This window comes from Salvelinus namaycush, chromosome 34 (genome assembly GCF_016432855.1).
Source record: "Salvelinus namaycush isolate Seneca chromosome 34, SaNama_1.0, whole genome shotgun sequence".
NCBI lineage: Eukaryota > Metazoa > Chordata > Actinopteri > Salmoniformes > Salmonidae > Salvelinus > Salvelinus namaycush.
This window is the reverse complement of record NC_052340.1, coordinates 14667778-14811956: the sequence shown is the minus strand read 5'-3', so window position 1 is coordinate 14811956 and position 144179 is coordinate 14667778. Positions and strand designations below refer to the sequence as shown.

The 144179-nt window shown below is 42.8% G+C and overlaps 3 protein-coding genes across 5 annotated transcripts; all 3 read right to left on the bottom strand.

Moving 5' to 3' along the window:
* Nucleotides 1-50811: 50811 nt before the first annotated feature.
* LOC120028863 (ubiquitin-associated and SH3 domain-containing protein B-like) lies at nucleotides 50812-90096 on the bottom strand. The gene is made up of 14 exons (XM_038974115.1): nucleotides 89939-90096; nucleotides 65966-66019; nucleotides 65093-65279; nucleotides 64286-64484; nucleotides 63048-63217; nucleotides 62514-62722; nucleotides 62120-62264; nucleotides 61505-61628; nucleotides 61182-61304; nucleotides 60971-61063; nucleotides 54883-55027; nucleotides 53539-53645; nucleotides 53075-53184; nucleotides 50812-52839 (listed from the first exon to the last, which is right to left on the bottom strand). The coding sequence occupies exons 1-14, from the start codon at nucleotides 90064-90066 to the stop codon at nucleotides 52702-52704; spliced, it is 1932 nt and encodes a 643-aa protein (XP_038830043.1). The 5' UTR covers nucleotides 90067-90096; the 3' UTR covers nucleotides 50812-52701.
* A 444-nt stretch (nucleotides 90097-90540) lies between these two features.
* LOC120028596 (glucuronokinase with putative uridyl pyrophosphorylase) lies at nucleotides 90541-103054 on the bottom strand. Of its 2 annotated transcripts, XM_038973803.1 has the most exons (23): nucleotides 102855-103054; nucleotides 101033-101139; nucleotides 99535-99579; nucleotides 99191-99344; nucleotides 99000-99071; nucleotides 98781-98869; nucleotides 98480-98636; nucleotides 98127-98204; nucleotides 97805-97896; nucleotides 97569-97674; nucleotides 97356-97435; nucleotides 97198-97266; nucleotides 96998-97058; nucleotides 96712-96728; nucleotides 96471-96528; nucleotides 96286-96378; nucleotides 96102-96162; nucleotides 93062-93175; nucleotides 92768-92825; nucleotides 91740-91808; nucleotides 91382-91445; nucleotides 91217-91288; nucleotides 90541-90891 (listed from the first exon to the last, which is right to left on the bottom strand). In XM_038973803.1, the coding sequence occupies exons 1-23, from the start codon at nucleotides 102909-102911 to the stop codon at nucleotides 90793-90795; spliced, it is 1872 nt and encodes a 623-aa protein (XP_038829731.1). In that variant the 5' UTR covers nucleotides 102912-103054; the 3' UTR covers nucleotides 90541-90792. The 2 variants fall into 2 exon arrangements, with proteins under 2 accessions (XP_038829731.1, XP_038829732.1); XM_038973804.1 differs by lacking the exons at nucleotides 99535-99579; nucleotides 101033-101139 and having other exon boundaries at nucleotides 102855-103049.
* A 935-nt stretch (nucleotides 103055-103989) lies between these two features.
* On the bottom strand, nucleotides 103990-110154 carry LOC120028594 (upstream stimulatory factor 1-like). Of its 2 annotated transcripts, none has more exons than XM_038973801.1 (11): nucleotides 110094-110154; nucleotides 109476-109540; nucleotides 109242-109291; nucleotides 109011-109129; nucleotides 108687-108800; nucleotides 108237-108390; nucleotides 107554-107641; nucleotides 107247-107305; nucleotides 106980-107092; nucleotides 106652-106780; nucleotides 103990-104512 (listed from the first exon to the last, which is right to left on the bottom strand). In XM_038973801.1, the coding sequence occupies exons 2-11, from the start codon at nucleotides 109517-109519 to the stop codon at nucleotides 104423-104425; spliced, it is 960 nt and encodes a 319-aa protein (XP_038829729.1). In that variant the 5' UTR covers nucleotides 109520-109540; nucleotides 110094-110154; the 3' UTR covers nucleotides 103990-104422. The 2 variants fall into 2 exon arrangements, with proteins under 2 accessions (XP_038829729.1, XP_038829730.1); XM_038973802.1 differs by having other exon boundaries at nucleotides 106998-107092.
* Nucleotides 110155-144179: the final 34025 nt, after the last annotated feature.

The window sequence follows — 144179 nt, the reverse complement described above, 5'->3', positions numbered from 1 at the left end:
TCCCTCCATCCCTCTCTACATCCATCCCTCCATCCCTCTTTACATTCCTCCCTCCATCCCTCTCTACATCCATCCCTCCATCCCTCTTTACATTCCTCCCTCCATCCCTCTTTACATCCATCCCTCCATCCCTCTTTACATTCCTCTCTACATCCATCCCGCTCTACATCCATCCCTCCATCCCTCTTTACATCCCTCCCTACATCTCTCCCTCCATCCCTCTCTTTATCCATCCCTCCCTCCCTCCATCCCTCCCTCTACTAAACACTGTCCTTTTCTCTGTTAAATGACAGCTCAGAGATCAAGCCCCTGGTGGAGCGCCAACACAACCAGCCTCTTTGTTCAGGTGAAATTCTTCCCTGGTATCTCCGGCTCCCAAACTCCCGAGCTGCGTTTACTCAGCTTAAAGAAATGAGACGAGTCTTGTAGCTAGCTGCTTGGCGCCCACCCTCTTCCCCAGCCATCTCCATAGACAGAGGATGCGTCCCAAATGGCACCCTATGTCCTATATTATGAACTAAAAAGCAAACAGGGTGCCGTTTGGGAAGCAACCATAGACAGAGAGGATGTAACAGCCAAGATAATCCAGTCATTCTTAGGGTGTAGGCCTACACTGTAAACATGATTTAAATGGTGATTGCATAACGTAGACATACTAGTGGAAAATGATATTAGGGATCATAAAATGCGTCGTAGAATTGTAACATATGTTTCTGCAGGTTCCTAAAATGAAATCCCAGGGTAAATAATGTTCATAAAATGAAATCCCAGGGTAAACTAGGTTCCTAAAATGAAATCCCAGGGTAAACTAGGTTCCTAAAATGAAATCCCAGGGTAAACTAGGTTCATAAAATGAAATCCCAGGGTAAATAATGTTCATAAAATGAAATCCCAGGGTAAATAATGTTCATAAAATGAAATCCCAGGGTAAATAATGTTCATAAAATGAAATCCCAGGGTAAACTAGGTTCATAAAATGAAATCCCAGGGTAAATAATGTTCATAAAATGAAATCCCAGGGTAAACTAGGTTCCTAAAATGAAATCCCAGGGTAAATAATGTTCATAAAATGAAATCCCAGGGTAAACTAGGTTCCTAAAATGAAATCCCAGGGTAAACTAGGTTCCTAAAATGAAATCCCAGGGTAAACTAGGTTCATAAAATGAAATCCCAGGGTAAACTAGGTTCCTAAAATGAAATCCCAGGGTAAACTAGGTTCATAAAATGAAATCCCAGGGTAAACTAGGTTCATAAAATGAAATCCCAGGGTAATCTAGGTTCATAAAATGAAATCCCAGGGTAATCTAGGTTCATAAAATGAAATCCCAGGGTAATCTAGGTTCATAAAATGAAATCCCAGGGTAATCTAGGTTCATAAAATGAAATCCCAGGGTAATCTAGGTTCATAAAATGAAATCCCAGGGTAAACTAGGTTCATAAAATGAAATCCCAGGGTAATCTAGGTTCATAAAATGAAATCCCAGGGTAATCTAGGTTCATAAAATGAAATCCCAGGGTAATCTAGGTTCATAAAATGAAATCCCAGGGTAATCTAGGATCATAAAATGAAATCCCAGGGTAATCTAGGATCATAAAATGAAATCTCCAGGTAAATTGTGATGTGTATGAAATGACAGTACCTAAGGAAACCACAATGAAAACACTTTTAGCGAAGTGAAAAAAAAACCACATTTGTCATACCTGTTTATTGTATGAGAGGTAGCCCAGTGGGATGAATGTGTGGCTCACTGTGCTCCCTGCCCTGACAGCTTCCCCACCCATCCCAGACACATTAACTATTAGCCCTCCAGCCTCGGCAGTTGTGTGTGTGGTGTATGTGTACAAGCATAAATCTGTGTGTACACACGTGTGCGAGCGTGCATGCGCGCACATTGGTCTGTGTGCATGTATGTGTGTAGGGATGGCTTGCTGTGTCTGCTAAAAATGGCTGAGCCCAGTCTGGCTGGCTCAGACAGAGGGAGAGAAAGAGAGAAGGTCAAACATTCATTTACACTACCTTTACACACACTGACAGATGAGGTCTGCTTTGATCTAACTTCATCTGATCCACTCCTGTCTGTCAGTTCGCTGGTGGTGACGGCATGGTCAGGAAGCAGCTTAAAGGTTCTGCTTCTCCTGCGCCACAGAAAGATAAGCTACGCAATCTAACACTATGGGGAGAGGTCCAAATCACAGGCAAATACAAACACCAGTAAGGCAGTAACCCTTTGCTTTTCAATGCTTTACAGCTGCCTATCAGTGCACAACCAACCGCCCAGGCAGGGACACTACCTGCGTCTCCGTACCATATAGCATATTTCCAGGAACCGCAAGCCACTGTGGTGGGGCTCTGTGTGGACGTAATGGGGAGTTGTGGGGAGTGACAGTTAAAGGGGAGAGGGAGAAGGGGGAATTGGGGAAGGGGGGTTGCAGTGTGCAGAAGTGGGGGGGGGGGGGGGGGGGGTCTGTTCATGTGTGCCAGGCACTGCACACAATGGGGTCCGCCCGCCCGCCACGGAGAGAGAGCAAGAGCAGGAAGGAATCTGTCCGCTGTTTCTCTCTACCTCCCTCATTCCCTCTCTCTCTCTGTCTCTCACTGAGTCAAATAGGAGAGGAGTGGCGAGGGGAGAGGGGCGAGGCGAGGGGAGAGGGGCTGGCTGCACTCGGAGCACAGCACGGCCAGGCTGAACCGAGTGAACTGCACCAGAGTGTTTGCTGTGAGGTCAGAGAGTCCAACATTCCTCTGGAGCTGTGTGTTTACACTGCTCGGGAGAGAGCGAGAGAGAGAAAGCGAGAGAGAGAAAGAGAGAGAGAGAGAGAGAGAGAGAGGGGTGGGGCGCCAGGGGGGAACGAGGGGGCTTACAGAACGTGGAACAAATCAACGTCCCGTCTCTCTTTGTGCCATACAGTCCCGTCCTGCTCTACTCTACTCTACCGCTGAACCAATGCAACACTACACTATCACTTCAACAAGGCTTTTGATTCATCACAAACGTTGCATTATCTGTGAAGAAAAGCAACAGGGTGATAGAGTGTTTATTATCTACAGCCTGGGATCTAGTAAAGATTTTTGTACGTTTGCTAGATGTGTGGTTTATTTAACATTAATAATTTATGTGTTGAAAAGTTGGGGAAAAACTCTAAAGAGCAGAGTTAGATCTGGTAATCAAACACATATTTCTCTGTGCCTCTGGAGACACACATGGAAAAGGACGTCCAACACTCCAATCATGTCAAAAACAATTGTACATTCTGCAGAGTGAATTTCATTAATTTTTTTTATGTAAAACTCACAAAGCGAGATTCTACATAAAAACTAGCTTGGCATAACTATTCTGAAACCCCAGAGCCTATGGTAAAACTAGAAACTATTGATATTGGTATTTATATTTATTTGATTCTGTTTATTTTACATTTACAGTAGTATTTTTAAAAATATATATATTTTCCATCGAACAGTCTTCAGTACAATTTTATTCCAATCACTACAAATGTAATGCTATTTGTTAGTATGTCATTGTACAATTCAAACCAATTATCTGGTAAAACAAACAACATGTGAAACATTCGATCTCCTTCATAGTTGGTTTTCATGAAGAGACCCAGTACAGGAAGTAGTTCCTATGGAATAATCTCAACTTTAAAACTAAACTCTTTACAAAATCATTGTATCATTATTATAGAAATATGTGTTAAGTAGAAATTCTATCTCATGTTCTTGACTAAACATGACTTTGGCTTAATACTAGGCAGAAATATGCCATTCACCATTCATGTATATTGTTCACAATTATTGAAGAAAGGTCATTTAAAAAAATTATATTTAAGAAATGTTATTTAAGAAATGTTATTTAAGAAAGCATAAAAAAACTGCTTGGCCAAAGTTACAATTGTTTCATGATAGAGCCCCTCTACCAATAAATCAACCAGGCCTCTCTCGGATCTGGGCCTGTATTCATAAAGCACCTAATAAATAAAAGGACATGGACAGGGAGGAGCTGATCCTAGACCAGCACTCTTAAACTGAGAAGTTTTGTGAAAATGAGTACTGGTATGCTGTACTGGGACGATCAGAAGTGCAGTTCATCGGGGAAATTTGTATTCACTGAATAAAGATGTTTCCTTTCCCCCTCTCCTGGACAGTCAGACATACTACACTCTATTCACAGCACACGTCTGCACTGCAGATTCCACAACGCCGAGCACTAACACTTTAGGTAAGAACATTTGGAAACTAAATGAATCTGCCCACTTTTGTAAATAACATGTAATATTATCTCTCAGTTGAAAGTATTCTTACAATATCAGAGGCTATAATGAAGAAAGTATTTAGTTAACTGACTATACACTATAGAATTCTAAAGGGGTTTTTCTACAGTAATCTTACAAAATTCAGTGAGTTAAAAGAATACGTCAATGTAAAGATATTTGCTTTATGCTATATTTACTCCTTTAAAATATGTATATTTAATTGTACTTCCAATTTGTAAAGTACAAAGGTTTCTCTGCCCCTCTGTCTATCTCTCTCTATTCTCCCTTAGTTTTCCATCAAACTCTTTTTTGTGGCTAAACTATCACACAATTTCTCAACAAAAGAAAAGGAAAATGTATTTGCCAGTGTTTTAGTAGTATATATAACAGGGGTCACCTCAGAACCAAAGAGTTCAGATTGCTCTCTTCCCGGAAGCCTTAGCAATTGTGATAATAAATCACATTAAATCCACATAAAACAATCAAATGTTTTTTATTCCAAATGATTGATTCCAGAAATAGTCTGTTTCATCTGCCATGCCATTATGTGCAATAATGATCAGGTTATAAGGATCAGGCTATAAGGATTTTGATGTAAAAATGACCATTTGAAAATCATCCCATCTGGCATCAGCTAGAATGTAATTCCAGCAAATCAAACCTGAGTGTGAGACTATCGGTTGTCTGGCATTCCAGACTGTTTAATCAATTTAGCTTCAGACTGCTGCATTGCAACACCAGTTGGTAGGAGCTCAACTGCGCACCCCCTGACAAAAACAAATCTAATACCGAACTGCAGGGGAGGAATATGGCAAACTCCTGAAAAAGATTTAATCAATTTTAAATCTGCTGACTAAAGCTGAGGAATATCATGAAGCACTAAGACGATAGGGTGAGTTACAAAGTTGCTTAGATTATCTATTTTACATTTCAGAAGGTGAAATATAGGAGATTGAAAAGGCAATTTACTAGCTTCAGATGACAGCTACAATGTCACAGTATATTTTCATTCAAAACTGGTTTTAAAAGAACAGTAAACATTTAGAAACAAAAACAACAGCAGCTTATGGGGAACAAACAGGCACCAGACTATCCAAATTAACTGAACCATCAAATTCTCTCACTTTTTACCAACTTCCAATTTCATCAACATGTTTCAATATCACTGTTAAACAAACGTTTATTCTTTGTTGTAACATGCAATTCAATTCAGAACAATTTGAGTCAGTACCAAAACATTTGGCTCTGTAAATCTATCAGTTAAGTACTTGAGCTCTGTCCTTCAAGTTATGAACGTCTACAGCAATAAAATCCAGTCACAGACAGAGACAGGAAATGAGAGGAGGAAGTGTGCTTTGCATCCAAAGGTTGAGCTATCCTTCATAGTTGTGTATTCTTTGGTAAAAGTCCTGACTTACAGTAACAATACAAAAGATCCAAACTTACACATTGTGCATGTGTGTGTGACTGGTGGTTGTGTGGACGTTTACCAACGGCCCCAAAATGCTCACTGATTTACTAAACAGAAACATGCACTCTTTAGTCCCACGGTCCCTATAGGTGAACAGCTCTAACACTACATTTTAACACTCAATTTAAGGGAAACATGCACTTAAAAAGCACTTAGTAACTACTGACAGGTAAGAGATAATAAAAAAGTATCTTAACCCAGCGAAGAGCTGGAAAAGGGGGATGAGAGAGAGACATGGTGGTGGTTTTGGCAGTTCAGCTACCGGCTAAGGGGATAGGGGACGACGGGAGAGCGAGAGGGAGAACTCACTCAGGCTCCGAACAGTAGACCTGGAGGCCAGTGCCTCAGAGCTCTGGCCAGACCTCCATTCCTCAGCCCCCTAGGGGGTATAGCCACATTTACAGCCCCAGCAGCCAGCCCTGCCGCAGGGGAGCGTAGCCAGACACCCACTCAGGACACCCGTCCCCCAAACAAACCACTCTGGGAGGGAACCACCGCAAAAGAAGAGGCGGCAGGAGGTTTCCAATGCAGCTGGGCACCGGGCAGCTGCCAAATTGACGCCACGCTTCTCTTCTTCCTTTCTCTCTCTCGCTATCAATCCCTCGCTCCAGAGCCGAGAGAGGCCCAGGATTGGGAGAGCGGAGGGAGAGAGAGAGAAGAGAGGGAGGGTCAGGCACACAGACACAATAGATAGCCGTGGCTTTGACAATGCCTTCCCCAAACACCAGAACCTTTGCTCCCTCTCCATGACACCCGCATTCAGCCAGACAGACTACGCTGGACACAGACAATGGCAAGAAGAACGGAAGAACAGAAAGAATAGAGAGAGAGCAAGCAGGGGATAGTGGAGGGAAAAAAGGGGGTTAGGATGAATGGTAGGGTAAGATCGGCGAACTGCGCTCACCTTTTGTCCGACTCTTTGTTGTTTGTGTGTTCCATTCATCTTCCGAATTTTTGCATAGTAATCCGTCACAAAGTTTGGGACAGAGTACCGCGACCGTAATGCGATGAGTACTGTTACGTATTTTCATATTCAGCCCTGCGCACTTTTCGGAATATGGGAAGTGTTTTCCCCTGCTTGCGGTCATTGTCCAGTCCAAGTTGGAGATGACACAGAAAAGGAAAGGAGTGTGAGATGGTCAGCTCAGCTGTTGATGTTTTGCTGTTGTTTCCCCTGAATCCTTCCTGCTTCTCAGTTGCGGCATAAGGACTTTCTTGTCCCCCTCCCTCCCTTTCCACTCACAAGTATAACAGCAAGTATAAGTAGTGCCAATGAGTGAGTGTGTGTGTGTGTGTGTGTGTGTGTGTGTGTGTGTGTGTGTGTGTGTGTGTGTGCCTGAGTGTCTGAGTGTGTTTGTGTGTGTTTGTCTGAGTGTGTGCGCGTGTGTCTGAGTGTGTGTTTGTCTGAGTGTGTTTGTCTGAGTGTGTGTGTGTCTGACTGTGTGTGTGTGTGTGCGTGTGTGGGGGGGGGGGGCGTGATTGCGTGTCTGAGTGTGTGTACCTGTGTGTGTGCATACATGCGCATGTGTGCATCTGCTCATGCATACATCCAGTGTGTTTTAATAAGGCACCGGGTCAGGTGTGAAGACCTGTCCTCAGCAGCTCATTACATTTGTCACACCAATCATTCAACAGGAGCCTATAGAACATGGGAAACACAGGAGAACAAAGGTATGGTGGAGACAATAGCACCTCCGCTATGCTACCCCGACAGAACAGACACACTTCCCTTTTTCTCAAACAATCGCAGCTTGGCTGTGCACTATGGGCAGTAACAATTCCCTTGGTAAAAGTGGAACAGACAGGTATACCCGCTCCACAATATATTGTAGCTACAGGGGCTTTGCATACAGGTGTAGGAACTTATTTTGAACACCCTATTGCAGGAGAACTTTCCTGAAATGCAGGAAATGTAAAATTGTAGGTTTAAAAAGGCTTCTGAAGTTTGTAATTTCCACTTTGAAATTTCAGACTTAATTTTCTCTCATGAAAAATGCATCAACCCCTACAAGAATATCCAATAACTATAATTCACATAATTATTCCCATTTCATGTTGTTGCAGGATTATTTTCCTGCTGTAGCAAACTGGATCAAATTAAGATCCTGCATCAGTAGTTCCATACAGACAGACCAAGCCGAGAAAAAAGCTTGGTTTGAACGGTTCAGCAGAGAGAGGAAGCCAGGAGGAAATGTGTTACATTGCGGGAGGAACTTTTCTAGTGAACTTGGTAAGGCAAATACTGTACATGGCAATGGAGGAGAGACTATGTAGTCTGAGCATGTACCATCTCTCAAAGACTAGGATGTAGGATTTGATTAGAAAATGATACAAATACATAGAAATACACAGTAGCCAAGTCAAAACTATTCTTACCTGCTCTTCATGTTCAACCTGTGGTCCAAAACAGACCAATACAATATTTATGGGATTTGTTTATCAGGTCTGTGTTAAATCTACAATTTCTGAAGAAATGACTGTCAGTTGTAACTATCTGTGATCCATACAGTATAATTGAATTAAACATAAATATCTTATAGATCGTATATCTAATAGATATCTTATATATATATATATCATTAAAATGCATGTGATCTAATTATTCCCTTTGAATAATGTTACTGCTCCCGAGTGGTGCAGCGGTCTAAGGCACTGCATCTCAGTGCTTGAGGCGTCACTACAGACCCTGGTTCGATTCCACGCTTTATCACAACTGGCCGTGATTGGGAGTCCCATAGGGCGGCGCACAATTGGCCAATGTTGTCCGGGTTAGGGTCTGGCTGGGGGAGGCCGTCATTGTAAATAAGAATTTGTTCTTAACTGACTTGCCTAGTTAAATAACATAAAAATACAAAAAAACTACAAGGCATTGTCTGACAGCATGGATATATCATATGCATGCAGGTTGTGTACAAATATGTGTGTGATGATGGGGTCAGTCTGTCTCCAAAGACAGGGAGAAAGAGGAAGGGAGAGATGAAGAGAGAGAAGAGACAGGAAGACAGAGATGAAGAGAGAGAAAGAGAGACAGAGGTAAGGAGACAGAGAGAGAGAAAAAGAGAGCGAGAGAGAAAGGGAGGGAGGGAGAGTCAAGGCGAGGCCAGGAATAAATGAGGTGTCTGGTGCACATGCCCAGAGGAATAAGGCTGCTCGATACTTCTAAAGTCTTCACTTGTACTCCATGTATTATTTATATTCCCCACTGCAGCTGTCTGAGGGAAATTGAGATGTGTCTCTGTCTGATTCACAGCAGCTATGGGCACTGAAGAGCCATCGCCAGCCATTTGACCAAAAACCCAGGGAAAGAGTTTGTTGAGGGGAACATCGACTCATATTAATGAGTTATACTCTTCGGGGTGTTAGCCAACTTGCTTACTTTAATGCTGGTATAATGTATTATGATTAAAATGCGTTGTAAGACTTGTCATAAGCAGTATGACCTCCTCATGATATGTTATTATCATCTCACAATGATTCATAATAAATAGCAGCCATTTTGAGTCAAGTGACATAGAGGGGCATAACATATTATAAGATGTATCATAAGACATTAAAAAAGGCTCATGCATGTTTATAACAAGTAGGCCTAATGAAGCATTATACATATCGGCATTAAGTAAATAAAGTGTTACCAGTGACAAACTTTCTGTGGTTCTTTTCTCAGACAATCTTTCATCACCCAGGAAGGCGATGGAACTTTCCGCCCCCTTCTAAAATATGTTGATCCTACTTTAATTAGTTATTAGATCGTGATCATTCATGAGGATGACGACATCACAGCAACATTCCGCGAAAACGTAACTTTTTTTTTTATTACCAGAGCTTTCACTTAAAGACAACTGAAAACATCACAAGACCTGCTATTATTACAATATCATAGCATGATCATATATGTCATGATGTTCTGTCACCTTCTCATCTACAAACCCAAATCACTCACTACAATTTTGCCCATATGCGACAAAAAAACTAAATGTTTCCAGATGAACATAAATTCCCCCCCTGTCTGTATGCTCTGCCCCCAGGGAACTGCTGGCACATTTGTCTATAGTCTGGAAGTACCCAGAGGTTTTCTCCTTCATCATTATCAGGCATTTTGTGTTCACTGAATTTAAGGATTTGCAGCTAAACAGCAGCCAAGAGAATGGTTGCCTTACAATGGCAAGCCCCACACACTCTGCACCATCAGAAATGTATTTATTTATTCATGGACATACTGTTGCTCAACTTGAACTGCATATTTCTTGACTGCATGGTGCAAAATCTGAGAATATTAACATATGGACTACAACACTTGACAGTATAAAATAATTCCTTTAAGATATGTACTTAAGCAGGTCCTGTGGGTGGGATGTGGAGGGGAGATAAAGGTGTATTTGTGTAATGTCTAGGGGGGGGGGGGTTGTATTTTTTTCTTGTGAAGTAAAAAATGTGAAAAACGTTGATGTATGATGTTCCAGCGAACCCACAGCTCAGCGGTTGAGGCAAGCCTCATAAAACAACTGCTCTAAACATGATTAGTCCAGACCAGACAGAAACTGTCTGGGGAGAGAGAGTTCAATGGATATTTGGGTAGAAACGGCAGGGAAAAAAGCCACCCCAAAAAAGAGAGAGTACGAATCTCCTTTATGTCTGCTCAAATCCCTCAAAAAGGAGAGTTCGTTCAGAGTTTGCACACAAGTCGACAAAAAACAACAACATTCTTCGTAAACATAGCATGGGTGGAAAATTGACTTGGTGCATCTTTCACGAATAAGATTCTAGCTTTTTGGGATCATTTTGGGGCAGCAACTAAAAGCCAAGCTGTGTTCGAAAACATCAAATCAGGTGGAGGCACTTTGTAACTAAGTGTAATTAAAGTGATACATCACAGCTAAACAGGCCTCATTTCATTACAACAGGCCTTGTACATCTCACAGGCAGACTATTGTCTTTGCACCAAGGTGACAAAAGCACTGCAATAATTAGCATGAAGACAAGATGGCCGCCCGTATTGGTGGTGGTGGTGGTAAACGAGCAGTGAGCTCATGCAGTGTTGACCACCTTCCAGATGTGTTGATCGATACAGTGTCTTTTGACTGGTATCGATACACAGCACCATGTGTGAAACTGCACAGCCGTGCGGGCGTTCTGCATTCAGAGCCTGCCGTTCCCCCAGCGCTGGGGAGAATAAGTAATAACAATGGTGGGTCCGAGTGCAGGCTGCAGAGGAGAGCAGCACATCTGCACCCAGCCAAAGCGGAGTGTGTTTGCCGGTGTGTGTGTGTGACGCACTGTGTGTGCAGGGCCATCAATCACACCCACCACAGCCCCCACACACACGCATACGTGCGCATGCACACACACACTCACGCACACATGCACACCTCTCACACACACACCTCTCACACACACACTCTCTCACACACACACACGCTCTCACACACACACGCTCTCACACACGCCCTCTCCCTCTCATAGGACTAACACACACAAACACAAATGCAATCTCTTATCTCCCAACACACACACACACACAATCCTGCACTTAGTGTCACTGTAGTCAGATCGATTAAAGTGAGAGAGGGATCAGGCTTTCCTTCGTATTTCTGCACCTATTAATTTGCTGACTAACTCAGGCTGACGTGTTTGGGGAGAGAATCCAGTTAAGTGTGTGGGAACCATTAAAGCTACACCCAGAGATATACAGTAGACCACTGTTCTACAGAATGCCTCTACTTTGATGAAAGAATGAGGTACTTTGATCAAAGAACAGCAGTAGCTTTTCACATGTGAATCCTGAAAGCCTGTGTTCCATACAGAATGTTTCTAGCAGGTTCTGAAGTAGGCATACTATCTCAGAGAGCTTCTTTGAGATCCAGTAGAAAATCAATTAAGTTCAGTTTTCATTATATATCTTGACGCTGGTCCTCACAAGTGTATTTGAAAACATACTCCTTAGATGCACTTCATCTTACAGCGATGGCATACACAACCTTTCCAAAGGTACCTTAGACTGCTCTGTGTGATTTCAATGCTACATGTGAAGAAGACTGAGATATGCAACATAAAGACCCCACAGTACATTTTCAGTTGGCATCCAGATCTTAGAAATAATGACTGCAATTCACAGATATATAGATATATTGTCTAGGCCTGACAATCTACAGTAGACGTCATAATTCATTGAGAGCAATACTGGACAGAGAATATTTTGATGGACATCATTCTTTTGAAGACAGGCAGAGGCATGTCGAGTGAAGTATACAGACGGACACAGACAGACAGATGGACTCAGACAGACAGACCGTAAACTCTGTAAAAAGAGCTCTGCTTTTCCCTGTGCGATGCACCCGTCCTTGCCATCGCTCCTTGCCATGCGTCGGAGGCACTACCACACAAAGCCGTCTCTCACTGCACTCCTCTCTCTCTACAAAACAACCAGACAAACAGCTGGAGCCAGGATGAGTTGCAATGTCACCAGCAGTCTACCAGCAATGGACCGATTGACCGGCCCTCTGCTTCACTATCTGTGTCCTGTGTCCCTAATGTCCAAGACACCATCGGCAGCAAACAAATCACATCTGTCCCCTGTTTAAGTATCATCAGTAGATTTGGGTTTGGGGAGAAACCTGATATGAGCCCCGAGGCGCTGTACAAAGAGACACTTAACCTGGGGGAGCCGAATGTTCTCTAGTTTAGACTGCATTTCAAATGGCACCCTATTCCCTATATAGTGCACTACATTTGATCAGAGCCCTGGGAATAGGGAGCAATTTGGGACTCATCCCTAGATCTGTTTACACCAAATATAAAAATAACATACGAACAACAACTTACAGATGAACACAAACAACGACTACATCTCCTCTGCCCAGACCCGCATGTTCACACCCTCCTCCCTAGTGCCTGCATTATGGTTTGCCACACGGCCTTAAATGTTGATGTTGCTTTAGAAAGCACATATTCATACAGTATCCACTCAGACTGGGAAATGCTTTTGACTCCATATAATGAGAGGAGGGTGACTGTCACTGATTAGCTAGGTTTTCGTCCCGGTCTCTCCCTCCTCCCTTCCATCTCTCACTTCCCACTAAACATATGATAAAACATGAGCGGGAACTGGCCCAGGCCCACAGGCCTCCAGGCTCCCCTATCCCGGTGACAGGCAGGGAGAGGAGACCAGGACCCACACACCAAAAGCAGCACCCACCGCTGCCCCACATTCCTCTCACTTATCTGGGGCAGCTGGGGCTGAGCTGAAACTCATTTGCCAGCCAGGGCCCTGAGAGAGATGGCTGGGGAGGAAGCAGAGGAGGAGGAGGTGTACGGCTGGACCTCCAGACGTAAATAATTACCTGTCACGAAAGCGATTGTCTGAGTAGCAGTCATTTTTGCATGGTGAAATAAAAGAAATGGTCCTGGAGATGAATAGCTCTCTCGTTACTCTCCTTCACTCGTACTGATGTTGTCAGAATGGCCGCTGCACATTGAGACAGCTGAACACGTTGAATATGGAGCACACAAGATGGATGCTAAACGATCTGATATGATAGGGCTTATGAGTGGCAAGGACCTATTATCTGAACGAATTACACAAGAAAAAAAAAACATTACACACAGACACACACTGTATATAAAATCATATTGATCTACTTTGATATTGTTTTCAACCTTCATCGTCTGTGTGTAGTGTTATTGTCTTATGAAAAGAGGTGAATATTATATGAACAACTTGCATGTTGGTCCTGAAGGGTTTATTATATATGGTGAGCTAAGAGAAGTAGTGTTTTATGAACAGTGGTGTGTCTTCATGCCCTGAGGTGCTGTATGTGAGCACCTGTGTGTGTTTGTGCAGTTGAAAATTATCCAGCTGGCTAAAACCGGCACTTTTTGACAAATGTCGATTAATGTGCATGGTCCCTGTAAAAATACATGTAATAAAGTCAAGTAAGTAAAGTGTATGCGTGGCTATGTGTGATGTTGGTCTATAGACGGCAGCTGTGTTGGGGCGGGAGAGAACATCAGTCATTCCACAACGCCCTCCGAGACAGATTCGGTGCCCATTGCCGCTCACGCCCAATGACAAAACAAACATCATCTGTGATGTTTGGTCCGCAGCCAGGATTTCAGAACAAAAAGGAATAAATATTTCCCTATCATTCTCGTGCCACCCTGCCTAACCGCTGTCAGAGTTGTGGGTGTCGAGATCAGTCCCCCCAACGATCTCTGTCAGGACGGGGGATGTTTGTTATTTATGTTTAAGAATGTAGCTAGTTCACTTTTCTTTCCACCAAACCAAAATGGGCTGCCTTTTAAGGCTCCTATATTCTTACTGCACTTTGTGTGGCTCGGGCATAAATATTCCAGCATGGTAGGTAGCACACTGCTTACACCACACAGTGGTGTAAAGTACTTACAGTCAGTAAAAATACTTTAAAGTGAGACATAAGAAGTTTTTTAGGATATCTGTACTTTACTTTACTATTTACAGTATAATTATGACAACTTTTACTTCTTTCTCCACTACATTCCTAAAGAAAATAATGTACTTTTTACTCCATACATTATCCCTGACACCCAAAAGTACTTGTTACATTTCAAATGCTTAGCAGGACAGGAAAATGGTCCAATTCACGCACTTACCAAGAGAACATCCCTGGCCATCTCTACTGCCTCTGATCTGGCAGACTCACTAAACACAAATTATTCATTTGTAAATTGTCTGAGTGCTGGAGTGTGCCCCTAGCTATTTCGTGAAATAAAATAACAAGAAAATCGTGCTGTCTGTTTTGCGTAATATAAAGAATATGAAATGATTAATACATTTACTTTTGATACTTAAGTATATTAAAAACCAAATACTTTTCAACTTTTATTCAAGCAGTATTTTACTGGGTGACTTTCTCTTTTACTTCAGTCATTTTCTATGAAGGTAGTTTTATGTTGTCAACTTCAGATTAGCATTCAACCCTTTTCCGTTAAGATGATGCCTATTGTTTTGTGGAGCTGCCTAGATTTTTTTAGCAAAGGAGGTGATGATGAACAAGATAATAAACTAGAGGTCAACTGATTAATCGGCATGGCCGATTAATTAGGGTCGATTTCAAGTTTTCATAACAATCGGTAATCGGCCTTTTTGTACGCCGATTACATTGCAATCCATGAGGAGACTACGTGGCAGGCTGACCACCTGTTACGCGAGTGCAGCATCAAAAGGACCTTGTGGCTGCAATGAGCCAAGGTAAGTTGCTAGCTAGCATTAAACTTACCTTATAAAAAAAACAATCAATCTTCACATAATCATTAGTTAACTACACATGGTTGATGATATTACTAGGTTAACTAGCTAGTTCTGCATTGCATATAATCAATGTGGTGCCTGTTAATTTATCATCGAATCACAGCCTACTTCAACTTCGCCAAACGGGTGATGATTTAACAAAAGCGCATTCACGAAAAAAGCACAATCGTTGCAATAATGTACCTAACCATAAACATCAATGCCTTTCTTAAAATCAATATACAACCTGCATATGTAGTTAAAAGAGATTCATGTTAGCAGGCAATATTAACTAGGGAAATTGTGTCACTTCTCTTGCGTTCAGTGCAAGCAGAGTCAGGGTATATGCAGCAGTTTGGGCCGCCTGGCTCGTTGCGAACTGTTGAAAGGCCATTTATTCCTAACAAAGACCGTAATTATTTTGCCAGAATTTTCCGTAATTCTGAAGGTTGTGCAATGTAACAGCAACATTTAGACTTAGGGTTGCCACCCGTTCGATAAAATACGGAACATTTCCGTATTTCACTGAAAGAATAAACGTTTTGTTTTCAAAATGATAGTTTCCGGATTTGACCATATTAATGAACAAAGGCTCGTATTTCTGTGTGTTTATTATATTATAATTAAGTGTATGATTTGATATTTGATAGAGCAGTCTGACTGAGCGGTGGTAGGCAGCAGCAGGCTCGTAAGCATTCATTCAAACAGCAGCTCTTAGCAATGCTTGAAGCACAGAGCTGTTTGACTTCAAGCCTATCAACTCCCGAGATTAGGCTGGCAATACTAAAGTGCCTATAAGAACATCCAATAGTCAAAGGTATATGAAATACAAATGGTATAGAGAGAAATAGTCCTATAATTCCTACAATAACTACAATGTAAAACTTCTTACCTAGGAATATTGAAGGAACCACCAGCTTTCATATGTTCTCATGTTCTGAGCAAGGAACTTAAACGTTAGCTTTTTTACATGGCACATATTGCACTTTTACTTTCTTCTCCAACACTGTGTTTTTGCATTATTTAACCAAATTGAACATGTTTCATTATTTATTTACGAAATTGATTTTATTAATGTATTATGTTAAGTTAAAATAAAAGTGTTGATTGTTCATTCAGTATTGTTGTAATTGTCATTTAATACAAATATATATATTTTTTTAAATCGGCCGATTAATCGGTATCGGCTTTTTTTGGTCCTCCAATAATCGGTATCGGTGTTGAAAAATCATAATCGGTCAACCTCTATAATAAACATTCAACCGCTTGTGGCTGGGCAGCCTTGTTTTCCTTCTAACTAAGCTTTAATGATACCATTCAGTTATTTAACTTCTCAACTCCTGACTTACGCAAACACGGGTTCTATATCACTATATTATTGATAGATACCACTAGTGTAGCCGCAGGGCAAATGCAGCAATCACTGCCTGTTTCAGCACACCCAAGGGCATGGGCAGTAATTCATGCAATTTATGTTTCCCTACTGAGGAAATCTCTGATTCCTCGAGGTAACACAGAGAATGGACTCTCACAAAAATCTTTCTGTTCTCCTAAAATGTAAGTATAACCTAAACAAGTACTTTTACAAAACCACCACATATCACCAACATACCACCAACCTTCAGCTGACTGCCTTTACTACCACCTCCGCTGAAATTTCACGTGTCATTTGTCTCTTGCATATAGGCCATGCAATTCTGACGCAGTTCCTAAAAATGACCCACGATTGCGAGGCTTGGCAAAGTGTTTAATCATGCTTACAAAGTTAACTTAATGACAACCCGTCAGAACTGAAATGGATGCAAACTCCTAACTCCAGAAGCTGTTTAGAGGCCTATGTACAAGAAAAATGTAGGAGCTCAAAATATGTACTTTGTTACTGTATTTCGGGCTCCAGAGTGGCGCAGCAGTCTAAGGCACTGCATCTCAGTGCTCGAGACGTCACTACAGACCCTGGTCCGATTCCAGGCTGTATCACAACCGGCCGTGATTGGGAGTCCCATAGGGCGGCGCATAATTTCCCCAGCGTCGTCCGGGTTTGACCAGGTAGGCCATCATTGTAAATAAGAATTTGATCTTAACTGACTTCCCTAGTTAAATAAAGGTTAAATAAGAGTCCTCTTAAATTCTGTGGATCTGCAAGCATCCACAGAAACACTGATCATCACCAATCTGCTGTTTAGCTACTGATCTTCCCTTTTCTCCCCAATTTCGATCTTGTCTCATCGCTGTAACTCCCCAACGGGCAAGTCATGCATCCTCCGAAACATGACCCGCCAAACCACGCTTCCTAACACCCACCCGCTTAACCCGGAAGTCAGCCGCACCAATGTGTTGGGACTCCCGATCAAGGCCAGCTGTGATACAGCCTGGGATCGAATCCGGGTGTGTAGTGACGATCTCTGCGCCACTCAGGAGGCCCTGTTCTTCCTTTTACTGAATAATAATTACAAAGTCAATGGACCTTTGTCCAAAGGTCCAACATATCCCTAATAGGTTCATCCTTGGCAGCTCTAGAGCATAAAGCCCAGCTCCAGCCCCCTACCACAACCCCAGCCCAAACCCCAGACACCAGCCTCTGCAAAGTTCCAGCCCAAGCTCAAACCCCAGCTCAACCCAAACCCCAAACTCAGACCAAATCAGCAACCCAAGCCCAAACTTAGGCAAGTCTAGAAAAGCCAAAGGCCAGCCCAGACCAGACCTTCCCCAGGTGGTCAGCCCCAGCCTGTAAAGCCAGCCCATGCCCCAGCCCAAGGCCAATCCCATTGGAGAATTTCAACAGACTTTCATTTCAACTCTGGCTTCTGTCCCAGCAGCTTGAGCCACAGCCACACAAAGGACCCAAGTTTCAAGTTGAACGTGAGAACCACCTCATCTCCTGACCTCTATTAGCATTTGAATGGTCCAAAAAGGAACTAAAAGCAAAGAGAGATGAGGGAAGGGGAGAGTGACCGAACACAGCTCACAGTGTGCCCTTGGCCGACTCTCCTCCTTTCATCAGTTTCAGTTACTGTGAAAACAAACTATGCCCTTTCATTCAGATCTCTTTACAGGGTGACACTCTGTGACAAAGAGCTACGCCCAATAACATGTTGCTCCAACATTGCACACACATTTTGGCAAATATGATTGGATACACAAAAACATTGCAAAGGCTTTTTTTCTCACGGTCTATATGTCTGAAATTTGGTTGAATTTATCTAATTAAATGTATCCTGTGGAAAAACATCAGCGCAAAGACCATACATTTCCTGAAGAAAGTGCCTATTGGCAGTAATATTCAACGCACCTAAATCAAAGTCATGACAGTTCAGTTGCTCTTATTTTCAGTTGTGTTAATGGTGGTAAAGCTAAGGTGAAATAGGCCAAACAATTCCTGGTGTAGTCATTTACTGTGAGAGACTCATTGGTTAATCTGCCTACCCAGCAGTCTCCAGGATGGTACTATTCATTGAGTTTATCTGGGAGAGGGCGGGGGAGTCAACCACACTGACCTTACTCTCAGCCCACTAACAAAAGGGCACGCTCTCTCCGCCCTCAGCTCCAGCTGGTTAGAGGAAGAAATGGAAAGGGAGATGAAGCAGGAGAGGAGGACAGGGAAAGAGAGGGGAAGGGAGATAAAGACACAGAGAGATCACTAACTCATCAAAGAAATTCTATCAGTGCAAGCGGGGTCCAATGTGATAAGCAAAACAGTTCATTCGGAAACCAACGACAACCACAATGCCCATGTGTGGTAACAACACATCCAACAGTGTCACGAAAAAAATGCAATGACCCAACCTTAAGTGACTGGGGCAGGAGTAGGGAGAGGAGGAAATTACAGCAGAGGTGTGGACTCGAGTCTCATGACATGGACTCGAGTTTGACTCGTCAGAAATTTGCTGACTTGAGATTCAACTAGATAGAAAATAAAATAACTTGAGACTTGAAGCCTCAAGACTCGAGACTTTGACTTGAGACCGATGACTTTAAATTATCTGTGGATTACTCTCCACGCAGCCGGAGACTGCAGCCACAGCAACGCACTTGCCAATTGTTTTTACAACAGATTGGCTAGTGAAACGCACACTCGGGCATTTGATTGGACCAGCAAACTGTCAATCAACACAGGTTGGGTAGCTATTGAACATATTGCTGATTGGATCGGAAGCAGCGCAAACGCCAAATTGTAGGGAGAGAGGAATGCCATAAATACATATGCAGCTCCAAACATTTTGGGGGATCAAGAATATAAACTGTTTAATTGGGAAGCTCACCAGCAATGAGGCATCAAGTGTCAATTACTGGTCTTTTGGTATGTCAAAATTGCTTGAAATTGATCATTTACTTTTGAAGCTTGCGTTTGGAATTGTTAAAATGTATTATTGAATAATCAAAATGTGTTGTAAACAAAATAATGAAAAGGGCTGTCTGGTAGCCTTCATAAATAGACAAAGATTTGTAGTCTTTGCATGTATACATTTTCTTTAACTTCACTCGACTCGATTTGCTCTTAGAATGCACCACTTGGATTGAACTCGAAACTCGACCCGTTCTAATTGAGACTTGGACCTTGTGAATAGTGACTTGGTCCCACCTCTGAAATATAGCGGCAGGCAGGAAGAGGTATATGAACGTCAAAGACATTGGCTGCTATGGACATACAGTATGTTTTATTATGTTTGGTCTTCCAGTCCTTTACATGAAACAAAGCTCTGTAAATATGTTCCCTTCGTGTCCATTATCCACCTCTCTCTCTCTCTCATTCCCCCCTATCCTCACCCTGTCTGCCAGTTACACACCACTCCTGCATAAAAAAAAATGATTCATATTATTGTCAGAGAAGTGAGAGCAAGAGAGTAAGCTGAGAGCAAGAGTGAGCTGCAGGGAGAGGCAACATTTCAAAGGCACAATACATATCAGTCTTTGTTACATATTATCTAGTTGCTATCTTCTTACATTTTTTGAAAATCACCAGTATCTTTTCACCCAGACAAGCACCTGATTCCCACAAACACCTTTAGTGGCACAGAAAAGTATGTCTGTCTGTCTGTGGTAGATTATGTCCCGTGAGATGTGAGTGGACAGGGCTTGGAGGAGCATTCGTCTGTGCTGTGCCATTATTGCTCTCCTCCACTGCTTTTATCATCTCTATAAATCTCCACTGTCTGAGCCCCAGCCTCCCCATAAAGAGCCAACCTGTGAGTATCACCCCAAGCAGAAGAGAGAGAGAGATAGAGAGAGGGCAAAGTAGCCCAAACCCAGATGCATTCCATCTCACACACCTCTGTCTGGAACAGGCAGACAGATGGACACGCCAGGTACAACTGAGATATGAACTTTATAACATTTATCATATACATCCAATAGTATACCATTTTAGACCCAAAAGAATCAAATCAAACTTTATTTGTCACATACGCTGAATACAACCTGACAGTGAAATGCTTACTTACACGCCCTTAACCAACAATGCAGTTCAAGAAATAGAGTTAAGAAAATATTCACTAAATAAACTAAAAAATAAAATAAAATGTAACACAATAAAATAACAATAACAAGGCTATATACAGGGGGTACCGGTACTGAGTCAATGTGCGGGGGTACAGGTTAGTCGAGGTAATTTGTACATGCAGGTAGGGGTAAAGTGACTATACATAGATAATAAACAGTGAGTAGCAGCGGTGTAAAAACAAAGGGGGGGGGGGGGTCAATGTAAATAGTCCGGGTGGCCATTTGATTAATTCTTCAGCAGTCTTATGTCTTGGGGGTAGAAGCTGTTAAGGAGCCTTTTGGTCCTAGACTTGGCACTCTGGTACCGCTTGCCGTGCGATAGCAGAGAGAACAGTCTATGACTTGGGTGAATGGAGTCTTTGATTCCCTGTTCACACCGCTACCATCCAGAAGGCGAGGTCAGTACTGGTGCATCAAAGCTGGGACCGAGAGACTGAAAAACAGCTTATATCTCAAGGCCATCAGACTGCTAAACAGAAATCACTAACTCAGAGAGGCTGCTGCCTACATTGAGACCCAATCACAGGCCACTTAAATAAATGGATCACTAGTCACTTTATACAATGCACTCTAAATAATGCCACTATAATAATGTTTACATATCTTACATTACTCATATCACATGTAAATACTGTATTTTATACCATCTATTGCACCTTACCTATGTCGCTCGGCCATCGCTCATCCATATACTTAAATGTACATATTTTCATTCACTCCTTTAGATTTGTGTGTATTAGGTAGTTGGTGGGGAATTGTTAGATTACTTGTTATATATTACTGCACTGTCGGAACTAGAAGCACAAGCATTTCGCTACACTCGCATTAACATCTGGTAACCATCTCTATGTGACAAATAAAATTTGATTCGATCATATTTGGGGCCTTCCTCTGACAATGCTTAGTATATAGGTCCTGGATGGCAGGAAGCTTGGCCCCAGTGATGTACTGGTCCGTACGTACTACCCTCTGTAGCGCCTTACGGTCAGATGCCGAGCAGTTGCCATTCCAGGCGGTGATGCAACCAGTCAGGATTAGAGGTCGGCCGATTATGATTTTTCAACGCCGATACCGATTATTGGAGGGCCAAAAAGCCGATACCAATTAATTGGCCAATTTTTTTATTTTTATTTGTAATAATGACAATTACAACAATACTGAATGAACACTTATTTTAACTTAATATAATACATCAATAAAATCAAGTTATACTGTTACACATGCAGAGCAAGGGGAACAACTACTAGAAGGCTCAGAGCGAGTGACGTTTGAAACGCTATTAGCGCGCGCTAACTAGCTAGCCATTTCACTTCGGTTACACCAGCCTAATCTCAGGAGTTGATAGGCTTGAAGTCATAAACAGCGCAATGCTTGACGCACAGCGAAGAGCTGCTGGCAAAACGCACGAAAGTGCTGTTTGAATGAATGTTTACACGCCTGCTTCTGCCTACCTCCGCTCAGTCAGATACTTAGATACTTGTATGCTTGTATTCTCAGTCAGATTATATGCAACGCAGTAGATAATATCTAGTAATATCAACCATTTGTAGTTAACTAGTGGTTATGATTGATTGTTTTTTATAAGATAAGTTTAATGCTAGCTAGCAACTTACCTTGGTATACTGCATTCGCGTAACTTGTGGAGTGCAACGAGAGAGAGGCAGGTCGTTATTGCGTTAGACTAGTTAACTGTAAGGTTGCAAGATTGGATCCCCTGAGCAGACAAGGTGAAAATCTGTCGTTCTGCCCCTGAACAAGGCAGTTAACCCACCGTTCCTAGGCCGTCATTGAAAATAAGAATGTGTTCTTAACTGATTTGCCTAGTTAAATAAAGGTATAATAAAAATATTAATCGGCAAATCGGTGCCCAAAAATACAGATTTCCGATTGTTATGAAAACTTGAAATCGGCCCTAATTAATCGGCCATTCCGATTAATTGGTCGACCTCTAGTCAGTATGCTCTGGATGGTGCAGCTGTAGAACTTTTTGAGGATCTGGGGACCCATGACAAATCTTTTCAGTCTCATGAGGGGGAAAAGGTTTTGTCGTGCCCTCTTCACGACTGTCTTGGTATGTTTGGACCATGATAGTTCGTTGGTGATGATGTGGACACCAAGGAACTTGAAATTCTCGACCCGCTCCACTACAGCCCCGTTGACGTGAATGGGGGGGCGTGTTCAGCCCTCCTTTTCCTGTAGTCCACGATCATCACCTTTGTCTTGATCACATTGAAGGAGAGGTTGTTGTCCTGGCATCACTGCCAGGTCTCTGACCTCCTCCCTATAGGCTGTTTCATTGTTGTTGGTGATCAGGCCTACCACCGTTGTGTCGTCAGCAAACTTAATGATGGTGTTGGAGTCGCGCTTGGCCACATAGTCATGGGTGAACAGGGAGTACAGGACGGGACTAAGCATGCACCCCTGTGGGGCCCCCATGTTGAGGATCAGCATGGCAGTGTTGTTGCCTACTCTTACCACCTGGGGGAGGCCTGTCAGGAAGTCCAGGATCCAGATTCAGAAGGAGGTGTTCCGTCCCAGGGTCCTTAGGCTCATTGTCAAGCAGAAAAGCGCATTTTGAACACTTGGACTGATTATATCAGTTCAGAATTACTGGTATGATGATGTTATATGACAAGCTACAGCAGTACAGTGAAAGGGAAAAAGCAGATAATAACAGAAGAGAGATGGTGGATGGATACAGGGTTCAGAGGAAGTGCATTGCCACAGGATCTCTCCAGGGTGAGTCAATCAAAAAGACTCAGCTCCCTGAAAATGAGAAGCCACACAGATAAGTGACCCAGGTGCTTCCGAAGATTGTTTCGCCTTTCACAAAGCCCAGATAACTCCTACACAGCGCAAACCGCAACCAAGAACAATTGACACAATCTATACCAAACGACTGTTGAAAATGACCTGTCGTTGTATTGTGTGCGTCAAATATGTCCACCTTCTGTTAGCAAGTAGAAAGTAGAAACTAACTAAGATGGACCAATGTTGACTTCCAATAAAGCACAATATTCTGTGTTTATGTTCCCTCTGCAGGCATGCCGTTAGCTTTATGTCAACAGACGACTGAATCCTTTTACCCCGTATTCATAACACAGCCCTGATGTCACTGAGATAACCTTGCTTAACCACTGACGCGGATCTGCTAGCTAGACACTGTTCGTTTTCAAGCCTTGCTCCCGCTCACCCCTCTCCTTCTCATTAAATGGTCCTCCAGACAGTAACAGCCACCGTGTCAGATGGAGACTTGCCGTGCAGCTCATACTGAAATAAAAAATAATCAATCCACTCCAACATCTTCCCACCTATGAGCCTCTTTCTACCCTTCAATCTCATTACCACACAACAATTCTCCGACAAGCAGGAGAAAACATGGTTTAAAACATTGAACAAACCCCCTTGAGGTTGCAATTTGAATATCAGCCACTTGTACCGAGACTCAGGACTCCCCAGATGGGATACTTCAGTATCTGCCCATCTAAGCTCTGGCTTCATTGTTAGGATCACCATGGGGATGAGAGGCTGCCCTGCTCCCATCATGCATCTGTCTACCCATCATGCCCTAGCCTTTGTCCTCTCCCCAGGAGAGATGTGGCAACACCCAGAGAAGTGGCATTAGATTGATGCATCTATTTCCAACCATCATACAAGCCCTAGTCCCAATGAATGGAGGCCAATAGTCATTGGAGCATTTCAATGTCCCTCACCCCGAGACTGAAAAGTAACAAACAACTAAATGTGACAGGGAGCCGAAGGGAGTTGACAAGTTCACAGCTCTTTCAGAGAATATGGCTTCATACTGTTTGAATGATCCTGAGCCTCAGAGGGCAAAGATTGGGTTTGCATTCACTGTGCACTTCAGAGCAGGGTGGCGACCCTAATGGCACCCTTTTCCCTACATAGTGCACTACTTTTGACCAGAGCCCAATGGGCCAAGGTCTGGCCTCCATTCTCCTTCCTCTGGCTCGCTCTCTGGGGATTCTTTATCGGAGTTCTCTGGGAAGAGTTGGGCCCCATGAGGTGTCTACTCATCCCAAGTTTAATTGTGAGCTGCTTGCCTGGCTCATGGCCTAAGTGAGGCTACCCAAGTATATTACTATGTCTAAAACGATGCCAATGATGACTTTTACAACTGTAGTTAAGCTTATGAGATAGACAACAATGTGTGATTTGATCATGTCCACTGTCATATCCCGAAAACATTCCGTTTTAATCTTTTACTTTACTCATAATCATTTGGTCAAAACCAGCCTGTTTCTGCTTCAAGATTAACTTTTTTTTTTATGTATGAAATGATTCAAAGATGAATCATATCCTCTTGGGGATTCATCAGGAAATAACAAGCTTGCTATCTGTCAAACCTATGCCTAGTGGTTAAGAGCATTGGGGCAGTGAGGTGGTGGAAACATTTGCTGTTCTTGTCACGCCCTGATCTGTTTCACCTGTCCTTGTGATTGTCTCCACCCCCTCCAGGTGTCGCTTATTTTCCCCAGTGTATTTATCCCTGTGTTTCCTGTCTCTCTGTGCCAGTTTGTCTTGTATGTTTCCAAGTCAACCAGTGGTTTTCCCGTTCTCCTGCTTTTTGCATTCTCCTTTTTCTAGTCCTCCCGGTTTTGACCCTTGCCTGTTTCTGGACTTTGTACCCGCCTGCCTGACCATTCTGCCTACCTTGACCACGAGCCTGTCTGCCACTCTGTACCTCCTGGACTCTGATCTGGTTTTGACCTTTTTGCCTGTCCACGACCATTCTCTTGCCTACCCCTTTGGATTAATAAACATTTTAAGACTCTAACCATCTGCCTCCGGTGTCTGCATGTGGGTCTCACCTTGATAGTTCTGCCCTTGAGTAAGGCAGTTAACCCCCAACAAAACATCTTGGTGCTGTGAATGTCAATTAAAGGCAGCACACTACACCTCTCTGATTCAGAGGGTTTGGGCTAAATTTGCAAGACACATTTCAGTTGAACGCATTCAGTTGACCAACTGACCCAAGTCCATAGTGTCGCTGGTGGTTCATAGTCATGGGAGTCTGTTGAACTAACACGAATACTCAGTGTAAAGAGGACAACAGGGTGTTTCAAAGGAATGCCTGTTTCAGTCCGAGCATAACCTGACAGTGGGGTAGGTGGGAAGGATAAATATGTCTGGTATGCCACAGTTACCGAACAGCATGTTCATTGTACTGAAACCACCGCTCATCTCTACCACACCTTAGCCAATAGGAGGAAATGAGAGACACATCCGTCAGTACCCAAGGTTTTTTCCCCATTAACTTTCTGTCACGACCAAAGAAAGGAGTAGACTGACTTAGAGAATGGAAGGGCGATCATCAACAGGTTTCTCCGAAAATGTTAGTGAACAGGCGCCATAGCTGACTATGATACTAGGATATATCTATATACACTGCTCAAAAAAATAAAGGGAACACTTAAACAACACAATGTAGCTCCAAGTCAATCACACTTCTGTGAAATCAAACTGTCCACTTAGGAAGCAACACTGATTGACAATAAATTTCACATGCTGTTTTGCAAATGGAATAGACAAAAGGTGGAAATTATAGGCAATTAGCAAGACACCCCCAAAAAAGGAATGGTTCTACAGGTGGTGACCACAGACCACTTCTCAGTTCCTATGCTTCCTGGCTGATGTTTTGGTCACTTTTGAATGCTGGCGGTGCTCTCACTCTAGTGGTAGCATGAGACGGAGTCTACAACCCACACAAGTGGCTCAGGTAGTGCAGCTCATCCAGGATGGCACATCAATGCGAGCTGTGGCAAGAAGGTTTGCTGTGTCTGTCAGCGTAGTGTCCAGAGCATGGAGGCGCTACCAGGAGACAGGCCAGTACATCAGGAGACGTGGAGGAGGCCGTAGGAGGGCAACAACCCAGCAGCAGGACCGCTACCTCCGCCTTTGTGCAAGGAGGAGCACTGCCAGAGCCCTGCAAAATGACCTCCAGCAGGCCACAAATGTGCATGTGTCAGCATATGGTCTCACAAGGGGTCTGAGGATCTCATCTCGGTACCTAATGGCAGTCAGGCTACCTCTGGCGAGCACATGGAGGGCTGTGCGGCCCCACAAAGAAATGCCACCCCACACCATGACTGACCCACCGCCAAACCGGTCATGCTGGAGGATGTTGCAGGCAGCAGAACGTTCTCCACGGCATCTCCAGACTCTGTCACGTCTGTCACATGTGCTCATGTGCTCAGTGTGAACCTGCTTTCATCTGTGAAGAGCACAGGGCGCCAGTGGCGAATTTGCCAATCTTGGTGTTCTCTGGCAAATGCCAAACGTCCTGCACGGTGTTGGGCTGTAAGCACAACCCCCACCTGTGGACGTCGGGCCCTCATACCACCTTCATGGAGTCTGTTTCTGACCGTTTGAGCAGACACATGCACATTTGTGGCCTGCTGGAGGTCATTTTGCAGGGCTCTGGCAGTGCTCCTCCTTGCACAAAGGCGGAGGTAGCGGTCCTGCTGCTGGGTTGTTGCCCTCCTACGGCCTCCTCCACGTCTCCTGATGTACTGGCCTGTCTCCTGGTAGCGCCTCCATGCTCTGGACACTATGCTGACAGACACAGCAAACCTTCTTGCCACAGCTCGCATTGATGTGCCATCCTGGATGAGCTGCACTACCTGAGCCACTTGTGTGGGTTGTAGACTCCGTCTCATGCTACCACTAGAGTGAAAGCACCGCCAGCATTCAAAAGTGACCAAAACATCAGCCAGGAAGCATAGGAACTGAGAAGTGGTCTGTGGTCACCACCTGCAGAAACACTCCTTTATTGGGGGTGTCTTGCTAATTGCCTATAATTTCCACCTTTTGTCTATTCCATTTGCACAACAGCATGTGAAATTTATTGTCAATCAGTGTTGCTTCCTAAGTGGACAGTTTGATTTCACAGAAGTGTGATTGACTTGGAGTTACATTGTGTTGTTTAAGTGTTCCCTTTATTTTTTTGAGCAGTGTAGTAAGAGAGGGCACATCTGTTAGATAATATTGCATCCGCTGTATGTTGCTGAATTTCTGTCACAGTGTGTATTGGAAAGCTACAACCAGAACCACTATGAGCTTGGATTGAACTAAACAGATACCACATACCTCCTTTAGGAAGGTCCTGAAATACTATCAACGTCATATGTTGTCTTGAAGTTCATAAACCCACAAAAGCATGATGATTTTGTGGTGTTTAATTCTGTGCCTTATTTATTGAGTAAATAACAAGGAGGTTATAAGGTAATGTACACAATGTTCAGCTCTATCAGCACTAGCACACTCTTCCCCGGTGACATATTCTGCCCCAGTTCTAGAGGCATAAATTATACATCTGGCAACACAACATCCGTGGGGAGGTCACCACTGACACCAACCAGTAGCAAGGCATGAAACATGCTGGGATATACCTGGGTAGTGTTCATTAGGGTACACACCGGAAAACGATTTAAAAACTAAAATGTGCATTTCTTATGGAGGTAGTCCCACTCCTGTTTCAGTCCCTTTTCTTTCATTTGAAACCGAACGAACACAACCCAGGAATTATACCTTCAGTATTCGCACAGCCAGATAAACTGCCTAATACCCCGAATAGTAAAACGACAAGTTCATTATTGTATTCTCTCTCTCAGGTGATCATACCAAGATGCTGTTTATTACTCCAATACAATGACACATTATTCAAACAAGTCTGATGATTTCAGGGCGAATTATTCCACTACTATGCTGAAGTTCTTGTAAAATTGGGAGAATAGAGTAGAATACAATAGAATGGAATAGGGATATAACATTGTGACATTGAGTGTATTAGGATAAATAATCTGAGTTGACAATAGGTAATCATTCAAGGCTGCAGCATGACTGTCTGTATCCCAACTATGATCATTTCTTTGATGACATCTGAATGCACTCTTAGAAAAAAGGGTTCCAACTGGGTTCTTCGGCTGTCCCCATAGGAGAACCCTTTTTGGTTCCAGGTAGAACTGTACAACCCTCTGTGTAAAGGGTTCTACCTGGAACCAAAAGGGTTCTGCCGGGAACCACAAAGTGTTCTTCAAAGGGTTCTCCTATGGGGACAGCCAAAGCCGAAAAACACTTTTAGGTTCTAGATTGCACCTTTTTTTTCCTAAGAGTGTAGTCAAGAAAAACAGTTTCACTCATTCAATGACCACTGTCAAATGATATTGACCAGAGCCCTGGAGATATATACTATATTTCTACATATTGCTCTGCTAGTGCTATTGACCACGAGAAAAAACAACCTCCCTGACCTCCATAGATCCAACCTGCACGCCCACGCTATAGTCATTTTTCAAAGTGATGTTTCCTCTATCATAACCACGTGGTTTCAGTCAAGACACCAAGACAAATCCCTCTACGGCTAAGGTTGTGGACTCCTATTCCAAGACATGCAAACGTCTGAAGTCTCCACACAAAATGGTCACATAATATGCTGTGGTAGAATGCAGGCAGCTAAACCAGTAACAGACTACATACAGTAGGTGCCACTCAGCAACATTGAAGGGCATAAAGAGAGTCCACGTGTTCGTCCGTCCACCCTGTAACATTGCACAATTCTCAACCAATAAGGATTTGCACCACACAAGCACCCTATAACACCACATACAAGCAAACATGATAAAATAACTTTGACTGTGCAATAACCAGGAAAAATGCATGAAAAGGGAACTCCTGTCCCTTGCTTGAGAACCTCATAGTACTGACCTTAACAGAAGACCTCATGTTTCTCATCTCTCCTTCCTGCTCATATTTCACACCAGCTCCCTCTTGCCTTTCTTTTGAAGTTAGTCCCTCCAGATCCACTGTTTCTGAGGCAAAGTCAGTTCATTTTCCTTCTCTTCATTTTCTTTCTTCTTTCAGTTGTTTTGTCTAGTTGAAGCTGTCTTCCTCCCTCAGCCGTCTCTGAACACCAAAAAAAAGGGTCAAAGAACACAAAAAGAGAGAGCTGTGCAGCGAGAGAGCCAAAGAACACAAAAAGAGAGAGCTGTGCAGCGAGAGAGCCTGACAGAGACAGAGAGTGTGTAGCACTAAAGTCTGCTCGGACACAGTCACCTCACCTCCCTCCTGTTCAAATGTAGAGGCTGGAGCTGGTAGAGCAGAGCCAAGCCCCACTGAGCATGCCCAGAACTGAGAAGCACACTTTTAAATGAACATTAGTTCCTTTCTAATCCCTGGCTTCCCCTCCATCTCTCTCTCTCTTTCTAACAATTCAATTCAGTTTATGGGCTCTATTGGCATGGGAAACATATGTTTACACTGCCAAAGCAAGTGAAATAGATAATAAACAAAAGTGAAATAAACAATAAAATATTTACAGTAAATATTACATTTACAAAAGTTCCAAAAAGATAAAGACATGTCAAATGTCATATTATGTATATATACAGTGTTGTAATGATGTGCAAATAGATAAAGTACAAAAGGGAAAATAAATAAACATAACTAACTATAAGTTGTATTTACAATGGTGTTTGTTCTTCACTGGTCGCCCTTTTCTCGTGGCAACAGGTCACAAATCTTGCTGCTCTGTTGCACACTGTGGTATTTCACCCAATAGATATGGGAGTTTATCAAAATTGGATTTATTTTTGAATTCTTTGTGGGTCTGTGTAATCTGAGGGAAACTATCTCTCTCTCTCTTTGTGTTTCTCTCTCTCTATCTCCCTCCCTCCCTCCTCATGCCTGTCTCTCAGTTGAACAGGAATCAGGAATGCTACTCTCATACCAAAGTCAAGCGATTTGCCTTACCCACCAAGGAACATGCCCACCTCTCTGGATCAACAAGCATAGCCCTCCCCTGACAGACAAACATACAGACAGACAGTGGAAACAGTATTTTAGTAATATTGGAGCAAGACGTGCTCTACTTACTGGAACTCATAGCCTCAAGCTAATTTTCAATCCAGATCACTTGCAACAGTCTTTTCATCTCTCTGTGAAGTCTAAACAGGAATGATCGTTGATGTGAGGGTCTCTAAGACTAGAACCAGTCCAGTGTTCCATAGGTCAAGTCATAAATAAGGTCAGAATGATGTCAAATGTGACCGTTCTCATTTTCCCAACATCTCCTCACACAGCTCCTTCCTTGTTAGTCATCACAAAAACACAATTGCTTCCAAATGCTTTATAAAAACAGAACATTTTAAACAATCATATATCTATGTATCTCTCTCTCGCTGGTCCCTTATACCTGGGCTTGACTGATAACAACATAATCTCTTCCTATGTGTGAGCCCTCTATTTGGCATCAGACTGGTGATCCAGCAGGACTTCAGCTTACTGTTCACTGTGTCCCACACCACTACCTCACACAGATGGGTGACTTACTCCCACCACTTATCACTGTTCCCCTGAACACACATACAGACACACACAAACACCCTGGAATCAGTGCAGTGTACGTACCCACACTGGGCTGATAGCAGAGGTCGGGGAAATGGAGAGTCATTCTGTAGAGAGTGATTACATTGCACAGTGAGAGAAGAAGCGAGCTACAATCCTGAACATGGAGCACTAATACTGACCAGTACACATGGCACATAATGCACTAACAACAACCTAAGCATTTTTTAAACACTGAGCCACCTTAACACCATTACATAAAACAATATGTCTTCCAGAACTAAATTACTTAACTGCCTAATACAGCCGAAAGGTAGAATTATTGGTTATTCATTTAAGTTGTTTATCTTCTGAGACCATGTTATGCAGTTAGGTGCCTGTGTAATCTCAAGACTCCTCCATGCTGACCCAAGTCCGTTAATACGGGGGGGGGGGGGGGGGGGACAAGATGGGGAAGAGGGTCGGGGGAAGGGGGTATCAGTCAAGCCTGAGCTCCAGACGGCTGTGGACTGGTCCAAGAGATCAAAAGTCAATGAAAGGTCGTGGGAAAGCACAGGTCAATATGGTGATGTCAGGCTGGTGCTCCAACTTGCCAGGGAGCAGACAGAGAGACAGGCTAGAGGGGAGAAGGGTCCTAGCTACTAATTCATTGCCCTCCCCCCTTTCATTTTTGAAGGTGTGTGTTCGAGCTGCTCGTCCCCTGCGGTTTTCTCAGAGCCGCGTCACTACTGTATGTCACAATGGGATGCCGGACTAGTGCGTCTCGGCGTCTATAGACTATGATTTACGCTTTAAGGATTGATTAGGATAGCTGGTTGGGGTATTTTGGGGCATTGTGAGGTAGTTTTGGTCATTAACAGGACCTGGGGAGAGAAGGAGGCGAATCGTCAACAAAGTGACTGAAGCTAAGACCCTGAGCCAAGAGGGCTTCAAAGATAGGGCTTGCTATGCCTATCTGAGCTCCAGGAGAGCCCCAGTAGGAGAGTGGCCAGTTCCTCTTAGCTTCATGCTGCCTCATTAGCTTTCTTTTACAGAGGTCTGGGGGCTGGAGGCCGAACATGACCTCTGACATTGTGTGCCGACAAGCTGTGCATCGAGAACAAAGCACTGTCATTAAGAGCAGCCCAGAAGGGGCTGAGCCTTACAATGTGCAGCAGTGTCAGTCTGTAATGAAATGAAATGGCCGAACACATTAGTTCACCCAAACGCACTGCTTGTCAACTTAAGTCTGGCACTGAAAAGGGAAGGCAGGCGGCAACAACATGCTGTTAATGGACCACACTTAACGTCCACCTGTTCCTCTGCAAATACATGTGTAAAGTCCATTGTTTGTTTGTTTTTGACCATCAAGTGCCTAAAACCCCATAATCATGGTAGTCCGCAGTAGTATATTTCCCTCTCTTTAAATCAATGAATCAAGAACCAAGAAAAAGAATACATGTCTAAGTGGTGCGCAGAGAATCTAAAGCCAAGAGCCATTTAAATTGGAGCTCAGAGCAATCTGATCTTAAGAGTTTGTGAGCCAGCCTAGTGCTTGTTGTCGAGACCGGTAGTTGACTTGAAAACATTGAGGAGAAAAACATGTTTGGCCTGTCAATGACCACTTCTACCATAAAGAGAGAAGGGGTCAAGAAAGGTTCACTAAGGTCTGCTGTGTTTTCTTTGTGGAAAGTCCCCATAGCAATAGTAAAATGAGGGAGATGGAGAGGAAATACGTTGCATTCTACTGATAATTGCTACTGTATGAGGACCTAACCTCAGAGTCCACTGTATGTATTGACAGAACAATTAATTGATATACAGCTATTGATATGTGTTATTAATGAACTGCATGTATTGATAATGCACAAACATTCCCATTAGCCACAGATCAAGTCAACTTCCCCAACTTACTTTACATAACATTGCTGCAATATTTACTTCTGGATCAATTGTGTGCCTTAAGGAAATATTATTTGTACCATTACCTTGATATAGGGCATTGTTTGTGAAAATCCAAGCTCACAGCTGTAGTATTAATGCATTATATTGCATTGCAAGACTTGACAAGAGCATGTATACTGAACAGAAATGTAAACGCAACACGCAACAATTTCTAATATTTTGCTGAGTTCCAGTTAATATAAGAAAATCAGTCAATTCATTAGGTCCTAATCTATGGATTTCACATGACTGGGCAGGGGCACAGCCATGGGTGGGCCTGGGAGGGCATAGGCCCACCCACTTCAGCTAATGAAACATGGAACCAGCACTTTACATGTTGCATTTATATTTTTGTTCAGTGTATAAGCCCATGATGTAAGGGATAATCAACAAAAGACTATGCGTTCTATGGAAAATAATGAACGACGTGGAACCAACCTTCCACAGAGTTGCATTATTTTCCAGAGAGCCACGAGTTGATTATCCCTTCTATACCATGGCTATAATTTAACACTTTTGCCGCTATAAATGTTTACTAGATAGACAGTAGTTACCTTGGAAACTAAACAAACAGACTTGTTAGTTTAGCTAACCAAACCATCAGTCCCAGCGTGCTATTATGAAAATCGAATTCAACAATGACAACAATGTTCTCAATTCACTATTGCTTTCAAAAGTAACTCAAAACATAGAACATGTAAGAATGAACTATAACCATCGAATTCTCACGAGCAAATATACTGTGCGTTATGGAAATAATGCACGCTCTAGAATGTCCTTCAAGCCAATCAGAAACGAGTATTCAACAATACCATGGTATAAATGTAAATATAAACTGGGTAGTTCGAGCCCTGAATGCTGCTTGACTGAAAGCCGTGGTATATCAGACAGTATACCATTGGTATGACAAAACATACATTTTTACTCTTCTAATTACGTTGGTAACCAGTTTATAATAGCAATAAGGCACCTCGGGAGTTTGTGGTATATGGTCAATAAACCACGGCTAAGGGCATGTATACTGTTCTAATTACGTTGGTAAACAGTTCATAATAGCAATAAGGAACCTCGGGAGTTTGTGGTATATGGTCAATATACCACGGCTAAGGGCTGTATCCAGGCACTCCCCGTTAATTATCTCATAGTGAGCCAAGCCATTTTGAGTCATTTGAATTGTCATACAGAAATATTGTAGGCCTATTACAATTTTTTTTTTCACCTTTATTTAACCAGGTAGGACAGTTGGGAACAAGTTCTCATTTACAACTGCGACCTGGCCAAGATAAAGCAAAGCAGTGCGAAAACAACAACACAGAGTTACACATAAACAAACGTACAGTCAATAACACAAAAGAAGGGGCCTCCCGGGTGGCGCAGTGGTCTAGGGCACTGCATCGCAGTGCTAACTGCGCCACCAGAGTTTCTGGGTTCGCGCCCAGGCTCTGTCGCAGCCGGCCGCGACCGGGAGGTCCGTGGGGCGACGCACAATTGGCATAGCGTCGTCCGGGTTAGGGAGGGTTTGGCCGGTAGGGATATCCTTGTCTCATCGCGCTCCAGCGACTCCTGTGGCGGGCCGGGCGCAGTGCGCGCTAACCAAGGGGGCCAGGTACACGGTGTTTCCTCCGACACATTGGTGCGGCTGGCTTCCGGGTTGGAGGCGCGCTGTGTTAAGAAGCAGTGCGGCTTGGTTGGGTTGTGCTTCGGAGGACGCATGGCTTTCGACCTTCGTCTCTCCCGAGCCCGTACGGGAGTTGTAGCGATGAGACAAGATAGTAATTACTAGCGATTGGATACCACGAAAATTGGGGAGAAAATGGGAAAAAAAATAATAATAAAAATAAATAAATAAATAACACAAAAGAAAAGAAAAATTGAAAAATCTATGTACAGTGTGTGCAAACGGAGAAGAATAGGGAGGTAGGCAATAAATAGGCACTAGAGGCGAAAATAATTACAATTTAGCATTAATACTGGAGTGATAGATGTGCAGATGATGTGCAAGTAGAGATACTGGGCTGCAAAAGAGCAAGAGGGTAAGTAATAATATGGGGATGAAGTAGACGGGTGTGCTATTCACAGATTGGCTGTGTACAGGTACAGTGATCGGTAAGCTGCTCAGACAGCTGATTCTTAAAATTAGAAAGGGAGAAATAAGACTCCAGCTTCAGAGATTTCTGTAATTTGTTCCAGTCATTGGCAGCAGAGAACTGGAAGGCAGCCAAAGGAAGTGTTGGCTTTGGGGATGACCAGTGCAATATACCTGCTGCAGCGCGTGCTACGGGTGGGTGTTGCTATGGTGACCAGTGAGCTGAGATAAGGTGGGGCTTTACCTAGCAAAGACTTATAGATGACCTGGAGTCAGTGGGTTTGGCGACGAATATGTAGTGAGGGCCAGCCAACGAGAGCATACAGGTCGCAGTGGTGGGTAGTATATGGGGCTTTGGTGATAAAACGGATGGCACTGTGATAGACTACATCCAGTTTGCTGAGTAGAGTGTTGGGGGCTATTTTGTAAATGACATCGCCGAGGTCAAGGATCGGTAGGATAGTCAGTTTTACAAGGGTATGTTTGGCGGCATGAGTGAAGGAGGCTTTGTTGCGAAATAGGAAGCCGATTCTAGATTTCATTTTGGATTGGAGATGCTTAATGTGAGTCTGGAAGGAGAGTTTACAGTCTAACCAGACACCTAGGTATTTGTAGTTGTCCACATATTCTAGGTCAGAACCGTCCAGAGTAGTGATGCTAGTAGGGCGGGAGGGTGCGGGCAGCAATCGGTTGAAGAGCATGCACTTAGTTTTACTAGCATTTAAAAGCAGTTGGAGGCCACAGAAGGAGTGTTGTATGGCATTGAAGCTCGTTTGGAGGTTTGTTAGCACAGTGTCCAAAGGAGGGCCAGATGTATACAGAATGATGTCGTCTGCGTAGAGGTGGATCAGAGAATCACCAGCAGCAAGAGTGACATCATTGATATATACAGAGAAAAGAGTCGGCCCGAGAATTGAACCCTGTGGCACACCCATAGAGACTGCCAGAGGTCCGGACAACAGGCCCTCCGATTTGACACACTGAACTCTATCTGAGAAGTAGTTGGTGAACCAGGCGAGGCAGTCATTTGAGAAGCCAAGGCTATTGAGTCTGTCGATAAGAATGCGGTGATTGACAGAGTCAAAGCCTTGGCCAGGTCGATGAAGACGGCTGCACAGTACTGTCTTTTATCGATGGCGGTTATGATATCGTTTAGGACCTTGAGCGTGGCTGAGGTGCACCCATGACCAGCTCGGAAATCAGATTGCATAGTGGAGAAGGTACGGTGGGATTCAAAATGGTCAGTGATCTGTTAATTAACTTGGCTTTCAAAGATTTTAGAAAGGCAGGGCAGGATGGATATAGGTCTATAACAGTTTGGGTCTAGAGTGTCTCCCCCTTTGAAGAGGCACTTCAGACGATGTGAAAGCTTTCCAATCTTTGGGGATCTCAGATGATACGAAAGAGAGGTTGAATAGGCAAGTAATAGGGGTTGCAACAATTTTGGTGGATAACTTTAGAAAGAGAGGGTCCAGTTTGTCTAGCCCAGCTGATTTGCAGGGATCCAGATTTTGCAGTTCTTTCAGAACATCAGCTGTATGGATTTGGGTGAAGGAGAAGCGGGGGGGGGGGGGGGGGGGGCAAGTTGCTGCAAGGGGTGCTGAGATGTTGGCCAGGGTAGGGGTAGCCAGGTGGAAAGCCAAAATGCTTATTGAAATTATCGATTATCGTAGATTTATCGGTGGTGACAGTGATTCCTATCCTCAGTGCAGTGGGCAGCTGGGAGGAGGTGCTCTTATTCTCCATGGACTTTACAGTAGAGGTCGACCGATTAATCGGAATGGCCGATTAATTAGGGCCAATTTCAAGTTTTCATAACAATCGGAAATCAACATTTTTTTTTTTACACCTTTATTTAACTAGGCAAGTCAGTTAAGAACACATTCTTAATTTCAATGACGGCCTAGGAACGGTGGGTTAACTGCCTTGTTCAGGGGCAGAACGACAGATTTTTACCTTGTAAGTTCGGTGATTCAATATTGCAACCTTACAGTTAACTAGTCCAACACTCTAACCACCTGCTTTACATTGCACTCCACGAAGAGCCTGCCTGTTACGCGAATGCAGTAGAAGCCAAGGTAAGTTGCTAGCTAGCATTAAACTTATCTTATAAAAAACAATCAATCAATCATAAATCACTAGTTAACTACACATGGTTGATGATATTACTAGTTTATCTAGCGTGTCCTGCGTTGCATATAATCGATGCAGTGCGCATTCGCGAAAAAGGACTGTCGTTGCTCCAAAGTGTACCTAACCATAAACATCAATGCCTTTCTGAAAATCAATACACAGAAGTATATATTTTTAAACCTGCATATTTAGCGAAAAGAAATCCAGGTTAGCAGGCAATATTAACCAGGTGAAATTGTGTCACTTCTCTTGCGTTCATTGCACGCAGAGTCAGGGTATATGCAACAGTTTGGGCCGCCTGGCTCGTTGTGAACTAATTTGCCAGAATTTTACGTAATTATGACATAACATTGAAGGTTGTGCAATGTAACAGGAATATTTAGACTTATGGATGTTACCCGTTAGATAAAATACGGAACGTTTCCGTATTTCACTGAAAGAATAAAGTTTTGTTTTGGAGATGATAGTTTCCGGATTCGACCATATTAATGACCTAAGGCTCGTATTTCTGTGTGTTATTATGTTATAATTAAGTCTATGATTTGATAGAGCAGTCTGACTGAGTGATGGTAGGCACCAGCAGGCTCGTAAGCATTCATTCACTTTTGTGCGTTTTGCCAGCAGCTCTTCGCTGTGCGTCAAGCATTGCGCTGTTTATGACTTCAAGCCTATCAACTCCCGAGATTAGGCTGGAGTAACCGATGTGAAACGGCTAGCTAGTTAGCGGGGTGCGCGCTAATAGCGTTTCAAACGTCACTCGCTCTGAGACTTGGAGTAGTTGTTCCCCTTGCTCTGCATGGGTACGCTGCTTCAAGGGTGGCTGTTGTCGATGTGTTCCTGGTTCGAGCCCAGGTAGGGGCGAGGAGAGGGACGGAAGTTATACTGTTACATTGGCAATACTAAAGTGCCTATAAGAACATCCAATAGTCAAAGGTATATGAAATACAAATCGTATAGGAGAGAAATAGTCCTATAATTCCTATAATAACTACAACCTAAAACTTCTTACCTGGGCATATTGAAGAATATGTTAAAAGGAACCACCAGCTTTCATATGTTCTCATGTTCTGAGCAAGGAACTTAAACGTTAGCTTTCTTACATGGCACATATTGCACTTTTACTTTCTTCTCCAACACTTTGTTTTTGCATTATTTAAACCAAATTGAACACGTTTCATTATTTATTTGAGGCTAAATTGATTTTATTGATGTATTATATTAAGTTAAAATAAGTGTTCATTCAGTATTGTTGTAATTGACATTATTACAAATTTTAAAAAAAACTCTACTTTACAGTGTCACAAAACTTTTTGGAATTAGTGCTACATGAAGCAAATTTCTCTTTGAAAAAGCTAGCCTTAGCTTTCCTAACTGACTGAGTATTTTGGTTCCTGACTTCCCTGAAAAGTTGCATATCGAGGGGGCTATTCGATGCTAATGCAGAATGCCACAGGATGTTTTTGTGCTGGTCAAGGCCAGTCAAGTCTGGCCTGAACCAAGGGCTATATCTGTTCTTAGTTCTACATTTTTTTAATGGGGCATTAAGATGGAGAGGAAAGCGCTTCTGAAGAGCAACCAGGCATCCTCTACTGACGGGATGAGGTCAATATCCTTCCAGGATACCCGGGCCAGGTCGATTAGAAAGGCCTGCTTGCTGAAGTGTTTTAGGGAGCATTTGACAGTGATGCGGATTGGTCCTTTGACTGCGGACCCAGTACGCACGCAGGCAATGAGGCAGTGATCGCTGAGATCCTGGTTGAAGACAGCAGAGGTGTATTTCGAGGGCAGGTTGGTCACGATGACATCTAAGAGGGTGCCCATGGTTACGGATTTAGGGTTGTACCTGGTAGGTTCCTTGATGATTTGTGTGAGATTTAGGGTATCTAGCTTAGATTGTAGGACGGCATGTCCCAGTTTAGGTCACCTAACAGTACAAACTCTGAAGATAGATGAGGGGCGATCAATTCACATATGGTGTCCAGGGCATAACTGGGGGCCGAGGGGGGTCTAAAACAAGCAGCAGCATTGAAAGACTTGTTTCTGGAAAGGTGGATTTTTTAAAGTAGAAGCTTGAATTGTTTGGGCACAGACCTGGATAGTATGACAGAACTCTGCAGGCTATCTCTGCAGTAGATTGCAACTCCGCCCCCTTTGGCAGTTCTATCTTGTCGGAAAATGTTTATAGTTAGGGATGGAAATTTCTGGTGGCCTTCCTAAGCCAGGATTCAGACACGGCTAGGACATCCGGGTTGGTGGAGTGTGCTAAAGCAGTGAATAAAACAAATTTAGGGAGGAGGCTTCTAATGTTAACATGCATGAAACCAATGCTTTTACAGTTACAGAAGTCAACAGATGAGAGCGCCTGGGGAATGGGAGTGATGCTGGGGGCTGCAGGGTTAACCTCTACATCACCAGAGGAACAAGGGAGGAGTAGGATAAGAGTATGGCTAAAGGATAAAAGAACTGTTCGTCTAGTGCGTTCGGAACAGAGAGTAAAAGGAGCAGGTTTCTGGGCGCAGAAGAATAGATTCAAGGCATAATGTACAGACAAGGGTATGGTAGGATGTGAGTACAGTGGAGGTAAGCCTAGGCATTGAGTGACGATGAGAGAGGTTTTGTCTCTTGAGGCACCATTTAAGCTAGGTGCGGTCACCGCATGTGTGGGGGGTGGAACATAAGGGCTAGCTAAGGTATATTGAGCAGCGCTGGAGGCTCTACAGTGAAATAAGACAAAAATTACTAACCAAAACAGCAATAGACAAGGCATATTGACATTAGGGAGAGGCATGTGTAGCCGAGTGAACATAGGGTCCAGTGAGTAGCTAGGCGAGCTGGAGGCACGACAATTCAGACAGCTAGCAGGCCGGGGCTAGCAACAGGCTAGCAGATGGGCCTCAGGGGGACGTTGCAATGGGAGAGTCTGTTGAAACCCCCTCGGACGGTTACGTCGGCAGACCACTCCTGATGGATCGGCGGGGCTCCGTGTCGGCAGAAAAGGGTCCAAGCCAATTGGCAGAAGAGGTATTGAAGCCCAGGAATTATCTGATGGAATTCTTCGGCTAGCCGGGAGAAGGGCCTAGCTCGAGGCTAGCTCCAGGCTAACTGGTGCTTGCTTCGGGACAGAAACCCCCTCGGACGGTTACGTCGGTAGACCAGTCGTGATGGATCGGTTGGGCTCTGTGTCAGCAGCAAAGGGTCCAGGCCAATTAGCAAAAAAGGTCATTGAAGCCCAGGGATTGCTTGATGGATCTCTTCGGGCTAGCCGGGAGATGGGCCTAGTTCGAGGCTAGCTCCAGGCTAACTGGTGCTTGCTTCGGGACAGAGACGTTAGACAGGAGTAGCCACTCGGATAGCAGCTAGCTAGCTGCGATGATCCGGAATAAAGGTTCAGAGCTTGCGGTAGGAATCCGGAGATGTAGTAGAGAAAAGCAGTCCGATATGCTCTGGGTAGATATCGCGCTGTGCAGGCTGGCAAGAGTTGCCCGGGCTGAGGCTGGCAGTCCGAGTAACGGTGATGACTGCTAGCAGTGGCTAACTGACTACTAGCTAGTAGCTAGTTAGCTGGCTAGCTTCAGAAGGGGGTTCCGGTTCAAAAGTGTAAAAATAGCAGATCCACACCACATTGGGTGAGGCAGGTTGCAGGAGAGTATGTTCAGTCCGTAGGTGGAAAATGAGATTTTAAAAAATTATACAAATATATACGAAGAAAAACGATATATACAAGGGACGGGACAAGACAATCAAAACAGATATCCCCACTGCTACGCCATCTTGGAAGAAAAAAAACAGTATTATACATACAGTATTATGCCTTGTTATAAGACATTATAACAAGTTATACAACATTAATGCATACCTGCATGCTAAAATATAATTTTACAACCATAAACATGTTGTCCCCTGAAATTTGGGCCAATCAGTGTAATTTTGTAAATGCCGGATCTCTATGGCAAGACGCATCACTCACCCAAGTTTCGTCAAAATCGGGCCAGCGGTGTCTGAGATATTGCGTGTGACTAACATACGAACGAACAGAGACAGATCCATAGTACCCCTTCCGATTTCATTGTGACATACAATAACAATGTTTTACCCCTCCACCATTAAAATAGAAATAAGAAAGAAATGATGTAAAGAAAAATGACAGAGCTCTACACACGACCTTTCCGATCCGTCTCGCGAGAGAGAGAGAGCTTGGTGACAGCTTGGTGAGTACTTTGTCTCGTATGACTGCAGGATGTATCACTAACCGTGATCAAAAAAAGGCAACATGTAGTCCCCCACGAATGATGCAGTGCCCCCCGTTGGCCAATCAGCATAATTTTGTAAATGATATATCTGTATGGCAAGGTGCATCATTCACCCAAGTTGTCAAAATTGGGTCAGTGCTGTCTGAGATATCACGTGTGACTTATGTACAAACAGATGGACTGAGACTGATCCACAGTCCCCTCCCCGATTTCATTGTGGGGGAAAATACAAATATAGGCCTACTTACTGTACATTCTTTCCAAGATTACAGTGCATTTTGAAAGTATTCAGACCCCTTGACTTTTTCAACATTTTGTTATTTTACAGCCTTATTCTAAAATGGATTAAATTATTTTTCTTCCTCATCAATCTACACACAACACCCCATAATGACAAAGCAAAAACAGTTTTTTTGAAATATCACATTTACATAAGTATTCAGACCCTTTACTCAGTACCGTTTACTCAGTACCCGAGCTGACATGGTACAAATCGGTCGTTCTGCCCCTGAACAAGGCAGATAACCCACTGTTCCTAGGCCGTCATTAAAAATAAGAATTTGTTCTTAACTGACTTGCCTAGTTAAATGAAGGCACAATACAATACAAAATCTTTACTGAAGCACCTTTGGCAGCGATATCAGCCTCAAGTCTTATTGGGTATGACAGTACAAATCTTGGCACACCTGTACTTGGGGAGTTTCTCCCATTCTTCTCTGAAGATCCTCTCAAGCTATGTCAGGTTGGATGGGGAGCGTCACAGTCTGGCCACAGCTATTTTCAGGTCTCTCCAGAGATGTTCGATCGGGTTCACATCCGGACTTTGGCTGGGCCACTCAAGGACATTTAGAGATTTGTCCCAAAGCCACTCCTACATTGTCTTGGCTGTGTGCTTAGGGTAGTTGTCCTGTTGGAAGGTGAATCTTCGCCCCAGTCTGAGGTCCTGAGTGATCTAGAGCAGGTTTTCAACAAGGATCTTTGTACTTTGCTCCGTTCATCTTTCCCTTGATCCTGACTAGTCTCCCAGTCCCTGCCCCTGAAAAACATCCCCTGCTGCCACCACCATGCTTCACCATAAGGATGGTGTCAGGTTTCCTCCAGACATGATGCTTGGCATTCAGGCCAAAGAGTTCAATCTTGGTTTGATCAGAACAGAGAATCTTGTTTCTTATGGTCTGAGAGTCCTTTAGGTGCCTTTTGGCAAACTCCAAGCGGGCTGTCATGTGCCTTTTACTGAGGAGTGGCTTCAGTCTGGCCATTCTACCATAAAGGCCTGATTGATGGAGTGCTGCAGAGATGGTTGTCCTTCTGGAAGGTTCTCCCATCTCCACAGAGGACCTCTGGAGCTCTGTCAGAGTGACCATCAAGTTCATGGTCACCTCCCTGACCAATGCCCTTCTCCCCCGATTGCTCAGTTTGGCCAGGCAGCCAGCTCTAGGAAGAGTCTTGGTGGTTCCAAACTTCTTCCATTTAAGAATGATGGAGGCCACTGTTCTTGGAGACCTTCAATGCTGCAGAAATGTTTTGGTACCCTTCCCCAGATTTGTGCCTCGACACAATGCTGCCTCAAAGCTCTATGGACAATTCCTTCGACCTCATGACTTGCTTTTGCTCTGACATGCACTGTCAACTGTGGAGCCTTATATAGACAGGTGTGTGCCTTTCCAAATCATGTCCAATCAATTGAATTTACCACAGGTGGACTCTATCAACTGTAGAAACATCTCAAGGATGATCAATGGAAACAGGATGCACCTGAGCTCAATTTCGAGTCTCATAGCAGTGTCTGAATATTTATGTAAATAAGGTATTTCTATTTTTGTTTTTTTATATACATTTGCAAAAACATTCTAAAAACCTGTTTTCGCTTTGTCATTATGGGTTATTGTGTGTCGATTAATTAGGAAAACGTAACAAAATAAATGTTTTTTTTTACTGCAGTAATTTTGCAGTATAACTGAAGTTACAGTGCAGTTATTCTGCAATTACTGGTCCAAAAAAGTTGCCTCCAGTAACTGCACTTTTACTCCTGTTTAAAAACTGACATCTTTTTTTATAAGGGTAACAACAACATGCACAGTTGTGCAAATGCAATGACATAAATTACCATGAAATAACAGTTCAAAGACAATCAAAACATAAACCTTTATCAGAGCCAATTGAACAGCGTTCTCAACAGTAGGTCTAAAGTCCAAGAGAGCCGACAACATAGTTCGGGCCAGAGCAACCAACAACACTGACTGGATTGTTGAGGGCAGCCAGCTCGCCTAGAGGGGTTGGAGCGTCATGCCTACCTCACAAGATGGCTCTCCAGTGACCCCCACTGGATTCAAATTGCACATAATTTCACAGGCATTTCGGTTTCAGATTTTCTATCACTCATTTGTCATTTGACGAACGTCCATGCCTGATCATTTATCGATGTCATCGACAGTGAAAGCCACAAAGTTAATTCTAGGAAAAACTAGAAATATAAATTATAACCTCACACCCCTCACTGCATTAGAATATCTGCATATACAACCAGTCTCTCCACTGATGCAGTCAGCACCCAAACATTTGCAGAAAGTCAATTCAATAAGAGGGGGCCTTATGTCAAATGTATCAATGAAGTACTTACTGTATGTAAAGTGTACACCTTATTATTGTCAAAAGACCCCTTTCATCTTGAAACCCATATATTTTGCAAATATGAACTTTCCTGGAAACAATCAGAACGTTGAGACACAAAAAGTCGAAATCATGCTGAAATGACCTCTTGATTAGATTTGCCATAGCCACCTGAATTCAAAAGATATAGGCAGACAATAAACATAGAACAAGATTTCGAGCTACATTTTTGCGTTAATTGCCTGATTACTGAAACTTAAATTGATTAATAATTAGGCCATTATTATTATCATTATTATATTACCATTATTATTATTACAGCCAATAATAATCAAATAGGCCTATAAATCAAGAATGGTATAGCATTACCTACCTGGTAATATAGCCTATCGCTTAGCCTATGCAGCGCATAGTTTGGTCCTCTTTTGGTCCCAAATTTTGTCAGAGAATGGTCAGGAGATATTCTTTGGTCACTTGTTATGGTAGACTAGTCTACAACTGAGTTTGCCAGCATCACTGATGCAGGCTAGCCTTTATACTGCTTGAAAAACGAAGTCCACTTTTATAGCCTATCCTAAGGCTCGAGGCAATGCAATTGGCGAATAGATTTCCAAGACAGACAAAAGCAGACCTCAATTGATCTAGCGCTGAAAACAAATTCATTGTCATTGACGACACCCATTCTTAATGCTTTACTTAGTGGGAGAATGGCGATTCACATCCAAATAGCTCACATCAATTGCGCTGGCCATTGAGAGCAACTCCTGTCACGTGCCGCCTGGAAAGGGAACAAGTCCAGGGGTTCTTGAGCCAACATTTTTGACTCACTGCAATCAATATTTAGCCAATTAGGAGTCGTTTCTTTTACCATTTCACTGTGATATTGGTACATGTTTAGCGATCTTCTAGGTCTAGGATATTTACCTCGGAAGCAACAGTATGCTAGGCTATGTAACCATATTCAATTGTAATAACGATGCAATACTGATGTATTTCAATCTAAATGGTTAGGTTATTTAGTAGTGCTTACCATTATTGCACCATCCAGCAGGTAATATTGGGTGCCTGATGCTTTATTGTTGTGAAACAACCTTCTTTATTGGGAAAGGGCACAATGATTATTCAAACGTCTTGAAGTCTATTGACTCATCCAAACAACGAGCAGAGTCGACCGTTTGAAAGTTATAGCTCTTTCAATCAGAGAAAAGGCGGGGGGATGTTTGAGGTGGGAAGTACAGCTGTCTCGAGAGGCTCCGTCACCGATAATTAGCGATCAATCACGAATTAGTTTAAAAGCTTGAGAAGAACACGGAGAGCACTATTAGATTGCAAAGATTCACTGCTCTCCGATAATTACTTGTTTTTTAAGAGGCATGAAATCGCCTGTGCTTTTATCAGCCTCTTCCGTGGCCTATCACTCCATAAATCAAGACATTTAAGGCAACGAACAATGAATGTGACTGGCCTATGGAAAAAGGTTGATTGCATATGGAGTAAGGGCTTAATAAAAACGTTCTAATCAACTGAAACTACTTCATTATTTCATGAGGATCTATTATTTATTTTCTGATAATCAATACCTGCCTGAAAGACATCTGTACAAGACCACTAAGTCAATATCATAAATGTTCAATCGAAAGCCTAGTTCTTCAGCTGCAGATGCTTAAGTTAATTTATAGTTTTGTATGAGAAAATGCACTGGAATTAGAAAAGGTCTGTAGCCACCAAAAACCTATTCATTACATTGTCCAAATAATATGGCATCTTCAACACATATTGTGAGGAAATGCAATAATCAACACAATACTATATTTGCATTCACACAAACAACATGATAGTACCATCATGTATACATAGTCCAGGCGATATGTGAAAAAATATATATAAATTATTTCATAAAAGCATGAAACTTGGTACAGGCATGATTCCCAAATGAATTTTTATTGAAAAAAAATATTTCAGCTTTATTTAACCAGGTAGGCCAGTTGAGAACAAGTTCTCATTTACAACTGCGACCTGGCAGTTGTAATAATAGCGTTGCCATGATTCTATCTCAGTCACACCTTTTCAAAACCATTATTTGGGGTGTAGACCAATGCGATACACAACTTCCAACATGTTCCTTTTTTAAATATTGGTCAATAAATGAGCATAGTGTATTCTTGTGGAAGTTCCCTAAAAATAACACTCACCCTGTATCTTGTCCAATACAAATTAGGTTTCAGGCAATAAGAGAAGATAAACAGTGAGGCATTTATTTGGGTACCTCAGACATCCGTGAGGAATTGGTGTGGTTTATAGCTTGGCATTAAACAAAAGGCTAAACAAATTAATCAACATCAGACTAATGAGAGACTGGAATATTGCAATCACAGAGGATAAACACAATCAATAGAAGAGCTTCGGAAATGATACCGACACAGCCCAATCCAGCGGGGATAGGAGTTTTTTCAAAGTCGACATCAGCCCATGTAGTGTAAACATTGGCATTACTAGAAACATGCAAAAACATAGTTCTTCAGAGGCAGCACAGGTCTGCTCTTCCAGGCTGAGTTTGTGGAGATTGGAGTGTGCAGTAACCCTGGTGGGTCCCTGTAATTGGTTGTACACTGATGCCAAAGCCAGCATCTATCCACAGAAAACAACTTGTCTATGAGTTCACTACAGAGGTGTTGAGTGAAGTTTTCCTTGTTCAACATAGTGCAATTTTGTTTTCTAACCTAACTTCAACCCATAACCCTAAACTGAACCAATCACATTTGTTTCCTAAAATTAACTAATCACATGTGTTTCTGTCCTCAAGTCAGAGCTGCCTTCAGAATAAGACGGAACCGCAGGGCTCTCCAGAGGGTGGTGCGGTCTGCCCAACCCATCACCGGGGGCAAACTGCCTTCCCTCCAGGACACCTACAGCACCCGATGTCACAGGAAGGTCAAAAAGATCATTAAGGACAACAACCACCCGAGCCACTGCCTGTTCACCCCGCTATCATCCAGAAGGCGAGGTCAGTACAGGTGCATCAAAGCTGGGACCGAGAGACTACAAACAGCTTATATCTCAAGGCCATCAGACTGTTAAATAGCCATCAGTAGCACCCTAGAGGCTGCTGCGCTATATACATAGACCTGAAATCACTGGGCGCTTTAATAATGGAACAATAGTCACTTTAATAATGTTTACATATTTTGTATTACTCGTCTCATATGTATATACTCTATTCTATCCTATTCTACTGTATCTTAGTCTATGCCGTTCCGACATTGCTCGTCCAAATATTTATATATTCTTAATTCCATTCCTTTACTTTGGATGTGTGTATATTGTGTGTATTGTTGTGAAATTGTTAGATATTACTGCACTGTTGGAGCTAGAAACACAAGCATTTCGCTAAACCCACAATAACATCTGCTAAACATGTGTATGTGACCAATAAAATTTGATTTGATTTAAGGAAAACTCCAAATTGCAACAGAGGCTGGACACTGACGATGATGTGAGACAGACATACCACTCACACAGGTGTAGGGGTCGACTGTCCCTTAACTGCATGCTAGACAGCATTGTCAACTCAGGTCTCCCTCTGGTTCCAGGTAGGCGGCAGCTGGGGGAAGGTGGTGGTGGTGTTTGTGTTGGTGGTGACTTCCCCCTCCAGCAGCAGGCCCAGAGTGGACTAAAAGCTCCATTTTAAGTAGCTCAGGTAGCTTGTTAGTCAACAGGCACAGTTGTGGCAGACCTTGACCAACTCCCGTCTCCAAGGTGACCAGACAAGGGGCAGGAAACAAAAAGAGAAGCACAGCAAAGCAAGTTAAATCTTGATAAACTAAAAAGACACCATTTCTAATAAAAAAGTAACTGCAAACCGAAAATAATTAATAGATACACACAAAAGTGCTGGTCTTCAATTTGAGGGGAAACAAAGGAGGGGAACATGTGACCTAGACACCCTGGATCTCCATACTACTGTAGATGGGGAATAGATTAAACTCTGAAAGACTTTGAGAGATTATGTCAAAGGTAAAACATCACTCTTGTTTTGACAGGAAGATTAGGACACAAAACACAAAATGTCCTTACATTAAGTTGTTCAACAAAATTCTTAATTGAACTGTATATTTATGTTGAATATCTACCTAAGTATATCTAACTGATATCTACCTTGATATCAATTTCCTCAATAAAACGTTTTGTTGTTGACCTATTTCTATACAGAGGTTTTCAACAAAGTTGTATATTCAGCAAATAATATTTTCATGCATCAATAAGCATCTGTCTGTCTGGGAGATTTAATAGAAACTTGTTTGTTTTCAGATGGTTGCTGAGTTTTTCTGCACTGCAGTAGTAGTTGATGCTTTGCTACGTGGAGATTTTAGCCCCAGGTAATAAAAAGTCCTGTTTACATCCAAGTGGGTCAATGCATCACTTTTCTCATTTCCCAGTCTACTTTAGGTATTTTAGAAGAGGGCAATCATAGCACATACCAAAAATCTAACTAATACATTTAATTTGGCCTCCAAATCAGAGTTCTGTTGGGGATGGGGGAGGACTGGCTCATTAAAGGAGAGTTCAGGTTAAATCAGGACAAGAGTGGCAGAGATCGAATATCCCCAGCTCGGATAAACCCGTTGGCCAGGCTTTTTAAGCTGCTGCCGGTGCTGAAACAGTGTCTGAAACCAGAGCCCCAAAGCCCCAGGTGTATTTATACGCTGGAGTAAATAGGGATGAGCAGGCCACAAAATATAATTGGAAGTCTGTGCAACAATAACCCAGCGTCAGAGTAAATAAATGTTGCATTTGGGTCTCTAATTACACAGAGATAAGGATTCAACAAGTGAGAAAGATGCTATTGATAGAAGGATGCTGTTTGTTTCCCAAAAAACTCAACAAGATGATTGATACACAATTGACTCTCATGGAAGTTTTATGCATATAATCAGAGGTATGAGTTGGTTGTCAGATTTGTAGTCATACCATAGAGTACCACAGTATGAGGAAATGGTTCCAATCGTATTTCCACCATTCCCATAGGGTATTTTAGAAGCACTTAAAATAAGGGCTGTATTTTGTGTAGGCTTAACCTGACGTGACGTTTTGATAACCATGTAAATCTCCTAGGACAAGGCCTGTATTTACCCCCTTCAAAATGAAACACTAATTAGCTGCTAATGTGGCTATCATAAAGAATTACAAATGCCATGATGATCTGGGCAAGACTGCAGAATCGAGGCAAAGGTAAGAATCTCTGGATTAACTATCTAATGTTAGCTACATTTAGTAATGAATAAATTGGCAACATTTCTTTAAATTGACAATTCTGGGAACTGTCTTGTGCAAGTTTTATATTGACACAATACCTGAAGGCAAAGGTGTCAGCTAGAGATGACGTGCAGGAGCTTGCAGGGATTTGTAGTCTTGCATGATGTCTACTTGATGCTAAGTGGCATTTTCGATTCTGATATTAAATAGAGCCGAATATATTGATAAAAGTCACCTTGTCCGAGAGAGATTTACATGGTTATCAAAACTTCACGCCAGGGTAAGCCTACACGAACATTTAAGTGTTTCTAAAATTCCATATGGGAAAAATTATTAGAACCATTTCCCTGTTTGACCTCTAGGTTTTATGGGTATTATGACAGCGCCACTGTGGGGCTGTATAGCCTACTTGTATGCATGATTACGTGTGTTGCTTGGTACATTATCAGTGGTGCTGACGACATAAATGCATCATCATCACGTGTGATATGGTCACGTTTGCCTGGTAAATCAGACTGACGGCAGAGCTCAGTCTGGTTTAACCTGACTTAAAGAGATACTTCAGGATTTTAGCAATAAGGCCCTTTATCTACTTCCTCAGAGTCAGATGAATTTGTGGATACCATTGTTATGTCCCTGTGTGCAGTTTGAAGGAAGTTGCTAACCAGCGTTAGCGCAATGACTGGAAGTCTATGGGTACATAGACTTCCAGTCATTGCGCTTCGCTAGTTAGCATTGTCTCACAAAACTACCTCTAACTTCCCTTATACTGGACAAAGACATAAAAATGGCCAAAATCCTGAAGTATCCCTTTAAAGGTCTAACACAGCTGTTTTTATGCTAGTATCATATAATTTCTGGGTAACAATTAAGTACCTTAATGTGATTGTTTTCAATTTAAACGGTCAAAAAGAAACTGCTTGGCAAAGAGCACTTTCTCAAACAAGAATTTAGCTAGGACTGTCTGGGAGTGGTCTGAGTGGGGAGGGGAAAAGTGAAACCTAGCTGTTATTGTCAGAGAGGTTTGGAACTCTCTTTCTTATTGGTCTAATTTACCTCCTGTTGACGTCACCAGGCAGGCCAAAAATCCATCCCACCAAAAGCTCGAAAGATTAGATTTTTTAATTTTACACAATATCACAGTATCTTATTCCTTTCACTTTGTTATTTATGTCTACTTCCATCATCCCTTTCTAAGGATTTCTTTGTTTTTAAATCGCTTCAGGCAGGGATGTCATGCACCTATTATTTTAAAGGGGGCACAAAGTACGTAATGATGGAGAATTTTGCAAACACCTGAAACATATTTTTCCTGCAATCTAGATCCATAATCATTATGCCTAATTCTATGTAAAAATATGTCTATTTTCCTGCATAGGTTATCTTGCCTGGTCCAGTAAGTGTGCCCCCTTCACAAAATACAGCTGACAGATCATTTTTATAAATAATTATGATAAAACGTGGACTTAAAAATTAAGGTTAGTAATTAATTTAACATCTGAAACAAAAAAAACAAATCTGAGGGGGCACGTGCCCCTGTGCCCATATGGGCATGACGCCTCTGCTAAGATAGATACTGTATGTAGTCAACTCCAAGGTCTTACACCTACACCTAGTGGCTAAACCATAATACTACATATTGAACAAACTGTTGAAGGAATTCTCCATCCCCCCCAAAAAAGATAACAATACAAAACAAAATGACCTGATTTCTTTAATTTGATATGTAACTTCTACATATCTGAAACAGTGATACTGTCAGTATCATATGGGGGAGGGGGGGGGGGGGATCAGACAATATTTGAAACAAAATAAAGAACCCACCTCAGAGATGCTCATATCTGAATATACAGGGAATACTGTATCATCTCCTCCTTCAATCAGTTTGTTTTCATTTCAATCTTTTGCACATCTTAGCCCACTAGTCCTCTAAACTATGTGAGGTGAAAAATGTATTTCTTAAATTAACGTTTATATACATTTGGAAATATAATATTGGAGAAAATAAATTAACACAAATTGACAGAGATGGCTTCCTCCTCAGTTTTTAGGTTTCCAGGGTTTCCTCAACAGTGCATGTGGCTAACCTCTGATGCTTTGTTCCTCACTGACACTTTTATCACAAATTTGTAATTGTACTTGTAAGTAGCGTACTTGCATGTATCAATGGAAGAACAGCACCAGAGCATTGTTTAAGAGCCTCCTTAATAATCAATATTTGCAGAAAGATTAGATCAGATCGATTTAGATGAGGCTAAACAAAAGCTGACTCAATGAGCAGAGAACATCTCTCTGACATCACTGAGACATCAAGAGAAATCAGGTTCAATCTTAAGAGGCGCTCACAACAATTTTCATGGCCCAATGAAATGCACATACTGTATAAGGTCACAATGAAATCTACACCTGAGAAAAACATGTATTTCCCTACCATGGGACAGGTCTTTTGTATATGATATTTCACAACTGGAAGACTGAAAGATGTTTTCTAGTGCAGTGGTCAACAACTATTCTGCCATAAGACCTTACATTATGTAAAACAAACACATACAATTTCCTAACAACTGGTTATTCGACCAGCCTCACCAAGGCTCACCTGTGATTGTCAATAGTGCACTTTGTGCCATCGAGACTGTTTCAAACAAACCAGGTGACAAGCCACCCAGTGAAAAACATTTGGCACATGCTGTCTTAATGACGTCATTTTCTGGTTGTAAACTAGTTGTAAACCAGTTTTCTGGTTGGGAATAAGTCATAAAACCAGATTTCCAACTAGTCTCGGTTACAACCACATAAAGATGTATTTTTTATGACGAGCTCAGGATTTCATAGTAAATATGTCATATGTTGGTTGTTATCTTGTCACATAACACATTACAACCAGGCGAAGATGTATTTTTCTGGTTACTTACATTAACACAAAGTTTTTATACAACCAGCATACAACGTGACCATAAAGTCATAAAAGACATCATATTGACCACACTGCAATCCGTTTAAATGGATGAATAAGTGGTTATACGTACAGTATTCAAGAGAGCATGGATTAAGTTTAGCAGGTTTTTTCCCCCAACGAGATCAACTTTATACACACAGAAACACAGATTCCACGCTGGGAAACATCTGTGAGATGACTTGCGGCTTTTGAGGATAACATTTGCCCTCGTCAACAGTTAATCTGCAAGCGGGACAAGGAATGCAATTGCTTTTCCAAACACAAATAATTCTGCTGATTTCTTTAGGTCAATGTTCTCAACCTTGTGACTCCCTTCTGGCACGCTGTTGACTCGCAGCGGTGTCATATGTAATGGTCCATGTGCTTGCTGTAGCCAGCTGAGTGATAGCCTCCACAATCAACCAGGCCCTGAGACTTACAGTAGCCCTGCCCTCTCCAACTTCACTCTCTTCTCTCTCTGCTCTCACTAACAACAATACTGTCAAATTAGAAATGTCAACAATACTGTCAAATGACCATATGTACAGTACAGTACATCCAGGTCCAACCACCCATTGACTCTGATGGGGTCTCTCACTGTTATTTGAGCAGAAACTTAAGCCTCAGGATGGGGCTGAGCAAGTCTGCTCTCCAGGGAAGCGGATGTCATTCCTGAAGGAGGGTCTCCCTCCAGTTGAAGCTGTGGTTGGGTCCATGTGTTAGGGGCAGGATGGGCGGATCCACCAGCTGCCAGACCCCTGTGTCGCCCTGCTCCTCGCAGGAACAGAAACCCAGGTAGGGGATCTACAGGAGGGAAAGAGGCTCTCGTCAGCCGCAACAAAGGCAGTATGGGTGGAAAGGCAGGGGGGGGGGAAGAGAAAGGCAGACAGAGAGAGAGACAGACAGAAACACAGGCAGAAACACAGGTACAGAGAGACCGGCATAGAGTGAAAGTAAGAGTGAAAAAGAGTGAGAGGGAAGACACAATGAGATCAAAAGAAAAGATCACATTGAGCGAGTAAAATAAACTCCAGCTGACCTTCCTGACTACTTGGATGAAGTCCTTGGAGGTCTGGGGGCTGCGGCCCTGGAGCTGTCGGGTGCAGGCCTCCAGAGAGGAAGCGTGGGCAACAATCAGTATGTTGTTTCCTACAGAGTGGGAGATGAGGAAATGAGGGAACGGAAGAACAACATGGACCAAATGAATCCCAATGTTCATCCCACACATGATGTTTCTGTATCACATCTGGGTTAAAAAAGTATTTGTTTTCTTTCAAATACCCTGAGCGTTTGATTGAACCTGTCTAGAGTGGAGTGGGAGATGAGAAGTGTTTGCACTTTTGGGATCCGTCTTGGAATCCGTTGATTCCATTGCGCCAGGCAAGCTCAATCGAGCACAGCCAAAGGATTTGAAAGATAAGTACTAACTGAACCCAGGACTGTTTTTTAAATTCACATCCCATCCAAAGCCACAGCAGTGACTGAACCCTGCATCATAATTACCCATGTTTTTGCAGTCAAACAGAATGTCTTTGGTCACTTGGTAGCTCCGGCTCATGTACGTGTCATAGGACTCCGACACACTAAGTTTGCTTATCGGTATGAGAGGTCTGTGGGAAGAAACAGAGAGAACATGTGAGACAGAGGTATGGCTGAAAAGGCTCTGGCCCCATCCAGTAACAACCCTTAGCCCCTACCTTTACCACTTCATGTACGTAGGTCAGAAGGAATTAAATAAGCATAGGCAATATCGTAGTCGCTCCATCATTTTCTATGATAGTCTTAATGGAATGTTGACCATATTATTTGTATATATCTGGTTTCTTTATAGCTGTGCCTAGGTCCAAGGCTGGAGGGACTAGGGGTTGGGCCTAACTCTGCGTTTACACATCGAAGCGGCATCGTGCTGTGAAACATTGGAAGCCATTCGCTTTCAGTGGTGTGAAAAGTACCTTATTGTCATATTTGAGTAAAAGTAAAGATACCTTAATAGAAAATGACTCAAGTAAAAATGAAAGTCACCCAGTAAAATACCAACGTGAGTAGAAGTCGAAAAGTATTTGGTTTTATATGTACTTAAGTATCAAAAGAAAAAGGTATAAATCATTTCAAATTCCTTATATTAAGCAAATCAGACAGCACCATTTTCTTATTTTTTTTATGTACGCATAACCAGGGGCACGGCACACTCCAACACTCAGAACTTAAGTTACAAACGAAGCATGTGTTTAGTGAGTCCGCCAGATCAGATCAGAGGCAGTACGGATGACCAGGAATGTTCTCTTGATAAGTGTGTGAATTAGACAATTTGTCTGTCCTGCTAAGCATTCAAAATGTAATGAGTACTTTTGGGTGTCAGGGAAAATGTATGGAGTAAAAAGTACATCACTTTCGTTCAGAATGTGTGAAGTAAAAGTAAGAGATGTCAAAAATATAAATAGTAAAGTACAGATACTCCAAAAATAACTTTCAAGTATTTTTACTTAAGTACTTTACACCACTGTTCATTTTAAATGTAAGGAAAGTAAAAGAAGCGGAGTGGATGGGGGACTGTTGAGCGATGCGAGCACGGACGTGGAAGCTGAAAAGGGCAGGCAGAATTTTCTTCAGATCCTCGGTAGTATCGCTATGCGAGTGACCAATCGAATCTCACCATAGCTTCCAACCCCTACTGGATTGGCTGACAATAGCTGTTGATACATAGCACTACCTAGCTTGCTTTCAAGCTTGTTAGCACCCACATGAGGGCGAGGCTATCGTGGCTAGACGAGTGACGCTTGTATAGTGTAAATGGCCAGTAAGAGTACAGGTTGGAGGTGAACCAGGAAATAGTCTTGCCTGTATCACCTGTATGTTGTGTCAACAGTGAAGTGGGATGCAGCCAGGTCTGTGGGAGGGATCCAGGCAGGAAGAGAGCTCCCAGAGACCCACTTGGTCCACTCGAATAGCCCTGGCTCCACTCTGATCTTCAGCTTGCCATCCTGCTGCAGACCTGCAAGGGGAGACAGAGAGGCACATCAGCAAAAGAGGAAGACTGCAGCCTCTGCTACACACAAAAGCCCTGTCCAAAAACAACCCGTAGTCCCCTAGTCCCCTAGCCCCTAGGCACTTATGTAGATCTGAAAGCATTGGATTGAAACGATCGGATTAATGTAAGCGATATGGAGACAATTTCCCTTAGCCTATCAGCAGTGGCGTATATTCATGGATGCCAAATTTTTATTATATATATATATATACAGTACCAGTACCAAAAGTTTGGACACACCTACTCATTCAAGGGTTTTTCTTTATTTGTACTATTCTCCACATTGTAGAATAATAATGAAGACATCAAAACTATGAAATAACACATATGGAATCATGTAGTAACCAAAAAAGTGAAATCAAATATATTTTATATTTTATATTCTTTGAAGTAGCCACCTTTGCATTGATGACAGCTTTGTACACTCTTTCCTTCAGCAGTCCTCATGAGAGCCAGTTGATTTGTTAGAAAAATGTTTGGTTACTACATGATTCCATGTGTGTTATTTCATAGTTTTGATGTCTTCACTATTACTCTACAATGTAGAAATTAGTAAAATAAACAAAAACCCTGGAATCAGTAGGTGTGTCCAAATGTTTGACTGGTACTGTATATATAATAATAATTTACTAATATATATATTTTTTAAATCTTTCGGCTCTCTGTGCTTCATAATTCTCCTTAAATTCACAAGAGGCTGAATGTATTTCACCGGAGAATGCAGCGAGCAAAACAGCGCCCTTCTGTCTCTGTATGTGTAGGTCATCTATCTGATACTGTTTGGTCCAAAAGAGTATGACATTGTTGCCACCCGTATAAAATAATAGCCAATCAGCATTGAGCTAAACTGAGTGAGCTCAACTGTGAATGGTCCTGGTGCACCAAAAAAAGTCTCAAGGGAAGCCAGTTTGGATTTGGCGTCAAATCACATTGAGAGCATACGTCATTGACAGAATTTTTAAAAATTGTTGCATCTCGTTGTGTTGTTGTCCTCTGGTCGCTGGCTAGCTAGCTAAAAATTGTTCCTTTCATAAATTAGCCATGGATGGAGATAGGGATTTGGACTTGTGGTTTTACTTAATTCTCTGTACTGGCCAATGATTATAACGGCAATTCTGATCCAACCATTCATTCATACATTGTCCCCCTGGCCTGAAGGGATGGAAGTTCAATATGTAGCTAGATGTAGAAGGTTTATGTTAACTAGCTAACGTTGGCAATGAAAGGAAGTTAGGCTAGCGAGTAAGCATTTTAGCCAGGTAGCCTAGGACAAGAAAAAATAAAAGCGTGTGCTGTATGACACAGTAATGGACCGTTCGTCAACATGAAAGAGAGGAGGATGGCATTGGTGTTTCTCTACAAGTAGGGTGAGCCAACATGTTTTTTCTACTTGCACGAACGTGCACGCAGACACACACACACACAGAAATCAGAACCATGGACAGCCACATCATATTTAGCTTACGTTGATTGGGCTAAATTGTTTTTGGTATATTTTAGACGGTATTAGACTAAGCATAAGTGATTTGATGATGTTGATATCTTGAAGTTGAAAGGGTGCTGTTATAGTGGAGGCAGCTCGTGTTTTCTTTGCGACTTGCGGTAACTCTCCGTGGTTCTAAATCAATAGTTGTTTAGTATTCTGAAAATGTTGGAACATTAACTTGCTGTTGGTCACTGTTTGTTACATGCAATATGCTTTGTAGAGTCCGGTTTTGTGATGAATCAAAGGTGTAGTTGAATTTATTCTGCCACTGTGTCTTCTTATTGTCTGGGCCTTAGGCCTATATATATCATAGCAAGGCATATGAGCTAACCGGTTATAGAGCAAACAATGCGATTATCACAACACATAGGTTTTAATGTTTTTTTTTTCTGGCTTCCCCAGTGATTTTACCCACGCACCGCTACTGCCCATCAGAAGGAAAGGGAACTACTATCATATTGACTAATGGTATCAAACCCCTCTCAGATCTACATACAGTCAGTGCTTCGGGGGAAAGGGTTGGGGGGGGGGGGGGGGCTCTGGACAGTACCAGAACACGTTATATGCTCTCAACTATGTTTATTGACAACATTTCAACCATTAAAGGGGCAATCCACAGTGAAACAATAACAAAGCATACTCCCTGCCACTGTTTCGGGATGGGGCCGGAGAAATGTAACCATTTTCAAAGCTATGGACAGAGATATGGATGCAAGAACTGACCATCCATGATGTAATATGATATTTTGAACCATGTTTGTAGGCTATACAGTGTATGTTTACATTTAGTTTGTTTACAAACATTGGAGTAAAAAAACATATATTTTGGTTCTGATGGGGTACGACAATTGTTAAGCTGATGAAGCATTTATAAATTAGATTGTTTACATATAATTCCGATTCAGATTCATTAATTTGGTCATGTGCTTGAAAAGACAGTACATAAAACATGAAAACACAGAAACTACACAAAATAATTCATTCAAAGTGCAATATCTTCACATTTAAAGTGAAAGTGCAATATACTGTATACTGGAGGGACAAATAGACTATCTATTATACAACCTAATGGCTGTTGGAGTAAAAGAGTCCCCATATCTCTCTGTTTAAATTTTCTTTTGAAGAATCTCTTTCCCCTTGTCCGACTGCTGCTGTGACTGAGTTTTGAGTGAAGGGGATGAGTACTGTCCTGTAAAATGCTTTCACATTTTAGGAGGATGAGTTTTGTGTACAGGTTGGTGGCTGATTCATGATCTATACCAATTATCCTTCCCGCCGTCTTAATCAAGCGCTGAAGCTTGACTTGGTCTTTTACTCTCATGTTTCCGAGCACGCATATCAGACCAAAGTACAGCACACTCTGGGCAGATTTATAGAACATTTGTAAGATACGGCGGTCAACATTAAAATGGTTCAGTTTGCATAAAAAAAACATTATCTGTTACAATTTCTTTATCTTTGCAAAGGCACAGTCATTGAATTTCAGTTTATTTTCTATTTTGATTCCCAGGTATTTATATGTGGTCACTCTATCGACTGATTCCCCATTGATCTTCGTGGGTGGTAGTGGAGTTTTGTTCCTTCTGAAATCAATTTCCATCTCTTTTGTTTTCTTAACGTTTCTTTCAAGAAAGTTATTTGCACACCACTGGACAAATGTTGCAGTTTGTCACGTTCCTGACCTTATTTCCTTTGTTTAGTCTTTGTTTAGTTGGTCAGGACGTGAGCTGGTTGGGCATTCTATGTTTTGTGTTTCTATGTTGGGTTTGTTGTTTGGCCTAATATGGTTCTCAATCAGAGGCAGGTGTTTGTCATTGTCTCTGATTGGGAACCATATTAAGGTAGCCTGTTTGCACTGTTGGTTTGTGGGTGATTGTTTCCTGTCTTTGTGTTCTGCACAAGATAGGACTGTTTTCACATTTATTGTTTTGTAGCTTGTAGTGTTCACGTTCTTATTCTTTATTAAACATGTTGAACACTAGCCGCGCTGCGTTTTGGTCCTCTCCTTCATCCCAGGAAGAAAGCCGTTACACAATTCCTCTATCAAAACCTTGAAGAGAGGCTTGGTCTGGGTGGAGGAAACCCTCCACAGCGGTGTCATCTGCATATTATTTAAAAAAGTGTGGGCTGCGTCAGAGGCTTGACAATCGTTTGTGTACTGATGAGCTAAACTTGGAATATTGTTAATTATCAGGTATCCTATTGAAATATTGAGTGCTATAGTCTAGGGTCTACACCAGAAGTTAATGGTTATCTGTAGGAGGAATGTATATGGTGGAGGCAATTAAGCTTGGAATGTAATGAGTAAAGTAAAGGTAATCACATGTGGCAGACACTGATAAGGATGGAGAGATGTGGTTTAGTGAGGAAGGGGGTCGAGGTCAGGTCAGGTCACATTAAGGGAGAAAGAACAGTTTATTGCCCGTATCACTTAACTTCCTGCCTAGCAATAAAGATGTAATGTTTAGAGAGGAGACTCCACCCAAATTGGGGTATATACACTACCACTGGTGGAAATGTGTTTTTATCTGTTCAGCTGTTCGATCCTTTGGGTGAATAAACTTGGTTGGAGCTTTTATAGTGTCCGTCAATTTCTTACTCTGATATTTAGAACCTAACAGTACAGTGTGTATAGTATCGGTGAAAGCACGTAACCCTGAGGGGCTCCCGTATTCACCGTTCTAGATGTAGAGATGGCGGAGGTAAACTTCACTTGTTGAGTACGGTTCCCAAGGAAACTATTAATCCACTTGATCAGTAGAGAGTTGAAACCCAAATTCACCAGCTTATCCACCAGTAGGTGGGGTTGAATGGTGTTAAATGCGCTACTGAAGTCAATGAATACAATTGTCATTAGGCTATTTGCCTTTTCTAAATGTTGGTAGATATTGTTCAGCATGTCCAGTAACGCATCATCAACACCCCTGGAGGCGCGGTATGCCAATTGGTTTGGCCTGTTGTTTTTAGGTATTGGGAAAATCAGCGACTTCTTCCATGAGTCTGGAACTTTCCCACTGTTCAGTGACAGCTAGAACAGCTTCTGGAATGGTAATGCGGTATCCGCTGCCTCTTCCAGGTCATCGGTGCTGTCCGTCAGGGCCGCCCAGTCATTGGACTCAAAACAGTCCTGGAGGCCTTCAGTAGCTTCAGGAGTCCAGCTTTTAATCTCCACCTTTTCGGCCTTCTCTCCCTGCAGACGCGCTTTGTAGACTGGCATGAGCTGAACCATGTTATGATCCCAACCCCCAAGATTGGGTAATGCTCTGGAAAAATACGCACCTGGGATGTTACCATAACAGACGTCCAGACAGGCTTCATTTGGGGTAGGACATGTAACATATTGCTGATATGATGGTAAATGTTCAGATAGATTGCACATGTTAAAGTCTACCATGAATAGCTTTACCTCTTCAGGTGACTCTGTCTCAGCCTGGGATACAAGGTCATGAATCAAGTCGGCAGCTATTTGGATGTCAGCGGAGGACGCTATGTAAACAATAAATAATCGGACCTGATTTACTTCCTGTGGCAGGTCGTATGGCCGTAGGTTAAGAGCAATGAGTTCAATGTCTTTAGTGCAGACCTTGTGCTTAGTTGTAATATGGGCAGGATTGCAGTACTTCTCATTGATGAATGCACAAACACCACCACCATTTCTCTTACCACAGTTGATGTTTCGGTCCATTCTAACAATAGTGTAGCTATGCAGCTCCACAACGGAGTGGGGATCCTGTTCCGTAAGGCCTCAAATAGACAGATCAAGCAGGCTTGTCGGTACTCTGAGATGTATTGGGTACAAGCCCATAACTCCTCAGTCTTATTCCTCATGCTTTGTACATGTCCATGCATAATAGATGGAAAAGGTGTTCTGAAGGGCTGTTTTTTCATCCGATTCTGAATTCCCCCTCTACTGCCACGCTTCATTGGTTTAGAAGCCTTTCCTTGGGAACAGGTTGATTGTAATGGTGGTATTCCGTTGCAGTGTAGACCTGCAGCAAAGGGTCGGAGATTAAGCAGGACATCTCTTGTGTATGATATCCGCTGTTGCGGCTCACTGTATCCATTGAGGGCTAGGTCGACAGCTTGTTTGGTGCGTTTCACAAAAAAAACGGATTAAAACTAACAGCCAAAGTACTGTTATTTGCCTCATTTTTAATACCACTAAAAACTTGGTTGGTTGAGGTAGATCGCAACTTTAAAACACTTTAAACAGAAAAACAAAAACAGGAAGAGACGAGCACAAATGACCGTGTCGCTGCAAGAACAGACGCCACAACACTCCAACCTCAACCCCTGTAAAATGATGTAGCAACTGCAGATTGCCTCTTTAAGTCTTCATCAAGTGTTAGAGAGGATTATGGATATGTTTAAAAAAAATCCTAAGTAGGATTTGTAGTGGCAAGTAGCTACAGGCTGGTTACCTTTGAGGATGTTCTGAGCAGTCTGGACACAGCGCAGAGAGGGCGAACAGTACACAAAGTCTATCACTGTGTTGCTCTCCAACAACGCCTCGCCTGCAACACAGACAGACAGATAGACAGGGGAATAGATTATTATCACGCTGCAATGAAACATGAGATATGGAATTGGGCAGATAACATAGCCTACTACTATGTGTTGACAACCACATACCCACTATTCGTGCTTGTGTGGAACCAAACACAGTGATGGGGGTGTCCATGTTGTAATCTCGGTGTCCTCCACTCCACATGGGCAGGCTGACTGGCATGTTCAGGTTAGTGCGCACATATCTACCTGTAGAACAGAACACCACAACACAGCACACTACTGTTATGGTTTCAAAACCTACAAACAATACTGCTCTTTTATCTATCCAATCAAAAACATCAGATTCATCCAAACAGATTCATCCAAACTCAAAATGTATGACTCCTTTGAAAGCACACTTGCTCTTAGGATTGCACCTCCAGTACCATTGGTCTGACTCTGCTCACCTTTGGAATCAGAGCACAGTGAAAGCCAGTGTTTCCCAAACACCACATCCATCCGCTCACCGTGCCGGCAGACAAACAGGGTCCGCTTGGGCAGCCGAGAGTGATTGCTGCTGACCCGAAGCACCTAAGAAACAATACAGTGAATTGGGGATTCAAATCCATAACATTTCCCAACATTTTCGAGAATTGATCAGTACACCAGAAAAACAGCTTTGCTATTGAAGCAAGGGTATTATAGTTTTGTCTTTTTATATTTGTTTTTTATTTAAAAAATTATTGTGAGAAAAAAAACGTACAAACTAAAACTGAACATAATTCATGATTGTTTTTATTATATTTGAGTTCGTTTTTGGAGTCAAAGATAATATTTTCCGTGTAGTTTTATTTTTTCAAACCTGTTTGTTAATTCTTTTATTTCAGTTTACTAAATCATTTTTTCATGATTCGTTTTGTTTTCGTTTACTATAATAGCCTTGAATTGAAGTCATTCTTCAAGAATAAGAATCATCCTTTTTCATGATTAAATGCTAGGCACTAGTTATCCTGGTCAGGAAAAGCTCCTGGCCCTAAACATCACAAATGCATGGTTCAGTTAAAGAGACTTCTGTCCAGTACCTGCATGGGATGACAGATGAGGCTCAAGGTGGGTGTGTCCCCAGGGCTTGTGTTGTCGAGGAGACGGCTGTCCAGCAGCCCATCAAATAGGCCCCTTTCCCTGCTCACTTTGTCCGAGGGGGCGGAGCAACTGAAGGAGTGTGATCTGCACAGAGTAGAGGACACAGAGGACAAGAGTAGAGGACAGGGTAGAGGACACACATACTCACTACTACTCATTCATCACTACTGACTACTGAGCAGAACTCTCCACGCTCTTCTACAGTTCCTTTGGGATTGAATGAATTGAAATGGAATTGACCCCAGCCCCCATGTTGTGGACCGAGAGCTGTAAGTAAGAAGCTGGTGAAAATAATACATTCTCAAACTGGCACAGCACATTCTGAGGGCTCACCCGTGGAAGACCCAGGTGTCACACTCGTCTGCCCGGCTGACGTAGTTCTCAGGCAATAGGCGGGACAGCCCCGTGGCCAGGGAGGACCCGTAGACCCAGCCCTCGCTAGTGTTGTTCTGCTCCAAGGGAGACATGAAGACAAAGTCGCCCGGGACCAGCTCCAGCTCGTCCTCATTCTGAGGGGCGTAGGGATACATCACGCGCAACGTCTGCAACAGAGGGAGGGAAGGACACAGCTTGAGAACACCCATGCCTTATCTAGCACCAAAATATAGTACTATGCAAGGCTATAGGTGTAAATGGGCAAGCTCGTAAAAGGTCACTGATATTTACAGCCGTTTCTAAATTAATTATACTGTATATTCCCATTGATTCTTGAAGAATATCACTTATTATAAATGCCTCATGAGCTTGTATTGTAAAAGGTACAAGGACAATGTCATGGTATTGATTAGTAGAAAGTACAAGAGTAGTATTGGATGTGAAATGAAGGTGGACAGGGTTTGCGTCAGAAAACAAAGTGGTTATTATTACCTCATGATTGGCAAACCGTATGTCCCGGGAGAAAAGGACAGCCAGCCAATCACAGCCTAGCTTCACCTCGATTCCCTTAGCCAGCTTTTCCAGGGAGGTCAGGTGACTGGTGGGGAAGTGGTAGGCTAACGTCACATGGAGCTGCTTCTTATGGGGCTCTAAATGGACATCTGAGACAGAGAGAAGAGGAACGAGTGAATAAAGGTAAAGAATATGAAGAAAGTCACCTCCTGTGTGCTTGCGCGCACACACATTTTCTTAATGGGTGTTATGATAAAGACCATACACTCTTAGAAAAAAAGGTCCTATCTAGAACCCAAAAGGGTACTGGAGGCTGTCCCTATAGGAGAAGCCTTTGAAGAACCCTTTTTGGTTCCAGGTAGCACCCCATTTGGGTTCAATGTAGAACCCTTTCCACAGAGGGTCCTAACATGGAACCCAAAAGAGTTCTACCAGGAACCAAAAAGGGTTCTCCTCTTTTGGAACCCTTTTTTCTAAGATTGTAGGCAGCTCGTGAGTTTCAAGTTTGGGGAAGCTTACAATTTATCCTACCATTTCTACCTATCTGCGTGCCATGGAACTATACGCCAATGCAGCAGTGAGCCTATACCTTCCACTTTCAACTAAGTAAAATACATAGGCCTAAAGCCAACAAATAAAAACAGTAGAAAATATCCAGATGAAAATCTCTACTCCACCTATCTGCCTCACTTTCTATCTGTCTTGAGCTATCCTTAGTGAAGTGCAACATTGTATCAACTCAGCAGGTTAGTGCTCAGGCGGCGCTTGCCCTCAACGTTATCAGACCAGAGAAACCACATGCTCATTGCTCACATGGATTACTCCAAACAAAAGTCAAGGAAAAAATTGACAAAACTCCTAAATGATGGTTATGAAATAAACCAAAACGTGTTTCTCACAAGTGTAGCAGGTTGTGAACTCTGCAAATAACGTTTCCACACTGAGAATGAGAACGGTAAATTACTGTAATACATGCATTAACAGAAATGTATGTAACCAAATGAAGGAGATTAATGCTACATTTACTAGGCCCACTGGTTACATATGTAATGTTGATTGATTGTTTATTTTTTATCAAAGGGCCAACAATTCACACAATGAAACAATGAATGTGCAACAATTGGCGGGAGACAGCTGAGAATATTCTGGAGAGCTGAGTGCATGCATTCTGGAGATTGGGTGTGTGTCCAAGTGTCACAGGCAGAGAGAGTCCCTACCAGCTTTTCTGGCAGCCTCGGAAGCAAAGTCAGCAGCAAACTGCTTGAGGACCTCTGCGATCTGCTCCTCAACAAAGAGGCCTATGAAGTTGAAGGAGGTGTAGAGCTCCAGGGGCAGAGGGCTAGGGAAACGACCCCTCCATTGGTCCACCGTGGCCTGCAGGGCCTCCAACAGGGCGTCCACCTTGTTGTCTGCACACTGGGGGTCAGGGTAGAGTCTGAGTACCACACAAACACTGAGTCTTACATCAACATTAGTGCCAGTTCTCCAAACACAGATAGTCTAGTCCTGGACTTAGAAGTCTGCTCAATTGAGAATCGCCATTAAAAGCACCTTTTTGTCTGGGACTAGGATTCATCTGTGTCTGGGAAACTGGCCCGTACTAGACAGATGATACAGTCTCTTGACCTCAACGGGACTTCCTGGATAAATACACACTTAGAAAAAAGGGTTACAAAAGGGTTCTTCACAGTCCCCATAGGAGAACCCTTTTCAGTTACAGGTAGAACCCTTTTTGGTTACAGTTAGAACTATTTTGGGTTCTGTGTAGAACCCTTTTAACAGAGGGTTCTACATGGAACTCAAAAGGGTTCTACCTGGAACCAAAAAGCATTTTTTAAAGGGTTCTCCTATTGGGACAGCCAAAGAACACCTTTGTGAGTGTAGGTTCAATTAAAATGTTAAAATAAAGAGCCATACGTCAATGTTAAGTAACATAATCATAATACTTCATGGTGAGCTGAATTAGAGGAGCATCCATGTGTTGATGTATGAGCGTGAGGCGTGTCATTTCCCCCTAGGCTCACCATGAAGAACTGGCAGAGTGTGATGTGGGGGAAGATGTTGTGGGCCTTGTTCTTTCCGCAGGTGACGCGGGACTGCTGCCAGAAGTGATGGAGCTGATTCTGCAGGGGTCCGCTAGGGCGCAGGTACAGGACGTACTCTCTGGGCAACGGCTCATCCAGGAAGGGGTCATCCACATGGGAGAACAGCCTGATGAAGAGCAGGAGAAGAGGAGGAGGAGGAGGAGGAGGCTTAACAATGACTGAGGTAGAAGATGTGTGTGGGTGGGGGTGGGGGGGCTCCAATGTAGCTGTTTTTATCTCAATATCAAATCATTTCTGGGTAACAATTAAGTACCTTACTGTGATTGTTTTCAATTAAAATTGTCAAAAATAAAGCAAAAAATAGCTTCTTAGGAAAGAGCCAAGCAAGAATTTAGCTAGGACTGTCTGGGAGTGGTCTGAGTAGGTAGGGGAAAACTGAAAAACTTCCTTTATTGGCAGAGAGGTTTGGAACTCTCTTTCTTATTGGTCTATTAACTAATTTACCACCTGGTGATGTCACCAGGCAGGCCAAAACTCCATCCTACCAAAACAAGCAGACATTTCAGGCAGTCTTTTCAAACAGCTCGTACACTAAAAGGGCATTATCATAACTTCCACAATTTCACAGTATTATTTCAACCTCATAGTGTGGAAATATATATAAAACACTAGAACATCTAGTTTTTGACTGCAGTGAGCCTTGAAAGAAGTAGAGTCATTCACACCTGGCTAAATAGTAAGCGTACACACATACGCAGTACAGCAGAGGGCAGCATCACACTTACCATAACATTATCACTGTTCAACATGGGTCATCTCTGGGAGTGTATGCATGTGTGTGTTAGAACTCACCAGTCACATGCTGCCTGTACATTCCTGCCTCCTGTTGATACTAGTGCCTTCAATCTGCAAAGACAGAGAACAGTGATGGCTACAATGCTTCCCTTTGAAGGTTTTATTTCCAATGCTTGTATGCAGTTTCCTTGCTTGCATGCACTTATGGTATATTGTGACATTGTTACTAAACTATTATGTAAGAGATGTTGTATGGTAAAGGCATATATAGCCTACGTATGTGCATTGAATCTCACTTCTCTTTATAGCCATACTGAGAGGGACAAAGTCAGAGTTCACCATCTCTGTTCCCTATTTGTCTCAGATAAGTGACAAAGGCTACATCCCAAATGGCACCCTATTGCCTATTGGACCCCATCGAAAGTAGTGCACAATATAGGGAAAAGGGCGCCATTTGGAGGAGGCACAAATTCACACAGTGGTAAAAAGCAATACTGAGGTAGAGTTCACTAAATGCATTCTTCTAAATGTTGGTAGATATTGTTCAGCATGTCCAGTAACGCATCATCAACACCCCTGGAGGCGCGGGATGCCAATTGGTTTGGCCTGTTGTTTTTAGGTATTGGGAAAATCAGCGACTTCTTCCATGAGTCTGGAATTATCCCACTGTTCAGTGACAGCTAGAACAGCTTCTGGAACGGTAATGTGAGCTGGTCTGCGCATTTGCAAAAGCAAGGTCATTTTCGACGGTCATACAATGTCTCTTTGGTTTGTAGCCTGTGATGGTTTGTAGCCCTTCCCAGGCTTTCATACTGTCCTTGTCCTTGAAAAGGTTTTCTAATTTGTCTTTGTATGCTGCCTTGCACTCTTTCATTTTGCTTTTGAGTTGCCTCTGAATATTTTTCCTGTCCTTGTTACTGCCACCTGATTTAAACACTCACTTTTTCTGGTTGAGAAGCTCTTTTAATTCCTGAGTTACCCACGGTTTATTACTGGGGAAGATGTTGCCTTTCTTTTTGGGAATAACGAGATCCTCACAGAAACAGATGTACTCAGAGACGGTATCTGCTGCCTCTCCCAGGTCATCGGCGCTGTCCGTCAGGGCCGCCCAGTCAGTGGACTCAAAACAGTCCTGTATCTTTAGTCATGGGGAGTATGGTTTAGCAGGAGTGGCACAGCCTTTATTATTATATATTTATTTTATTTAACTAGGTAAGTTAGTTAAGAACAAATTCTTATTTACAATGACGGACTAAACAGCTCAGTCTGATATAGTGGACAGTTATGCTAAGCTAATCATACAGTTTTAATAAGACACTCCAGAGGAAAGGGTGGAGGAGATTACTCAATATTGTATGAGTGTGACTTAAACACAGAGGTGTGAAATAAACAACCCACCTCACATCATTTCCACTTAGCCATTTCAAATGTCAAAATCAATTCATCTATGAAAATAGACACACATCCTCAGTCACTCTCCAAAATGGCAGACTGCACAGTATGTGACGAAATGACTACCTCTACTACTGCGTTGTGAGACAGCTTCCTAAATCCGGCAACACCTGGAGGCCTGGTTAACAAGCAGTGGAGGGAGCATGCTGAATTATTCTTATTAGGCCCTCAGAATCTAATTAGAGACTACTCAAGGGAAGGGGGAAAAAAACGTGGAAATTGCTAATGCGATTTTCCACTCTGGGGACTATAATCTCCATGGCACCCGCAGTGGTGGAGAACAAGAGAGGACCTAGTACCGAGACCTGCCGGACACTAGTAGTGAGACCAGGTGGTGCAGAGACCCTCTCCAATGTAAATGTTTATGTACATTTCTGACTAACGGGAGGGATGCAGAGCGTCTCAGGGCTCTGATCTAGGTCTGGTTTGGACAGGGCATGACTACACTTAAAAGTGGTCTGGGACCAAATACAATATTGCTCCAGTTCAGCTCACTTCTGTACCCGCACACAGGTTGACGCAATAGTGTCAAAAGGGTATGGGAGAGCAAATACATAGGAACAACAAACTCAATGTGTGCATGTGTCTCTTCAATATTTCATCATACTCCACGCAACAGAGGTAGAGTGTCCCAGAGAAGTGTTGCCTTCCTCTCCTGCATCACACTCCCCAGCAGAAGCCCCTAGGGAACCCCCAAGTGCCAGGTCATCTGGAAGAACGACATCACAGCTGAAAAGGGAGATTGTTCAGATGTAATCTGCAAACAGAAACTTGAGTCAATAACCACAGCTCCATGCTTCCGCTGAGGATCCCACACAGTCCCTGATCGCTCGTTCCTCCTTCTCTTCATCCTCAATATCTGCCATTGTTATATTCATCTTGCCTATTCATCTTGCCTATCAACAGAATTCCCACTCAAGTGGGATAGTTCACTACTTGTACATCTTTAAAGTAACTGTCCAGGGGAAATCCCTGTTATTCTGTTAACTCTTACACCAATCATTTTGTTGACTCATCCTGTACTTGTATTTGTGGCCAAAGCATAAATAAATAAACAAATAAATATATAATTTTTAAACACCTCAAACTTGAATCTCAAACAGACAGCTTCAAATGTCATCCTCCTACCCCAATTCTTAACAACCCAGATTTTGGTCCAGGGTTGCTGGATGCTGGCTTTAACTTTTGGCTTAATAAGGGCATTTGCAGACTAAATGACTTATTTGCTGATAAGATTTTATTGTCATTTGAGCAGATGGTGGAGAAATATCAACTCCCAAAGCAGGACTTTTTCCGCTTCCTACAAGTAAGACATTATATTGTGAAGAGCACCACCTTAATTGGTAACCCTGATATGTCTGTCATTGAAAGAATGCTTTTTTCCCCACAAAGGAAAATGTCTGTAAGTCTGTTTTATGATGCTTTAAGGTCCTTTTCTGCTGTCGACACACAGAGGGTGAAACAAGTGTGGGAGAAAGAATTGTCTGTTACTATTGACGAAGAGATGTGGGAGGACATTTGGAGATATGCAAAAACAATATCTATATGTAATCGTACTAGAGCAATCCAATTGTCACGAATCCCGCTTCCTGAGTCTGTTTTTGCCTGTGTTCTGTCCTGGAGTGTTTTTTCCGGTGTCCTGGAACGCACCCTGTCTGGTTGCCGGGCGACGTAGCTGGTTGGGAGATCTCTGATTTACCGCACCTGTATCCAATCCGCTATCTGCACACCTGGTCCTGATCATCACCCCTCCACTTCATAAGCACTGACCTGACATCCATTCCCTGCCGGATCGTTAGCCATGAACATCATTCACCAGGAACACTCACCCCATTCCTGCCTGGTCGTCGGTGGCTTCTGTTACTCCCTTGGATCTGCCTATTCACTCCCATCAACTCACCTCCACTGCCCGCTCCGCCACCTGGATCTTTCTACCGCTACATTTCAACTTGTAAATAAATACTCACCTTCATCCTACTCTCCTTGTCCTAGTCTGCTTCTGGGTTCAATTGTAGAAGAAGCGTGACAGAACGATCCGGCCAAACATGAACCCAGCGGACCTGGACTCCGTTTGCCATGCCATTTCCAATCAGGAGAAGATATTGGGACAACACAGTACGGCGCTACAGGAGTTAGCGTTTTCGGTTCAGAACTTCTCTGCTAGTCTGACGAGTATCCAGGCTCGGCTCAGTTTGCCGGCGGATCATCCACCACCTGCTTCACCCCTCTCACCTGCCGCTCCTGGAGCTGTTTCCTTCCGTGAGCCCAATGTTCCGACGCCTGATAAATACGAAGGGGATTTGGGAGGATGCCGTTCATTTCTTATGCAGTGTGGTTTAGTTTTTGATCTGCAGCCCTACTCTTACGCCACAGATAAGGCTAGGATAGCTTTTGTTATTGAACTGCTGCGTGGTAGAGCTCTGGAATGGGCTTCAGCTGTTTGGGAACAACAGGACACCTGCATGGCGTCATACCAGGAGTTCACGGCAGAGATGAGAAAGCTTTTTGACCATCCAGTCCGAGGTAAGGACGCAGATAAGCGTTTGTTCTCTCTTCGCCAAGGAGCTCGTCGCGTGGCAGACTTTGTGATTGAGTTCCGGACATTGGCTGTGGAGAGTGGGTGGAATGAGGAATCACTACAAGCGGCTTTTTACCAGGGGTTGTCGGAGCAACTCAAGGAGGAGCTGATCTCCTATCCAGAGCCTAGTGACTTGGACAGTTTGGTCAAATTATCTATTCGGGTGGATAATAGAGTCCGAGAGAGAAGGAGGGCGAAGCAGTGGGGTCCGTCCAATCAATCAGCTACTCGGTTACCATTCGGGTCAGGAGGTGGACCGGAACGTGTGGATCATTATTCTCCACACGGGATTAGTGGAGGTGTCTTGCCGCCAGATCCTGAACCCATGCAAGTGGGGCGGTACCGGTTAACTAAGGATGAGCGCCAACGTAGACGTGAGACCAACAGCTGCCTCTACTGTGGTAGCTCGGGACATTACATCTCCGCTTGTCCTCAGCGTCCGTTAAACTGCCCGGCTCGCTAAGTGTGGGAGGACTTTTAGCGAGCCAGTTTCAACCTTCCAAGAACCCTGTCAGACCCCGTTTTCCTGCGACCCTCATGAATAAGAATCAGAGTTTAGCGATGAACGCTTTTATCGATTCAGGTGCCGATGGCAGCTTTATTGATGCCGACTTGGTGGAACAGCTGGGGCTTTCCAAGGAACAATTACCGGAAGCCATTGAAGCAACCACTCTGAACGGCAGTAGTTTGGCACGGATCACTACGAGGACTGAACCGGTTAAGATGTTGTTGTCGGGGAATCATTCAGAGGTTATTTCTTTTTTCATTTTGCCTTCGCCCCATGTTCCTTTGGTTCTTGGTTACCCCTGGCTGAGAGAACACAATCCCTCGTTTGATTGGGTGACGGGTAAGGTAACTAGTTGGAGCAGTGAGTGTCATGCTAACTGCCTTAGGACTGCCTGTTCTCATGCTGTTCTCAGTCAGGTCAGTGAGTCTGCTCCCCCTGATTTGTCCCTGGTTCCAGAAACCTATCACGATTTGGGTGAAGTGTTCAGTAAGCAGAAGGCTCTGTCACTTCCTCCCCACCGACCTGGGTCGAAGAACGGCAAGGCGGACGCCTTGTCCCAGATGTTCTCCAAGACGGAGGAGAGTGTGGTCAAGACTGAGACGATTCTTCCCCAGAACTTTGTCGTGGGAGCCGTTACATGGAGGATTGAGGAGGATGTGATGGCGGCCCTTCGGACGCAGCCCGGCCCCGGTAACGGTCCACCCGGTCGGTTGTTCGTGCCTGAGTCGGTCCGTCCTGCTGTCCTTCAGTGGTTCCACGCCAGCAAGATAGCTTGTCACCCTGGCGTTGCTCGGACTATGGCGCTACTGCGCAGACGATTTTGGTGGCCTGCCATGGGAAAAGATACCCGGAGGTTTGTTGCCGCTTGTCCTTTTTGTGCGCAGATTAAGAGTACCAATCGGCCCAGCTCTGGACTTCTTCACCCCCTACCTATTCCCCGGCGACCTTGGTCGCATCTGGCTCTGGAATTGGTCACGGGGTTGCCTCCTTCTCCTCGTCCTTCTCCTCGTCCTCCTCCTCGGATGATCGGAGGTGGTCCTGCCTACACGGTGCGCCGCATCATGGACTCCAGACGGCGGGGTCAAGGATTCCAGTATCTCGTGGATTGGGAAGGATATGGTCCTGAGGAGAGGAGTTGGATTCCTCGGCGTCAGGTCGTTGATGCTGACCTGCTTCGTGACTTCTACCGCCTCCACCCTGGCGCTCCGGGTAGTACGCCCGGTGGCGTTCGTCGGAGGGGGGGTACTATCACGAATCCCGCTTCCTGAGTCTGTTTTTGCCTGTGTTCTGTCCTGGAGTGTTTTTTCCGGTGTCCTGGAACGCACCCTGTCTGGTTGCCGGGCGACGTAGCTGGTTGGGAGATCTCTGATTTACCGCACCTGTATCCAATCCGCTATCTGCACACCTGGTCCTGATCATCACCCCTCCACTTCATAAGCACTGACCTGACATCCATTCCCTGCCGGATCGTTAGCCATGAACATCATTCACCAGGAACACTCACCCCATTCCTGCCTGGTCGTCGGTGGCTTCTGTTACTCCCTTGGATCTGCCTATTCACTCCCATCAACTCACCTCCACTGCCCGCTCCGCCACCTGGATCTTTCTACCGCTACATTTCAACTTGTAAATAAATACTCACCTTCATCCTACTCTCCTTGTCCTAGTCTGCTTCTGGGTTCAATTGTAGAAGAAGCGTGACACCAATTAAGAATAATACACAGATTGCATATATCCCCAAATCGCAGACATGCTTTTAGCCCCTCTTCCTCTTCTCCCCAGTGTCTTAAATGCAATACTGATTCAGGCACCCTAACACATTGTTTATGGTCATGTACCAAAATACAAAGATACTGGTCTGGTGTTCTGCAAGAAATTTAAAAGATCCTAGGGGTTGATCTAGAATCTAGATCTACTTCTGTGGGTAAGAGGAGGCTTTACAACATCCTTACCTTTGCAGCGAGGAAAAACATCATTTTACAGTGGATTAGTGATAAGGTTCCTTCTATTAAAGATTGACATAAGATACTATTTGAATGGGTGCTTCTGGAATATCTGACATGTACATTGCATTCTAAAACAGATCAGTTCTACAAAGTATGGGAACCCTATCTAAATTACCTAGAACCTGAGGTATCAGCTATTATGCTGCAAAGATTCTCTTAGAATGGTGGTGATCTATCTATTTCAGAATTACACTGTATGTTCCATGTGTGGAACCTAACTTCTTAGTTTAAACTGAGCTTTTTTGTTTAATTTCTATTTGTAAGTTTGTTTAAAATGTATGTATTGAGAGACGCAATGATGGGGATGGGGTGAGAGAAGCGCCGAGCGGGGAGAGGAAAATGGTGTATGTGTGTGTGTGTGTGTGTGTGTGTGTGTGTGTGTGTGTGTGTGTGTGTGTGTGTGTGTGTGTGTGTATGTATATGTATATATACAGTGGGGAGAACAAGTATTTGATACACTGCCGATTTTGCAGGTTTTCCTACTTACAAAGCATGTAGAGGTCTGTAATTTGTATCATAGGTACACTTCAACTGTAAGAGACGGAATCTAAAACAAAAATCCAGAAAATCACATTGTATGATTTTTAAGTAATTAATTTGCATTTTATTGCATGACATAAGTATTTGATCACCTACCAACCAGTAAGAATTCCGGCTCTCACAGACCTGTTAGTTTTTCTTTAAGAAGCCCTCCTGTTCTCCACTCATTACCTGTATTAACTGCACCTGTTTGAACTTGTTACCTGTATAAAAGACACCTGTCCACACACTCAATCAAACAGACTCCAACCTCTCCACAATGGCCAAGACCAGAGAGCTGTATAAGGACATCAGGGATAAAATTGTAGACCTGCACAAGGCTGGGATGGGCTACAGGATAATAGGCAAGCAGCTTGGTGAGAAGGCAACAACTGTTGGCGCAATTATTAGAAAATGGAAGAAGTTCAAGATGACGGTCAATCACCCTCAGTCTGGGGCTCCATGCAAGATCTCACCTCGTGGGGCATCAATGATCATGAGGAAGGTGAGGGATCAGCCCAGAACTACACGGCAGGACCTGATCAATGACCTGAAGAGAGCTGGGACCACAGTCTCAAAGAAAACCATTAGTAACACACTACGCCATCATGGATTAAAATCCTGCAGCGCACGCAAGGTCCCCCTGCTCAAGCCAGCGCATGTCCAGGCCCGTCTGAAGTTTGTCAATGACCATCTGGATGATCCAGAGGAGGAATGGGAGAAGGTCATGTGGTCTGATGAGACAAAAATAGAGCTTTTTGGTCTAAACTACATGCTTTGTAAGTAGGAAAACCTGCAAAATCGGCAGTGTATCAAATACTTGTTCTCCCCACTGTATATGCGCAGGTATGTGTAAGTGAGTGCTGTTTTTTTTGTTGCTTTGTCTCTGTTGTTGTATCTCTTTTAATATGGGTGAAAATTGTGAAATTCCAATAAAAATACTGTTACAAAAACAAAATGTCATCCTCCTGAGGCGGATGAGCTGGCCAATCAGTTTACTCACATGAATATTTTTAAGGACCATATACACCCACACCATTCCAACATGCTTTATTCAAAAATGTTCGAAGCAAAACTATTTCACTTATATTGTAATTAATTATAGGTCATATTTCATAGAAATCTGGAAACAATGGACAGTTACTTTAAAGGGGGCTATAGTTGCCAGATCAACTGGGCGCCCAAGCTAAAATTGAGTTAGACTGAGCTAAAACCTGGGCATTAGTTTAGGTAGCTAGTCTTCAGGTCTAAGGAGCAGTTACTCCTTAATAAACCTAAAGTGCGTGTGTTTCCACACCACCTCTGCTACATCTGTGTATATGACAAGCCCTGTCCCAGAGTGGAAGCTAAATGTGGCCTATGTACCAAGTGTGCATCAGAGAGGTGTAGCGATCTCATCACTCTAACTGAATATGTTAAGTGCATAACACAATCATACATACAAAAGCCACAGTTGTATGAGTTAAGCTACATTCAGCTCAGAATAGTTCAGACCGCAGTGGAAAAAACAGCCATCTGCTTTTGACTTGTGGCTTGCTCTCTGTTCATGAGATCCCCTGTGAACCGCACAGGCCTCAGTCCAACCTCCTGAAACAGGTAGCGAGAGCCTGTCAGGCTGTCTATGGGCTGTGCTGAAATGAAACCCCCAAGAGTATCGCAGTGCTTCCCCATCCACACTTCATATGCTTCTGACAGGAAAAGCCTCAGCAGTCAGCTGAGGACAACGTGGTCGGTCTTTCTCAGATCTGAACGAGGTGTAAAATAAGCCGTGGTCACTGGTATTTAAAGGTGAAGATCATACGCCTGGCAATCAACGGGAACGGCTGGAATGAAGAGAGAATCAACGTGACTGCTAGATCCCGGCCACATGTGAACACATCATAGGCGAAGTTGACAGAGACACTGAAAGCCAGCAGGGCTGTGCTGTGGTCATCCACCACAGTAGGATGAGAACTACATCAAGTATGAACATGGTATCAGAAACTGACTCTTAACTGACCCTAACTTCTGTTTTTTCTGCTCCCTGAATTAATTTGAATTCAATTCAACTTTATTTTCCCCTAGGGCTATTACAATAAATGAAGTTCCCAGAATAGACTTTTGATTGAGCAGTAAAGTAGTTTTACCAGGGCTGGGATCAATTTAGAAATGGATTTCAAATGAATATCATTATGACTGAATTTGAATTATATTTGAAGAGTTATTAGACTGTTGTGTGTCTGTAGCATGGAAGAGCTTCATCGTGAGGTATTCATTTACACTATTACCCCCACACACCCATGTCTTGCTCTCAGTTTCCCAACCTATCACATTTGTCCTACAACGACATGATATCAACCATCCCACAGGTCCATGTGCACTTGTAATCAACTACATTTTGCTCTGTGAGTTTGGGTTCAAGGGAACCGAGAGGCTTGGATCCAGTTTTTTCCAGAACGGATGAAGTACAGATGCTGTACAACATTCTGTTTTGCAAGCTAATAAAATTTTGGCCAATCTCTCTAGGAATAACAAAATAAATATATACATTTCAAAACACACGATGTTGTCTGCAACTGATCAAAGTATGGGGGAAATCAACGTAGAAGACCGTCCGTGAGAGCCTTCTCACCATACCCCAAGGTACCACTCTCTAGGAGTCTCTTCATATCATACAGTGCATTCGTAAAGTATTCAGACCCCTTCTCTTCTTCCCCATTTTGTTACATTACAGCCTTATTCTAAAATTGATACAATAATTTTGTTCCTCATCAATCTACACACAATACCCCCAATGACAAATGTTTGCAAATTTATAAAAAAAATTCTAATGTAAATACCTTATTTACATAAGTATTCAGACACTTTGCTGTGAGACTTGAAATTGAGCTCAGGTGCATCCTGTTTCCATTGATCATCCTTGAGATGTTTCTACAACTTTATTGGAGTCTAAATGTGGTAAATCCAATTGATTGGACATGATTTGGTAAGGCACCTAGTCTATATAAGGTCCCACATTTGACAGTGCATGTCATAGCAAAAACCAAGCCATGAGGTCGAAGGAATTGCCTGTAGAGCTCCGAGACAGGATTGTGTCGAGGCACAGATCTGTGGAAGAGTCTCAAAAATGTATGCAGCATTGAAGTTCCCCAAGAACACAGTGGCCTCCATCATTCTTAAATGGAAGAAGTTCGGAACCACCAAGACTCTTCCTAGAGCTGGCTGCCCGGCCAAACTGAGCATTCGGGGAGATTGGCCTTTGGGTTCTTGGTCACCTCCCTGACAATGGTCACTTTGACAGAGCTCCAGAGTTCCTCTGTGGAGATGGGAGACCCTTCCAGAAGGACAATCATCTCTGCAGCACTCCACCAATCACGCCTTTATGGTAGACCGACCAGACGGAAGCCACTTCTCAGTGAAAGGCACGACAGCCTGCTTGGAGTTTGCCAAAAGGCACCTAAAGGATTATCAGACCATGAGAAACAAGGTTCTCTGTTCTGATGAAACCAAGATTGAACTCTTTGGCCTGAATGCGAAGCGTCACGTCTGGACGAAACCTGGCACCATCCTTATGGTGAAGCATGGTGGTGGCAGCATCATGCTGTGGGGATGTTTTTCAGCGGCAGGGACATAGAGACTAGTCAGGATCAAGGGAAAGATGAACAGAGTAAAGTACAGCAAGATCCTGCTCCAGAGTGCTCAGGACCTCAGACTTGGGCAAAGGTTCACCTTCCAACAGGACAACAACCCTAAGCACACAGCCAAGACAACGCAGGAGTGGCATCAGGACAAGTCTCTGAATGTCCTTGAGTGTCCCAGCCAGAGCCCAGACTTGAACCTGATCGAACATCTCTGGAGAGACCTGAAAATAGCTGTGCAGCAATGCTCCCCATCCAACTTGACAGAGCTTGAGAGGATCTGCAGAGAAGAATGGGAGAAACTCCCCAAATACAGGAGTGACAAACGTGTAGCGTCATACCAAAGTAGACTCGAGGCTGTAATCGCGGCCAAAAGTGCTTCAACAAAGTACTGAGTAAATTGTCTGAAAACGTATGTAAATTAGATATTTCATGAATTTTTTTACAAAAAATTAGCAAAACCTGTATTTGCCTTGTCATTATGGGGTATTGTGTGTAGATTGATGAGTAAAAAAACAACAATTTAATACATTTTTGAATAAGGCTGTAATGTAACGTTTCGAATGCACTGTATATAACAATCTCTCGTGACAGCCTTAACATCTAGTGGCTTGGTTGTGGGTGCCGAGAGTAGTGCAATAATAACTGTTCAAATAGCGTTGAAATACATCCTCTACTACAGTGTATTGAGCGACATGGGAAGTCAGCTTCTCTCAGTCCATGCTTCATGATCTGTTCTAGTGTATTTCTATACCCATGGAAACCCACACATAGTACTAGTGCTGGGATTTGCCACGGACCTCCCGATACGATATGTATAGTGATTCTCACGTATCTATGTGTATTACAATGAAATACTGTGATTTTATTGCGATTTGATGTTCCAAACATATTGCTCATCATGTGTCTCCTGCAGAGGGACAAGAGAGCCATAAGAAAACAAGTTTTGATCAGTCATGGAAATAAAAGTGCTGAAAAAAATTGGCTCCTTTTTTAAAAAGAAGATGGGAAACAAGCTATGAAGGAAACATACTGGAGTTTGGTGCAGGTACAGCACACCAGCGGCAAAATAATATTGTCAAAACGATACAATACGATATATCATCAACAATAATATCTCGATATATAACTGTATCGATTGTTCCCCCTACAGTACCCTGCAATACAATAAACAGTGCATGTGCTTTGGAAAACAGTTTGTCATTATTAATAGTGAAATGCTTACAGCCTAGATAGATAATCTACCATTCCATAATCAATTGATATACCACTGACAATGCAGCATAATATACAACCCATATAATACTTTTCAGTCGATTGTTTCGCCTTGTGTTACATGGATTGCATGTTATTAAGATCACACTCAGTGGTTGTAAATGATTGTATCACACAAACTATACATTCTTGAAGGTGAGAAAACCACTCGCTTTGTTTAACGCCCACTACGTTATGAAGGTGAGATTTACCAACCAGAGAGATCCTGTGAGCTTCTCCAGACAGGAAGAGGAACAGACAAGGCACTAAGCAGGACGCCCCCACAATCAGCTCACTCATGTACGTATGTATTGTATAGTACACCGAGTGTATATGTGTGTGTCTGTGTGTGCGCGCGCGCCGTGCGTGTTTTTGAGGTGTACAAAAAAACGAATACGTCCTTATGCAGCACTGCAGAGAACATTACATTACTCCTTCTGACAAACACAATGTATGACTGCCCACATAATGAGGCAGAAAAACAAGTATACATGGAGACAATGACTAATATTGTCCAAAGGTTCTGAAAAAGAATGAACTATGAAGCTGAGGAAACCAGGGGTTTAGTCAGCCCTTAAGCTGAACCTTAGTCACTTTATTTCCACGTGTTGAAAGACTGAATCATAAGGAACAATTGATACCTACAAGGTGTTGTGAAGACCACAAGATGAACAAGGAGACAATGAAATGTCAAGGTGATCAGGCCAGGCTCAGACAGCAATAGCAATATAGGGCATTAAGGCTGGGTTTCAACTCAGGGCGCGTTTTAGTCGGGCAGCACAATAGACAGCCGACAATACGCCTTTTAAAAGGTAAGTAATGTTTGAGCCGATATTTCCAGTGTTTATCATGAATGCGATCTCCTCAAACGTCGAGGAAATTACTTTTAAAAGGTGGATTGTCAGCTGTCTAGTGTGCTGCTCTATAACGCGCCTTGTATTGAATCATGGCCTAAGTCAACGAAAGGAGGAGGGGAAGGATGTATTTCTTAAATATTCAAACAGGGCCCTTGTTTCATTCCAAAGTTACCATGTGCACTAAAGCCTTCCAATGTAATATTTACAGCTCAGAATGCTACTGCGTTTATGATTATTCCCCCTGGCTTCTTCTCCTCCCAGTCTACTCTTGGCCAACCAGAGCAGCAGACAGACAGTGTGATGTCACATGACACATGACTCACCAGGAAGGAAGGAAAAAGCCACAAATGCAGACACTGCATGGAATGGCCAAGCCTTAAACGAAGTGCCTGAGATATTTCTGATCTATCTCTCTCTGGCACTTATCTGTTTTCAAAAGGGTGACACGCTGATCATTACTGCACTATAAAATAGAAAACTGTATTGCTGGAAATGGGGGAACTAAAGAGAATGGAGGTTGAGTTAATATTTATTATAGCCTGTCAGTATCAGACGAGTGAAATCTATTATAAAAATGTGTGAAAAAGTGCTTTCACTTTATAACTCTGGCTATCTCAGTGGGGGATGATCGGAGCAATGGGAAGGCTCAAAAGAAAGTTGTCTGTATGCTAGAAAATGTGGCCGATTTTGGATATTCAATGGCCCCACCTCATTGTCTGACAACAGTTGTGCTCCATCATCCCCATCCACTCATTCACACACACACCACCCATCAACGATTCACAGGAAATGTCTCCCCAGGACATCCCACACCATTTCAACACCAAACGCCACCACCCAGACAGACGCACTCTCACCCCTCCCACCTCAGCTCTGTGGGGAAATCCCATGGCTCTGGCCCCTGCATCCGGACAGTTCCTGTTTACAAACATACCAGAGACCTTGTCACACTGAGGCTAAGCCACTGACCACGAGCTAGCTAGCTCTCTCTCTCTCTCTCTCTCTCTCTCTCTCAACTGCTTTGTTCTATTCACAGAAGGTTGTATTTGTTCTGGGAGACTTTGTTTCCCCCTGCATTGTGCTGTGATGGGGGGAGAATTCCGTCCTCCTAACATTAATAGAACCAATCATCTTTTTCATGTTTTCCTGTACATTGTTACAGCCTCTATGTGTCTGCCTGCCTCTACTCTCAGACAGCCAAACAGAAACACAAGGAAGTAGTATAATAACTTGAGAGAGGTCTTTGTTGATCTACTCACAGGAGCTGTGAAGAAGATGTGTTTTGAATTGAAAGTCAGAGGTTCTCAATTTAATGAATTGAAATAAATTGAACCAATTTAAAAGGCATTGTAACTTACTTACATGCACGCAGGCAGGCACGCACACACACACACACACACACACACACATTATTATTAATAACCTCGTGTCAATGTAGAATATTGTAATCCCTCACTCACATGCAGACTCTCGCTGGATTCAGAGCTCCCTGAGCAAAATCAGTGAGGCTTTTACTGACGACTAATTCTCTGCTGTGTTTTCCTCTCATTATGCATTTCATTGATGTCTAGAGGAAGACTCGAGGGGTAAATGAAGGACTTACTGTTCAGACAAAATTCCCCCACTGTGCTCTACCACACTGACTGCAATTATCTACCATGCTACAATTATGCTCTAATTATTTGTGAGGGAGGCCTTTACTTGTCCACAGTTTGTTTTCACAAAGCTGTCATCCATAAACTGCCAAACGATTCACAAAAGTGTTTCTCTTGCCTCATTATATCTACTAATGCAGTCAGGGCCAATTTGTGTCTCCACAAAACAAATCACAGGGGTACACACAACGGTGGTCAAACAATTTGACCCAGACAAAGATTGTGCTTAACTATGTAATATTCCAAATATATAACATTGAGAAGTGGCTACTGTTGAACTTCTTCACATGAATATTGGAACACAACAATTCTGCCTTTCTTCTCAATTTGACATAAATGTGTAAAAACAATATTGTACTGAAATATTCAGAACCATGAAACGTGTGCATTTTTGCACCTTGAACTGTTTTTGCTTTTTAAATTATTAGTCAAGTGTAAAGGAAAACACATTTATTATGCAGGTATGATGAGCAATATTAATTGAATACTGTATGCCTGGGAACATAGAATCAAACAGTCAGTGAACTGTTTTTTACAAACTAGAGCACTAAACACAGCTTTCCTTCCCCCACAAACAATATAGTCCACCTGAGTACCTAGGCCTACAGTAGAATACCACTCTAATACACATTGAATTCAATAAAATGCTGTTGCATGTCTCTATTGTCTGTTATGGTGTAAAATAGATACTCTTGCATATTTTCATAGTAAGGGAACTGCTGTATACAAATAGGAACGCATCTGTACATATGGCATGTGTTATACATTCAAATGCTAGCCTATTTGATCAAAATCAGATGAAGAGACTGCTGGTTAAGGAAGGAACCATCCTGTTCAGAAATTAACCATCTAGTTCAGAAAGACAGTGTGCACAGCCACAGCCCGTAAAAGATTCCCCACAACTGTAAGTACCTTGTGCTTGCCAAACCAAGCCTCAAACACACTTGCCTTGTCATTACAGCTCTACTACAGAGCCAAGAAACCACCTCTGGTTCAGTGCCTATTCTACGGTCACAGAACACAAGGGTATCTTTGTAACTAAGCCTAATGGCATTATTTAGGCTATAAAACACATTGCTGTTTCTCCAGTGAGTTGTTTTGACTCTGGGTTGGTACACACCTTTTTTTCACATTGCTAGTGGGGCGGTAGGTGAAAGCTGGATACAGTATGCTCAACATGAAATATGTATAACAATATTACCAGCATACATAGAGTAGCCATGTACTGTGTACATAACAATGATAAAGTAGGCTGCCTCACATATGGGCATCAGAATATCATTGCATAGGCACACAGTATGAGGGCAAATGCATTTTGATGTAATCATTTCATCATTCACGCACGCGCCGTCATCATATAAAATTTGGCTTGTAAGTAAAAGTGCATCAATTGTGATTTCATTTCTGATCATTTGGACCCAATCTACAGAGAACTGGCAAGGAGTTGGAGCTCCCTCACATAGTGACTCCAGTCAGTGGATGGATACCGCAGTATGCTGGAAGCATGAGGCTGGAAGCATGAGGCTGGAAGCATGAGGCTGGAAGGACACTAGCTCTTGGATTGGCTGTCGCAGTTCTGGCAAAGGTAGCACAGACACATATGGCCCGGCCACAACTTAACACACACACACAGACGCCCGCACACAGACGCCCGCACACACACACACACACACACACACACACACACACACACACACACACACACACACACACACACACAAACACACACACACACACACACACACACACACACACACACACACACACACACACACACACACAGAGCAAGTACACACACACACAGTCAAATACATAAAGGGGGAAAAAGGATGGCTAGCAAAAATGCAATTACCAACAGACCAAATTGCATCCACACATTTCCAAGCAGGATTAGCTCTGCTACTGCTCATGCCTGTGTGAGGGGAAGGGACAAAAAGGCTGGACTGTAATGTGCTTGGTCTCCCATGTGTCTGTTGCAAAGCTCCAAGTGGTCCGTCGCTGATGGCATCACTGAACAGATGCAACACTGTCAGTCTCACTCTGAACGAGCCCCGTATGCCTTAATGCAAACAACAGCTGCCTCGCAGGCCACGGGGACTGAGAGAGGGGCAGAGACGGTACTAGTAGCAGAGGGGACAGAAGGAGCACAGCTGTCAGTCCCAAAATATGCCAAGGCGGGCACCTGCGGGTATGTCAGCAACTGTGGCCAGGCCTCGTCAAAGTCGTCAGCCTGGAGAGACAATAGGTAGTATTGAGGAGAGCAGACTGGCACACTTCTGCCTTTGTGCAGGTCACCCACGGAGTTTTGAAGAAGAGTCTTCTTAACTGACCCTACTGCGTGATATTGGAGACAACAATGACGACATGATTTGGTATCTGAGCGTCTGGACAGAGCAAAGATACACTATGGAGGTTTAGTTGTTTGCTAATTGTTTACGTTCAATTTTGGCTTCAATCTTGGCTGAGGTTCATGATATAATATGAATCAATTTCTTATCTCATGAAACCACACAAATTCTTAGTTTTAATCAAATAATATATTTTTGCTCATGGGTGTGGGGAGGTGTGCCACTTGCTGGCCAATTGAGGTCATTTCAGGACAATATTTCTGTCGAAATGTTCTGTATAGCCTCTTTAACTGGTCCTGTTGCGTGATGTTGGAGAACAATGATTACATTATCTGGTGCCCTGAGTTTCCAGACAGCATTTTAAAGGCATTAGGGACATGAGGGTTATCTTCAGTGATATAACTCTCTTAGGAAGGAAACACATGACATGTACACACCCTAGCATGATCCTCCTGATATAGAGCGACAGTGATGTGGCGTTAATGCAGCGTTAGTGCAAAGTTGGCCTGTAAACTTAACACCTGCTCTTAGAATTTGAATATGTATGATAAAATGCCTCAAGGCTCCAGTGGTAAACATGTGAACCCGACTGACACGTTAAACAAAGCAATCCAAGGAACTCTCATTTACAAAACTATTTCAAAGACAGAGAAAATGACCTGAACAAAAAAATAACAAAAAACATTTCCATCATCTTTTCTCATCATGGATAATACAAGTGTTCTTCTATATCCAATGTTGCTGCCTAAGAAGGGGGAGGCAGCTACAGCAATCCCCTTGAAAGTAGACAGGTTCCACTGTGTCGGCCCCTGTGTTGTCCACACATGTTCCAGCGCTTCAGACTTTCCAGCCACAGTTAACAGATATGGCTTACTGCTGCCTCAGCCTCACAAAGTCCCACTCATCATCACAGGGGAAGGCAAGGCAGGAACAGCACATAGGGACCAGCATATTTACACAATTTTCCACAAACCTCCCCAGCAAATACTCAGAACATTACAGAGGTGTGGAGATTTTTTTTTTTAAGTATAAACTAAACTGCTCAGAAACAGGGGGAAATGTGCTAAGACAGCATTCGTAGCATTCGTAGCATACTGTGTTACTTGAACTGCGACTACGCTGCAATGTTCTGAGATCTCAAAAACAGTGTTTGCCTGCGCTAAACCAAATCGTATGTGCCAGAAATATCCCTGGAAGCTGCAGTGCATTGCAATTTTGGATTATGCGGTGAGCGTAGCTAATTGCTGAAAGCCGCATTTACTACTACACAGGAAATATGTGGTGAACATCTCTGGAAAAGAGTCATGTGCAGAATAATAAGATATTATACACCTACTCTTTTCCAGCTTTTCCTGGGAGTAAATATAATCATCAAAACATGATAAGACATACAGTACATAGTTATACAGAATATATATATTGAGTAAATGTTTTGTTATAAAGACTGTATAGGCTATGTCTTACTAAATATATTTTTGGTCATCATCAGCTTAAACCAAGTAGAAGAATAATGTGCCATTCCAGACTAGCTGTCCCCATTGGTGTCGGCTAATGGGGATCCTAACTAATCAAATCAAAAATCAAAACTATACCAGGGCTCAACTCTGTCCCGTGTTCCAATTAATTAACACTGTTTTAGTCAGTCGTAGCAGATACTGAGGGAGAAACGACAAACCACAAGGGCAGCATTTGACAAAAGCATCTCTGAGGCTGTATTGCTTTGAACCCTTGATGTAAATGCAAACCAAAAGAGTCATTTGTTTGTAGACTGGGATAATGATGTCAGTCAGTGGCAGTATCTGGTCATTGTTTCATACCCTCTGGTCATTGTTTCATACCCTCTGGTCATTGTTTCATACCCTCTATTCTTGTGTTGTATGTTTAGTGCATCATTTACTATCAACCAAATCAAAAGGAACTAAAACCAAACAGACATTGAAGTGAAATGAGAGAGGGCTTTTCCCCCTAAGGGCAGAGTTGTACATTAGACACAACAACTACTAATCATTGGCTCTTGGGGGTGCCCTAAAAAAATGTATATTCATTAGGGGTTCAAGCAGCGAAGCTGTGTGAAACCCTATTGTATTTGTAGGCGTGTATTATTCTGGTTCTCTGTGGATTTAGTCAAAGATGCGAATTCCAGTGAAATGGTAAGGCCTAGGAGGGTGCAACTTGGCATAATGGTAAAGGCCCATGGGCCACACGCTGTCATGCAATGCCATGCCAATTGGCGAGATGGTGGCGCTATAACAAGCAATTGAAAGGTCGGTACATATGTCCCTCTATAGCGCCTTATGGTCAGATGCCGAGCAGTTGCCATACCAGGCGGTGATGCAACCGGTCAAGATGCTCTCGATGGTGCAGTTGGATAACTTTTTGATGATCTGGGGACCCATGCCAAATCTTTTCAGTCTCCTGAGGGGTTAAAGGTGTTGTCATGCCCTCTTCACAACAGTCTTGGTGTGTTTGGACCATGATAGTTTGTTGGTGATGTGGACACCAAGGAACTTGAAACTCTCGACCCGCTCCACTTCAGTCCCGTTGATGTTAATGGTGGCCTGTTCAGCCCTCCTTTTCCTATAGTTCACGATCAACTCCTTTGTCTTGCTCACATTGAGAGTGAGGTTGTTGTCCTGGCACCACACTGCCAGGTCTCTGTCCTCCTCCCTATAGGCTGTCTCAACGTTGGCAGTGATCAGGCCTACCACTGTTGTGTCGTCAGCAAACTGAATGATGGTGTTGGAGCAGCTCATCCAAGGGAAATGTGGCCAATTTGTCTTGATGGTGTAGCTATGGGGCCAAAGTGTGAATGGCTGCTTGCAGCTATATTTATCTTTGTTTTGGGAGTGCACAGCACGCACCCCTGGTTACAACTGGAATCAAAACCCTGCTGAAGGGTTGTATGTTTGGCAAAATGACTATGTGCCGAAAGCAAGTCTGAAAAACAGCACCTCGTGACTGTGGGTTTCAACATCCCAGATGTTATTCGGTACATTGCTTTTGCTCTTTCACTCCTCAGTGATCTCTCACACACTGTAGCTACTGTGGTTCATCCCATCAGAGAGGTTCTAGTAAATGTCTGTTGATGCTGACCCAGCTTTGTTCCCCTTCTGCATTGTCCCCCTCCCCCTCCCTGAATCAAAAACGCTAGTCAGTGACATTGGTGGCAGGCAGATATGACAAATCTCCTAGGGCATGTCCCTTTAAGTCGGTCAGGAAATGTAGGGGGTCAATCCTTGAGAGAGGGAGGAAGAGGCTATTCATAACTTGCTCTGTCAGGGCCAAGCAGTCATGGGCTGTCCGATGTAAAAGAGCTTGTGGCGTCTCTCACAGCTTCTAGGCATTCTCTCTCCCTCTTTCTTTCTTTCTTTCTCTCTCTGCTGACAAAGGGAGCCTCGAGGCATTCCTTCTGACGTGTGTGAGTGTGTGTGTGTGTGTGTGCACGCGTACCGTCTGTGTCCATTCAGCATGTAAGTCACAACAGACTCCCTATGACATCTGACCTCAATGTCTAGGAGATAATACAGACTTGAGACCGGGACTTAAAAGTGGGCGATATAAAACAATACTATTGTGAATAACTATGATCATAACCACTGGGAAGCACATGTATTATTTTACTGAAAAAGGATGTGGGTTGTGATCCTGATCACATAGAAATTATGCAATTGATGTAGGTTTAAAAGTTAACAATGCATTTACTCTCTATAATGGTGACATTAGGACAACTGCTTCCTTACATGGTGGGTCTGTCTGTGAGTCTCTCCTAGTCAGGACCCAGCTGACATAACAGTTGTACATTGTGCTGCAGTAATTTGGTCACATCAAGAACAGTCAGTCCATTCAGATCAGATTGAGCATGATCCATGACACACACACTCTCTCTCTCTCTCTCTCTCTCTCTGTCTCTCTCTCTCAGACATAAATGTTTTCTGTAGATTTGTATATCTGTGTAAGTGAAGTGTATCTCATCTCATCAATGCCATCAGTATTTATAAGAATTACAGCTTATCTACAGTCTCCACCAACTACCATCAATGCCTATTAAGCACCGAACTCCAACTTCCAAGCCTGGTTTCATAGACTAGACATAACATAGTAACCAAAAAAATGATATATGTTGGTATGGTTAATCTGGAGAAGAAAGAAACACACACCTGTTTGGGCGAGGTGCTGGCTAGCGGAGTAGAACCCTTGAAAAAGAAAAGGAGAGCCGCACACTCTAGGAGCTCAGCTGCAATAATTTAATAACCTAACAACCAACGTTTCAACAGACAAGCTGTCTTCATCAGGGTATAATGATGTTTGGTATGGTTACATAGACAGGAGGTTACTTACAACCTGGACTCATTGATAGATGTAATATAGTAAACAAAAATCCAGGACACTCAAATTAGTATGACATGTTACGTTTGGTATTGTATGTATTCATTTGTGGATCCATTTAATATGTCACGAATTACAATTGGTATGATATGTTACAAATTCCAAGTTGTACAATATATTCTGAATTTGCAGTACGTATGATACGTTATGAATTCCGAACTGTTGTGGCTAATGTTAGCTAGGTGGCTAACGTTAGCTAAACTAGGGGTTGGGCGTTAAGTTTAATAGACAAGTTCAAGGGTTAAGGTTAGGGGAAGGGTTAGTTAGAAAGTTGTAAGTAGTTGCAAAGTTACTAATTAGCTAAAATGCTATAGTTGTCCGCAATGAGATTCGAACACGCAATCTTTGGATTCCTTGTTTTAATGGTGTTGGTTGTTTGTCTTGATTTTCTAGTGTTGGATTTTGTTTTTTAATCAACCGTTAGTGGTCACATGAAATGACTCATGGGCTGCTTGTAAAACCCATACATCGCTGTGAAGCGCAGAGCCAGAGCTCTGACATCATGTATAGCAGCCACTAAGTTCTAATTTAGGTGCTTATTAGTGCCCAAATCCACCATTTTCAACACGTATACAGGTACGTGTGGAAAGGGCTACCATATCATACTAATTTGAGTGGCCCGGATTGTTACGTCTAGTCTATGAGACCAGGCTGTTACTTAAAACTCCCTAGTCCTTTCCGATAACGAGCATAAACATAACATGATGCAGCCACCACCATGCTTGAAAATATGAAGAGTGGTACTCAGTGTTGTGTTGGATTTGTCCCAAACATAATGCTTTGTATTCAGGACATACATTTGATTTCTTTGCCACATTTTCAGCAGTTTTACTTTAGTGCCTTATTGCAAACAAGATGCATGTTTTGGAATATTGTCATTCTGTACAGGCTTCCTTATTTTTACTCTGTCATTTAGGTTAGTATTGTGGAGTAACTACAATGTTGTTGATCCATCCTCAGTTTTCTATCACAGCCATTAAACTCTGTAACTGTTTTAAAGTCACCATTGGCCTCATGGTGAAATTCCTGAGCGGTTTCCAACTGAGTTAGGAAGGACGACCTGTATCTTCGTAGTGACTGGGTATATTGATACACCATCCAAAGTGTAATTAATAACTTCACCATGCTCAAAAGGGATATTTAATGTCTTTTTTTTTTTTTACCCATCTACCAATAGGTGCCCTTCGTTGTGAGGCACTGAAAAACATCCCTGATCTTTGTGGTTAAATCTGTGTTTGAAATTCACTGCTCAACTGAGGGACCTGACAGATAATTGTATGTGTGGGGTACAGAAATGAGGTAGTCATTCGAAAAGCATGTTAAAGACTATTATTACATAGAGAGTAAGTCCATTTTTACTCCTGAACTTTAGGCCTTCCATTTATTTTTTACGTTTATTTAACTTGGCAAGTCAGTTAAGAGCAAATTATTATTTACAATGACGGCCTACCGGGGAACAGTTCAGGGGCAGAACAACAGATTTCTACCTTGTCAGCTCAGGGATTCAATCCAGGAAACTTTCAGTTACTGGCCCAACGCTCCAACCACTAGGCTACCTGCCGCATAACAAAGGGGTTGAACACTTATTGACTCAAGACATTTCAGCTTTACATTTTTTATTAATTTGTAAAAATGTCTAAAAGCATAAATCCACTGACATTATGGGGTAATGTGTGTAGGCCGGTGACACAAAATCTAAATTTAATCAATTTTAAATGAATGCTGTCAAACAACTAAATGTGGGAAAAGTCAAGGGGTGTGAATAGTTTCTGAAGGCATTCTACTTATTGCAAATTCAGAACATATTGTACGAATTGCAGTTCATAACATAGACTATATGACCAAACATATGTGAATACCTGCTCATTGAACATCTCTTTCCAAAGTCATGTGCATTAATATGGAGTTGGTTCCCCTTTGCTGCTATAACAGCTTCCAGTTCAATGGCGACGAGATTTACACCATTCCAGCCGACACTTGGCAATGCGCATGGTGATCTTAGGCTTGTGTGTGGCTGCTCAGCCATGGAAACCCATTTTATGAAGCTCCAGACAAACAGTTATTGTGCTGGCGTTGCTTCCAGAGGCAGTTTGGAACTCAGTAGTGAGTGATGCAACCGAGGTCAGACGATTTTTACGAGCTATGCGCTTCAGGACTCAGCAGTCCTGTTCTGTGAGCTTGTGTGGCCTACCACTTCTCGGCTGTTGCTCCTAGACGTTTCCACTTCACAATAACAGCACATACATTTGACCGGGACAGCTCTAGCAGGGCAGAAATTTGAGAACTGACTTGTTGGAAAGGTGGCATCCTACGACGGTGCCACATCAGTAAGGCCATTCTACTGCCAATGTTTGTCTATGGAGATTGCATGGCTGTGTGCTCAGCAACGGGGTGGCTGAAATAGCCGAATCAACTAATTTGAAAGGGTGTCTGCATATTTTTGTATATATAGTTTATTATACGAAGTGTAATTCGTAACATATCATACAAAATGGATCAACAAATTAATACCATACCAAACGCAACATATCATACTAATTTGAGTGTCCAGGATTTTCGTTTACTATGTTATGTCTACCCATTATTGAGTCCATATTGTGTGAGAGTTTCTGGTCATGAGGAAAAGTAGGACGCTGCCAGCCAATTGCACATGGTGAGAAAGAATATGGGGATCAATAAGTTGCCTTATAGGTAAAATACGACAGCGCGTCAGAAAACATTGTATTTTTAACCAAATACAAATTGTCATTTTAAGAAATGCCAAACTGTACCCAAAGCGCTGGTGTCCACCTCTACGAGTGACTCCGATAAAGTGTCAGTAGAGAGTGTTATACACAGTAGCCTACTTACGCCCTGGTTTTGGGGAAACCCATCGATAAGAGGACGTCCAAATTCGATCCATATTTCACAGTGCCAGGTACTTTCGGCCGAAGTCTTCGCGGGATGATTTTGCTGTAGAGATCCTCTTTTGCAGCCATGATTCAGGATTACATTGGTGTTCAGATCCAGTCTACGGTACTGTAGCGAGCGGTGGATAAAGATAACTAATAGACTACAACCGATTATTATTGTGAGCAGTGTGGTCGCGGGCGCTCCCTCCTCCCCGCCCCCAAAAACGCAAATTATGTCTGCTGCTGCGTTTTGTGTATAAAAAGCAGAGTTACGTGCAGAGTGCACAGGATCTATTCTGAATTTTCGCATGTACTCTGGTTGCGTCCCAAGGAGTGTCCTAATTACAGTAGCCTAATAATAATTGGCAGAATGGCATAATAATAGCCCATTCAGTATAGCTTTGATGTTTACAATGTGTCCTCAAAACGTTAGGTTACGTTTGATTCCAAAAATAAAGGGATTTTTAGATAAAGTGAGCAATATGTAATACAGAGTAACGTTAGACCCAGCCTAATATGGTAGATTAAATAAATAAGTGAAATTAGGCTACTCACACTGCATTTGCATAATAAATTAATAAACCATATTTATTCAATGTTCATAAAAATACAAATGTGTTCAATTTATAAAATTACTCAAGCCAAGGCACATACTCAAACCAAGGCACAACGGTCTCATCATAATCCATTCATACAGGAAATCATGGGCTACAAATTTGCCCACATGAACAGAAAAATATAATGTTGTGTCATCTTAGCTACAGATTTGACACTTGATTGATTATTAAGATGCCCATTATAGATCATTTAAAATCAGTCTTGGCTGTTAGTTCCAATGGTACCAGATGGGTTATATGGCACAATCACACAGAACACACAGCCAGCCTCTTGGAACGATTTCCTCATCTCCACCTAGTGTCAAAGCAAAGACATGCACAGCATTACTACTGTATCGGTAACACTGGATTTGGATAGTCTATGTAGGTCTACAGACGGACCCGTTTATAGATGCTTAAGTAACTATCAAACTTTAGCCCTAACCCTAGGAAGCTGTGGTGTATCAAGTTAAGTCGAGTTATATAACAGAGTTGCAGTTGATAGCTTGAGCATCAATTAACCATTTATACAGGACTATCAAAATAAAGTGACCAAAGTATGAAACACAATCTCTTTTCCAATGATTACACAGAGCATACAGTATACATTGCTGTTTAAGATATGAAAGTATAAGTCTTACCAGTCTTACTTGGTCCAGACACAAGCCCACTACAGCACCACCACTGCCGGGAAGTTTCACAGCTGAGCCAAACTAAGCAAACACACCGAACAATAAACAAAAACTACACAGAAACATCATAGGAAAAGATAAGATCATCTTGGAAATTTTAACTCTATACTTTACCTGTCTTGCCAGTTGCACCATCTTGAGATTGCCTGGTCCCAAACAGTCTTCTGTGTACACAGACCTATAGGACAGACATCGATCCAGTATTAGTGGTTTCCTGTGTGAACAATGAGGTGCACTTACTGTACATCTTACTACGTAAAATCATGCTGTTCGGTGATGAAAATTAACTCTTTAGGGCAAAGAGTTTTTGCTGATCAAGTCATGTGGGTCAGGAAAATCCTCTGGCCCTATGACAGTTGCTGATCATGTTTTATCTTTCCAAGGTCACAAAAGCCCAACAACTTCATGGGAGCAAAGAGATTAACTTCCTCAAACCAATGACAGACTCAAAGGATGTCACGCTTGTCTTTACCGTCGCAGTGCAAAGTTCTCATCCATCAACTGGGCCAGCCTGCTCCAGTCCATTCCCTGCAGCGCAACCCTGTGGAGGACAAGAGAACCCAACCGTTTCATTACCAGGTAATGCTCACTTAAAGATGCACTCTCAAATGTTTGTATCATTTTTTTTTATTTTTTTTTATCCCATTTTCTCCCCAATTTTCGTAGTATCCAATCGCTAGTAATTACTATCTTGTCTCATCGCTACAACTCCCGTACGGGCTCGGGAGAGACGAAGGTCGAAAGCCATGCGTCCTCCGAAGCACAACCCAACCAAGCCGCACTGCTTCTTAACACAGCGCGCCTCCAACCCGGAAGCCAGCCGCACCAATGTGTCGGAGGAAACACCGTGTACCTGGCCCCCTTGGTTAGCGCGCACTGCGCCCGGCCCGCCACAGGAGTCGCTGGAGCGCGATGAGACAAGGATATCCCTACCGGCCAAACCCTCCCTAACCCGGACGACGCTATGCCAATTGTGCGTCGCCCCACGGACCTCCCGGTCGCGGCCGGCTGCGACAGAGCCTGGGCGCGAACCCAGAGACTCTGGTGGCGCAGTTAGCACTGCGATGCAGTGCCCTAGACCACTGCGCCACCCGGGAGGCTATGTTTGTATCATTTCAGCCAGTAGTTTTGAGTGGTGCTTACGAGCCAAAAGGGGTCCCCGTTTTTTGCGTAACAAAGTCATAAAATGTTGTATTACATTGTATGATATGATATGTTGATATGTTACGTCCTGCAAATATTTTTTTTTATTAAAAAAATGTTTTACATGTTATGAATTTGTTGTGCTTAAGATCCTAGATGGCATGATTAAGCCATATCAAAGAGACACGCAATAACTTTGTGGGGGAGTATGTAGACAGAGGTTAGATGGGCAGACCAGCACCGGAGGGCTGCTGGTTCAAATCCCATGACTACCATCCACTGGTGTTGTGCCTTTGCTATCGCACCAGGGGCACTACTGCCACTGATCCTGTGAGCCTCCAAACATCTTACACAAACCTGGCTTGATCTGTGAGCGCCGCAAAAGACTTCATGGCCTCAACCACTTCAGCTTCTCCTGAAAAAAAGGAGGTTAACAGAGGGACTAAATACAGATAGAGAACAAAGGTATTCCTGTTTATTATCATCTGATTCCTCTAGCCTACAGTTTAAAATCTATGAAGTGATAATTCCATCAATACAGGAAGTAAACTGAAATTCCAAATGCAATTGACCCCGACCTTGGTGAACATTGCTGCCTGCCAACCGAACTTACAGTGTGTGTGTATGTATGCATGTATGTATGTGTCTTACCGTTGAGCCAGCGCTGTCTGACGTTGCTGTGAATCCGACCAGAGTCACTGGGATCACTCAGATAAGCTAACCAGAACGGTGGCAAGCTGCTCATGTCCATAGGAATGTAATCCCCTGTGTACAGTCAACACACAAACATCAACATGTAAAAGGTTCATTGTAAACTCAGTTTCATAATGTATACATAAATGTTCAGCTCTAGATATGTAAGAGGATGCACACAAAGACATGCACAGGTGCCTTAAACTCACATGCAAAACTCCCATACCCCAGAAGAATGAATTACCTTTCAAAAATCATTATCATTAATCAATCATTAGGCCGCAGATGTGTCAAACTCATTCCATGGAGGGCCGAGTGTCAGCGGGTTTTCGCTCCACCCTTGTACTTGACTGATGAATTAAGGTCTTAATTGAAAGGAAAAATCAAAAACCTCAGTGGAATGAGTCTGACATCCCTGCAGGGGTTCACAGTTGTTAAGCATTGATTGGTAACTTTTTTCCTAATTTGGCACACCGAAATTAGAGATCATGAGTAACTTGATCAAAAAGAATGGCATCGATTGGCCTATAGGTGGCACTATTATAAGCAGTCTCAATGAAACCCTTATGTCTGTTGCTCGGTTTGACCTAGAGACTTGAATCTTTGTATGTAGGTGTCTTTCCTCATGTTGAACAAATTTGCCTCAAGGACCCATATGGTCCAGCAGAATAGATTTTCCTCCATCTTGGAAATTTGAGAAAATATTTAAAAGAACTTTCTCTCATGAACCAAATTCGGTATGTAGGTCCATGGTACATTTCTTAACTTAGTTTGAGAAAAGATAAGGGATTAGATAAGAGATAGCTGAGTTATTGATAAATCAGGAAATCTGATTGTACGTGTTCATTTAAATCCTTTGTAAATCCACTACGCAATGGCCTATCAATTTGAAACATTTTAGGGTCATCAAATCCATTACTATGATGAACCATGTTAAGTGTGGCATTGATATCTTTAAAAAATAAGGAAACTATTAACACTTATTTTACTTTGTAATGCTAATGCTTAAAATCATAATAAAACATCTCATTGACTAAATGTCAGATTCACTCCAAATCTGGTCTTTGGACTTGTAACAATAGTCCATAAAGATTTTGAGAAATGGCGTTTACGCATTCAAGATGGCAACACTATAACAGTAGAAGCATATTAGCACATATGCTAATGTCCTACAATATGTAAAAGAAAAACTTCAAAAATCTTCTTCTCATGAACCATAGGACCAAATGACACCAAATGTGGAATGAAGGCCGATGGTACGTCTTAACTAGTTTGAGAAAAGCTACAAAAGATGGCTGAGCTATTGACAAATCAAAAATCTGATTTCATGCGTCCACTTAAACTACTGTAAAATCAACACCACAGTGGCCTATCAACGTGAAACACGTTGTCGCTATCATGGATGTCCCGAAGATGAACCACACCGAATTTGGTATTGATATCTCATTATATCAGTCTTCAATGGTTTTGAGAAAAGAAAATAGCATTCAAATATGGCCGCACTGTACCTATAGATTTGCGTTAGCACATATGCTAATGCTATAAAATACTTTATAATTCTTCTCATGAACCATACGTCAGATTGACTCCAGACTTGATATATAGACTCAATGAATTAGCCTCTAATTAATCTGAGAATGATTAGTTGCTGCATTCAAAGTTGGCCATGCCACACCACTAGATGGCAGCATATCACACCAGGGCTATAAGAACTGAACCGATGGACATGGGGCCATGACATTTGGTATGTAAATCTTATGTACATGTCCTTAGAAGCTGTGTGAATATGAAGTCACTGCAACCTTAGATGGCTGCACAAGACCTGTTGGTGGCACTATAGATGGCATTGGCACCTGTGGCACCAGAGGATACTAAAGCAATAACTATTGATCAAGTGGACTTTGTCTCATGCAAATGAATGTTAGATTTGAATTATGCAGACGAACAATGTGAAATATCGTGATTAGTATATCTGTATAATCACATATTATTGCCCTATTATGTGGTGTGAACGTAGTGAAAAGTGCATCTTTTATTTTGGAAAATAAGAAACTGGAAGTCCTGCGCAGTGAGCGTATACACGAAGTGTACAAACATTAGGAACACCTTCCTAATATTGAGTTGCACGTTCCACATTTGCCCTCAAAACAGACTCAATTCGTTGGGGCATGGACTCTACAAGGTGTTGAAAGCGTTCCACAGGGATGCTGTCCCATGTTGACTCCAATGCTTCCCACAGTTGTGTCAAGTTGGCTGGATGTCCGTTGGGTGGTGGACCATTCTTGATACACATGGGAAACTGTTGAGCGTGAAGAACTCAGCAGCGTTGCAGTTCTTATCACAAACCGGTGCGCCTGGCACCTACTACCATACCCCATTCAAAGGCATTTAAATATTTTGTCTTGCCCATTCACCCTCTGAATGGCACATGTACACAATCCATGTCTCAATTGTCTCAAGGCTTAAAAATCTCCTCCCCTTCATCAACACTGATTGAAGTGGATTTCACAAGTTTCATCAATAATGGATCATAGCTTTCCCCTAGATTCACCTAGTCAGTCTATACCATGGAAAGAGCATGTTTTCTTATGGTTTTCTACACTCAGTGTATATAGTATATATTTATAAATATTCATATATACAGTAAACTCAATACATTAAGTATGATTACCTGCTGCATTCCAAGATAACCTACAGCACTAGACTTAACTTCACTTGCGTCATCCTTGTAGTACTGAGAGATAAACATGGTAATGCTTTCACTGGTTGCACATAAAGGAAGTTCCTACAGGATAGAGTGCTTGCTTTGTTATGAGACTGATCTTATGTCATTTCTGACATCCTGTGAACCCTGTCTGTCAAATCTGTTCATTGCTGCTCACTGCTGTATTTACCATTATTATTAGCGTTAATATATTGGCGGTCCTTATTATGTATAGGAGTTCATAAAATGTGTTTATGTGCCATAACAGCTATTGAGACTGCACATTTCAAATACCATAGCCCTGTTCATCCATCAGTTGTTTGCTAAAGTCCATGTAGACCAAGCCCTCATAGACCTGCAATGAAAAGAAGAACATTTTTGTCAGAAAAAAAACTATTTACAGTAACCAGGCCAGGGCAGTACAGTCCAGCTCGGCTCAGTATTGTGAAAAGGGGAGTGTTGTCTTTTCATTGCTGACCTGCACAACTCTGTCCTGTAAACCAGCAGTGATGAAGAGTTCATCCGTCTCGACGTTGAGGATGAAGTTGGCCCTGGTGGGTTTGGGAAGGTCCTAGGGCAAACAGAACAAAACAACTTAAACACAGGTTGATCATTTGGCACATGATTAGAGTGAACTCCAGAGTAACATATTCTTCTTCTTACACTTTCTGTGATGTTGTAGAATTTCATCAGAGACTTCAGGGTGGCAGACACTATTGCACTGTTAGAGAAGAGAACGTTATAAAATTATATAAATAAACAGAAATGTAATTATGAGCTAGAAAAGATGACAAGACCAAAAAAGGCAAAAACATATGTATATGACTCAGAAGAAATATTGATTAGTATGTGATTAACCTATAAAATATGGAAGAAAAATAACAGTTCACCAGGTAGCACTTACCTACTTCCAGCCAGGCCCTTCAACAAAGCAGAGAAGGGGGAAATAATAATTAAATCAGTCACTAACATTATCACTAGCCTTTTGGCATTACATAATTGAAAACAGTATTCATACAGATCTCTCAGGGACTTTCTCAGGATACACTGTCATGAACTCGGCTCATGAGACATTTATAAGTGATGTTCTTCAAGAATGAATGGGTATCATTAATTCAAATGAACAAAAACACCTACTAAATATCACAGAGTGAGCCTTTAAATATAGAGACTGTAGTGTAGACACTTACCACCTGGCGAGGAATGTTGGTATCATACTTGAGAGTGAAGTTCTGCTTTGTCAAAGCGATACTGCCAAAGAAAGCGTGCAGGGGACTCAAATGAGCATTAACCATGTCAGAATAAGAATGTTCAGCTGTAGCCCCCCCCACATCAGTTATTGAATACTCTGCATTTGCTGTTACTTGCTCCAATGACATTTTTTTCTCACCCTTGTTTTGAGCAGAACTGGTAAAACTTCTTACAGGTAGCCTGGAGTAACCGTAGACCTCCCAAGTACCTGTATATCAAAATAATATCAATAAGGTTTGGGAATTAATCATGTAAACATCCTGCATGCATGTGTGGCATTAGGTCTTTTACACTGACCCTTCCTTACGGCTGATACAGTACAGATCCTGCAAGCTTCCAAATTCAGTCGGGTCATTGAGCGGATGAGGCAGAAGAACCTGAAGAAAACAGAGCAAATATATCAATCATACTATCTTTATGGTTGAATACATTAACATTTGATCAGAGATGACACTATGCATGTTGTTTATCCTGTCGTGTATATTAACTGGAGTAAATCCTGACTGTTACCAGGGTCTGGCTCTCCATGAGTGTGACCTCAGCCCAGAAGTTGGAGATAGTCATGGCGATCGTTTTTCCATTGAAGCCGTCAGAAGGATTCCCCATCAGTCCAACTCTATGAGGAAGTGAAAGATGATGTTAGCTCACATTCACTGAAATGACATATCACTGAAGATAGTCCAAAAGGAGAGAGAACAACCCATCAATACTATTTTTCATAAAGTCTTTGTAGCGGTGCAATCTACCTTGCGTATGAGCGGCATGTTATAGGTTTGGCAAGGCATTGCTGTTGCTGGGCAGAATAGTGGGCAAGCCACTTGGTGTAGTCTGACAGCCCCTGTGATATCCAGAAGATAAATACATATGGTCAATATACATCATCATCAAATCACTCTTTCCAATAGAGCTGATAATCTAAATGATTGTCAATCTATTCACATGCACTCCAGTGGAGAGTTACATATCTCATTGCCATAACAACTTGACCTGAAACTTACACAATAGTGACAATTAGAATATTCTGTTAATCAACAGTAGTCTGTATGGGTGAGGAAAAAAGCAACCCACCACTTGTCCAATGAGCTGGAACCCTGTGGGCAGTTTCATGCCAAACACAGGTAACTTCTCCTCATTGATGATCCACTCCTGGGTGAAAAGACAAACAGTGAGTCTCGTGATGTGTTAGTAGCTAACCAATTTGATAAATAGTACTAACGATACAAAAATAACCTGGGTTGGGGTCAATCGACTTTTCAATTCAGAAAGTGAATTGATATTCAAATCATGACTAGAAAATCCTCATATAAAACAGACAGTTTTCAATTAATTAATTGAATTTCAATTCACTTCCGGAAGTCACTGAATTGAAAACTGAACTGAGCCAAAACCCAAAGATTCCCATGTTTACAGTCCTTACTGACCCAGAACCTGCCGAAGGTCCTGTCTTGAGCTTGTGGCTGCAGGGTGAGGAAATCTGAGAGGTAAGGCAGTGTGGCTTTGCGAAGGCAGTAGAACACCACACTGGCCAGACGCAATGCTGTCACTCCCTCCTGTGGCTTCTCAAGGAAGCGAGATATCCTAAAATACACAGAGATACCCAGGCTTTTAGACTTTCCTGTTGGTGGCAAATTACCCATACAGTGATTAAATGGGAGTACTGTTATCAACAATATACTGGCATCAAGATAAGTTCTGCCAAAGATTATTTTTCCTGTTGCCTACCTGTGGGTCTCAGGGCATACCTCCACTATACCCCTTGAGCTGCTCTTCTCTCCCTCCTCTAGCTCATAGTATATGGCCAACTCTCCAGGCTAAGTCAAATAGAGAGATACTAACATGTAAACAAAGCCAAAAACCTACTCTGCTATGAGCGTGGTTACAGTTTCTCAGAGGTGAGGTATATGTTGTTATTCACCAGAAGGAGCACATATGTTATCTTACCTTGGACCTGAAGAAGCGGAGAACCTGAGCAATATCAAAGTTCTGGTCTGCACAGAGCATATCCCCTGCAATCTGTCCACAAACACGTTGTTTGAAAAATAATGCCCACAGAATGGAACATTTCAATCCACACAATTAGGAAATTATAAAATGATAATGAAGTGACATCTAGGATCAGTGCCGTGCCGTACCACCATGATATCGTCTTGTAGCTTGCGGCTGCGGATGGCGAGCTCCAGGTCAGCCACTGCTCCTAGCCGGCCCTCAAGGGTTGTGCTGCCGTCGTTCACTACATTCTCCACAGGGAAGTCATTGGCTGTTGCCCAGCGCTCATAGTGCTTATACCTGGAATGGGAGACAAATAGGGGAACAGCTAAGCAGTAACTGGTAGATAATCAATCATTCCCAGCTCATAGGACAACAACTCCCAATACAATTGGCTTAAATGTAAATACATGGGAGGCAGGATCAGTTCAGTCTGCTATGATGAAATACAGCACGTGTCAACACTGTTACCACATGTTACTGTACTTACTTGTCTGCGTTTGTGACCAGATAGACCTCACTGAACAACTGCCGCCTGGAGAGAAATACATACAGTGCATTTGGAAAGTACTCAGACCCCTTGACTTTTTCCATATTTTGTTACGTTACAGCCTTATTCTAAAATTAATTAAATTGGGGGGTTTTCTCCCTCAATCTACACACGATAACCCATAATGACAAAGCAAAAAACTGTTTTAGAAATGTTTGCTAATTTATGAAAAAAAAATAAAAAATATTACATTTAAATAAGAATTCAGGCCCTTTACTCAGTACTTTGTTGAAGCACCTTTGGAAGTGATTACAGCCTTGAGTCTTCTTGGGTATGACACTACAAGCTTGGCACACCTGTATTTGGGGAGTTTCTCCCATTCTTCTCTGCAGATCCTCTCGAGCTCTGTCAGGTTGGATGGGGAGCATTCCTGCACAGCTAGTTTCAGGTCTTTCCATCGACGTTTGATCGGGTTCAAGTCCAAACTCTGGCTGGGCCACTCAAGGAAATTCAGAGACTTGTCCCGAAGCGACACCTGCATTGTCTTGGCTGTGTGCTAAGGGTTGTTGTTCTGTTGGAAGGTGAACCTTCACCCTAATCTGAGGTCCTGAGCGCTCTGGAGCAGGTTTTCATCAAGGATCTATCTGTACTTTGCTCTGTTCATCTTTGCCTCAATCCTGACTAGTCTGCCAGTCCCTGCCGCTGAAAAACATCCCCACAGCATGATTCTGCTACCACTATGTTTCACCGTAGGGATGGTGCCAGGTTTCCTCCAGATGTGAAGCTTGTTTCTCATGGTCTGAGAGTCTTTATGTGTCTTTTGGCAAACTCCAAGCAGGCTGTCATGTGCCTTTTACTGAGGAGTGGCTTCCGTCTAGCCACTCTACCATAACAGCCTGATTGGTGGAATGCTGCAGAGATGGTTGTCCTTCTGGAAGGTTCTCCCATCTCCACAGAGGAACTCCAGAGCTCTGTCAGAGTGACCATCGGGTTCTTGGACACCTCCCTGCCCAAGGCCCTTCTCCCCCGATTGCTCAGTTTGGCCGGGCGGCCAGCTCTTGGAAGTCTTGGTGGTTCCAAACTTCTTCCATTTAAGAATGATGGAGGTCACTGTGTTCTGGGGACCTTCAATGTTGCAGAAGTGTTTTGTTACCCTTCCCCAGATCTGTGCCTCGACACAATCCTGTCTCGGAGCTCTACGGACAATTCCTTCAACCTCATGGCTTGGTTTTTGCCCTAACGTGCACTGTAAACTGTGACAGGTGTATATAGACAGGTGTGTGCCTTTCCAAATCATGTCCAATCAATTGAATTTACCACAGGTATACTACGATCAAGTTGTAGAAACATCAAGGATTTTTACTTTCCGAAGGCACTGTATTCCAAAGTTAAAGGGATTTAATCATGTAATTATGTCAACTGGGACTGAGTATAAGACATGTTGTACAGGAAAACTGTAAGGGCAGTCGACAGTCATTAAATTTGGCTGATTACTCACATGTTCACCGTCTCCCACCAGAAGTCTAGGATTTTCTTTCCTCCTATCCCAGGCAACAATGCCTTTGGCACCCCAGTCAGCTGTCCATACAAACCAGTGACATCATTCTAGAGAAATTACAAATAAGGAGTGAAGGGATGTGGGTTTGGAAGTTGTTGCACACCGTAGAACTTTATTTACTCCTCTTAAAATAATATTCTCCAAAAGATGTTGATACTTGGACATATTTCAGCAAGCTTATAGCATAGTGACCAGTTTTTACTCTCTCCCTCGCTCACACACACAGCTCAGCCTGCCCTACAGTCATAAAGGTGAACAGGGAAAAAGAGACTTACAGTGCATTCAGAAAGTATTCAGACCCGTTCCCTTTTTCCACATTGTGTTATGTTACAGCCTTAAATGGATTAAATAATTTCCCCCCTCATCAATCTACACACAATACCGCATAATGACAGAGCAAAAACTGTTTTTTTAGACTTTTTTGCAAATAAAACAACAAAAAAATACCTTAAGTATTCAGACCCTTTGCTATGAGACTCAAAATTGAGCTCAGGTGCACCCTGTTTCAATTGATCATCCTTGAGACGTTTCTACAATTTGATTGGAGTCCACCTGTGGTCAATTCAATTGATTAGACATGATTTGGAAAGGCACACACCTGTCTATATAAGGTCCCACAGTTGACAGTGCATGTCAGAGCAAAAACCAAGCCATGAGGTCGAAGGAATTATCCATAGAGCTTTGAGACACGATTGTGTCGAGAAAGATCAAGGGAAGGGTACCAAAACATTTCTGCAGCATTGAAGGTCCTGAAGAACACAGTGGCCTCCATAATTTGTAAATGGAAGAAGTTTGGAACCACCAAGACTCTTCCTAGTGCCGGTCGCCCGGCCAAACTGAGCAATCGGGGGAGAAGGGTCTTGGTCAGGGAGGTGACCAAAAACCCGATGGTCACTCTGACAGAGCTCCAGAGTTCCTCTGTGGAGATGGTAGAGCCTTCCAGAAGGACAACCATCTTTGCAGCACTCCACCAATTAGGCCTTTATGGTAGAGTGGCCAGAAGGAAGCCACTCCTCAATAAAAGGCACATGACACCCCGCTTGGAGTTTGCCAAAAGGCACCTAAAGGACTCTCAGACCAAGAGAAACAAAATTCTCTGTTCTGATGAAACCAAGATTGAACTCTTTGGCCTGAATGCCAAGCATCATGTCTGGAGGACACATGGTACCATCCCTTAGGTCTGAAGCACGGTGGTGGCAGCATCGTGCTGTGGGGATGATTTTCAGCAGCAGGGACTGGGAGACAAGTCAGGATCGAGGGAAAGATGAACGGAGCAAAGTACAGAGAGATCCTTGATGAAAACCTGCTCCAGAGCATTCAACCTCAGACCTTCAATACATTTGCAAATTTCAACAACAAAAAATGTTTGCTTTGTGTTTATGAGGTATTGTGTGTAGATTGGTGAGGGGGAAAAAACAATGTAATCCATTTTAAAATAAGGCTGAAACGTAACAAAATGTGGAATAAGTCAATGGGTCTGAAAACTTTCTGAATGCACTGTATGTAACACTCCAAGACTGACTGAACGTTGTGTCATTGAACATCCCTTTTTCTTCCTGAGAAAACGTTATGTTCAGGAATAAACTACATCTTTCAATTATTTTGGTAGTTAGCCTACCTTGTTCAGAGGTAAGTCTGATTTGGTATTATTTAAGTGCAGTGTATGTTTTTGTGTGCATTGACCTGCTTGTGTTGTGAAATGAACCATGTAAGTTATACGACCTCTGCACCCAAAACTCGTCTGCTCACATAAACAACTTACCTTTATTTGAGTTTCTAGAACAGTGCCGTGGCCAGCTACCAATAAAATGCAGATCATTTTCTTGGCCCTTGTCTTATTCGCGTGTAAACGACATCAAATACCTTGGTTTATGCGATTCGGTACAATAAATAGTGAAATTGTTTACCATACAATTTCACGTTGAACTGTGACGACAGGACTGCTACACTGTAGCCTCCTTCTTAAAGCGCCAGTGTCTCCGAATGATGACCCCCTGCCGGCGAGTTAACATAAATTGCATGCACTCAGGAAACAGTAAAACTATTGAAAATATAGTTCGTACATCCATATTACTCGTAAATGGGTTTCATAAAAAAGTCTAATGACAATCATACATTATGTAATAGGTTAGCCAATGATTAAATGAAAACTCTGAATGATACCAGATGTTCTTAGTAGATTCAACCACCCGAGCCACTGCCTGTTCAACCCGCTATCATCCAGAAGGCGAGGTCAGTAGAAGTGCATCAAAGCTGGGACCGAGACTGAAAAACAGCTTCTATCTCAAGGCCATCAGACTGTTAAACAGCCATCACTAGCACATTAGAGGCTGCTGCCTATGGGCATAGACTAGGAATCACTGGCCACTTTAAGGAATGGAACACTAGTCACTTTAATAATGTTTACATATCTGGCACTCATCTCATATGTATTATACTGTATTCTATACTATTCTATGGTATCTTTGTCACTTAATGTTTACATAACTGATATTACTCATCTCATGTGTATATACTATTTTCTATACTATTCTACAGTATCTCATTCACTTAATAATGCTTACATAACTCATATGTATATACTGTTTTCTATACTATTCTACTGTATCTTAGTCCGTTCCGCTCTGACATCGCTCGTCCATAGGTATATAGTCTTAATTCATTCCTACTTAGATTTGTGTGTATTGGGTATATGTTGTGTAATTTGTTAGATATTACTTGTTAGATTTTACTGCACTTTTGGAGCTAGAAGTACAAGCATTTCGCTACACCCGCAATAACATCTGCTAATCATGTGTATGTGACCAATAAAATTTGTTTTGATTCAATAAGTAAACTGAACAGAAAGCTCTCAATCCCATGAAGTTTTTCCACTCAAATATGAAGTTCCATCATAATTTATCAATACAAATATCCTTTATTACAATATATATCATTATAATATATTTCCCGTTGACAAGTTTAGAAAAACAACATTCTGAGTCATTTCTGCAAGTGGGGACATCCGATACTCTAGATGTGTCAAATGTATTTTGAAACCTATACTATGAGTTAGTATATATACCTGATACAATGAAGCGCAATTGTGTCAAAAAGATAAAAAAGATAAACAATTATGTACATAACAGCTGAAGAGCTGCGGGAAAAATCTTTACTTACAAGAGCTAACATGGTTTTCCTTATGTAAAATGCGGCCATTTAATGAACTATCTTGCAAACTCCTTCAGACTGATTTTGTAGTGAAGTTTGTGTAGTGAGAATTTTCTTTTAGTTTGAGGTCCAAAGTTCCATTCCACTGAGATATTCTCCCCTGACTACCCTTGCTGCTCCTCACTGAGGGTCTGCGCTTGCTGCTCCAACAATGCCATTCTGTCGCATCTGGTTCCTCAGAATCTGGTTCTTGGATTTCCAGTCTTCTACCTGTGCAAAATTAGATGGGAAAAGCAGCTCAAACAAAGCCTATTATTACAAGCCTATTATTACATCTGATGCATGGATTTTCATGAACAGTTGTTGGTATTTTGGTTTGGTATTTTGTTTGCAAGTTACATCTTCAGCATATTTGAGGGGTACAGTTTGAGCACGACGAGGTGCAGAACCCTTAACCTCGATCACTGTATAAGTAGTTAATAAGTTATTGTTTGGATGCGAGGTGATTTGTACAGTCGTGGCCAAAAGTTTAGAGAATGACACAAATATTAATTTCCACAAAGTTTGCTGCTTCAGTGTCTTTAGATATTTTTGTCAGATGTTACTATGGAATACTGAAGTATAATTACAAGCATTTCATAAGTGTCAAAGGCATTTATTGACAATTTCATGAAGTTGATGCAAAGAGTCAATATTTGCAGTGTTGACCCTTCTTTTTCAAGACCTCTGCAATCTGCCCTGGCATGCTGTCAATTAACTTCTGGGCCACATCCTGAATGATGGCAGCCCATTCTTGCATAATCAATGCTTGGAGTTTGTTTGTCCACCCGCCTCTTGAGGATTGACCACAAGTTCTCAATGGGATTAAGGTCTAGGGAGTTTCCTGGCCATGGACCCAAAATATCGATGTTTTGTTCCCTGAGCCACTTAGTTATCACTTTTGCCTTATGGCAAGGTGCTCCATCATGCTGGAAAAGACATTGTTCGTCACCAAACTATTCCTGGATGGTTGGGAGAAGTTGCTCTCGGAGGATGTTTTGGTACCATTCTTTATTCATGGCTGTGTTCTTAGGCAAAATTGTGAGTGAGTCCACTCTCTTGGCTGAGAAGCAACCCCACACATGAATGGTCTCAGGATGCTTTACTGTTGGCATTGAAACAGGACTGATGGTAGCGCTCACCTTGTCTTCTCCGGACAAGCTTTTACCCGGATGCCCCAAACAATCGGAAGGGGGATTCATACGAGAAAATGACTTTACCCAAGTCCTCAGCAGTCCAATCCCTGTACCTTTTGCAGAATGTCAGTCTGTTCCTTATGTTTTTCCTGGAGAGAAGTGGCTTCTTTGCTGCCCTTCTTGACACCAGGCCAAACTCCAAAAGTCTTTGCCTCACTGTGCGTGCAGATGCACTCACACCTGCCTGCTGCCATTCCTGAGCAAGCTCTGTACTGGTGGTGCCCCGATCCCGCAGCTGAATCAACTTTAGGAGACGGTCCTGGCGCTTGCTGGACTTTCTTGGGCGCCCTGAAGCCTTCTTCACAACAATTGAACCGCTCTCCTTGAAGTTCTTGATGACGAGATAAATGGTTGATTTAGGTGCAATCTGACTGGCAGCAATATCCTTGCCTGTGAAGCCCTTTTTGTGCAAAGCAATGATGACGGCACGTGTTTCCTTGCAGGTAACCATGGTTGACAGAGGAAGAACAATGATTCCAAGCACCACCCTCCTTTTGAAGCTTCCAGTCTGTTATTCAAACTCAATCAGCATGACAGAGTGATCTCCAGCCTTGTCCTCGTCAACACTCACACCTGTGTTAACAAGAGAATCACTGACATGATGTCAGCTGGTCCTTTTGTGGCAGGGCTGAAATGCAGTGGAAATAGTTTTTGGGGGGATTTAGTTAATTTGCATGGCAAAGAGGGACTTTGCAATTAATTGCAATTCATCTGATCACTCTTCATAACATTCTGGAGTATATGCAAATTGCCATCATACAAACTGAGGCAGCAGACTTTGTGAAAGTTAATATTTGTGTGATTCTCAAAACTTTTGGCCACGACTGTAGATCAGTGACGCTGCGCAGTCCGACTAGAATGTAGTCAAATCTCAAATAAATGTTTTCTGTGGTTCTGTGAGATTGCATACGATTAGTGTTGCAGTAATTAGGTGAACAGGATTGATAGCACAAAAACCTCTCTCACTCACTAATGCTACAGCCTGATCATCAAAATCCAAATCAGAACCTAATTTGAACCTATTACAAAGCATGAACGAATTAAAGTAGGCTGCGTTTACACAGGCAGCCCAATTCGGATCTTTTCCCACTTTTTGATATTTTGACCAATTAGCTCTTTCTACAATAATTGGGCAAAATATCAGAATTGTGTAAACAGAGCCATAGTATCTTACCTCCTGCCTCAGTAGTTGGTTGTCCATTCTGAGCCTATCCAGGGTGCTTAGGTCATCCCCCAGTCTGAGGTTGTTCTGCCGAAGCTCCTGGATATAGTCACAGGCTTTGGAGAGGATCCCACCTTTACTCTGGACCAAAACACAAAGACCGTGTCACCCTCTCCCATGTAGGGCCAGGAGGTTTTCCTGAGAATGTGTTCTGACAAGAAAAAAACTCTTGGTACTCCTTTTTATAGCTACGTTTTTTCTAGTCAGGTGACATGGTCAGGAAAAACTCCTGGCCATACCCATGAGACTTGACAGTGACCCATTTTATGGTGATACTGACCTCATTGCTGATACTGACCTGCCCTGACTTGGTAGGGTCAATGTTGCAGTCTGGGATGGTCTTGGAGAGCGTGACGATCCAGTTGTTGATCTTGTCCCTACGTCTACGTTCAACTTGAAGACAAATTACACAATAACAAATTTAAGTAGGTAGGCAGGGCAACATGTGATTCTGTGCTCATCGTGACATCCAAATCCAACTAGCATTTAAGAGACATTTCATATGAAGTATTGTATGAGTAATTTATGATGGGTATCTAGGTCTCACCCTCGTTGTGCTGGGCTCGTCTTTTGTCATCTCTAGAAGTGCGTGGGACCTCTGATTTTCTACAAGACACAATTAGTATAGACATGAATAAACAGATATTACCATGAAAACTTTGGCATACACAGCATACTCATGCACACATCCATGTGTGCAGCTAAAACAGTAACAAGGCTAATAAAAAATAAAAAAACACAAAGAAACTCATGAATGGACACAGGACAGTGTGACTAACTAGTATGGTAACTGTGATGACTCTCCTGGCTTCTCCAGTCCAGTACCCACTGTACTGATCAAAATGGCAGCTTACGTGTTGTAAGGTTGTGTGCGAGGTGCAATGGACCTCTGGTTGGCTCCCGTCAGCACTTCCTGGGGGGACATCATCACATACAACTGCCCTGAAACAAAGAAGTCCCTTGCTTCCTTCAATCCAAATTGTCAATATACAGTACAAGTCAAAAGTTTGGACACACCTACTCATTCAAGGGTTTTTCATTATTTGTACTATTTTCCACATTGTAGAATAATAGTTAAGACATCAACACTATGAAATAACACATGGAATCTTGTAGTAACCAAAAAGTGTCAAACAAATCAAAATATATTTTATATTTGAGATTCTTCAAAGTAGCCACCCTTTGCTTTGATGACAGCTTTGCACACTCTTGGCATTCTCTCAACCAGCTTCATGAGGTTGTCACCTGGAATGCATTTCAATTAATAGGTGTGCCTTGTTAAAGGTTAATTTGTGGAATTTCTTTCCTTAATGCATTTGAGCCAATCAGTTGTGTTGTGACATGGTAGGGTTGGGGGTCCTATTTTGTAAAAGACCAAGCCCATATTATGTCCATATTTGACTGGTACTCTAACTGTATCAATATCAAATGGCAATCAAAATGGAAAGCCAATTGGAAATAAATGCCCAACCTGATGGAACATAGAAATAGGATCTATTCATTCTATTTCTTTGTGATTGAGTCTCCATCTCCTCACCAGTGGGAGTGCTCTGACTTAGATGTGTATCAGATGCCTGCACCACGCTGGTTACCATGGCGCCTGGTGAAGCATCAGCGATGGTTGCAGGGTAGTAGGTGTAATGCGTCTCAGTGCCGTCCCCCTCCAACCCCTCGGACTGAGAGTACAAAGCCTACAGCAAGAGGACACCTTTGTCAGTGTTGAATAACAATCGAAACTGTATACAGTGAGTAGTAGAAGTAGAGGAATAGAATATAGTAGATCATCTTTGCTATCCCAGATTAAAAACAATGCTATGTTTGATTTACAGAATCCGACTTTAATCAAATACTACTAGCCTGGTGGGCAAAACTGGTTGAAATGTACGTAATTACAACCAAAAATAGGTTGATATTACTTATTTTGACATCATTTCAACCAGTGTTTCCCGCTGAGAGGGCCCCAAGTCCTGCTCGTATAAATTCTCACCTGGGTCACAGGCTGTGTGGCTGCAGGAAATCCAGTTAGCACACTGACCGCTGTGGCTCCATCACTTTGAGCCTCCAACTGTCCATCAGACACCTGGATAACTCTGTATGTCACCTTTAGCAAAAGAAAACACACAGGTTTGTTGAGCGAAACATCAAATCGGTCATTAGTAATGACAGAAGACTGAGCCTTAGAAAACCTTGGATGGGCATTGGCTGGGCTCAGAGCTCCAGCTCAGGGACTTCGGCTAGATCTAGTGAGCCCTGTACAGTATGCTTTTCCCAACTGTACCTGCCCAGCGGGAGGGTAGTACAGCTCCCCTACCTGCCCCCCAGCTCCCTCCGTCTTGAATAGATACTTTATTGGATGCTCTGAGGAGAAGGTGGCGGCAGACTGAATGGTGGCGATGGCAGCTGATGGGTCATCTGCTGTAGCCACTGCACCTGGTAGAGCAAAAATCAGAATACAGTCTCTATAACATCAGCAAGAAAATACCATTGGTGTCTTGTCTTCTGATGTTTTGAGGGTCGTTATTTCCTTTCTACATGACATTACCTTCTTCAATGACATGTGCACTTTCATCCGGGTCAGGGCTTTTTTGTTGACTACATAACAAAATGAGAAGAACAATGTTAATACACAGTAACAAATATACAGTAAGACACTGCTCTTTCAACTTGTGCTAGAATATGACCATCCAGCCCAACACTCAAATGTATTACAACAAATCATGTGGAAGTAGCTCTGGTTCAAATGGATTATGGTTAAATCAATGCATTGTTAGCTCACCCCTTCATTTTCACAGTGTCAACTGGAAAGAGAATCTCCTTCATTCACCCGGGAGCTAAACAGGCCTGAGGAAAAAGGTAAAGTTGGAAATCTTTTGGGGAAAACAAACTAGGCTATAGATACCCATCGGCGTGTATCCATCTAGAAAGCCTTCAAGGAACCAGTTATACGGTATGTTTGATTGGAGTGATAACAGTACTCTTTAGGCCCCTTCAGTAGTTACAGTGGATGTTGCCCCCTACAATGTAGCCGCGAGCTTGGAACCGCATTCATCAAATAACTACTGTTACCCTGTAACTTTCCAGATCATTTCATTGGCGAAAACGTCATGCAAACAGCTGCAGCTAAATGTCAAAATTCGAAATGCCAAATCTGCATTATTCCAGCGGTTCCTTCAAGCTGCGACGGGTCAGTTAAACAAAGCACCTTTGCTATAGCTAGCTGCTACTAGCTAATGTTGTGAATTAACGTAAACTAACGTTAGCTATTTAGCCAGTAATAAAGCCAGGCAAATGTCGAACATTTGGCATTTGTACAACGCTGTTTGAAACATTTAATTGCATAGAGAATACATTATTTGTACAATAGCTACATACAAGATCGGAATATTTCACTTACCGTGCAATTGGCCTCTCCCCAGTTGTTTGTCAACATTACTGGCTGTCTGCGCCAATGACTGTATGGTCTGCGCATGTACAACATTTTAGGTGCGCTTAATTTACCTCGCCTGGCGCGCTCATTGAGCAGATTTGGCCTGTTTATACCATGCCACTGCTCCTCAGACCTGCGCCCGGTAAAATAAATCAAACAGATCTAGTGTTGTGGCCATCTTTACCGGCCCTCATCAACTGTGCAGATCTTGGATCAGCATTCTAACCACACCCCTGGTATAAATCAGAAGGAGACACAATATATAACCGATCCTGAATCTGGGACTGTGGGCAAGTAGCCTACATTAGAAGTTATTTTGGCCGAAGGGGTTCACTGTTTCACAACTTTGTATCATAGACAATTATAGATAAAGTTAATCTAAATTCCCAAACGAATGACGCCTGCATGCACCGTAACTCTGTCTTGTTTTGTCGTAGTCTCTATTTTCCCGCTCAATGCCCATCAAGTTGCTACAGTGATGAAAATATGACTGGCGAGTTTACAGTTATCTAGCTACTTAACAAAAAAATATTCAAAATATGGGTTTTTATTTAGAAGTGGTAGCTATAAATCATACAAGGCGACACATTAAAACCGAGCTGGATCTGGGACAATGGGGAGGTAGGCTACATTTACTAAACGTTATTTTTGGCCAAAGAGGTTCACTAAATTCCCAAACGAACGATGCCTGGTATGCACACACTATAAACTCTTGTTTTGTTGTAGTCTTTATTTTCCCACTCAAAATAATCAAAGGTTCGCTATAGTGATGAAAACGTGACTGGCAAAACGCTGGACAGCGCCCGTGGTTCGAACCCCTTTGCAGAGGTAGAGAATGCTTCTGATAGAGAAAGTGTTCGAAGTAACCACTGAGCTACACCAGCGCAGTATGTTGTATGGTAAATGCGTTTATTATACATAAACCGCGATGTCGTCCACATCCTGTTTCAATACATTGTATATGCTACTCCATGTTTAAAAATGGATAGCAAGAATGTGACTTAGCAAGAAAATAAAATATGAGTCTTTGAACTATAGAACGTAATCTATTTGATAAAATGTATGTTATTCCATACATTTCTTCATAATGCTTGTTGTGGATTGTTGTCTCATGTGTGTATATTATCAGTGGCAGTTCTAGCTTGTATGGCTCCCTGGGCGAACCACCCCTTCAACATTCTGCACTAACTGTTTTTATTCAGACATTTAAAACAACACAAATAAATAATCATAACATTTAAAACTATATAAATATAAAAATATATATATAAATAAGACTCATAAATATAAAAAAGAAGTAACAAAGACAAATTTCGAGCACTCGAGCATCAATACATTACCCATCCCCCAACACTGTCAACAGAGTCATTAAAACCAATTCACCATGGTGGTGTGCAGACTGGTTTTATATTATTCAAAACCATTTCGCACAAACGAGAAAAAAATGCAACAATATGTCTGTGAATCTATATATTCACAGTATTATGAATGAATTGTGGTTTATTTGGTAGCATTTCATAGTGTGAGGGATTTTACTAATTGCATTAGTACTGTACAAAGTTAGAGATGCGCTATTTGATAGATTCCCCCACTCCCCCTACCTCGGGCTTCCAGTGGGGAGACCTGAGGTCAACCTACCCCCCTCGCCATCTTGTACTTCTGAGTGGGAGACCTTACCAGGCAGTGGCCTGCCTAGCTCACAAACTACAATCAGGGCGCCCACTCCGACAAGGTTAATTGACCCACACGGTGAGGTCAGGTCAGAAAATCAATCGCGCAAATGTCACCATTCCGAATGTTTTTGTGCGGGCGCCCCGTACCGCCCCCGACGAGACACCACCCTGGGCGGCTGCCCATGTCGCCTATGCCTATATCCGCCACTGGATTATGTTACAACAGACTGGAGTCACTGAGGTTGTCTGTTTGAGAGTGAGGGATTCACTAGACCTATATGGCAAGATTTACAATAATCTACTCAACAGAAAATCACTCCAAATGTTGATTGTTTTATTTTAAATTAGGCCACAGGAAGGCTAAATATTTATTTTTTATTTTTCATGTCATGAATTGTACAGAGTATCCTAATTCAGACAGAGTTGAGCTTCAGCTTGTAAGGGTAGGTTGTGCATTCAGGAGAGGATCTTCCATAGTGACATGAATACCACAGGCCATAGCAGGGTGGGAGCTTGATGCAACATCCACCCCATGGTAGAGCAAGGTTTGATGTGTTCTGGGGAGAGGAAGGTTATTGTGTTCATTAACATGTACGAAGTCATCCACTTGATGAATATTGTCAGGATGAGTTCTCTCTTCAGCAGTGGGCCTAATCTGTGTTCCTGTTATATAGTGGACATTGGTGTTTTTTCCACTCAGCTATCATCGTTTGTTTTTATCCACCTAATTTCATCAAGCTTTTAGGGCTGCATTGCAACTTTCCCCAGTCATATGTGCCTTTTGACAATACATAGGAATGCATGCAGGTCATGCTAGATTTCAGAAATATATTTGAAATAGAGATCTTATGAACTTTGTCCATAAGACTGGAACAGCATTTTTTTTAAATCCACTGACATACATTTTTGTCTTATTATACAATGTCATAACGTAGCTGGCATTGCTTCAAAAGGCATATACAGGTAACTGCCAAAATAAAGGAAACACCAACATAAAGTGTCTTGAGGGCATTCGGCCATCACGAGCCAGAACAGCTTTAATGCACCTTGGCATAGATTCTGTAAGTGTTTGGAACTCTATTGGAGGGATGTGACACCATTATTCCATGAGAAATTCCATAATTTGGTGTTTTGTTGGTGGTGGTGGTAAACGCTGTCTCAAGCGCCGCTCCAGAATCTCCCATAGGTGTCCAATTGGGTTGAGATCTGATGACTGAGACGGCCATGGCATATTGCTTACATCGTTTTCATGCTCATCAAACCATTCAGTGACCACTCGTACCCTGTGGATGGGGGCATTGCTATCCTATGGGGGCATAGCAATGGTAGCCAAAATAATGTCCCGCGCAGCAATTTTATACATGACCCTAAGCATGATGGGATGATAATTGCTTAATTAACTCAGAAACCACACCTGTTTGGAAGCACCTGCTTTCAATATACTTTGTATCCCTCATTTACTCAAGTGTTTCAATTATTTTGGCAGTTACCTGTAGGTCAAAAAGTAATTTCACCTGTATTTATCTATTATTTTGATTGATACTCACGTTTTTTGTGGGGGTTCATGTAGTTTATAGTGATGTTCTTCCTCTCTTCTCTACGTTTCCGTATCAAAGTACAGTTATAACTCTTTTTCTCGTTGGAATGAGTTAGGGCATGGCCAATGAGAATAAGCTGACACCGACCTTTTGCTGTAATGTGAAAGGTTGAGTCATTTGTCATCTGAAAGTTTTTGTAAGAGCTCCCCAACAGGACCCCGTCCTCTGTGGTGAGGAAGTCACAATCAAAGGACGGTGACTCTGGACATGGTGGGTACTCGCATTCCAACATGAGGCTGTTGTTTTCAGTGATACAGGCAGTAAGTTTTCCAAAATCGCCTTTCTTCTCTGGTGAACAGGTGACTGAAAGTACAAGACATACAAAGACTTACAATATTGCTTCATTTGGTTTTAATAACAACTCCATGTATTGATACAATAAAAGGTTAAAGGGACATTTCACTCATAAATGAAAGTTTGTCCGATGTTTTTAGACCTCAAAAGTAGACTAATGTTGAGATACATACAGTACCAGTAAAAAGTTTGGACACACCTACTCATTCAATGTTTTTTATTTGTACTATTTTCTACATTGTAGAATAATAGTGAAGACATCAAAACTATGAAATAACACATATGGAATCATGGAGTAACCAAAAAAGTGTTAAACACTTACAAAGTAGCCACCCTTTGCATTGATGACAGCTTTGCACACTCTTGGCATTCTCTTAGCCAGCTTCACCTGGAATGCTTTTCCAACAGTCTTGAAGGAGTTCCCACATATGCTAAGCACTTGTTGGCTGCTTTTCCTTCACTCTGCGGTCCAACTCATCCCAAACCATCTCAATTGGGTTGAGGTCAGGTGATTGTGGAGGCCAGGTCATCTGATACAGTACTCCATCACTCTCCTTGGTCAAATAGCCCTTACACAGCCTGGAGATGTGTTTTGGGTCATTGTCCTGTTGAAAAACAAATTATATTCCCACTAAGCGCAAACCAGATGGGATGGCGTATCACTGCAGAATGCTGTGGTAGCCATGCTGGTTAAGTGTGCCTTGAATTCAAAAAAAAATCACAGACAGTGTCACCAGCAAAGCACCCCACACCTCCTCCTCCATGCTTCACGGTGGGAACCACACATGCAGAGATCATCCGTTCACCTACTCTGCGTCTCACACAAACATGGCGTTTGGAATAAAAAATCTCAAATTTGGACTCATCAGACCAAAGGACAGATTTCCACCGGTTCTAATGTCCATTGCTTGTGTTTCTTGGCCCAAGCAAGTCTCTTCTTATTGGTGTCCTTTACTAGTGGTTTCTTTGCAGCAATTCAACCAGGGGGCTCCTAAGTGGTGCAGTGGTCTAAGGCCCTGCATCTCAGTGCTAGAGGTGTCACTACAGACCCTGGTTCGATCCTGGGCTGTATTACAACCGGCTGTGATCTGTAGTCCCATAGGGTGGCGCACAATTGGCCTAGCATCGTCCGGGTTTGGCTGATGTAGGCTGTCATTGTAAAATAAGAATTTGTTTGTAACTGACTTGCCTAGTTAAATTACATTTAAAAATGAAGGTCTGATTCACACAGTCTCCTCTGAACATTTGATGTTGAGATGTGTCTGTTAACTTGAAATCTGTGAAGCATTTATTTGGGATGCAATTTCTGAGGCTGGTAACTCTAATGAACTTATCCTCTGCAGCAGAGGTAACTCTGGGTCTTCCTTTCCTGTGGAGAGCCAGTTTCATCTTAGCTCTTGATGGTTTTTGCTACTGCACTTGAAGAAACTTTCCGGATTGACTGACCTTCATGTCTTAAAGTAATGATGGACTGTCATTTCTCTTTGCTTATTTGAGCTGTTCTTGTCTTAATATGGACTTGGTCTTCTGTATACCACCCTTATCTTGTCACAACACAACTGATTGGCTCAAACGCATTAAGAAGGAAAGAAATTCCAGAAATTAACATTGAACTAGGCATACCTGTTAATTGAAATGCATTTCAGGTGACTACCTCATGAAGCTGGTTGAGAGAATGCCAAGAGTGTGCAAAGCTGTCATCAAGGCAAAGGGTGGCTACTTTGAAGAATCTAAAATATATTTTGATTTGTTTAACACTTTTTTTGGTTACTACATGATTCCATATTTATTATTTCATAAACTCAGCAAAAAAAGAAACGTCCTCTCACTGTCAACTGCGTTTATTTTCAGCAAACTTAACGTGTAAATATTTGTATGAACATAACAAGATTCAACAACTGAGACATAAACTGAAATAGAAATAGAATAATGTGTCCCTGAACAAAGGGGGGGTCAAAATCAAAAGTAACAGTCAGTATCTTGTGTGGCCACCAGCTGCATTAAGTACTGCAGTGCATCTCCTCCTCATGGACTGCACCAGATTTGCCAGTTCTTGCTGTGAGATGTTACCCCACTCTTCCACCAAGGCACCTGCAAGTTCCCGGACATTTCTGGAGGGAATGGCCCTAGCCCTCACCCTCCGATCCAACAGGTCCCAGACGTGCTCAATGGGATTGAGATCCGGGCTCTTCGCTGGCCATGGCAGAACACTGACATTCCTGTCTTGCAGGAAATCATGCACAGAACGAGCAGTATGGCTGGTGGCATTGTCATGCTGGAGGGTCATGTCAGGATGAGCCTGCAGGAAGGGTACCACATGAGGGAGGAGGATGTCTTCCCTGTAACGCACAGCATTGAGATTGCCTGCAATGACAACAAGCTCAGTCCGATGATGCTGTGACACACCGCCTCAGACCATGACGGACCCTCCACCTCCAAATCGATCCCGCTCAAGAGTACAGGCCTCGGTGTAACGCTCATTCCTTCGACAATAAACGCAAATCCGACCTTCACCCCTGGTGAGACAAAACCGCGACTCGTCAGTGAAGAGCGCTTTTTGCCTGTCCTGTCTGGTCCAGCGACGGTGGGTTTGTGCCCATAGGCGACGTTGTTGCCGGGGATGTCTGGTGAGGACTTGCCTTACAACAGGCCTATAAGCGCTCAGTCCAGCCTCTCTCAGCCTATTGCGGATAGTCTGAGCACTGATGGAGGGATTGTGCGTTCCTGGTGTAACTCGGGCAGTTGTTGTTGCCATCCTGTACCTGTCCCGGTGTGATGTTCGGATGTACCGATCCTGTGCAGGTGTTGTTACACGTGGTTTGCCATTGCGAGGACAATCAGCTGTCCGTCCTGTCTCCCTGTAGCGCTGTCTTAGGCGTATCACAGTGCGGACATTGCAATTTATTGCCCTGGCCACATCTGCAGTCCTCATGCCTCCTTGCAGCATGCCTAAGGCACATTCACACAGATCAGCAGGGACCCTGGACATCTTTCTTTTGGTGTTTTTCAGAGTCAGTAGAAAGGCCTCTTTAGTGTCCTAAGTTTTCAGAACTGTGACCTTAATTTCCTACCGTCTGTAAGCTGTTAGCGTCTTAACGACCGTTCCACAGGTGCACGTTCATGTCACGCCCTGACCTTAGAGAGCCTTTTTATGTCTCTTTGGTTTGGTCAGGGTGTGATTTGGGGTGGGCATTCTGTGTTTTGTTTTCTATATTTCTTTATTTCTATGTTTTGGCCGGGTATGGTTCTCAATCAGGGACAGCTGTCTATCGTTGTCTCTGATTGGGAACCATACTTAGGTAGCCCTTTTTCCCTCCTTTCAGTGTGGTAAGTTATCTTTGTTAGTGGCACTATAGCCCTGTAAGCTTCACGGTTGTTTCTTTCGTTTGTTGTTTTGTTGGCGACATTTTAAATAAAAAGGAAAATGTATGCGCACCACGCTGCACCTTGGTCTTCTTCCAGCATCGGCCATGGCAGTTCATTAATTGTTTATGGTTCATTGAACAAGCATGGGAAACAGTATTCAAACCCTTTACAATGAAGATCTGTGAAGTTATTTGGATTTTTACGAATTAGCTTTGAAAGAAAGGGTCCTGAAAAAGGGACAGTTTAGTTTTGATGTCGTCTTCACTACTATTCTACAATGTAGAAAATGTAAAAATAAAGAAAAACCCTGGAATGAGTAGGTGTGTCCAAACCTTTGACTGGTACTATATATTATTTCAAATGAATTCCATTGTGAGTACTATGTACACTGTTTCAAACTGACGGGTGGTTTTGGTCTCACCCCTGTCAAGTATGTTAAAACATGGTCATCTTTAGTATCAACACGATCCACTAGAAGTGAACTCCTCAGCTTTGAAGACGTCTTCACTATTATTGTACAATGTAGAAAATGGTATAAAAAAAGAAAACCCTTGAATGAGTAGGTGTGTCCAAACTTTTGACTGGTACTCCATGTCAACAACCTAGACCATCTGTTGTGTAGATCCAGCTATATGCCTCAATCTCAAACGAATGGAAAAGATAAGCACCATCTAATTCTCTGGTTTTATTCAGTGCCTATCTTTTCCACTCACTTAGGGTGGAAGCATATAGGTGGATCTACACTCAGCCAATGTTGTGGGAAATGGTTTTGTCTTGACGTTAGACTACTTTGGAGGTCTGAAAACGTCTGACAAACTTTGATTTGAAAGTGTAATGTCCCTTTAAGAGAATGTAACATAAACAGTGCTTCATCACATTACTTGTTATAGTGTGCATGTGTAAGCCTGACATTTCTAATAGCTCCCACATAGGTATAAATGTGATGCAAAGAGAACGTATGTATCTTTATATGAAATAAAGTCTTTATATGAATTTAACAAGTGGAGAAAAAAGAAAAGCATGACAAAGTCCAACATGCATCTAGCGAGGTAATTCAATCAGCAGACAGATTTGATTACAGGGATTCTCCTGATTTATGAGCTTGTTGTGCGTGCAGCACTGGTCTGGAGCTTCCTAGCTTACCCACCCAGAAACAGGAAGAGAAGTGTTGTGGAAAAGAGGAACATGTTCCCGACGCCCCAGTGTTGCTCTGCGGGAGATAAAACACTGGTTCTGAATTCCAACTCGAGCCTCACCTCTAGGAACTCCCTGTAGATCTGAACTCTGAAACAATTGAATAGGTCTGAGCATGGGGCAACATTTCCACCCATCACAAGGTTGAAGGCAAGTTAAAGCTATCCCCATAATCCTGACTATAATGAATAACTATGAATATCTATCTATTTACATTTTAGTCATTTAGCAGACGCTATTATCCAGAGCGACTTACAGTGCATTCATCTTAAGATAGCTAGGTGGGACAACCACAAATCACAGGCATAGAAAGTACATTTTTCCTCAATAAAGTAGCTATCAGTAGAGTTAAAACTAGAAGGGGGAGGGGTGGGGTGAGGAGGATTATTTAAGATACTGTTTGAAGAGGTAGGGTTTCAGATGTTTTTGAAAGATGGGCAGAGACTCTGCTGTCCTAGCTTCAGGGGGAAGCTGGTTCCAACATTGGGGTGCCAGGACAGAGAAGAGCTTGGACTGGGCTGAGCGGGATCTGCCCTCCTTTAGGGGTGGGAGGGCCAAGATACCTGAGGTGGCAGAACGGAGTGCTTGGGTTGGAATGAAGGGTTTGAGCATAGCCTGAAGGGAGAGGCAGTTCCTCTTTCTGTTCTGTAGGTAAGCACCATGGTCTTGTAGTGGATGTGAGCTATGACTTGAATCCAGTGGAGTGTGCAGAGGAGCGGGGTGACATGAGAGAACTTGGGAAGGTTGAAAAGCAGGAGGGCTGCAGCATTCTGGATAAGTTGCATTGGTTTGATGGCACAAGAGGGGAACCCAGCCAACAGCGAGTTGCAGTAGACCAGACGGGTAGTCCACAGGTGATTGAGTACCCCCCATGAGCCTACATGGTGGTTGGGTCAACAATGCATTACTGTATCCAACATTGACTACAGCTGTCCTAGTCTTACAATTTTTCTCAATCGCGTTCAAATAATTTTTGGATCTCTGTTGAAATGTATCTGTAGCAGAACAGCAATGTATGATATTTTACAATATTGCGGACATGCAGAGAATGAAGTTGGGTTACTTCTACATAACTTTAGGTTACTCCTAAGTTATACTCTCCAACATTGTGACCTTCCATTATTTTAGTGTAGATTGAGGCATATACGTTTCTCCATTGTATTCACCTCAGTGGAGGCTACTGAGGAGAGGACAGCTCATAATAATGGCTGGAACGGCGCAGATGGAATGGTATCAAACCATGTGTTTGACGTATTTGATACCATTCCATATATACCACTCCAGCCATTACCACAAGACCGTCCTCCCCAATTAAGGTGCCACCAATCTACTGTGATTCACCTTTCCTATTTCTTTTGCGGATTGTGTTTTTGTGCGCAAATGGAAAGTCTACAAAACTATGAACAAACCAGGCTATGTACTGAATACATGGAATTGTATTGTGATGATACCAATGAATGAATCCTGCACACAATGTGCTTATTTTGTTTAATCAGGAATAATATTCGATTTTTATTTTACCTTTATTTAACTAGGCAAGTCAGTTAAGAACAAATTCTTATTTTCAATGACAGCCTAGGAACAGTGGGTTAACTGCCTTGTTCAGGGGCAGAACAACAGATTTTTACCTTGTCAGCTCAGGGATTTGATCTTGCAACCTTTCGGTTACTAGTCCTGAAATTGTTTGGTGAAATATGCATAAAAGGAGAGTAACTGCCCATAATTCTGAACTTTTGGATAGTTTTAGTTCCAATTTTGATCATCATGATTTAGTGACTGCTAAGAAAATATATTGATCTACATGGATCTTTAAAGACTGACTAACTTTCTGTTTTGTCTGCGCCGAGATAAGTATGGTTGCATTCATCTTTTTGCAGGCAGTTGTGTTCTTTTGATGAATGTATTAGCAATTTTGACGGTATAATATAGTTTAGATTAATGTATTTGTGTTTTGAGAAGGGAACTACGTTTTGAAAATACATTTATTGTTTTGCAAGAGGCAACAGTGTCCCCTGTCTTGTGGACTCTTTTGAAAATCGACAACATTGTTCCAAAATAACTTTTGGTTAGAATACGGTTGATTTCCTTTTACCCTTAAAAACAGTAACCACTGAATTGGGTGTGATATTCTTATCCATTGGTCTTCAAATCATTCAAGAATTCCTGCCATTGTTTATCTAATCGGGATTAAATAGACAGGAAGTCAAAAGGCACTAGAAACTGTAAAATATGTTGTTAAAAAAATGACCAGAGCTGGGAAGCTTGTTACCAGTGAATATCTCCATGTCTTTACCCATTTGAGGATTTTAAAATTGAAATAGATATAGATATCCATGAGTTGTATTTAGTACTTGTACAGCATCTCTGAAAAGCATGTTTTCCATAGTATTATGATCCCAAAGAGTACATGTCAACATTTTGTATTGTTTAGAATTTGGCTGGAGTGTTTCCAAGATAGTTCCTCCATTCAACAGGTTTATTTCCATGCAATATTTCAAATGTCTTATCTTACCGTTGTCACTGTTGACTGTATTTCAGGGTTGTCTTCGATGTTCATGTGGTTCTTGCTTCAGCAATGGCAATATAAGAGCACAGAAATCTGAGAATCACTGTTGTAGGTTGGGCAGGGCACAAATGAAGGGAGCAGGAGGAAAAATAAGAGGAGGGGGGATGGGGTTTAAAGAGCTACTGTCCAATCAAGTGGGCTTGAGTTGCATCTTCTCTGAGCAAAGAAAACAGGATGTATTGTATTGACATCTAAAGTGGAGTGTGATTGAATACTCTTTCTTGATATCAGCTCAGCAGGTACACTTGTTAACCCATAACAAGGACGTTTTTAATTTCCCCATTGTTAGGTCACGAAGAGTCTTGCTGCTCTTCAAAAGTAGTGTTTTTCACAGCGTACTCATATGTTCATAATTCTCAGTATAAGTTTTGATATATTTCGTGAGCTGTGTTGTCAACAACAGGGCTCTATTGTATATGTTTTGTGGGTGTATATGTTTGTGTTCTCGATTGTTCTGTTACTCTTTCTCTAAATGGATTTGTGTTTTCGACTACATCTTTCCATGCCTTGTCCACACCATTAGCTCAATAAATTATTAGGAGAAATTCATAATGGAGATTATAGCCAGGACTCATTATGGGTTTGATCAGTACAGGACACATCCCCTTGTTGATGGAATTTAGAGTGAGTGGATTTCCTGGATCCCATTCCCTGATGAGAAATAAAGAGAACCACGCCTTTATTATTACTACAGGGGGTCCATGATGATTACAGATGGAGGAAGAAAAAAGATGAGAACCTGCAAAATTGAGAAAGAGCATTGGCCCACACATAGAAAGAGCATTGGCCCACACATAGAAAGAGCATTGGCCCACACACCTTTGTATATTTGGCAACACCGATTAACAGCACATTGTATTTGTTAAGATTCAGAGAGCTGCAATAATTTGTTTCAGAAGGGATAGTTTTTTTGCCCTTTGATGTGGTCTAGAACAGTGGTTCTCAACCTTTTTTGTTTACTGTACCCCCAATCACATATTTCTCTGCTCGTAAGTCTTCCCAAGTACCCCCTGTGGATAGGCCAGGTACCCCCATGGGTACTAGTACCCCAGGATGAGACCCACTGTCTTACACAAAGCCTTTCAATATTCACCTTGTCTCCTGAGCCTGCACTTTGGAAATCATTGCTTGCCACAGTGTGACAAAACTGTCTGGGAAAAATGCTCAAGAATAGGGTTATAATGGAAAACTTTAATTCCAGTTACATATTTTACTTTAGAGCTTGAAATGTGTCTCAGGGGTTGCAGGTGTGACCTCTGTGAATGTAATTCTTCTTATATCTGCAGAGGAGTAAATACAATGATAGATAGATACATGTAAGGAATGAATGCTTTAACAAACTGACCAGCATTTAGGTAAAAGGAATATTGACTCAGTTAAATAAAATAATTTATAGTACATGTATAGTATATGGGTCAGCTATAAAAGATGACCAATAATTCTAGATTTAAAATAGGACAGCAGCTTGTGACCCCTACTTGCAAGGGAAGACATATTCCGTCTCTGCCTGGTCACCTGAATAAAACCATAAGACAGGTAAGTCTCTGTAAATGAACACAAGTTTACCAAACGTTACTAAAAAGAGGGAAAAATACATCTTGGGGAGGGATAGATATTAATTTACTTGGATGGTAGACGTCGTAGATCTTGACCACCGCTGGCTTTAGATTTTGTACTGGGAGCTCCTGTATGATGTCCAGGGTGTGGTTGAAAGGTAGGAATAGGTCACAATTATTTAAACGCTCTATGCAGAAGTGTAATTTCAGTTTTTCTGACTGAAGGACATTCTACACAAATAATTTCAGAGTAGAGATATGTCACGACAAGTACATCAAAATATACAGTACCAGTCAAAAGTTTGGACAAACCTACTCATTCAAGAGTTATGCTTTATTTTTTAAAATATTTTCTACATTGTAGAATAAAAGTGAAGACATCAAAACTACGAAATAGCACATGAAAACATGGAGCAACCAAAAATGTGTTAAACAAATCAAAATATATTTTAGATTTTAGATTCTTCAAAGTAGCCACCCTTTGCCTTGACAGTTTTGCACACACTTGGCATTCTCTTAACCAGCTTCACCTGGAATTCTTGTCCAACAGTCTTGAAGGAGTTCCCACATATGCTGAGCACTTGTTGGCCGTTTTTCCTTCACTCTACGGTCCAACTCATCCCAAACCATCTCAACTGGGTTGAGGTCAGGTGTTTCTGGATGCCAGGTCATCTGATACAGCACTCTATCACTCTCCTTCTTGGTCAAATAGCCCTTACACAGCCTGGAGGTGTGTTGGGTCATTGTCCTGTTAAAAAAAAAATGAGTCCCAATAGGTGCAAACCAGATGGGATGCTGTATCGCTGCAGAATGCTGTGGTAGCCATGCTGGTTAAGTGTGCCTTAAATTCTAAATAAATCAGACAGTGTCACAAGCAAAGTACCCCCTTACCATCACACCTCCTCCTCCATGCTTCACGGTGGGAACCACACATGCAGAGATCATCCATTCACCTACTCTGCGTCTCACAAAGACATGGCGGTTGGAACCAAAAATCTCAAATTTGGACTCATCAGACCAAATGACAGATTTCCACCGGTCTAATGTCCATTGCTCGTGTTTCTGGGCGCAAGCAAGTCTTCTTATTGGTGTCCTTTACTAGTGGTTTCTTTGCAGCAATTCAACCATGAAGGACTGATTCACAGTCTCCTCTGAACTGTCATCAAGGCAAAGGGTGGCTACATTGAAGAATCTCAAATTTGTTTAACACTTTTTTGGTTACCACATTATTCCATATGTGTTATTTCATAGTTTTGATGTCTTCACTATTATTCTACAATGTAGAAAATGTAAAAATAAAGAAAAACCCTGGAATGAGTAGGTGTGTCCAAACGTTTGACTGGTACTGTATATATTATTTCAAATTCATTCCATTGTGAGTAATCAAATTCAAATCAAATGTATTTATATAGCCCTTCTTACATCAGCTGATATCTCAAAGTGCTGTACAGAAACCCAGCCTAAAACCCCAAACAGCAAGCAATGCAGGTGTAGAAGCACGGTGGCTAGGAAAAACTCCATAGAAAGGCCAAAACCTAGGAAGAAACCTAGAGAGGAACCAGGCTTTGAGGGGTGGCCAGTCCTCTTCTGGCTGTGCCGGGTGGAGATTATAACAGAACATGGCCAAGATGTTCAAATGTTCATAAATGACCAGCATGGTTAAATAATAATAATCACAGTAGTTGTCGAGGGTGCAACAAGTCAGAACCTCAGGAGTAAATGTCAGTTGGCTTTTCATAGCCGATCATTGAGAGTATCTCTACCGCTCCTGCTGTCTCTAGAGAGTTGAAAACAGCAGGTCTGGGACAGGTAGCACGTCCGGTGAACAGGTAAGGGTTCCATAGCCGCAGGCAGAACAGTTGAAACTGGAGCAGCAGCACGGCCAGGTGGACTGGGGACAGCAAGGAGTCATCATGCCAGGTAGTCCTGGGGCATGGTCCTAGGGCTCAGGTCCTCCGAGAGAGAGAGAGAAAGAAAAAGAGAATTAGAGAGAGTATACTTAAATTCACACAGGACACCGGATAAGACAGGAGAAGTACTCCAGATATAACAGACTGACCCTAGCCCCCCGACACATAAACTACTGCAGCATAAATACTGGAGGCTGAGACAGGAGGGGTCAGGAGACACTGTGGCCCCATCCGATGATACCCTCAGACAGGGCCAAACAGGCAGGATATAACCCCACCCACTTTGCCAAAGCACAGCCCCCACACCACTAGAGGGATATCTTCAACCACCAACTTACCATCCTGAGACAAGGCCGAGTATAGCCCACAAAGATCTCTGCCACGGCACAACCCAAGGGGGGGCGCCAACCCAGACAGGAAGATCACGTCAGCGACTCAACACACTCAAGTGACGCACCCCTCCTAGGGACGGGATGGAAGAGCACCAGTAAGCCAGTGAGTACTATGTACACTGTTTCAAACTGACAGGTGGTTTTGGTCTCACCCCTGTCAAGTATGTTAAAACATGGTCATCTTTAGTATCAACACGATCCACTAGAAGTGAACTCCTCAGCTTTGAAGACAAGCCGTTCACTGATTATTCATATTGCATGGACAAAAACGTTCAGTTTCAGAAAGGTTCACAGATGAGAGGAAAGAGCTACATGGAAAAGGTCACAGGTAACACCATAAATGTATGTTATCAACATAAAACTCACCCTCCCCAAAGACTCTGTGTCTGAAGAAAACCCAGACAGCATTTTCAAATCCACTATAATCATATTGGTGGTCAGCTCCTTTCCATGATATCTATGAAAGAAAAGAGGCCTCTGACATCAAGGTTAGATTTTGACAAGTGCTTGTAATAATCAAATGAATGGATACTTTGATTATTTTGGCCATAAAAAGACCAGATCTGTTTTATTACTGTTACTGATCCAAGCCTAGCTACAAATTAGAAGTGAAATAATCTATACATAGGCATAATGAAGCCAAGTGATTTGGGTCAAGTCTATTCTGTAAGACATGCTCCATAATAACACTTTGGAGTGTCATTAATAAACGTATTGAAATAATTCTCCTGTAAATGTGTCATTCATTCTTACTGAGACTGGAGTTTCAGCGTGACTCTGGGTCTCAAAGAGTTGCTGTTGCAGTCCACCTCTGTCTTCACCTGGATACTGAGCGTTGTGCTGTCAGTAGGAGTAGGGATGTTGTAGTGGAGCGCCACCTGGGAAAGAGGGAAGAAGTAGTCAGGGGAACAAGGTTGCCTAAAAATAACCATTTTATAAGATAGGAAAAAAATTACAATTTCATAAACTGCGCCCTCTCAGCGCCCTCTCTTGGTAAAGAAGCTTGTTGTTTTGGTTCACATTGAAGAGGTGCTGTCCCCCACTGGGAGACTGTACTCGCACTGTGCTGGCGCCCTCTCTACTGAACAGCCATGTGGAGTAGAGAGTCAGGGCCTGGAGGACTACACCCAACAGATCACAGGTAAATCAGTTCAAAATGAAAGAAAATACCCCATTTACAGAAAGGGTAGATGTTTACATTGATCAGTTACTAGAGTGACTAGCCCAGGTCAGTGGCAGACAGAGGGGAGGCACTGAGGGAAGCCAGCAGAACGTAGGAGCTGATCTCCACTGCCAGGGAGGCTGAAGTCTCTGAGGAGGTCTGAGTCCAGTGCAGGAGATCCCCTGAGGGATGAGGAGCACACACAAAGACAGAAATCGGAACCATGGACAGCCACATCATATTTACCTTAATATTTACCTTACGTTGATTGTACTAAATCGCTTTTTGGTTCATTTGATTGGCCATTGTATTAGACTAAACAGAAGTGATTGGATGATGTTGAAATGTTGAAGTGGTGCTGGAATAGTGGAGGCAGCTCCTGTTTTCTTTGTGACTTGCGGTAACTCTGATTCTAAATCAATAGTTATTTAGTAGCCCGAAAATGTCAGAAACATTAAGTTGCTTGATCATTCAACTGTTTGTTACATGCAATATGCTTTGTGGACTTCACTGGACAGAGGTTGCTCTCCAGTTTTGTGATCAAACAAAGGTGTGGTTGAATTTATTTCTTATTGTCTCGGCCTATCACAGTGTCAAGGCATATGAACTAACTGCTTACAGAGCTAACAATGCAATTATCACAACATATAAAAGTGGAGGCTTTCTCCTTCAGGAAACCTACGGGAGAAATACAACAAGAGCAAATTTTCCATAACCTGTAGATCGGTAGGACTGGGGTCTGAACAGATAGGTTATAGAGAAGAGCAGAAGCTCTGAACTATAACCTGTAGGGAACACAATATATGGTAGGTTTCTCACTTAAGGGTGGCACAAATGTGATATGGGGGAGGGGAATGAGCAGGGTAAATGCTAATTAAATTCTGTGATATAAAAACTGTTGTGTTTTTGTGGACATTATTGTAGTATTTACTACAGTGTTCTTTTTGTGGATAATACTACCATATTCTACAACATTCTATAGTAAGTACTACATATGATCGAGGGATACTAGTGTGTAGTATAGTATTCTACAGTGTACTGTAGTATTCTATAGTAAACTATTATTTTTTTCAGCAAGGGATGAAAAAATTGACTGAATGACACTGAAGAGGTACGTTGACAAAAAAGATAAAGATAAATATGTACATGGGCGAAAGAGAGGCTATGATAGAGTAGCAGAGGCACGCAAGGTCTTCTCTGAGCTTGGTAAACACATCAAGACTTTCACAGGCCAGTTTCATGGGCTTCGTAGCCTTAAACAGTAGCCTCTATATTAGCTATTTTAGCCTCAAACAATCTATTTTAGCAATTCATAATCTAAGAAGAGGAATGCATGGTGACAGTACGGTGAATTGCTTTTACAAGGGAGGAAAAGAGGCTTGAAGCTAACAGGAAACAAAGCAGAAGTTAGCTGAAAAACTTTATAAGGGTCATTTTTCTCCTCAGGTGGTCCATCTGGGTATGGCATTACATATCTCCTTGGTCTTACACGTAAACAAGCTACTGAATCTTCAAGCTTGTATTAAATATATGTTGTCTCCTTAACTGGTAGCATATCAAATATCTGTGAGACGTGAAATGACCTTGTCGTGTTTATTGGGCACCAACCAGAATGCAGGGACTACTTAGACTTGTCACTTTGTTTTCCATTGCTAAACGTTTTCAAATTTCTTTCCATGCCCTAATGAACACAACTAGTATGAACCCATAAAGTACCAATTGGGATGTGCTTTCCAGTAGATAAAAGCACAACAAATGGCCCACTGTGAACAGACCCACTCCAAGTCTGCTGTAGGCACTTCTTATTCCCCTGAAGCTGGTTGTTGTGGCCAGCACCACAAAAGCTGTTTACATGGTGGTTGACATTCACTTCAGTGAGCTGTTACCTTGTCAGCATCCAGCCTCTTCCCTGGCTCCATGATGTGAACACTCTTGTCCACAGTGCTGAGGCCACAGAGGGAGCCGGGCTGGGCCGAGAGCTGCAGCGTGTTCTTCTCCCCTGGGACTGCTTGTGAGGGTGAGAACTCCACAAACACCTGGCACACAGGACATACATAAGTGTACATGATACACCTTTACACAAGGTATGATATTTATGTGCATGGAAATACCCGACACTTTTTATACCTTCCATAAAATATTCACAATATGTTTGTGATGTGAAGTCACTGAGGATATGACTAACACCTTGTGCCTGAAGCATTTCTCAGTGGGGAAGTTCATGCTGTGGGTGATGACAGTCTCACTGGGGAGCAAACTGTACACCAGGACCTGTACCAACGACGCCATCTCTGGAACCACTGCCAAGGTGACTTCACCCTCAGTTATTGCAACGTAAGAGCATGTCACACTGTCATTGTCATCAAGCACCTCCCAGTACGTCCAGAATGACTTAATAAAACTTCCTCACCAGGACTCCCCTGCTGTACAGTAACCTTCATATGTCCATGATGAAGTATCGCCCCTCTGGATAAGGCCTGGAGGAGGGAAAAACAATTTCCCCCATCAAGTCAGGAAGAAGGAGATGAGGAATATTGGTGTTGTATAGGGCATCCTTCCTTTAAAGGTGAGAGGCTGGGACTATGTCTGAAATGACCCTGGTCAAAATAGTGCACAAGGGAATAGGGTGTCATTTTGGACGCACCCTGAGTTTGCAGGTTGTCACAACTTGTTTCTGGTTCTACTCACCAGGTAGATGACATCCACGGAGCCCTTTGGGACGGTCTCCCCTACGATAGCGTACTGGATGGTGATTGACACTTCCTCCCCACATGCCAGTGGTTTCTCTATCTTCTGAATAGCCAGAGAGCTGGACGTTTTACTGTGAGGGGCAGTGGGCTGGATCAGTGAGAGTATGTGTTGCCCTCTGTTGAAATAGGGGACCCTGTATCTAGTGTTCTCCGCTTCTGGTGTGTTGCTTACCTGGAAATCAACAGAGGGAAGAGAGAGTATAACTAAAGGCCCAATCCCAAATCGACCCTTAGAGCTCCACCTCACCCTCTGATAGGCTAGGTGGAAGTTTCACCATATTGCTTATTATACCAATGGAATCTTCTCAGATCTCCACAAGAGCATGATAGACCTCAGGGAGTAGGGTCAATGGGGTGATTTGGGATTGAGCATAAAGAGTCTGAGTCAAACCTTAGAAGGAATCATACTTACTATGAGGTTAATATCCTCTTTGGGCATAGTGGTTGTGTTGAGGGAGAAACTGGCAATACCATGACTGTCCGTGGTTAGGTTCTGGAGACGATGTGAGGACCAGCCTTTCTTCTCCAACAGGTAGACTAACATGTCAGAGATAGGTGTGTTGTTGAAGTGAACAACGTTTATCTGAGGGAAAAAGGAGGAATGTGACGCTACATCTGTTTGTCACTGTTACCTACTATTAGTAGTTAAGTAAACAGGAATGTCAAAGAACAAATGGCATCCACAATTCAACAAAGTACAAGGAACAATAACACTGGATTTGGACTTACCTTGCCCTGATAATTGATCCATGTTCTTAGATTTCGGGTGTGTCGACCAATCACATAGGAGAGCGCTATGTGTTTTCCCTCTGACCGTGTAATACCTGTTAAAGGAAAACAAATGGAAATAGGGTGGTTTATTTAACAAGAACACATGCCACCATGATGCACAATGACAGTTCACAATGCAGAAACTGAAATGCAGTGCATCTTACATAATATTTTTAAAAAAGAAGACATTAATTAAAAAAAGACATTAATAAAAAAATATATAATATAACATTATGATGTAGCACTGAAGGTCAAACACAGGCCTTCATGATGCAATTAAATATATTGACATCATGCCATTCACTCTCAATAAAAAAAATGTGTTTTCATTTGACTTTTAACCCTTTTAAGTTCCAGGTAGAACCAGTTTGGGTTCTATGTAAAACCCTTTCCACAGAAAGTTCTACATTGAACCCAAAAGGGTTCTACCTAGAACCAAATAGGGTTTGTGAAAGGCCGTACCTATTCACTGACAAAATCCTAGGCGGGACAGCACGAAATGAGACGCAGACGTGACTTCAACAAAAAGAAGGAAACTATTGGGAGTTCTTTCAACTCAACAAAGGCCAGGGTAATGGCTGTCCAAACAAAACCACACACAAAAAAATAAAAAAATAACAGTTGGTACTAAACGCCACTCCAACAGCTTGAGCCGACCCTATAACAGGGAATCCTACTGTCCTGGAATTCACTATAGTCTCCAACTCATAATCACTCTCCCCCCTCTGCCCTTTCAGTCAGGTCCTTATTAAGAGAGCACAAACAAGAGCACAAACAATAATCAGTCAATTGGCCTCAGGGGAGCTCATCAGTAGCGGCTGTACTGCAGCCCACCTCCAGGAGAGGGCGCAGTCAGACCACTTGATCTGGCTGATCCCTCACACATCCCCCCCCTCAAGCCAGACCCAGGGGGGCTCGCGCCAGCCGGACCTACCAGGTCTCGGCGAGAAAGCTCATCTGCGTTACCGTGTAGTTTTCCGGGCTTGTGAACCACCTCGAATTTAAACGGCTACAGCACTAGGAACCACCTGGTTATCCGGCTATTGTTGTCCCTCTGTCCCGCCATCCACTTGAGAGGGGCATGGTCGGTGACCAGGCGGAAACGTCTCCCCAGGAGGTAGTACTTCAGATACCCTGGCGCCCATTTAAATCGCCAGCTCCTCTCTCTCCACAGTAGCATAGTTTCGCTCCCTTGGGGACAACTTACGGCTGATATACACAATGGCGTGTTCCTCCTCCCCCTGCGACAACACGGCCCCTATCCCTGTGTCTGATGCATCTATGAATACAGTAAAAGGCATGTTAAATTCTGGCATCCTCAAAACAGGGTTCGTGCATAACAGTCTTAAGTTCATTAAAAGCTTTTTCGGCCCTGTCGGTCCATACCACCCGCACTGGTTCTGATTTTCGGCTTAGGTCCGTCAGTGGCACTGCTATGGTGGAATAGTTCGGTATGAAGCACCGGTAGTATCATGTCAGTCCCTGGAAGGCGTGCACTGCCTTCTTGTTAGCGGGCCTGGGCCACTCCCACACTGCCTGTATTTTCTCCTTCTGGGGTTGGATGAGGCCACTGCCAATAGCGCACCCCAAATATTCCGCTTTGTTTTAAGCCTAGGTAGCACTTAGGATTGGCCGTAAGCCTGGCCGCCTCCAGGCTCGCCAACACAGCTCGTACCTTGTTGAGGTGGTCGTCCCAGTCCTCCGTGTGTATGACGACATCGTCACTATGGGCGGCTGCGTAAGCCTGATGGGGTCTAAGCAGGGTATCAATCAGTCGTTGGAACATTGCCGTTGGGAGACCGAACGGCATCTGGACGTATTGGAAAAGCCCCTCCAGTGTGGGAAAGGCGGTCTTGTGGAGATCTTCCGGGGCTAACGGGACTTGACAATAGCCATTGTGAAGCCAACACCTGATCTAACACCTCATAGGGACCCAGCCATTGTGCAAGGAGTTTGTGTTGTGGCGCTGGCACTAACAGGAGGACCTTGTCCACTGTTTTGAAAGTGCGGGGTTGGGCTGTACGGTTGTAGGACCGTGCCTGCACAGCCTGGGCTCGCCCCATGTGTTTGTTAACCACCAACCATATAGAGGCCATCCTATCCCGCATTAGGACTACGTGCTCAATGAACGAGCGGTAGGGACATGGTTGGTTCTCCCAGGCTTCTTTTGCTAAATCCAAAATACCTCTGCATGGTCGCCCGTACAACAACTCCAAGGGGGAGAACCCGGTAGAGGCTTGAGGAACTTCGCACAGGGCAAACATAAGGTGGGGCATGCTGTTTTTCCAGTCCTTATCCACTACACATCTTAACATGCTGAATAAAACCATCATGAGCCTCTCCCCGTCTGTCCCGTCTGTCTGCGGGTTATAAACACTCGTTCTAATCTGCTATACACTATATAGCTTCCATACAGTTGAGGTCAGAAGTTTACATACACTTAGGTTGGAGTCATTAAAACTCATTTTTCAACCACTCCACAAATTTATTGTTAACAATCTATAGTTTTGGCAAGTAGGTTAGGACATCTACTTTGTGCATGACACAAGTAATTTTTCCAACAAATGTTTACAGACAGATTATTTCACTTATAATTCACTGTATCACAATTCCAGTGGGTCAGAAGTTTACATACACTAAGTTGACTGTGCCTTTAAACAGCTTGGAAAATTCCAGAAAATGATGTCATGGCTTTAGAAGCTTCTGATAGGCTAATTGACAACATTTGAGTCAATTGGAGGTGTACCTGTGGATGTATTTCAAGGCCTACCTTCAAACTCAGTGCCTCTTTGCTTGACATCATGGGGAAATCAAAAGAAATCAGCCAAGACCTCCGAAAACAAATTGTAGACCTCCACAAGTCTGGTTCATCCTTGGGAGCAATTTCCAAACGCCTGAAGGTACCACGTTCATCTGTACAAACAATAGTACGCAAGTATAAACACCATGGGACCACACAGCCATCATACTGCTCAGGAAGGAGACTCGTTCTGTCTCCTAGAGATGAACGTACTTTGGTGCGAATGGTGTAAATCAATCCCAGAACAACAGCAAAAGACCTTGTGAAGATACTGGAGGAAACAGATACAAAAGTATCTATATCCACTATCTATATTCACTATTGGTATATCGACATAACCTGAAAGGCCGCTCAGCAAGGAAGAAGCCACTGCTCCAAAACCGCCATAAAAAAGCCAGACTACGGTTTGCAACTGCACATGGGGACAAGGATCGTACTTTTTGGAGAAATGTCCTCTGGTCTGAAGAAACAAAAATAGAACTGTTTGGCCATAATGACCATCGTTGTGTTTGGAGGAAAAAGGTGGAGGCTTGAAAGCCGAAGAACACCATCCCAACCGTGAAGCACAGGCGTGGCAGCATCATGTTATGGGGGTGCTTTGCTGCAGGAGGGACTGGTACACTTCACAAAACAGATGGCATCATGAGGAAGGACAATTATGTGGATATATTGAAGCAACATCTCAAGACATCAGTCAGGAAGTTAAAGCTTGATCGCAAATGGGTCTTCCAAATGGACAATGACCCCAAGCATCCTTCCAAAGTTGTGGCAAAATGGCTTAAGGACAACAAAGTCAAGGTATTGAAGTGGCCATCACAACGCCCTGACCTCAATCCTATAGAAAATTTGTGGGCAGAACTGAAAAGCATGTGCGCGCACATGACTCAGTTACACCAGCTCTGTCAGGAGGAATGGGATAAAATTCACCCAACTTATTGTGGGAAGCTTGTGGAAGGCTACCTGAAACATTTGACCCAAGTGAAACAATTTAAAGGCAATTCTACCAAATACAAATGCAGTGTATGTAAACTTCTGACCTAGTGGGAATGTGATGAAAGAAATAAAAGCTGAAATAAATAATTCTCTCTACCATTATTCTGACATTTCACATTCTTAAAATAAAGTGGTGATCCTAACTGACCTTAAGACAGGGAATTTTTACTAGGATTAAATGTCAGGAATTGTGAGAAACTGAGTTTAAATGTATTTGGCTCAGTGTATATAAACTTCCGACTTCAACTGTAGGTCTTTCATGAGCCGGGACATAAAGGGAGTGCCTTGATCTGTTAAAATAGTTGAGGGTAATCCTACTCGCAAAAACATGACCAGCTCCTTGGCTATGCCTTTCGTCGCCATGGTGCATAATGGAATAGCCTCGGGATATTTGGTCGCGTAGTCCACTACTATGAGGATGTATTGTGTCCTCGGGCTAACCGTGGCAGTGGCCCCACTAGGTCCATGGCAATAGTTTCGAATGGGGTTTCTATAATAGGAAGAGATACCAGGGGTTTGCGAAAATGGGCCCTGGGGGCCGTACATTGACACCTGTCGCATGACCTGCAATATTTGGCTAAGTCTCTGGTCACCCCCGGCCAGTAGAACCGGGTGAGTACCCGCTCGTTTTCTCCCATCCTAAATGTCCGCCCAAGACATGGGAGAGGGCCAAGTGCAGCACAGTGTGTTGATATGACCTCTGTACTACCAATAGTTCGAACTCCCCCTCCCTTCTCCTACATACCCAATATAATAGGCCGTTACGTATGGCAAAATATGGGAAACGTAACTCACCCTCATCCTGTAGCCTCTTCCCATCAACAACTGCCACTTTGGCCATAAGCCTTTGCACCTCCGGATCTCGCTGTTGGGCCATGCCAAACTGACTCATAAGGTCTTCGGAAAAGGAAACTGCTGTAGCTGTCGGCCAGGGTGGGGGTGGGGAGCGATAGATGTCGCCGTCGTTGGTCTCCATGCCAAACCCCGGCCAGGACTCCTCCGCAGCAATCATGTGGACTCCTCATCCTGCTTCCTGTTCCCCTAGTAGACTGGCTAGTCGCCCCGTGTGGTTTACTTTTTCCCCCCGGAGTTTATGGCGGGCAACCAGGTTATGTGCCAGGTCCATGCCGTGCTGTGAGCTCCTCTTCTCGTCGGCCCCTCTCATGCTTCTCCGCATTGGTCCACAACCCGTGGAAGAGTGGGCAGTCACAACCAAGGAGGACGGGAACTGACAAGTTCGGTGACAGGCCCATCACCATAGGGACCTTTTCCACGGGTGTGGTCATCTTTACTCGAAAGCTGCAGAATGAGAAAGCTGCAGAATGATGCCACTAGATGAAGTACTGTCCAATCCTGTTCTGATGAACATCCTGTTTATTCATAGAACAAGAGACACATTGGGCAGGGCACAACCTTGTGGAATGTTCAGATACAAATATGTTATGTAGGCCAAACATGCCTGTCTGACATGTAGAATAAGGAGTCACGTCAGTTCTATTCATGACATTTCTATCTGCAATGTTCTGAAGTTTGCTTACTGAAGGTGGCCCAGATGTGTTCACATAAAGCTGATATGGAGTCTTCTTGTAACTGCCATGTGGAAATGAATGATGACCTACCTAGCTGGTGGAGTCATCGTCTTATCATGTTGTGGTATTTAGTGACACTCATCATAAATTGACAGACTAATAAGGGTCTTACCTCAAATTACACAACATTGTACTGTGAAGGGCAAGACAAAAGATTGGCTAATGTTTAATGAATAACTCTCATATTCCCAAAATTCAACAGAAAGGGAAAGGGGGATACCTAGTTGTACAACTGAATGCCTTCAACTGAAATGTGTATTCCGCATTTAGCAAATGTATACAACTATATGAACTAGGCAGGTGATTGGCTTTGTCTCTTCAACATCACAAGTAGCACTGGGACTTTAATGTCAATTCAGTAGATTAACTCAATCTCAGGAAAAACATTCTCATACATTCCAATCTGACCTATATGAATGGAAAACCCCATGTCCTGTGGTAAATTTTTGAGGACCTTCAAATCAGCCCATACAGGTTTACTTACTTCTGCAGACATGCACAGTATGTTTTCATTGCGTGCTATGTCTCAACTGTTTGTGTAGCCTTATCAAACAGATAACATGAGCTAAAGATTTGGATTTTGTCCAATAGTTGTTCAAAACATTTCCCATTCCCGAAGCCTTATTGTTCATGAAGTACTAATGCGATGTATAAGAGCCCCCAAGCTTCCATTCTCAGGGCGGACACTTTAACCATAAGGGTTAAACCATTTGGTTGAACAACACTGTACATAGTTTTACATAATAGCTGATTGCCATGTCTATCGCACAGTATTATGATGTTGTGATCCTTGTATCTCTCTTTTTGTTTGAAATAGTGGAGATACTGTTCTAAAGGAAGACCAAATAAATCAATGTTTTCAATATTTCAAATTTTCAACACCCACCAGCTGATTGACAGGGCTAAAACTGGTATCCAAGGTGATCACTCTAAACTACACTGTAAAAAGACAATAAAAAAAGACAAAGACAAGCGCTCAATGAGACATTTAGAAGCATAATTTTGCTAACTTTCTGGTTTTCCAGAAATCCCCATTGAAGGATTCCCAGACTCCAGGAATCTTTCAACCGGGATTTCTGGAAAACCTGGGATTTTCGGGAAAGTTACCATAATTTTGCAAGAAACTTTTGACAGCTACTCTGGATAGTATTTTACACTGTTGGTACTAAGACCCCAATTCAGATAAAGGAAAACTGCACTGCGAGTTTGCTGAAAATATTTACACTATCAATATCCAGTGATAATGTCCAGGAGAGGAACAGCTTGTAACATGGGGTATGTTGGTACAAACTCCAGTGTACATATCCTGAGTGAACCTGCAGTGGATTTTTTTGTTATCTGCACCTTTACTGTCCTGTTTCAAATGTCTTTTAGGAGCAACATGTGATGACAGAGCAAACCAGTCCAGCAGACCAGTACTGTGTACTGGCTCTGTGTAAAATTACCTGTTTGTCCTGGGTTGTAGATTGGTTTATCCGTTTGGATGAATGTCATTGGGCTGTACAGTTTGATCATGACCTTTCTCTCCTCTGTCGATAGAAACGTTTCACCTCGAACCTCCACCTTAAAGTTTTGCACTTCCTCACTCTCCACATGAGGGGCCTGTCAGGGAGACAATGGACCAATAACATATGATCCAGTGTGGCTTAGTTGGTAAGAACGTGCTGCAACAATGTCAAGGTTGTGAAGATTCAATCACTTCTCCTTTCATCAGTGTGTTTTAAAAATGCTTTTTCTTTAGTAGTTAATGTCATCTTTTTTATGTCAAATTTCAGCTTGAATCCCAGAAAAGTTTTGGTAGGCCACCACATTGATATTTCCCATCAAATAACCTGGCATTGACCTAAAATGAAGAGATGTATCACAAAGCTGAGAAGTACAGTACACTCTGATTGGAATGGTTCTGGATGTCGACCCGTGCTGGGCTGACCTGAAACTGGAAGCAGCGGTGAAACTCTTGGTCAGAACTCTCTTGGAGAAGAATTTTGGTCATGACCAGGATCTCGTTGGGCTGCAGAAGACTGGCACAAAGCTTGGCCTCTGAGCCTGCCTGGATCACTGCAGGAATGGCTACCATGTAAACACTACAGAGACCATACACACACCAACAAACACACAGGACAATCTGTACAAAATGATAGGGCACCTCTAAACAAGAAACTACAGATGTAATGTAGGATCTTAATTTGACCAGTATTGTCATAGAAAAATGATCCTGTAGCAACAGGATTTGACCGTTTAGTCCATAATGTTGCTTGATCTCTGGTTCTGTTACGGAAAAAAACCATGACAATTCACATGTGATCACATCAATGAGAATACTTTACTTTAAAATGCATCATTTACATTAATTACATTTAAACAGTCATGGTCCACTGCAAGTTTTTTGCTGTTCCAGGTTTGTACCAGGGACGTCCCCAAGAATGTTTTTAGGACGTTCTTAGAACGTTGTGTCATGGTCCTCTTGAGGTTTTTGTCTAGTTCAAATCAAATCAAATTTTATTAGTCACATGCGCCGAATACAACAAGTGTAGACCTTACAGTGAAATGCTTACTTACGAGCCCCTAACCAACAATGCAGTTAAAAAAAATACAGATAAGAAAAAGAGCTAAAAGTAACAAGTAATTAAAGAGCAGCAGTGAAATAACAATAGCGAGACTATATACAGGGGGGTACTAATACAGAGTCAATGTGCGGGGGCACCGGTTATTTGAGGTAGTATGTACATGTAGGTAGAGTTATTAAAGTGACTATGCATAGAAGACAACAGAGAGTAGCAGTGGTGTAAAGAGGGTGTGTGTGAGGGGGGGGGGGGGGGGCACTGCAAATAGTCTGGGTAGCCATTTGACTAGATGTTCAGGAGTCTTATGGCTTGGGGGTAGAAGCTGTTTAGAAGCCTCTTGGACCTAGACTTGGCGCTCCGGTACCGCTTGCTGTGCGGTAGCTGAGAGAACAGTCTATGACTAGGGTGGCTGGAGTCCTTGACAATTTTTAGGGCCTTCCTCTGACACAGCCTGCTATAGAGGTCCTGGATGGCATGAAGCTTGGCCCCAGTGATGTACTGGGCCATTCGCTCTACCCTCTGTAATGCCTTGCGGTCAGAGGCCGAGCAGTTGCCAGACCAGGCAGTGATGCAACCAGTCAGGATGCTCTCGATGGTGCAGCTGAAGAACCTTTTGAGGATCTGAGGACCCATGCCAAATATTTTCAGTCTCCTGAGGGGGAATAGGTTTTGTCGTGCCCTCTTCACGACTGTCTTGGTGTGCTTGGATCATGTTAGTTTGTTGGTGGTGTGGACACCAAGGAACCTGAAGCTCTCAACCTGCTCCACTGCAGCCCCGTCGATGAGAATGGGGGCGTGCTCGGTCCTCTTTTTCCTGTAGTCCACAATCATCTCCTTTGTCGTGATCACCTTGAGGGAGAGGTTGTTGTCCTGGCACCACACGGCCAGGTCTCTGACCTCCTCCCTATAGGCTGTCTCGTCGTTGATCAGGCCTACATCTGTTGTGTCGTCTGCAAACTTAATGATGGTGTTGGAGTCGTGCCTGGCCATGCAGTTGTGGGTGAACAGGGAGTACAGGAGGGGACTGAGCACGCACCCCTGGGGAGCTCCAGTGTTGAGGATCAGCGTGGCAGATGTGTTGCTACCTATCCTCACCAGCTGGGGGCGGCCCGTCAGTAAGTCCAGGATCCAGTTGCAGAGGGAGGTGTTTAGTCCCAGGATCCTTAGATTAGTGATGAGCTTTGAGGGTACTATGGTGTTGAACGCTGAGCTGTAGTCAATGAATAGCATTCTCATATAAGTGTTCCTTTTGTCCAGGTGGGAAAGGGCAGTGTGGAGTGCAATAGAGATTGCATCATCTGTGGATCTGTTTGGGCGGTATGCAAATTGGAGTGGGTCTAGGGTTTCTGGGATAATGGTGTTGATGTGAGCCATTACCAGCCTTTCAAAGCACTTCTTGGCTACGGACGTGAGTGCTACGGGTCTGTAGTCATTTAGGCAGGTTGCCTTTGTGTTCTTGGGCACAGGGACTATGGTGGTCTGCTTGAAACATGTTGGTTTTACAGACTCAATCAGGGACATGTTGAAAATGTCAGTGAAGGCACCTGCCAGTCAGCACATGCCCGGAACACACATCCTGGTAATCCGTCTGGCCCCACAGCCTTGTGTATGTTGACCTGTTTAAAGGTCTTACTCACGTCTGCTACAGAGAGCGTGATCACACAGTCGTCCAGAACAGCTGATGCTCTCATGCATGCCTCAGTGTTGCTTGCCTCGAAGCGAGCATAGAAGTGATTTAGCTCGTCTGGTAGGGTCGTGTCACTGGGCAGCTCATTGCTGTGCTTCCCTTTATAGTCTGTAATAGTTTGCAAGCCCTGCCACATAAGACGAGCGTCGGAGCCGGTGTAGTATGATTCAATCTTAGCCCTGTATTGACGCTTTGCCTGTTTGATGGTTCGTTGCAGGGCATAGTAGGATTTCTTGTAAGCTTCCAGGTTAGAGTCCCGCTCCTTGAAAGCGGCAGCTCTACCCTTTAGCTCAGTGCGAATGTTGCCTGTAATCCATGGCTTCTGGTTGGGGTATGTACTTACAGTCACTGTGGGGGACGACGTCCTCGATGCACTTATTGATAAAGCCAGTGACTGATGTGGTGTACTCCTCAATGCCATCGGAAGAATCCCGGAACATGTTCCAGTCTGTGATAGCAAAACAGTCCTGTAGTTTAGCATCTGCTTCATCTGACCACTTTTTTATAGACCGAGTCACTGGTGCTTCCTGCTTTAAGTTTTGCCTGTAAGCAGGCATCAGGAGGATATACCGTAATTTCCGGACTATAAGCCGCTACTTTTTCCCGCGCTTTGAACCTCGCGGCTTATAAAATGACGCGGCTAATTTATGGATTTTTCCCGCTTTCACAAGATTCATGCCGCCAAAAAACTGAGCACCGTCACATAATGTGACGTAAATCGAGCGCGCTCAAACTTCCCATCATTCTGATTACGGTAGTCATTTTGTCACCCTCATCATGGCAAAGATACAGAGAAATGCATATGAGGCAGCTTTCAAGTTGAAGGCGATCGATCTGGCTGTTGGAAAAGGAAATAGAGCTGCTGCACGGGAGCTTGGCCTTAATGAGTCGATGATAAGACGTTGGAAACAGCAGCGTGAGGAACCGACTCAGTGCAAAAAGACAACAAAAGCTTTCAGAGGGAAGAAAAGCAGATGGCCCAAACTAGAAAATGAGGCTATTCAACTCTGACACCGAAGGAGATGACTTCAGTGGTTTCAGTGCACAGGAGGAGGAAGATAGTGACCAATGACTTTCTTGGTAGGCTACTGTTGACTGCTATTATTTTTATTTTTGTTACAAGCCGTGTTTCGTTAAAGCCTATTTATTTTTGTTACAAGCCGTGTTTCGTTTAAAGGCCTATTTATTTTTGTTACAAGCCGTGTTTCGTTTAAAGGCTGTGTAAAGTTCATTTGTTTCAATGTACCGGTAGGCACCTGCGGCTTATAGACATGTGCGGCTTATTTATGTACAAAATACATATATATTTTTTTTATTCAGTGGGTGTGGCTTATATTCAGGTGCGCTTAATAGTCCAGAAATTACGGTAGTTGTGGTCGGATTTACCAAATGGAGGGCGAGGGAGAGCTTTGTACGTGTCTCTGTGTGTGGAGTACAGGTGATCTAGAATTTTTTCCCCTCTGGTTGCACATTTAACATGTTGATAGAAATTTGGTAGAACTTATTTAAGTTACCCTGCATTAAAGTCTCCGGCCACTAGGAGCGCCGAGTGGTTTCCTGTTTGCTTATTTCCTTATTTCCTTATACAGCTGACTGAGTGCAGTCTTAGTGCCAGCATCTGTCTGTGGTGGTAAATAAACAGCCACGAAAAGTATAGCTGAAAACTCTCTAGGCAAGTAGTGTGACCTGCAATTTATCACAATATACTCTACTTCAGGCGAGCAAAATCTAGAGACTCCCTTAGATCTTGTGCACCAGCTGTTGTTTACAAATATGCACAAACCGCCCCCCCTCCCGTCTTACCGGAGTGTGCTGTTCTATCTTGCCGGTGCAGCGTATATCCCGCTACTTGAATATCCATGTCGTCATTCAGCCACGATTCCGTGAAACATAGGATATTACAATTTTTGATGTCCCGTTGGTAGGATATTTGTGATCGTACCTCGTCTAATTTATTGTCCAATGATTGCACGTTGGCGAGTAATATTGACGGTAACGGCAGCTTTCCCACTCGCCTCCTGCGGGTCCTCACGAGGAATCCCGCTCTGTGTCCTCTATACCTGTGTCTCCTCCTCTTGCAAATAACGGGGATGTTGGCCATGTCAGATGTTTGGAGAATGTCCTGTGCTTCCTGCTTGTTGAAGAAAAAATATTTGTCTAATCCGAGGTGAGTGATTGCTGTCCTGATATCCAGAAGCTCTTTTTTGCCGTAAGATACAGTTGCAGGCCAGGGGAAGCTCGGGCGGGTAGCAGGGAACCAGAAACTGAGGCTGGGGCAAGGGGAGTAGGGGCAGGGTAAGCAGGTCCAGAGCGGAATTCAAGGAAGCAGTAGAGTGGGGGTCCAGGGCAGGGAAGCTGGACTGACGAGACGAGGGACTGGAGACAGGGACCAGAGTCAGAGCAGACGGAACTGTAGCGGAGAGAAAAGCAGCATCAGGCTAGGGAAACAGGCACAAGAGGATAACAAGATCTATGCAGGAACAAACGGCTTGAACCGCAGACTGACTGAGTAGAGGCTAAGATCTGGCAGCGTGGAAGTGGCAGGGCTGAGTATTTGTAGAGGTCTTGACTATGGAACAGGTTGCAGCTGGTGGGGATTTGCTCTGACTCCAGCACACCTGTCTCCACTCACACAATCACATACACCCACATAGAGAGAGAGAGGGAGAAGGAGAGAGCACTAGGGGAGACATAGGATGAAAATAGTGCCCCCTACCCTAGAGAAGTTAGGGAGACACCGGATGAGAAGTAGAGGGCGTGGCAGGAGCAGATGTAACAAAGTCCAACAGGTCATCAGGTGCACTGTAATTCATATAACATTTGTTATGTTTATGGGGACACAAAACTGGGGGGGCACAAATTTTATCTGGGGGGTCCATGCCCGGCTTTGCCACCTTGTAGAGTCGGCTCTGGGTACGGTGTTGTTCCCTGAGGTACAAAAAAGTCAAAAGGTACACTTCACTGGTACACATATGAACTCACATGGTACAACCTCAAGTGAATCTTCCAGCAAGACCAAGTACAAATCAAAATCCCCAAAAAGGGTTAATTGACCACAAAATCTACATTTTGCAATGGCCATCTCCATCTCCAGAAACCTGTGGTTTCAATTGAAGAGGAAAGTCCATAAGCGCAGATGAAGGATATCAAGAATCGGGAAACATTCTGTATGGAGGAATGATCTAAGATACCTCCCAACGTGTTCTCCAATCTCATAAGGCGAGGGTCCTGGATTATTGAAAACAGGGGATCCAATCCTTTTTACCCTTATCTTTTTGAGATTTTTGTTATTACTTGTTAAACAAAATATATTTCTCTGAACAATTGTATTAGTATAAAATAATATAATTGTTTAAAAAAAAATGCATACCATATACAGTGGCAAGAAAAAGTATGTGAACCCTTTGGAATTACCTGGATTTCTGCATAAATTACTCATACAATTTGATCTGATCTTCATCTTAGTCACAACAGTAGACAAACACAGTGTGCTTAAACTAATAACACACAAATTATTGTATTTTTCTTGTCTATATTGAGTACATAATTTAAACATTCACAGTGTAGGTTGGAAAAGGTATGTGAGTCCTATCAATGAGAAGAGATTGGAGATGTTGGTTAGAGCTGCCCTGTGCTATAAAAAACACTCACAAAATGTGAGTTTTCTATTCACAAGAAGCATTGCCTGATGTGAACCATGCCTCAAACAAAAGAGATCTCAGAAGAATTGTTGACTTGCATAAAGCTGGAAAGGGTTACAAAATTATCTCTAAAAGCCTTGATGTTCATCAGTCCACGGTAAGACAAATTGTCTATAAATGGAGAAAGTTCAGCACTGTTGCTACTCTCCCTAGGAGTGGCTGTCCTGCAAAGATGACTGCAAGAGGACAGTGCAGAATGCTCAATGAGGTTAAGAAGAATCCTAGAGTGTCAGCTAAAAACGTACAGAAATCTTTGGAACATGCTAACATCTCTGTTGACGAGTCTACGATACGTAAAACACTATACAAGAATGGTGTTCATGGGAGGACACCACGGAAGAAGCCACTGCTGTCCAAAAAAAACATTGCTGCACGTCTGAATTTTGCAAAAGAGCACCTGGATGTTCCACTGTGCTTCTGGCAAAATATTCTGGGGACAGATTAAACTAAAGTTGAATTGTTTGAAAGGAACACACAACACTATGTGTGGAGAAAAAAGACACAGCACTCCCACATCAAAACCTCATCCCAACTGTAAAGTATGGTGGAGGGAGCATCATGGTTTGGGGCTGCCTCAGGGCCTGGACAGCTTGCTATCATCGACGGGAAAATGAATTCCCAAGTTTATCAAGACATTTTGCAGGAGAATGTAAGGCTATCTGTCCGCCAATTGAAGCTCAACAGAAGTTGGGTGATGCAACAGGACAACGACCCAAAACACAGAAGTAAATCATCAACAGAATGGCTTCAACAGAAGAAAATACACCTTCAGGAGTGGCCCAGTCAGAGTCCTGACCTCAACCCGATTTAAAATGCTGTGGCATGAACTTGAGAGCGGTTCACACCAAACATCCTAAGAATACTGCTGAACTGAAACAGTTTTGTAAAGATGAATTGTCCAACATTCCTCCTGACCGTTGTGCAGGTCTGATCCGCAACTACAGAAAACGTCTGGTTGAGTTTATTGCTGCCAAAGGAGGGTCAACCAGTTGTTAAATCCAAGGATTCACATACTTTTCCCACCCTAAACTGTGAATGTTTACACGATGTGTTCAATAAAGACATGAAAACGTATAGTTGTTTGTGTGTTGTTAGTTTAAGAAGACTGTGTTTGTCTATTGTTGTGACTTAAATGAAGATCAGATCAAATTTTATGACCAATTTATGCAGAAATCCAGGTAATTCCAAAGGGTTCACATACTTTTTCTTGCCACTGTAGCTCAGTATGTGTATTATTTATTTATATTATTTATTATTTATAGTCTTTTTTGCTCATCTTTATCAAGGGATCCAATAATTTTGGACCCCACTGTATATTATAAAGGGGCGGCAGGTAGCCTAGTGGATAGAGCGTTGGGTCAGTAACAGAAAGGTAGCAGGATTGAATCCCCGAGCTGATAAGGTACAAATCTGTCATTCTTCCCCTGAACAAGGCAGTTAAACCACTGGTCCCTGGTAGGCCATCATTGTAAATAAGATGTTCTCAA

What these genes read in the sequence shown, in the direction of transcription:
- LOC120028863 (XM_038974115.1), bottom strand. Translation starts at nt 90,066, where the DNA reads ATGGCTGCAAAAGAGGATCTCTACAGCAAAATCATCCCGCGAAGACTT. An exon ending in TACGGTTTGCCAATCATGAG is followed by an intron (nt 62,723 to 63,047) that starts GTAATAATAACC and finishes CCTCTGTTGCAG; the next exon opens with ACGTTGCGCGTGATGTATCC. An exon ending in GTTTGACTGCAAAAACATGG is followed by an intron (nt 53,185 to 53,538) that starts GTAATTATGATG and finishes CCCACTCTGTAG; the next exon opens with GAAACAACATACTGATTGTT.
- LOC120028596 (XM_038973803.1), bottom strand. Translation starts at nt 102,911, where the DNA reads ATGATCTGCATTTTATTGGTAGCTGGCCACGGCACTGTTCTAGAAACT. An exon ending in TCATGGAGAGCCAGACCCTG is followed by an intron (nt 97,436 to 97,568) that starts GTAACAGTCAGG and finishes TGTTTTCTTCAG; the next exon opens with GTTCTTCTGCCTCATCCGCT. An exon ending in TACAGGACAGAGTTGTGCAG is followed by an intron (nt 96,163 to 96,285) that starts GTCAGCAATGAA and finishes TTTTCATTGCAG; the next exon opens with GTCTATGAGGGCTTGGTCTA.
- LOC120028594 (XM_038973801.1), bottom strand. Translation starts at nt 109,519, where the DNA reads ATGAAGGAGATTCTCTTTCCAGTTGACACTGTGAAAATGAAGGG. An exon ending in GACACTGTGAAAATGAAGGG is followed by an intron (nt 109,292 to 109,475) that starts GTGAGCTAACAA and finishes TTTGTTATGTAG; the next exon opens with TCAACAAAAAAGCCCTGACC. An exon ending in ACGAGCCCAGCACAACGAGG is followed by an intron (nt 107,093 to 107,246) that starts GTGAGACCTAGA and finishes TTTGTCTTCAAG; the next exon opens with TTGAACGTAGACGTAGGGAC.